Genomic DNA, 144,179 nt, shown 5'->3' on the forward strand with positions numbered 1-144,179 from the left:
CAGTTTTCATGGTAATAGCCACTAAATGGTAAAAATGTAGCAACAAATCTGCGTTGAGGTTTATTTTTTACATTTATATTTAAACTGATATTTGCCTCCTGCTTCTTTTCCTGATCTATGATGCAGCTCCATGGGACGTATATATGAGTACATGAATAGCCTATGAAAGAATAAAAGTCAGGGCAAAAGTCTTGTTAGGTTTATAGAGACCTTCCCTGGTCTCCAGTAATAGTGATACAGAGCCAAATAGGGTTGCCAGCCTCCAGGTGGCAGCTGAAGATCTCCTGGAATCACAACAGATCTCCATAGGGTTGCCAGATCCCCTTACCCTCCCAGCGAGAGGGGGGACCTAGTGCTTACCTTTTCGATGCTTGGGGAGTCACCTTGAGCATGCATGGCCCCATGCTGGTGCGATGACATCACTTCCTGGAAGTGATGTCATCGCACAGGGCTAGGGAGCACGCTTGCACTTCACTGCGGGCTGATTTGGGCCTCAAAGGGGCCCAATTTGGAGCTGAAATCAACCCACTGCAAAGCACAGGAGCGCTTTTGGGGCAGTGCAATAAAGTCAGTGACATCATTGTGCCATCCCCAGGAGTGCACTTGGGAGGCCCGTGCCAGCCTTTTCCCCAGCTGGGCATGTAAGTGGTGGCAGGAGGTGAAAGGTGGGAGCAGGGGATCCCCTCCTCCACCAGGAGATGGGATCCCTAGATCTCCAGGCCGTAGAGATCAACTGCCCTGGAGAAAAAGGCTGCCTTGGAGGGTGGACTCTATGGCATTATACCCCTGCTGAGGTGTCTTTCCTCCCCAAACCCCACCTTCTTCAGGCTCCACTCCCAAAATCTCCAGGAATTTCCAAACCCAGAGCTGGCAAATCTAGAGCCAAACTAGATATGATAATGTCCTTGTGGCTGTTATGAGGACGCCACCATCATTTTAAACTGATTTTAAAATGCCTTTGGGCCTTATCCTGATTTGGGCCACAGCACAGTGGGCTGAGGTGCTCATGTTGCCCCCTGTATTTTATCAAGCGTTGCACTCCCCAAACTGTTTTGGTATTTAAAAAAAGACTGGGTGAGGGAGAACAAGAGCTGTGTACTGAGACCTAATCAGGATTGAGTCCTCATGGCATTTTAAAATCACTTTAAAATGGTGGCTGCATCCTCATAATGGCCACGAGGATGACATTGCGTCTAGTTGTAGCCTGCAGTAAGGGGAAATCCTTTCTTATTTCCCCCTTCAAAATAGCATGTAAAAGCACACCAGCACCACTGAATACAATAAGAAACAAACAAATGTAGGCATCTGTGAAACTTGTTTTTTTTTTTAAATATCTGGAGTTCAGAGAAAGGGAGAGTGAAAAAAAATCTTGTGGCACAGAAGTCTTCCATGCCCTATTCAGTTTCACTGGCGACCAGAGGAACAGGATTGGGAAGGAAACGCAGTAGATCTCTACAGTGATGGGAAAAGGCCAGGAACCTGCCTAGTGCCTGTTAATCAACCACAGCCTGTACAGGGAGAAGAGGGTTACGCTGGGGCAGGGGGAGGATTCCAAACCCCCTTCTTAATTTGTACAATCTGTGGAAGAACAAACAGGAAGGGAACTATAAATGCACTTTCAGCAAACACATCTGCTCACAAATGGTATGCGTATAAACACAGAGAAAGGCAGAAATGTAATTCTAAATCCTGCTTCCTACACTGCCATCAGTCAATTAAAAAACAAGTGCATCTAAAACTGCCTTCTGCCTCTTGTTCTTGTATACATATACATCAGCTGTGGAAGATGGGATTAAAATCCTTTTCAATGCCACATAAGAAAAGTGTGCTGTGTTTTGCTACCAATTAATTACTACTAGTAGTCAAGGCAGGAGCTTTTCCTTGCAACAGCTGTGTTTCAAACAATTATATTTCTTTCTACTATTAAAGATCCCAACCACCTTTAGGAAATGTTGACATTGTTAAAATTTCTTGTATTTTTATTTGCTACCAGTTTGATGGGGGAGAGAAAAACAAATTAGGTAATGGGGTAAGAGGAAAGGTGACTATTCTTGGAAACTACATATAGAAAATTATTGTAAGATGTTTAAAATAACCTTACTAACATTCAGAAGGGCTGAATATTTTCCACAGAAGGCCTGAGGCTAAAGGATCATTGATATTATTTTATGTGAAACATTTCTAGCATAATCATGTTATTTAATTGTGGCTCCTTCCACTGTGTGTTGGACAGAGTGTGACTTCAGATATTGCCAAGGTAACGCCTACCTGTTCTTGCAGTCCCCATGCGATTGTCAGATCCCCCGCATGGAATGACAATTGAGCTGGTGTGGTGGTAGGATTAGAATTCCAGCCGGGCTGGAGAAAACTGGGTTTGAATGATCATTTGAGCCATGGTGCTTCTGGGATGACCTTGGGCCAGTCACTTTCTCATAATGTTAGTGTGAGGTGAGTAAAATGAGATAATCCAATTCATGTTACGCAACCCTGAGCTAACTGGAGAAAAAAGGAGACAGAAATGTGAGGAACAAATGACAAAATTGCTAGCGGTTAAATGCCACCCTTTAAATCTCTAACTTTCACAGAGTCTTGACAAGACAACAGAGGAGAAAGTGCACATACACCAGAAGGAAATTGCGAGTTGTGGCTGACTACATATGAGTCAGTCAACCAAGTGTACCAAGTGGTTTTGAAAATAATAGCTTGATTAAAGAATAGCCGAAGAATTCTGCATCGCTTTTTCCAGAGAAACTCTGCTATTAAAGGAATACTGACATTTCTTTTAGGAAACCATTATAGCACAATAAGAAATTACTAATCCTTAATACTTTCATTAAGTGTCTGTCACATGCTTTATAACAGGAGGTGAGGATTACAATAGTATACTCTGAATTGTATAAAATGGGAGTCAGCACATGTGTGGAAATAAGTAGGCCTATTGGCCTGCTCACACACTTTGTGCAGCAAGAAAGAAACTCATCATTCAGTGGAAGATGCTGCTGATGAACAGGATGCTGCTTGTTTCCTGGGCTATTTAGATCTGTGCCCCCCCCCAAATTAAAATCGGTGTAGTGTACTCCTTCCCTCCCCCACTCCAAGCATCTCAACAGGTTTTCCTACGTCATCCCACCACCCACCCCAAGCTCCTGGAGGATTTTTGAAAAAGAGAGCGTCCTTCCAGTTGTGATTCTGCCTGGCTGGGAATCGCATTGAGCAACTACCCCTCCCAGGTATGCTTGCAAGACCTGACACGTGAAGACGTCTTGTACAGTTTGCCCCTCAATTAAGGTAAGGTGGGTTCTTTCTCTTGAAGTTAACATTAAGAAATGCCTCACACCTCTATTTCATATATGGAGTTCCATTCCCTTTGTTTAGAAAAATGTGGTCATCACTGCTATTGAAAAATGAGGCAAAATTTGCGATAACTCCATGAATGAGCAATTGGCTAAGAAAAACAAAGAAAGACACCACCCTTGTTGTAGTTCAGGGTCTTTATACTCCCTTTCAGTCTTTCCTTCCTCTCTAATAGTAAATCTCCAGCATTTCCTTCTCTCCAGGGGAAGTGTTATTGACCATTTATCTTTCTAGTCTCTGCAGTAGAGGTGTGACTGCCATTATCTCTTTGTTCTTTCTTAGGCTAGGTTATCTGCATATCTAAAAGAGCTGGATAGTACTTCTGCTGCGAGGTATCATTCCCATCTCCCATTTTTCCTTTTGAGTCCTAGCCAGGACAAAAAAAAGGCACTTAGTAACTTCCAAGTATGGGTAAAATACAGCCTAATTTCTAGTAAACTTTTATAGGAATTCTGGGGTGCGGGGCATATCTTCACAATGGCCATCTAGAAAATTGTTTTCAGTAAGTCCCCAAAGACATTCAAAATTGTTAAAAGAATTTTTTTCCATAATTTCTGCTACGCTGCAACAAAGTTCCTGCAAAATGAAACTGACTCCTGAACTGATCTCAAGTTAAACTTCAGTGTCCTTGGTAAGAAGAAAAGTTTCTGACTTCTGCGGTTGCATTTTGGCCAATTACTGCAATCCAGTGTTGTCCTCCTCTCTCTAGTTATGGAAGTTTTAAATGCATTTGTGATAGTGTTTATTGTTATAGACATAAGGCAGGGATTCCCAATCTTGCTGAACCTGTGGGCAGTTTTAGAATTTTGAGAACAGGGAATGGGCACCATAACAATATGGTGGCCATGGAAGGCTAGAGCCAAGCATAAAATGGCAGCCATGACTTACTGGTGCCAATCACAAAAAAATGGGAAGTTCTTCTGCAGACCAACACAGCTACCCACCTAAACTATCAATTGCTGTAGATGTTATCAACTCAAATCCCACTGGGCTGTATTAGTGCTCTTCGATCCACAAGTAAGGATACTCAGGTGGGACACTGTCCCACATGCTGGGTCTCAAGCCCCTACAGAGCTGCCATTATTTTACTGCTGTAATTTATTGTTGTCTCTTGGACCCACACACTACCTGACAGTTCAGAGAAGCAGCTAGAAGGGCCACGAGGCATTGGTTTGCTCCTAGCCTGCAGTGGTGACAGGGGAGACTATGGTCCTGCTCTGCATGCTGCTAGCCTTTTCCAGCCTGCATCACTTTTCTGAGGCCCAAGGACCATTTGGAGGGCCCCCGAGGACCACCAGCGCTGTTATAGATAATGCTATGGATTTAGGAGATGGTGGCAGAAAATGCTGTCAAGTCATACCTGATGTATGGTGACCCCTGCTGAGGTTTTCAAGCTAAGAGACTAACAGAGGTGGTTTGCCTTTCCTTGGAAGTCTCCCATCCAATTACTAGCCAAGGCCAATCCTGCTTATTTTCTGCAATCCAATGAGATTGGGCTTACCTGGACTATCCGGGTAAGGGGAGTTCAACTTGGACCATGGAGTAAACCTTAAACAAAGGGGCAGAAACCATGTGCTTTATTGAGCCAGCACCCTATAACTTTGAACCCAGTGCTTTTACAGAGAGGCTGATAATACAATCGGCTGTGAGGCACCAAGTGATGAGAGATTGACTGGTAATTTATCAGGTGCTGCACATGCATAAGTAAATTAGTCCTAGTCCGTAGTTAAAGGGGACATGAGAGGACAAAAGCCCCCTCAGCAAATCACCATGCCTCTTGCCTCTTTTTTTAAAAAAAGCATTAAACCTTTTCCTATGTGGAGATGCAAGGGAAAAAAGTGCAAATAGTTTCTCACCTAATTGTCTAGGAAGAAATAGGGCAGGGAAGCGGCAAGATGGCTATGGAGCTCCTGTAATGAGTTAGTCGACCCCTCATTGAGTTCATTCCGTATCAGTTAAATCTCTGCCTCTGCTCTTCTCCCCATGAACTGAAAGTCTGAATTCTTCTCAAATGTTCTGTTTAAGGAATTCAGAAACCTGCGTATCTATATCGAAATTGTTTGGAGGCCTCTGTCTACCACATGGCTGGATGAAACATTATAATTCTGCTAATTAGGTTGTGGGTTTTTTGCTTGTGAACTGCAAAAATTTTGCATTCAGATAAAGCTACACTGGACAGATGTAACTTCTCTGTTATGATTGGAATACAGATCAGTGCTCATCCTAGGATCATTCATGAGCACCTGGTACTGGAAGTCCAATTCAGTTTAACGTTGTTTGCCTCAAACTGTCTTATGACACACACACATGTGCGCACACACATACCCATTATCTTTACAAACTTTCACTATAAAATTCCTTGCTGCAAGGCGGGCCCTAGGTTTTAAACCAAAGTAACATTTCCACTAGTGTGAAGCTCTGGTTTACTGGACAAGGTAAACAGTGAATAATGTTTTGATAGTTGTTAGATATTTACCAATGTATGATTCAGACTGATTTTTTTTTGAAAAAGAGAAAAGTATATTTTTAAATCAATGTAAAATAGCTCCTCTAAATATAATAAATGTACCACAGCATAGAAATCTAATTTGTGTCATAGTCAGTCACTACATCAGGGACCTCCAACTTTTTAGAGCCTGTGGAAACCTTTGGAATTCTGACAGGGTGGTGAAGCCAACCACAAAATGGCTGCCACAGAAGATGAAACCATTCACAGAATATCAGGGAGCGAAGTTGTGCATAACTCTAATAGAAACTCTTCAATATCTCAGGCTGAATCTCTTTATCATGAAGCCTTTTAATCTGCACAGTCAATGCTATCTCTAGTGCTCACTCTCGGAAAACACTTGGTGAGCACCAGGAAAGGTGTCAGCAAGCAGTATGGAACTGACAGGTACTATGCTGGGGGGGACCCCTGCTCTAAGTAATAGTTATTACTGGATATAATCCACAGTATTTACAGACAGACAGAAGTAACATGTTGGGTAACTCTTGAGAGGTATGGAAAGCTTGGCATAGAAATAGGGTTGCCAAGTCCCCTTACATTCCTGGCAGGATGCGGGGGGGGGGTGGAACCCAGCATTTACCTTCTCATAGTTCCCAGTGTGCTCCTTGTGTACATGCATGCACCTGCGTAATGATGTCAGTTCCAGGAACTGATGTCATCGCACATGTGCAGAAGCATGTGTGTTTCTCAGCAGGCTGATTTGAGCCCCAAATGGGCCCAATTTGGTTCATTTGGGGGCAAAATCAGCCCATTGAGAAGCATGGGAGCACTCTTGGAGGTGATGTGATGATGTCATTCCTGGGAAGTGATACTGTTACATTTTGCGGGGAGTGCACCCAGGAAGCCTGTTCCCATGCCTTTCCCCCTGCTGGCCAGGTGAGGGGGAAAAGATGGTGGGAGCAGGAGATTCCCTGCTTCCACAGGGGGAATGGGATCTCTACGTAGAAAACTATCAATGGAGCCAGTTTAGTGTAGTGGTTGCAAATGTTGGGACTCTAATCTAGAGAATCCCGACTCCTCCACTTGAAGCCAGCTGGGTGAGACCTTGGGTCAATCACAGCTCTCTCTCAGCTCTCTCAGCCCCATCGACCTCACAGAGTGATTGTTGTGAGGATAATAACATACTTTGCAAACCACTCTGAGTGGCTGTTAAGTTGTCCTGAAGGGTGGTATATTGTTGTTGTTGTTATTATATTTCTAGTCTGGTACCTGGGTTGGGTATCTGATTTCTGTGCATCAGCGTTCCAAAAACCAGACCTCACGGAAGTCTTCTATATAACCACAGCAAATATGTCTGGCAACATTGAAGTGGATATAATGAACAAGAGAGAGCAGTATGTACATACAAGTATTACTTATTGAGATTCTTTTCCATTACTGTGATTAAAACAAAAAGGCACTGCATCAATAGGTTACACAGGTTGGCAACTTTGTAGTTCATAAAATAGATAACTTTATATGAATAAAAAGTTTTGGCACCTTTTACTATATACATATCATATGTAAAGTTAACCACAGAGACTACAAAATAAATTGTGAGTAAATCCTAGTGGATCTGCAATTCTAAACAGTTACACCCTTTTAAGTTTAGGATGTCACTGTGGGAGTGGTCTCAATTACTGTATGTACATAGTCGTAAATAAATTTGTCTATTGTTTTGAAAAAGCAGCTTAATAAAGATGTCTGTTACTATTGGATGTAATCTGAAACTGACTGTCTATATTTGTTATCTTTATGAAATCAGTCAGATATTTTCCACTGTTAGTTGATATGAAAGTATTTTTAATGCTAGAAAAACCAGTTGCTCTCATACAGTGACAGCCTGGTGTTCTCGAATTAATGGCAGACTTCTTTCTAGTGACTAGCACTGCAATCAACGCTTCCTAAGAATTTGTTTCCTGTGTGCTAGAAGCCAAAGTCACAAGAATGGCTTCTTTAAGAGGCATCCCAGTAGGCCTCAGTGCAAGCAGGAATGTAGAACAGAACTTTGGAAACTTACCATGAAGGGTTCTTCTCCTCTGAGGAGAGGAGGACATCTTGGGTGTTTCCCACTGTCCAATCAGGGAGGCAGGAAGTTGCTTTTTCTTCCTCTTCTTTTGGCACGTGGGACAACCCTTCCTTAGTTTGGGTGATTCCCCGCAGCAGTGTACTCTTTCAGCTTGAGGTCAACTTACGTCTTTGTATTAACACCCTTAGGAGAAAAAAGGTATGAAGTTAAGAACAGTATTAAGGCAGCAAAGGCAGGAGAGAGAAGTGTGTCTTAGATGTAGTGTTGTTGCTGGACAAAGATCTTGGGAGGGCAAGATGTTCTCCTGTCCCCAGAGGAGAATCCTTCACGGTAAGTGTCCACAGGTCCATTCTCCCTCTGAGGACATCTTGGGTGCTCCCAAAGCAGTTTGTTATATTCTGGATGGGGTAAGATCTTCGTCTTGGACCACATGCTGGAGTACTCTCCTGCCGAAGTCTGCATCCGCCGATGCCTAGGTATATAGTTGATCATGCTTGATGAAAGTCGATAGTGAAGACCACGTGGTGGCTTTACATATATCTTCTATTGAAGCATTCTTCTGAACGGCTACATTGGTTGCCGCACTCTGGCCGAGTGTGCAGTGATCCCATTAGGGATTTCAAGCTTGAGGGTTTTGTATGCTTCTTTGATGCAGGTCTTAATGCTGTATCCAGTTGTGGAAGGTGACATTTGGTGGCCCAGTTTTGGAGGGGCTACGTTGATGAACAGAGAGTCTGTTTGATGTATGTGTTCTGATTATGTACATCTTAAGTGCTTTTCTCATGTCTAAGTTATGCCATTCCCTTTCTTTTGGGTGACTTGGATTTGCGCAAAAAGAAGGTAGATTAATTTCTTGTGCACGGTGAAATTTGGAATATGCTTTGGGTATGAAGATCAGGTCCATCCTCAATAATACTTTTTCCTTTTGGAAAATGCACAAGTCCAGACATATGGATAGTGCGCTTATTTCTGATAAGCGCCGTGCTGAGTTTATGGCAACTAGGATGATACTTCTTAGTTTTAGCCATCTGAGAGGTATGTCTTTCACTGGTTCAAATGGTCTTTGTTAAGGTCAAAAGCACCAGGTGTAATCTCCATGTTGGAAATCGGTGTATTGTAGGTGAATTCACTAATGTTGTTCCCCTGAGAAATCTCTTGACATGTGGGTTGTTGGAGACAGGTTCATTTTCCACTGAAGGGGTGACTGTGCTCATTGCTGCTACCTGTTTTCTCAAGGTCGCCAGTTTGCGTCCTCCGGTTAGGCCCTCCTGTAGGAACCCTAGGATAGTTCCTATTGTTGGCTTCAGTGGATCCAGCTTCTTTTGTCTATTCCAGCGAATAAAGGCTTTCCAGTTTGAGTTGTATATTTTTACTGTGGATTTTTTTCTGGATGCCAGGAGTGTATGATCGCACGATGATTTCTGGTGAGCAACCCTTCTTTTGGAAAGATTCCTGTTCAGTATCCACACTGTTAGTGACAGCCACTCTGGGTGTGGGTGCCATATGGGGCCCTGCTGAAGTAGATTTGGTTGTACTGGGAGTTGTATAAGTGGCATGCTGGACATGAGTTATAGGGTTGAGAATAAGGGTCTCCTTGGCCACCATGGAGCTATGAGGATTACATCCGCCCTTCGCTCCGTTATCTTCTGCAGGAATTTGGGTATCGTCGGAAGAGGAGGGAAAACATACAGCAGTCCCCTGGGCCATTGAGATGTCAGCATGTCCATGCCCTCTGCTTTTGGGTGGAAGTATATTGAGAAGAACCTCAGCACCTGATGGTTGACATGTGAGGCAAATAAGTCCCGTGCTTGTGTCCCGAAGTGGGCTGAGATTTGTAAGAATGTCTCCCTCTTGAGTGACTATTCTCCTGGGTGGATTGACTCTCAGCTCAACAGTCCACTTGGATGGTTGTTGTGGATTTTCCGAGCTGTCTCGCCGTGGTCTTGGCATTGTAGTTCCTGACGTTTTGCCAGCAGCTGTGACTGGCATCTTCAGAGGTGTAGCACCAAAAGACAGGTCTCTCAGAGTCAAACTGTGGAGAAGATGTTAGCAGGTAATTTATATCTACTCAGGAAGGTGGGTTTGGGTTGTGTCATCCTGTAAGAGTTTCCCAGGGTGAGGAATGCTAATGGAATGCTAATGCTTCACTGTATCCTGAGGAGGTTCTTTTGCATATGGATCGATGCTTGATATGCTAATCTTATCTGCAGGGCTATTGTAAGATGTAGAGTATTTTGTTAGCCTGGTGTTTTTCAGGACTGGAAACCATGCTCTATTCATTCTTAAAGTCTCTTCTTTCCTGTTGAAGTTGTGTTTATGCTTATGAATTTCAATGGCTTCCCTGTGCAATCTGACAAAGTAGTTGGAAGTGTTGGCCAGTATTTTAGTGTCCTGGAATAAGATACTGTGTCCTGTTTGAGTTAGGCTATGTTCAGCCACTGCTGATTTTTCACTTTGGCCAAGTCTGCAGTGTCTTTCATGTTTTTTTATTCTTGTCTGGATGCTATGCTGTGTGGTCCCAATGTAAACTTGTCCACAGCTGCGGTATACTCCTGCAGAGGTGAGGGGGTCTCTACTGTCTTTTGCTGAACGTAGCATCTGTTGTATTTTTCTGGTGGGTCTGAATACTGTTTGTAGGTTGTGCTTTTTCATAAGCTTTCCCATCTGATCAGTGATTCCTTTAATATATGGCAAAAACACTTTTCCTGTGGGAGACTGTTTTTCCTTGGTTGTTTGATTTATCCTTGGTTTAATCGCTCTTCTGATTTCATTTCTGGAGTAGCCATTTGCTTGAAGTGCATGGTTTAGATGATTAATTTCCTCATTGAGAAAGTGCGGTTCACTTATCCGTCTTGCACAGTCTACTAATGTTTTTATTATGCCTCTTTTCTGTCGAGAGTGGTGATTGGAGTTTTTGTGTAAGTACCGATCCGTGTGAGTTGGTTTCCTGTAGATCTTGTGACCTAACTGAAAGTTTGCTTTGCGGATGACCAAGGTATCTAGAAATGGGAGTTTACCCTCGATTTCTTTCTCCATGGTGAATTGTATGTTCAGGTGGATATTGTTGAGGTGGTTTAAAAACTCCATCAATTCTTCCTCACCATGGCTCCAAATGATAAAGGTATCAGCCATGAACCGGAACCAGACTGTAGGTTTGTGGGGTGCTGATTCTAGAGCTGTTGGCCAGCATGTCTTTGGCTTTAGGTGGGAAATGGCTAGTCGTGTCGATGTTTCCCGCCAAACATTGCCTGCTGGAAATGTGGGGAGGGCGGAATAAAAATCGAAAATAAATAAAGTAAAAATTGAGCTCTTCCAGGTGGCGCTGCTCTCAGCTAGCTGAGGTGTGCTGTTTTAATGAGCTCCCTCTGTGAAAGATGGGGCCGTTTGGAGGCCTGAATTTCTTCCAAGGCCATTTCTTCGCTGGAGAGCTATGCAAGCCTGTGGGACATGCTGGTGCTGGATAAGCCTGTTCTGGCTGCTGGAAGGATAGCTCCATGGGAACAGCCTGCACTCCCCTCCATAAAACTGCCCTCAGAGTCAGAGGGTTCTCTGGAGATGTCCTCTTCTTTCTTCTTAGTAGGAGAGGTGAAAGGAGAGGAATGAGAGGGGGAAGATTGAGTGCAGATAGCAATAGATGAGAAAAATAGCTTGAGGAAGAATAAGAATTAAGAAATGGAAAAAGAGAAACAGCAGAGCTAGTCTGTTGAAGAACAGCTCTCCCCGGAGGCAGGAACAGAACTAAGGAAGGGCGGTCCCACACACCAAAGGAAGAGGAAGAAAAATCAACTTCTTGCCTGACTGGATGGTAGGAAACACCCAAGATTTCCTCTGCCTCAGAGGGAGAAGGGACAGTTTCACTTTCCCAGCTAGAAGCCTGCAGGCCACCAGGGCCTACCAAGAACTTTTCAGAACCAGGCCAGGACAACCCTGGGCCTAGTAGATATGAACTGCCTTTGTTAAGTATTCTACTATTCTTATATCTTTTTAAAATATATTTTAAAAAACATTTTATATCTTTTTTTTGTCAAGCCACGTTACCTCCCCAACAGTTACTGTTAATATGGAAACCTTCAAATTTAAGGAAACGGGGTGTTTTGTTGTTTGCTCTACTACCCAATAGGTCCGTTGTTGGGATCGCTGTAGAATGTTAAGGGAATTCTCTTACAGATATACACACATTCTCTCTCTCTAATCATGTATACTGGATCTCATTATGTAGAGAAAAAGACGTCTAGGAGCCAAAAGCCGTACAGTGGTCTTAGAGTACTTCTGCATGACAGCAGTGCTGATGTTCCCTTCTAACTGCAACCCTGTTGTGCTGAGCACTACTGCATATCCAGTTGAGAGCTGCATGGTAGACCAAGTGTGGTGACAAGCTGGTGTTTTAGACTCCAGGCAAGTTTGTGATCTAACTCAGCCACGGTGTTCCCTGAATGACCTTGTGCCAGTCACACAGTCTTAGTTCAACTTTTCGAGAGATAAAATGGGAAGGGGGAGAAGCATGTGCACCAGCTTGAGCTTTCTGGAGGAAGAGCAGGATAAAAACAGAATTCCCATTCTCTGGCTCAAAGTCCATTAAGTCAGTTGCTTGTCTGGGAATCAAGCAAGCTGAATTTATTGCCCTGCTTTGCTACACCTGGGACAGAGAGGAGTCATGCTCCCATCCAGAGGTTTCACATAGCCTACCCATTACAGAGGCTAATGTTGCACATCTCTTCCCTTCTACATCTGAAGAAGGGCTCAGAGAAGTAAGGACAATCATAGACTATCCCCATTTCACAACATATTTATGGAGGGGGGGAGGGGGCGGAGAGCAGGCAAAGGTACAGCTGGAAAGGAGGACTTGAAAATCCTTGGTGTTCATATACAAAGCCAAAGCGAACCTGAACAGGATGGTTCACAGGAACACTCTGCTATTATTTCAGTGACTGTAGCTCTGTTTTCCCCTATTTTCCAAGAACTACTGCAGCTGTCTCAAGGTCTTAGCTGGTGTACATGCACTTTTCTCCCTGCTGTTGTGGATGAAGACACGTGGCAAAAGCAAAAAGTGCTCCAGTGTGTCAGTCAACCTTAAAACACTGTAATTGGAAGTTTTTCAATATATCTTTCTGCAGTTTTGATGACTGCACCAAGCTTCACAGAGCTTGCAATCATAAGAGACTATTTTCACATCAGTTATTTTAAGAAATAAAATGTAAATTTCTTCATAAACCTCCATTAAAGATACTCTGGCTCATGCCTGCTGGCTGTACCCCCAGTTCAATGCAGTGATCATAATCTTTTCATTAGACATGCTCATGTACACCCAACATACTTAAGATCTAAGTGCATGGATCCATCAAGGCATTAAGGTGGGAGGAAGGGGGTATATGAAGGCACAATTCTGGTCCTCTCATGCATATTTCTTACCAGACTGACTGTCTGCACAGGACTACTGATGACAGTCGATATGCTGATCAAAGTATTCAAAAACTGTACATTGAGTCAGTACCATTTTTAGGACTCGGTTTGATTTCTGAAGTGTTGTTGGAACTTAATAGCAGATCAAATGACCTATAGCTTGAAGGCACATTGCACAATTTTAGATTAAACTCTTGTATGTTTAACAGCCCATAACAAGTACTTGGGTAAATTGATTTCTAAATATTAGCTTCTTCCCTTGTCATTATTCTATCAAGTCTCTGGACCGGTTCTTCTTCTTTTTTTTCGTTGAACCATTCACATCTCAGTAGCAATTCCACAGGGTAGGACACCATCAGCATGTAAAGCTTTTACTCAGATTTAGGACGGAAACTGCCATCTGCTCCTTTTAATATTCTATCGGCGATGCTCCCCATATTTTTCTTCATAGACTTCAGAGGATTCTCATGAAGAAGTATCTGTGTTAGATATTTCTGTCGCTTAATTTTGCTCTTCGTTTTATGTGACACATCAGGAATGGCGTAGGAAATGACAAACTTCACAAAATAGATGATATGCTGGAGAAGGTTAATAAGAACAAGGTCAGTTATCCAGAATATGTAACCATTATTAAGGAGAAATATATAGTCCAGGCACTGAGACACATGCCCTAATCCAGAGTTCTGTGTGCTTTTATATACCCATCAAGCTCTGGGCATGTAGGCTTCCTCATTTATTTCAACAGAGGGAGCAAATCTGAACATAAAATGGGCTCACAGATAAGTCTGTGAGTGGTAGCATTTCTTTAAGAATTGCTCGGTTGCTTGCTAAGGGACTTTTCCAAACACGTCCAGGGGTCAAATTCTTTCATTTTCAGCTCAGTTGTAAAAGACTGGAAGAAGTCAAGTTTCTATTTATGCCATCTCAGTGTGACAGCTTCCATGCAGACCAGAGAGCTAAGCTCTACTATGGCGATATGGACAAAAAAGGGCCAGCTCTGGAGTCACCACTGGCGTTGGAGAACAGATCGGTACTACATGCACATCTGCTACCGCTGTTTCAGAACTGCTGTCTGGATGCATCCTCAGCATCACCTGCAGTGTATTGCAAACAAGGAGTGGATGGGGCAGGATGATGGCTGTGCTCTGCACTATTCACTTATGAAAAGCAATAAGGATGGCAGGGAGAGACCCTCATTAAACAACACTTCAGGCTGGCTTAAAACGTAAATGTGAGAGTTTCAAAAAGCACAATGTTAACTTTTTCTTTGCCTTTTGCAATCTGAATTTCTAAAGAAGCAGTGCAAATTCAGTACCCATCATCTGCTCTGGATTGGGGCTTGCAAAAATTCCACCCAAGAGGACCTCATAGAAGAATTAGTATCAGTTGGTTGAATTTACTAGAATGGAGAATTTCCCCGAGGAATTTGCTTCTGCATACATTTTTACAATCTTCAGTATAATTTTTCTCACTCATGTACATATACACTATTATTTTTATCTCTCTTTCTGAACATGGTCCCAAGAACACAGATCTAAACATCCACACAATGGGGCCATGTACAGAGAGTGGAGGGTTTTTTTAATGGGTGGCATGGCAGGGAGAGCGGGCCACCCATTAGCTCCCATCTGATGGGATGGGATTGGGAGGGGGGAAATGAGAGGCAGAAGCAGGGGGCAGCAGGAGTGGGTGGGTTTTCCATGTCCTGTGACTTCCTGTAGACTGCTGGGATTGTTTAACCCCAAGGAGCTGCAAATCTGGAAATATCCATGGTCAACATGAAATATTTACAAATTTGTTGTAAGTCCCTTGTTTGTATATTCTGTTTAGAAGAGCTTGCCAAAACTACTCATCCAGGTTGGCTATTATTTAAATAATTAAAAATCTGGGTTTTCCTTATTTTTCACCAGCTATCTTAAAAATGATAACTGATTTTTTTTTTTACTGAATCAGACAATCTCCTTGGAAGTTGCATCCCTGTCCATGTGATCATTGGTGGGGCAGAGCTGGAACTGTTATCAGTCACATGAGTTCATAACAGGATATTAGGGAAGTATTGGGGAAAGACATGTTCTGCACAAACTTCTTTTAAATGCAAAATGTCAAAGAAACTCCTGAATGATACAGCTCAGGATGAGATGTACTGACCTCCATGACAATGATGAAAGATAATTTGGCTGCAATAACATGCCAGTAATAGATATTGTGTTCATACTGATGTTTATGTCCAGGAGGATATCGAAAATCCCGGTACCTAAAAAAAAAATTGAAGCAGTCATTTCCACAGTTTCTGTAAGAACATGCTTAGGCCAGAAGGGGGAGCAAAATAAGACCCCTCTCCATTTAATGCAGCATTCTAGGTAAATTAGAACAAAATGTAGATCTAATTTTCAGAATGAGCTAGATCTGCTGAAATATATTTTTCTTATGATGTAAACACTCAAAATGATTTTGTTAGATAAAAATATAGTATGTTATCTATCTTTCATCAGTTGTTGTCATTTGCAATTATATTACATTATCAAGCAGATTAACAAGCAATGGCATTCTAATTGCTAAAAAATTAAGAATGTCCATTTTAAATGGGACAACAGACTTGCCTGCAAGTTGTTTGATTCTCAAATGAGGGAAAGTCTGGCTTGCTTTCATTTCTGAAGTCTGATACAGCAAAGACTGAAAGTGTGTTGTTTATGTACCCCTTCATGGTATAACTGCTGTGATCCCCATAGGGAGGGACTGAAAATGACCAGTAATAAACCAGGCGGGGAATCATATCCGATGTAAAAGCAATGATCATTGCCTGCATTTCAAAAGAGAGGACAATGAGTACAATTTAACAAAAAGACCTGGAGAGAAATAATTTTTCGCTGCATCTTTCTTGAAAAAATATATATAATTGTGCCATTTTGATGCTGAGCACATCCAAGTCTCTCCAATAAATGGCAGACTGCCCAGGAAACCTATTTTGTTATTACCGTGATGCCTATAACAAGCTATATACAAAGGTCTGTGTTCCTTGGAGGAAAGGTGGGATATAAACGAAACAAAATAAAATAAGCTTGCCCTTTATAGATTCCCTTTACAGAACCCTGCTGCCAAGTAGCACTTCCTTTCCAGATCGCTACCACTTAGTAGCTGCAGCTATTTTCTTCCTCCTTTCACCAGCAGCTCTATAGCCTCTTCCATAATCTCAACTCTCCTTTCTTCCTGCCATTTCCCTTCTACTTGTACATCAGCTGATGAACTTTTAGAGAGAACCTTTTTTCTCTGTTTCTTGCAATACTAGAACTCAGGGGCTCCCAGAGAAATTGATGGCCAACAGATTAAGAGCAGAGAAAAGGAAACTCTTATTTGGCCAATGGGTAATTAAATTATGGAATTCACTGCCACTGTACACAGTGGTAGTCACAAGCATAGATGGTTTTAAAAGGGGATTAGAAAGATTCAGAGAGTTTCATGGAGAGTAGGCCCATCAGTAGATACTAGCCAGAGGGAATACAGAGAACATCAACATCTAGCGGCAGTCCATCACTGGCTTTTATGACCTTTTTTCCCCCCCAGGGCAACTGGCTGGTCACTGCACAAGACAGGAAGCTGGACTAGACACACCACTGGCCTAAATCTAGCAGGCTTCTTCAGACATTCTTCTTCTTTTTTAAAATGTATCCTTCTTCTTCAAGAAGCTGAGAGTAGTGCTTTTGGGGTCCTGATGATCCAATGAGCCAATCCCAGCCTACTTTGCTTCAGAGACAGAACTACTGTATCAGGTATCTTTAGACCTTTCTCTTGTGCCACGTCATGATAAACCCATAGTTGGATTAAAAAGAAATATCTACTTAGGGAACATTATATGTTACAGTAGTATCACAGTGCCTTTATAGAAAGAAAGATAAGGATCAGATCATAGATGTTAAGCAAACATTTGATAGATGGTAGTTACAATATGCTGCATTCCTGGTTCTCCCCAGTATCAAAATACTACACACTAATTTATAAAAATAATTTCTGAATTCAAAGTCTTTTCTCTGCACTGTGATACTGCCTTGCTTTTTACAAGATGCTTTTTATATACACTTGCATTTTCAAATTATTTCCAGAACTGCTGTATACAGCCACAGGGACATAAGCAGAATTATCTTTTATATTCTTTTATATTCTAAAAGGAAACATTTCCCTTACCCTGATCTGTACACTGATTTTTACTCATACTGGGGAAAAATTGATTTCCATTTTCCAAGTTATAATCTTTTGTTTTCTATTTATATCAGGACAAATTAAAACTGATTTTAAAATGAGCAGCTTTGGTTCCCTGATGTCAGCTATGTTGGATGACCTGCACATTCCAAGATAGTTTTGCACAACAGCCACTTGTAGCTCTGTAGGTATTACAGAGACTAATACATAAAGTGAAAAGAAATAAGATGCACTGAATCAAAGTTACATTAATTCAATAATCATAAGGGCTATGAAAAGCACAGATTTACAGTTACTGGGAACCTCTGTTGGTGGCAAAGCTACCAGACTTATTTTCCAAAACTGCTCATTTTCCAGGTCCTTTGATACTGTTACAATTGGATCAAGAGAGAAAACTTATTTTCTTTGTTTCCAGCAGACACCATCTTTTGCACATAAGGGATAATGCCTCTTTTAAGATACTTGAAAGAAATCCGTGGTTTTTACAAATATAATTAAATAATACTGACGAAGAGAACTGTGGTTGTATCTGACGAAGAGAACTGTGGTTCTCGAAAGCTTATGCTACAGTAAAGTTGGTTAGTCTTAAAGGTGCTACTGGACTCTTTTCTATTTTGCTACTACAGACTAACACGGCTAACTCCTCTGGATCTATAACAACAACGACATCATTCAACAACGACATATACCGCCCTTCAGGACAACTTAATGCCACACTCAGAGCGGTTTACCAAGTGTGTTATTATTATCATCTCAACAATCACCCTGTGAGGTGAGAGAGCTGTGATTGACCCAAGGTCACCCAGCTGGCTTCAAGCAGAGGAGTGGGGAACCAAACCTAGTTCTCCAGATTAGAGTCCTGCTGCTCTTAACCACTACACTAGACTGGCTGTGGGAGAGAGGTTGTCCTCTCCAATTACGGAGTTACCTGAATTCACTATTCTGAAAGTCCATTAATCCACTCTCGTAGCTTCCTAGGCCTAGTGTAATCGCTAGAGTCACAGTGCCATCCTAAACAGAGTTCTACCTTTCTAAGTGCCCTGACCTGGATGGTCCAGGTAACCCAATCTTGTCAAATCTCTGAAGCTAAGCAGGGTCAGCCCTAGTCAGAATTTGGATGAGAGGCCACTAAGGAAGACCAGGGTCATTATGCAGAGGCAGGGAATGGCAAATCACCTCTGTTTATCTCTTTCCTTGAAAACTCCAGTAGGTGTTAACATAAGTTGGTGACAACAATGGCACAGGCACAGACACAAAGCTCAGTGATGTGTCCCACTGATCTGATAAGATTCCCTAGGAATGAGACCAAGCATGATTTGAAATTGATGGCAAGCTGTTGGACAGAGAAACCTGTCCAACTTTTCTTACTGTTGTCTCCACTCACTGGAGTATATAGGGGTGAAGGGGGAGGAAAAATTCTCTTTCCTTGTTCTGTTTCACTCCATTTTAGAACCCAGGAGTCTGAACAAACTGTGTTTCTTCTCTGGAAGGCACAGCCAAGACCTGGGAGTACACTTCTCCATAGTGGAATACAAGTTCAATTAAATCTGTCTTCCAAGCCAAAGAATGAATTAACCCTTGCTGCTTGTTTTCTACCATTAAATGTGTAAAACACACTAACAAATCAGTGGTTTGACTCAGTAGAGAAAAATGTATGTGTGTTTTTTAACGGTATTACCTGCCTTGATTACCTTGAGTGGGCCCAGCATCATGATTAGTGGCTGTGTTTCCTGCTGCAAAAATCTTGTTTGCCTCCAATACACTCAACTTATATAATTGTGATTAATACATGTTATAAAGACAAAAAGCACAAAGGATTCCACAAATTCCTTCCACAGAAGAAGAAAGGCTCCTTCTGCCAGAACAGGACTCTTCACTTACTGGAAGGGATCCAGCTGAATATGTTTTTACAGCTCTCTCTCATCCAAAGAAAATGTAACATATTGTCAGTGCTTGATATGAGGGGAACACCAAATATAGTTGTTGTGGATTTTCCGGGCCGTATAGCCGTGGTCTATACATGGCTATACAGTCCAGAGAATTCATAACAACCATCGTTCTCTTTCCCACTTTTCTCCTTAATTGGGACTCAAAGTAGCTTGCTGCAACATCTCTTTTCTACTCTATCCTTGCAAAAACTATGTGAAACTGGCTGAAATTTGATGGGCCCAAAATCACCCAGTGAGCTTTCATGGCCCAACGAGGATTCAAACCTAGCTGTCCCTGGTCCTAGTACCACATTCTAACCACTATGCCTCATCAGCATGCTGTTGGTAAAGAAGGCATTAAGAAAAACAATGCAGAGTATCAAAGTCTAAAAATCAGATTAAAGATGACTTCTCTGACTGAAATTGTTGAAATTTAAGGTAGAGATTGTCGTTGCCGTAAGACTGCACTTACATTTGTGACCACAGCAATAATGGCTATTCCTTGCATGATTGGCTGCCATGCTCCTATGTCCTGAGCTTTCTGAGGAACCATACGCCTGAACTGTGTTGTAATCTTCCAGGCGTCCACACGTATTTCCAGCAAATTGTTAATAAGAGCCAAAAGGGGTGCCAGTGGAAATGATGCCACAAATAAGGTGACAAATCCAAACTGTATAACTGTCAAAGAGAAATGCAATATGACACATTAGCACCATGTCTTTTCAGAGATCAGAGAAGTACATTGCTGCAGTTAACCACAGAACTGCTCTCAGCCACCCAAAAGTACCAGTTCCTTGAAAAGTATGGGCTGTTGTGTCCCAGAAATATGGAACAACTACTGAGTGCAAACATTCTGCAATCCTCCTGGAACTAAAAAATTATGAAATAGAATCTGCATTGCTAATTAGTGCAGTTTTTTGGTGATCCTTCCAAGTATCCTTTGGTTATATGTTTATTTCTTGCTGCAAGGAAGTAGCACACTATAATTTAGAGGTTAACATTTACACAGATGCTATTGTGGTTATTCTGAACATGAGCCAAAGCCTCATATGTGTACTGTTGGGTTTCTGTGTTGTGCACGAGGAGTATTCTTCTGCTGATATGGATAACTGTACACTCGTATGAGCTGAATCATGTCTTTTATTGGCATGTCTAATGTCTCACACACAACCTCAGGGAACTTCTTTTAGCCAAGATATTTTCAATTAAATAATAAATTTAACCAAAAAAATCTAGCCTTCTCACTTTTTGCAAGTTTGTAAAAGTCTACCTCTTCAGTCTTATTTATTTAATAGGATTATAGAAATATTCTTGCATTCAGCAGATTTCCCCACAAAACTGAGATGCGAATTGCTAGCTTACCCATTTCAAGGTACTCATAAAACAATCCAAGCTTGCCAATTGGTTGCAGGTGGTAGTCCTGTTCCCAGCGTGGGACAATCTTTTCCGATCGAGCAGTCGTGCAACATCTTCCAATCAGATTCTTAAGCCATCTATGGATCATCACCACAAAATTTAGTCTTATTTTCTAGGGACTGTGCTGTTATAAATATTTTGTCCTTACGCAATAAACAAGGAGATGACGTGCAAGACTCATGGGGGGGGGGGGAAATCCCCTTTTTGTTCCCCTTAGCTTGCTGGGCTGCCCACCCACTGGCCAGCCTGCAAAGCTGCCACTAATGACTGCCTGGCTCACAGAGCAGTGAGGGGGAGGAGCTCCAACTCCCCCATTTCCTCTACCCACAGTGACGCTGCCTCTACCTGCCTGGCTTATGCAGCGGCAGCTCCAGGTTCCCCAGGTCTGTAGACGAATTACCCATATCTGAACCTTGCCCCATTCTCTGTTTCTATTGATCTGCATGGGGGCCAGGTTCAGATTAAATATACAAGAGGTTTGACTGCTCACTTAGACCGTAATGGATTTGATTTTTCATTGTCTAGCACTCATGATCAAAACCAAACTGAATACTATACATTGCTACATGTATACTGGTCCTGTGAGGTAGGTTAGGCTGACAGTGTGTGATTGGCCCAAAGTCACCCCACAAGCTTCCACAGCACTGTGGGGATTTGAACCTGTTTCTCCCAGACACTCTATTTTTTAAACCAAAAATATACACCAAGAGTATAAGTTTCAGTGGGAAAACAATACAGAAGAATCCTGGCATTTTCCATTCATTTTTCAAAATTTCCCTCAAACTGCTTTTTTTACCATGAGTGATAAAACACACTCATTTATTTTCCCCCATAGGATGAAACATCACTTTGGGGTAGTAAGCCGTCACAGAGGAAACAATGAAGCAGCCCCGACTCCTCCTCTCAGTTAAAAAAGAAAATATCAGAATAAAGATATATGCGGCTGTGTTTAATTTACAGCTGGACCCTCAGCACCACGGAGACAGAGTAAATTAGAACTGTGGTATTTTATTCCCACTGGGTCGAGTTTCAAATATCTTTATAAAAAGATGATGATACTACAGAATCAATCTTTCCGAATGGCAATATTCTTCTATCTGTGTTTTTTGTCCAAGGGATTAAATTGCAAAATGTAATTTCAGAACTTGCTGCGAATCAATACCATATGCAAACTCTCTGTCTGACAGCAACGGCAGTAGTAGTGAACCCTTGTTCAGCACAGGATGATTGTGAAGTTCTACGTGGATAAGGGAGATGATAATTTTTTCCCCCAAGTACTGAACTGGAACTAAAGTTTCATTTGCTTTATACACCGCAGCTAATTAATTAAGTAATCAATCTGGCTCTGAAACAATTAATACTATTTAAAACTATCTGAAGTGAGGCAAGTTTAACGGTTGTCCCAGAACATCTACTGTTTTAAGCCTTCAACCCAGAATCCATTGGTTTAACCAATTTTAAAATGTTTGCATTATTTTCATGACCTCGTACACTTGCTCTTAGCAAACAGATTCTTAGTAAGTACAAACATGGCAAACTTCAGAACATATCCTCCCAACACTTGGCCTTCAGTGGTATATTAAACATCTTTTATAGACTATCAACCATGGTGATAACCTATTAAAAGACAAGAGAGGACCCCAAATAATTTTCTTATAAACTCAATGTTTTCCACAAATATTTGTCCTGAGTTTGCCGAACCCTAAATTATATCCGCAGCTGGCCCCACTATGTAGATTTGCCTGTATTCAATAACTCCAATGCTTGTCTAATATATAAAGATATGAGATTCCCTTCCAGTTGAGATTAATTGGTATTTATTTATTTACTTATTTATTTACTTTATTTATACCCCACTTTTCTTCCCAAAGGGGACCCAAGGTTGCTTACATAATTCTCCTCTCCTCTTCTCCTTTATCCCCACACCAATCCTGTGAGGTAGATTAGGCTAAGAGTGTGTGACGAGCCCAAAGTCACCCCACAAGTTTCCATGGCACTGTGGGAATTTGAACCTATTTCTCCCAGATCCTAGTCCAACATTCTAACCACTACCTTGATTTTTAATACTCTGATGTGCTTCCAATTTAGCTTTAAAATGGTTTTGAACTTTCAGATGTATTTATATAGACTAATGACAAACTCTTGTAACTGGAGTGTAACTTCCATGAAATGAATACATTGGTATTTAAAATAAAAAACTGTATAGTTTTTTCACCCAGTAAGCTATTTGCACTAGTATCACATACTTCAGAGCTCTGGCAATTATATCTACCCACTGGAAGGACAGAATGAATTCCATTCTCTAAATAATCTTTCTCTTGATTTGCATAACAAAAACAGAAAAAACATAATTTTAATTTATTTCAGGATTTTTCTTTTTGTCTTTCCTATAAGCAACAAATAGCATTCATAAAGTACTCCCCATTTTCAAAAATAGAGCTGAAATGGACACAAAAAGACATGAAAAATAACATAGGGCATGGTCACCTTTCTATGAAGGAAAATTAAAGTTTTGTTTAAAAAACATGACTAGGTGGGGTCACGATAAAAAGTTTTTGTCATGTTATGAGAAGACAGATAAATAATTTCCCCTCTCCGTATATAAGTTGTGTGTATTAGGACTAGAATTCAGGAACAATGAAGTTGATTGGAAGTAGGTACAAGAATGGGAGGGAAAGGACAAAGGCTTTGATAGAGCTATCCTTTACGATATTTAAATGGAAAATACATGTCCATATACCTTGAACAGTACCTCAACAGAACATGGAGGTTCCATTTTTCTGTAATAATTTCCTTTTGATAGGTTTTTCTTCCATGAATTTGTCTCATCTTTTTCTTTTAATGAACAAACAAGTTAGCCATTGTGTTTGGACTTTTCAGCACTCTATTAAGTCCTCATGTCACCCACATGTCTGCTCTGGTCTCTTCCATAAATGTGTTCAGAACTTAATTTTCATGCATGCATGGGCCCAGTTCAAATCAGGACTCAGAAGGGATATTTTCCTTCTGAGCCATTTTCCCAGCATAAGACAGCCCATTATGTGTAGCCCATCAGTACAAGTGTGGTTCCCATGGGACAAACAGCAACGCCTCAGGGCTGTTCTGTGTGATGGGGGAGGCTGAGGTCCCCTTCCCCATACTTCTAATCCAAACTGGGCCCAAGCCCATCACGGAATTAAGCTCCAAGCACAGAACTTCTAGTGTGTACATCTCATTGAAAAGACCAGACTGGATATGCAGTGGACACAAGGACTTTATAACATATACTTCATAATTTGGAATACAAAATTTTAAAAATTCTAAATTAGCCCTCAGTTCATTTACATTAGATTTGTACTTGGCACATGAGACAGAAGAAGAAAAATACTCATCCAAATGTATTTCCCTTGCTTCTCTTTCTCTTTTTCATACATCTTCATCACTGGTTCCATAAAAAATGTCTTTTGCCTGCATCTCTAAGGCTGGAGGACAGAAAGACTCTTTCTCACCATCGTCAAAATCTTTCTGAGCATCTCAGGAACCGGAGTATTACAAAATCACTTGAATCAATTGCCTTTTATGTTTTAATGGTTCAGTTTTACTTTATGTTCAGGCAACTGAGATTCTATTGATTTAAAACATTTATGTCTCCACCTTTCTTCCAAACCAGATAGCACCCAAAGTGTACGTCAACATGAATTAAAACAAGGACAAAACACACTAGAAAGCTGCATACAAATATAGTACCAACTAACTTCTACTTCATTTTAGGTTTAGATTTATTTCCAATTCTCTAAAATCTATCTTAACTCCTTTTATGGTTACAATTTGTTTTAACTGCCGTCTCTCAGCATTAGTTACTTACGGAAGAAGCACTTCTTGAATGTTATTCCAAATTGCTTTGCCTCCCATTACTATTGTCAGCTGTGTTGTAAGTTCTAGAAGACAGCCACCTGGATCACACTAATGGAATAGTCAGGAGAGAAAGGTTTTTAATTTTACAAGGAATGAACTTTCGGTATATGAACTAACGTACGAAAGTAGCTAAGAGAATGATCTGTGATCTGGAAGGCTGCCAGTACAAATGTTGTTCCAGTTGAGATCTCCCTAGTTGGCCTCAAGCAAATTATTCTTTTTCAGCTCCCCCACCTGTAGTTTGGGGTAATACGTTGTAAAAATGACAAGATAAAGTACTTAGAAAACTGGGTAAGTGCTAAGATGATTATCCTCCCTATAGATCTCTCATTATCCTCACTGAGAGATCTCTGTCTTTTGGTGCTACACCTCTGAAGATGCCAGCCACAGCTGCTGGCGAAACGTCAGGAACTACAATGCCAAGACCACGGCAATACAGCCCGGAAAACCCACAACAGCCATCCTCCCTAAAACTTTCTTACATTAAATATCATTAGAACATTTTCCTCCAAATAACTACCCTGCCTATTATTAATGGAGACTATTTCAAAAATAATCAGTGACATTTTTATCCCCCTTATCTTTGAGGATACAAGGAATGACTTATATGTGGTTCCCAGGTGATCTGTCACCCAGGCCAGACCTGCAGAGCTTTAGTAGTACAGCAGCAGCATGTGCCGACTGCCCATTCTGTGCCCCCCCCCCCCAAATCATTGATCATTAGAGTGAAGATATGCTTGTACTTCCAGATAGGCCCTTTAAATGGTAAGAATGCCACACAGAACACTGTTTGGGCATATGATTCCTTTCATTGGGTATTCTTGGTGTGGCCTGCCTCCGTAAATTCCATGTTCTGGATTGGGGCGATTAAGTTTCCTATGGTTTAAACTATATAGTTCATATCCATCGAGCTTTTCAGCTGCTGAAAAAGGGAGTCAAGAGTCTCCACTGACCAGCAAAAAGGGAATCACGGGGCAGCATGAAGGAGATCAATGTGACAAACTGCTAAGCTTATGGTTGTTGTGGGTTTTCCGGGCTGTATTGACGTGGTCTTGACCACGGCAATACAGCCCAGAAAACCTACAACAACCATCGTTCTCCAGCCGTGAAAGCCTTCGACAATGCTAAGCTTATCATCATTACAAGCTTCCGTGGATGAAAGGCATGCGTCACGGGGGCTAGAGGGAGGAGAGGAATCACGTGAGGAAAGGAACCATGTGAGATCAAGGGAGAAAGCCAGCTGTATTCAGGCTTGTATTCTGTGACCATGACAACTTCAATGTCTTTTACTGTTTCAGAATACCTGCCCAGAAAATAATGGCAATATTTTCCATAGCAATACGGCCACCTGCTGTTTTCACAACGTTGTGCAAAGTGACATAATTAGAAATTAATCTAATTAAATACTAGCAGCAGTATTCAGATGGTTTGCTTTCCATTAGTGATGGCAACCATCTCCCCACTCCCAAGCCTGGAATGGGCTCAGTTAGTGTCAAGTTTTATAAAGAAGAAAAAAGAAAAAACTCATAGCATTTCTAAGCGCATTCTCCAAATGGACTCCAGCACATTTCCAGGGCATCACTGGCTATCCACAAACCTCCTACAGTCTACCTGTGAATCCTGCCTTGCCTCATCTCCCCAAATTTCTTATACCTTCAGTACCTAGGAGGCCCTGCAGGAAGCTTCTCTAAGCTGGCCTGAAACAGCAGCACTGAAACAGCAGCATCTCAAGCATCTTGGGGTTGAATCCCATCAGTTTCTTGGCTGGTGAAAAGGGAGGGTGGAGTCCTCAAAAGGGCCATGCTGGGTATCGTAGGACCTTCAGAGACAAAAGCCATGTGGGACAGGTGCTGGAGTAAGGAGGAAAATAGAAAAGAGTCCAGTAGCACCTTTAAGACTAACCAACTTTACTGTAGCATAAGCTTTCGAGAATCACAGTTCTCTTTGTCAGGTGCATCTGATGAAGAGAACTGTGATTCTCGAAAGCTTATGCTACAGTAAAGTTGGTTAGTCTTAAAGGTGCTACTGGACTCTTTTCTATTTTGCTACTACAGACTAACATGGCTAACTCCTCTGGAGTAAGGAGGGGAACTGAGCCATACTGAATTGGCTGAATACAACCCATAGATACTGTAACACGTAGTTTTCCAGGATCCTCAAGCACTTAATACAGACATCAGGTTCCCTGGAAACCATCTCCGTGTGACTCCTTGTGACTGAGATGGTGCTATGCATATTCATGACAGTGTCCCAGATGCACAGAGATTTGGGGCATGTTCCAAGATTCCTGGCTTTTAGGACACTGCTGTTTCAGTGCTCATTGTTCATGGAGGTAATGGAAACTTCTTTATGAGGCTTCGTCATCACAACAGCCCAGACATTTTTGCAAAAGGGAAGGAGACTGGAAGCAGCAGAAAGCTCTGGAGAGAACTCTGCTGAGCTAAGCCCACACTGATGGTGAAGCCTGGGACTAGCTTTTAATGAGCTCCCAGATTTGGACTTTGGCACTGTCACTGCTCCTAATGCAGCCCTTGGAGCTGACAAAACACCCTAGACTGAGGACCAATTCAACATTACATGAAGTCATATAACATTATCTCGAAGGACTTCTAAAAAGCCCACAGCAGCTTTGGGAGGGACTGGGGGGGATGCTGAAGAGTTAGCACTGAAGTCCCTTTACCCATAGCCCTTCACCCATTGGTCGTTTTTCCAATTCAAGTTGGGCTCCTGCTGCTGTTTTTCAAAATACTGGCTTCAGATGCAGGTTTTTCCTGTGAAATATCACCAGTATGGAAAGGATGACGAACCCCCGGCATCTACTTCCAAAACTGCTTTTTATTTCAAAAAGGCTATTGAGATAATGCTACCTTCAACATCTTGTTTGGTCCTCCTAATATCTCCAGTTACTGGAAAACACACACAGACACCATGATGAGCTGTTCATGCATACCTCTTCGTTCCTGTATTTTCCAAGCCAATAAACTGGGTCACCGGGGTAACCTACAAATTTCCCCTTAAAAAATGCAATATAGAAGCATGAAGAATAATAGTTGACAAATTGGAATAAGAACATCTTCATGGTCAGGCTGTTTTCGTAATCGGTCTGTGTCCTTGGTAGCTCTGGAGTTTATGGGGTGAAAAAGAGACATTGTTAACCTGAGAACAGCTTTGGAGACAAATACATATGCGTCATGCAACCTTGAATACAATTTACATCATTATAACACAGATTATTTAGAGTTGCCTAATATACTGTAGCCATTATGCTAATTCCATGACTATGTGTTATAAAAGGGTGGTGTGTGTGTGTGTGTGTGTGTGTGTGTGTGTGTTCTTCTGCACATGAACAAGCAGCAATTCTCAATGCAAAATGCCTCCAGCAGATTCAATACATAATGAACATAACATTTTGATGTGATGCAAATGAAAGAATATTTAAATACAACTACTTTAGATGCACTAAAGTAGGACAGTTCTTTTAATGTAAATGACTTGGATGGGAAGAAAATCAGCATGTTTTCAACAGTGTATCTATTTACTATGGAAAAAAAGCTTTAGAACCATGTTTCTTTTCCTATTTATTTACAAGAAAATGGCTACTCTAAACAATAGCTAATGCAATTGAATACATTAAGCAGTACTGATCCGTTTTCATAAAGCTAGAATTATTATAGTAATCTGTGCTTTGTCAGTTTCATAAATATATCACTGTAAACAATTGATCTTTCATGCTGACAACACCAGGATTTCTTAAGCATGGAGATGAATGCCATATTTCTTTGATAAGAGACAGCCTGCATTTTAAAATATTTAAAAGTCACTGCAAGCAATGATGGGAAGATTCTAAAATACATGGTAGAGGTATTCTATTTGCTGGTGTTCCCATTCAGAAACATAACATTTTTCTCAGGATTTTCCCCCCTGCAAATTTTGTGTATTGGGCTACTTGATAACCTTACCAAAGTCAGTAATCATGATTGCTACTTTCTCATAGATCATGTTCAGAATCATAATGATTATGAAGCTAATGATGGAAGCAGAGACTGAAGTTGCTGCCTGTGGAGTTAGATACTTCTGGATTGCTTCTGTCCCATTAATGTGCTTTGGGAGCGTTGCTGAAAACACTAGAAACACAGACAGCCTGTATACAATTATGCCAATCACTGAGGCGATAATGAGCAAGATCTGAAGACAAAAAAAACACAAATATATTCTAAATTAACCTACTATATGCATGTCTTTTCAAAAGCCTTATTTATTTTTTATCATAAAAAATCTAGAACAGCATCCAAAATATCCATACTGTAGGAAAGGCAAAACCAAACAAAAACCCCAACCCAGCTAGGACACAGGCGGACCACGGAAAGGGAGAAAGCAAAAGGAGTAAGAAAGGTATAAAGAAATGTGTGAGGAAGGGGGAGTATATTTTAAAAAACGCATGACTACTCCATGATCTTTTATTTGAAAAATAATCATTAACTCCCTCTCTCACTACTTTTCTTGGCTACTTGAAACTCTTCCTCTTCTTTTCTTCCCCAAGATAGCAACCCTGAACAGGTCTGCTTGGAACTGTACAGTTTGCTGAAAGCAGGATTAAGGCTGCAATGCTAAGGACACTTTCCTAACAGATGCTACTGAATAAAATGGGGCTTACTTCTGAGGAGACCTGTTCAGGATTGCTCCCTCCGTATTCCAAATTGTCCATAATGCAACACTGCATTTCCTATAACGATCCCATGATGCCTTCTCTCACACACAAGAGTATATATATGCAGGGCTTTTTTTTCTGGGAAAAGAGATAGTGGAATTCTCTTATCACCACATGTGCGCATGCAAAGTGCGCACATGCTCCCGGAAATGTGTGATGATGTCACTTCTGGAAGTTATCACTCCCGGAAGTGACGCCACTCCCAGAAGTAATGCTGCTTCCCGGAACCCAGCACAATGCATTACGACGAGATAAATGTTCGTAAGGTTGAAAAATTACACTATTATGAGAAAGGGTTTTTTTCCTGAATGAAATGAAAGCAGAATGAACTCAAAGCAGCGCGTGCGTGCGCGCGCGCACACACACACACACACACACACACACACACAGCCCCACCCCCGAAAAGAAAGCATAATGAACTCAAAGCAGCATACATACACACACAGCCCCACTCCCCACTCCCCAATGAAAATAAAATAGAATGAACTCTAAGCAGCACACACATATACAGAACCCCCTGAATGAAATGAAAGCAGAATGAACTCAAAGCAGTTTAACCTCCTCTGGAGAGCCAGCCCCAGCAGCTCTGCTTGCTCTCTCTCTCTCTCTCTCTCTCTCTCTCTCTCTCGCTCGCTCGCTCGCTCGCTCACAGAGGAATGAAAAGAAAGCAAAATGAACTCAAAGCAGCTTAGCCTCCTCTGCAGAGCCTGCGCTGGGCCCAGCTTGCTCGCTCTCTCTCTCTCTCTCTCTCTCTCTCTCACACACACACACACACACACACACACACACATACAGAAACAGGAATGAAAAGAAAGTAGAATGAACTCAAAGCAGCTTAGCCTCCTCTGCAGAGCCCGCACTGGGCCCCAGTTTGCTCTCTTTCTCTCTCTCACACACACAGAGAGAGAGGGAGGGAGAGAGAGAGGAATGAAAAGAAAGCAGAATGAACTCAAAGCAGGGAAGCCTCCTCTGCAGAGCCCATGGGGCCGAAGGAGGAAGGAATCACGTGGGCAGATTCCAGAGCTGCCGGAATGCCATTCCGGGGCATTCCCCCTCAAAAAAAGCCCTGTATATATATTATATTAACAAGAATTTTAATTACTTAGTTCATTTATACCCTGCCTTTATCCCCAATAGAGACCCAAAGCAATTCACATCCTCTTCTTCTCCCCTAATTTATCCTCACATCAACTGTGAGAAGTAGGATAGGTTGAGACTGTGTGACTGCCCAAGGTCACCCAGTGAGCCTCCATGGCAGAACTGAGATTTGAACCTGGGTCTCCCAGATCCTAGTCCAACACTCTAACCACTGCACCATATTTGCTCTTAAATGTCCTATTAGGTTTAATGGTTTAACACCATTGAAAGTGTGCTTCTTTGAAAGCAGTTTCTACTTCCTCTGTGCAGACCCTTTAATCAGTGGTTTCCTTGTGACATTGGTCACAATATCAGTCATTTGCTGATTAAGGACCCACCAGTGAGTCCTTCACTTCCATTTTGCAGATTAAAAACAGGTTGCACTTACCTGTAACTGTTGTTCATTGAGGTCTTCTGTGCAGGCACACATGGGATTATGCATGCACAGGCCTGCTGATCAGTAGGTTCTGCAACTTAAAATTCCTCTAGGGGGCAGATGCTCCCTCCCAGAGAACATGCATGGTTGTTTTCCACCAAAACAGCCTGTACTATGGGAGGAGTGGTGCCTCTGACCCTCAGTTTCTCCTTAGCCACTGGAGCTCTCCAGGTAAGTAATGAAGAGATCACAGCAGGGAAGGAAGGAGGGTATATATGCCTGCACAGAAGATCTCAATGAACAGCAGTTACAGGTAAGTGCAATCCTCTTTTCATTTTCAGTCTTCTGTGCAGTCCCACATAGGAGATTAACAAGCCATACTGCTTGACCCATGGCTGCTTCCTTCCTGTTTTGTACATCTAGGGTATAATGTCTGATGAAGGTTTCAGCTAATGTCTGTAAATGTCTTGCAAGGGAACGCCTTTGAGAAGGGCTGCCGATGCTGCCTGTGACCTGGTGGAATGGACATGGACTTCCAATGGACAAGGTAACTTATTCTGTTTATACCATGTTCTATTGGCTTGAACTACCCATCTGGCAATGATCTGAGAGGTAGCCTTTCCCTCCTTATTTGGGCCTGCATAACAAACAAATAATTGGGCATCTGATCTGAAAGATGCTGTACAGTAGACAGAAGAGTATGACCCTTCTTACATCCAGTGTATGGAGTGTCCGCTCCACCTCAGATATCGGAGAAGGGAATAAGACAGGGACTATTAACTCCTGCAAAATATGAAATTTGGAAACAACCTTTGGAAGAAATTCTAAGTAGGTCTAAGCACTACCTTTTCCGCATGTATCTTCACTAATTCACTTACCCTCCTTGCAGAGGTAATAGCTACCAGGAATGCTACTTTCATGCATAGGGTCACTAAGGGGCAGGCGGCTAGGGGCTCAAATGGTTTTGTCATCAGCTTTGCCAGCACCAGCTGTAATAACCACTGAAGTACAATTTGAGATGCTGGAAGAAACATGTTGTGAAGCCCTGTCAGGAACACTTTAGAAATTTAGCGCAAAAACCCCCTATTTTCTTGTCTGCAAGAAAGTGGAATGCTGATATTGCTGCTAGATATACCTTGATCAAAGAGGGAGAAAGCCCAGCATACTTTAGGCTCAATAGATATTCCAGAACAGAGGCTAACAGACAAGCGTAAAGGTTAAGCAGGTACCTGTGTCTTTCTCCAGCAGTGCTGACAGCTTATAAGCCAGCTCAGGCAACGTACCTTGTGTTGATTTACAAGGAAAACTCAGATACAGGGAATGATGAAACTCAATTTTATAACCTGTTTTGATTATCTCTAACACCCAAACATCTGTGTTGATTTACGCCCATGCTACATAAAATTGGGTAAGTCTATCACCAAATACAACAGATTCCCCTTGTGCTAGTCAGGCTTATTTCTGACTTAGGCCCAGGTCTTTATCACCAGGCAGTGGGGCACCCTATCGTGCTTTATGAGGAGGTTTATGCCTCTGATATTGGCCATGACTGGTAGGTGTTGAGTGGTCTGAGGACAAGGCCATATTTAGGGGTTGCTTGCCCCAGGTGCTACAAAAGAGAGGGTGACGGGCAAAGCTTCTGGCTAGGAGCATGCAGAGCTGGCAGCGGCAGCATGGGCAACTGTGTGGGAGGGCTGGGAGGCCACCCATGCCACCCTGGCTGCCTGCCATGCCTAGTGGCCCTCCTGCTGGCCCTCTGGCTTCTGCAGTGGCTGCTGGCCGGGTGCACGCTGCCAGGTAATGGGTGGAGAGGTGAGCAGCTTGAATTGTGGAAGCACTCCCGGGAGGTGGGTGCACCCTGCATGATGACGTCACTTCCAGGAAGTGATGTCATTGCATGGTCCTGGGAGCACATGTGTGCACACGTGTGGGGAAAGGGCGCCACTGGCCAGGAGTTGCTCTGGGTGCCTGGAACTCACGCTATGCCACTGCATGAGGATACTGGTGCTGGTATGGCTGGTATCTAACGACGTCTGTACTGTTGCTGTTGATACTGCTATCTGTAGAAGGGCTGAACTCCTGATTGCTGGGAGGGCAGCAAAACTTGGTAGGATCTTGCAGTATGCTGTTCTTTCTGCTTTTGGTTTTTGCTGAGAACATTTGGCCTTCATACAGTTGATCTTCTATCCCACTTCTTGTTTTAATAGGTAAAGCAATGCCTCCTCAGTACTACAGCTGAAGCTAAGGCCCTAGTGGATGAGTCAGCTACATTCCTTCCAGCATTGATCTGTTGTTGGAAAGCCTAATCGCCTCCTCCTGGATTACCTTAACAAGAACTCTCTGGTCATCCAGCAGATGGTTGTTATACGCTGCCATCTTGTTCCACAAAAATATTTGGTAAGCTGTGTAATTTCAGATTTTTATGTTGAGGGCTGCAGATGCATAGACCTTCTGTCCCAAACCATCCAGCTTTCCCCCCTCTTTGTTGGCAGGTATACATAGAATGATGATCTTGCCTATGCCTCGACTGCATCTCTTCAGTAACCAGCGAAGATGGAGGAGGGTAAGTAAATAGGAAGGGAGATTCGTCCTCTTTGGTTTTATAAAGCTACTCAGCTTTTTTTGATGTTGGGGGTATCAAAGCTGGCCTCACATAATGTGGACGTCAACTCTATGAACCCCTCGATCATTGGGAATACGATGTTGGCTGGGTTTCCTGAATATAGGTGTTGCATTATTTTATCATTGAGCTTGACCTCACCGGATGCCACATCTATATCCAAGGATATGGCCATTTGGAGCATTTGCTGTTGAGCTGGAAGTCATCCATCGGGGAAACTGTCTACCTGTCTCCTACTGCCTCATCTGGTGATGGGTCCAATGGCAGGCTTGGACTCCGTTCCCTTGAATAGGGCTCTGGGTCTGATTCAGACAAATGAAAGGCCATGGATGGTTTTGGGATAGAGTGTTGTTGATGGTGTGCCCGTGGCTGCGTGAAGCTGTCAGGTGTGGATCCTATAGATTCCGCTCCATAGGGCTCTCCCCAATTGATCCCCAAAGGTGGAGGTATTTCTTGGTATTACAATGGGGATCTGTGTACACAACACCTCTGGTGCGGTATCTGCGCCTGTATCTGATGAGTTGGGTCTGAGGAAACCCAGAACAGCTCTCCTTCCTCCTCTGAGGAGCACTCTGAACATGATCTTGCATGAAGGGAAAGGGTGCATGGGGTCTCTATGGCCTCTAGCTTGTCTGTCTCCAGATCTATAACAGACCTTCTGTGAGAGCCCTCCTCGTGCTTGGATGATCTGGTCCTCTTCCTGGGTGGTTCCAAGGACTCAGGAGCAGGTCCTACTATTCCCTCAGATCTTGGCCTGCTGGATTTTGGAGCCGAATGCATACCCATAAAGATGGGCATTGAAGAGAGAGTCCTAGCTGCTGGATCCAATGGCCTCTAGATTTGGAGTGTTGTCGGATCCAGGACAGCATTGGATCTAACACACTCGGAGTACCCGAGGCTGTCTGTTGTTGGCAGATCTGAGGTGGTGTCGGATCCAATGGACTTGGTGCGCTCGAGTTTGAGTGATGTCACTGGATCTGAGAAGGTGCTGTCAGATCCAACGGGCTCCGGGCGTTTGATGGTGAGCCGGTTGATGGTGTTGGATCCAACTGACTGGCTAGCTCTGGAGAGCAGAAGACTTAGCAGATTTAGCAGATAGCTACTGGACCTGATAGCGCTCACTTCAATAACGTGGCCTTGAACCTGGTGGGTTTATCAGCCCAAGCTTTAGGGGTGAAGCTCTGAGAGTGCTTGCAAGAGTTTACATTGTGGCCCTCCTCCAAACAGACGAGGCAAAAAAGTGCCCGTCTGTCTTTGTCATCTTCCTATGGCACTGTGTGCATTTCTTAAAAAGAGCCTTTTCAGCCATTCTGACCGTTATAGTCTTCTCTCTCTCTCTGTGTCCAGGCGAAGCAGCACAGGAAGGGGAAAACCCAGCATGGCAGAGAGAGAGCAATGCTGCAGGAGAACCTCTCGAGCTGACAGCAACAGAGGAACTGAGGGTTGGAGGCACTGCTCCTCCCAGAGTGTGGGCTATTTCGATGGGAAACAATGATGCATGCGCCCTGGGAGGAGGCAGGTGCCCCCTAAAGGAATTTTAAGCTGCAGAACCTATCGATCAGCAGGCCTGCACATATGCAACCCCATGTGGGACTGCACAGAAGATCAAAATGAAAAGTACTTGTGTTCAATTGTAAAACTTTTCATTATAAAGATTGCACCATTACAATAATGAAAAAAACAGGGACTGCAGAAAGGAAACAAGAAATTAAATGAGAGCACAAGACTCTAATCTGGAGAACTTGGTTTGATTCCCTACTTCTCCACTTGAAGCCAGCTAGGTGATCTTGGGTCAGTCACAGCTTTTAGAAGCTTTCTCAGCCCCACCCACCTCACAGGGTGTTTTGTTGTGGGAATAACAACAACATACTTTGTAAACCGCTTTGAGTGGGCGTTAAGTTGTCCTGAAGGAAGATATATAAATCAAATGTTATTGTTGTTGTTGTTGTTAATGGTCTGCCAGCAGACAACAGTGAATAAACAGATGATTGAGTAATGCCATACGGTACTGTGAACTCAAAACAATAAACTAAAAACCTGGCAGCTATGAGAAGCAGTACTGAACGTGTGCTGCGCAAGTGCGTTCAAATACAGCAAAATCAACACAAACCAGGTCTTAAAAAGACAGGACGACAACACAGACAGCACTGAATTGCTATGATTTGGTTGGGATGATGAAGGGGTGCTCCATGCAAAGAACCACATTATGTCTGGAGAAAATGGCTAGTGTGGACGCAAGCCCTCAGCTGTGATTATGATACAATGTTTACCCTCTCTTCTCTGCTGAAAAACTGTTACAGTGGTGGGAGACAATCCAGACAGCAACTTTCTTTATTCAGCCAATGCAAGCCAGAAGGAAGTGCTGCCCCTCACCTATATACCCCAGGCAAGCAAGCAAGCAAACAGCTAACTGGACCCCTGCCCCCGTGCAATTCAGCAACACTGTGCTGGCTGGAGGAAGAAGTGAGACTGTACCTTTCCTTCCAAAGCAGCCGTGCATGAAACTGATGCTCTGCTGGAAGATGATGCTCTGTGTATTTTTTATTAAGTATTTCAGTGTTTAAATTTTGCTTTATTTCACTTCTTTTCCTCCAGGCTTCTCTCTTCTATCTTGCTTAGGCTGCAAGGTTTTTCAGAACATTAATTCTTTTATCTCAAGCCACTCTAAATATACAGCATGTTAAAATCAATAAATATTATAATACGCTCCATATTCCTATGAATATGTTGAGCAAAGGCAACATACTCCTGATAATAAAGGTGGGTGAGGCCTGGAGGACTTAGGAGGAAAAGTGACATTTTTCCATCAAGAAGGTAAAATCCTGTGTATGCTTTTATTATCAGGATCAGCATCTTAAGCCCACCATGGGGAAGTATCTTTCATTCACACTAACATGATACCCACAGCAAACTAATTCATTACGAGAGAGGTTTTCATATCAGAGTCTATGGCAGTTTCCATTACAGGGCATTTGGTTCCATTTTGTAACTGAACTGCAGTGGGTTTTTTTCTAGACTATCCACATGACATTATTCCCCAACTATGCTCCAATTATCTTTCCTCCATCCTTTATATACTCTTCTTCAAACCTGTTTTGCTACAATCCTTCCAGGAAGATTGTAGTCAAAGATGTAGACAGGAAGGTACTCATATCAGTGCCATTTCCCCTTCCTGTTTCCTCACTCCGAACACTGGTCCTTAATAAAAACAACAACAACAACATTCAATTTCTATACTGCCCTTCAGGACAACTTAATGCCCACTCAGAGCAGTTTACAAACTATCTTACTGTTATCCCCACAACAATCATCCTGTGAGGTGGGTGGGGCTGAGAGAGCTCCAGAGAGCTGTGACTGACCCAAGGTCACCTGCCACAAGGGGGGCCTCACTGAGCAAAAAATTGCTGGGGGAATCAGTTTCCGGAGGTAAGTGAGGGCAGAGGAAACCTGTGGCAACCTACTGGGGGCTCTGAATCATTGGAATAGCATGGCAACCCACACAGGTGCAATAGCTTATCCAAAATCATCCCTGTTCAAAGCCAGCCTGCAGCTTCTTTAGCTATCAACCAAAATTACCTGTGTCCCCTCTCTACTCTCAGAGTTTCTTGTTATCAGCAATGGATTTTAAAATACACTGAGGTCAATGGAAGCATTGACAATGGTCTCCAGTAAGCCAAGCTCTGGGGATAATGTTATAGCAAAGCCTTTATTTTGTGAAACTACTTCCATGGACGGTCTACAGCATTAATTTTTTTTCCATGGTTGGCTTGACTTCTTTCAACTTTTACTTTTAATTAAGGCAGCAACATAAAGAAGATTAAAGTGCTCTCAGTTTTGTTCTCTTAACTGAAATGAAAAAGCTGAGGAAGGGCCATTCATCTGTGACATGATACTGAACCAAATGACTGGAACAACAAGTAAGAAAGTAAAGGAGGAGAGGGAGTAGTTTTGTCTTTCAAACAACTCACTTAGTTTTCATTGAACATAACATGGAATTTAATCAAAACTGCAGCTGAAAGGAGCAAGAGACTAAATTTTCAAGCAAATACCTGCAAGTTAGAAACAAATTTGCCTAAGAACAGATTTGTGTATCCAAGTATCTGCTTTGCATAAGCAAATGGCAACTGAATAACTAGTTTATATGCATACATACTACATGCTGTTCTGATCCAGCAAGCACAAAACGGCTTTTGGCTTCAGTGACTGAAACACCACCTCAGTGAGGTGGCTTAGAGTTATGTGTTACACAATAACAAACGTGCATTTCCTATCATGTGACAGAGCGCCATTGCCATTTGTAGCTCTCTGGCATTTGTATAGGGTCACCAGGGACCTGGAGTCCCTCGACAGGGGATCCCCAGGTCCCTGTAATCTCCTGGCGGGGGACTGGGAGCCAGTACTTACCCTGGCTTCCTTTCTCCACGCGCGTGCCACCGGCTCGCTTCATGATGTCACTTCTGCAAGCGAAGTCATCATGCAGGGTCAAAGGGCGCCCCCCGGTCAAAGGGGGGCCCTGGTTGCCACCGTCTCTCGCTGTGAGCATGGCCGCTCACTGCCGCCTGCTTGCTCGTTCTCATTTGGTGCACAGGGGCTGTGGCAGTTAGAGGTAGCAGCAGTGGCAGTGGTGAGAGCTGGCAGCAGCAGTGGCGGTGAGAGCAAGCGGCCATGCTCGCGAGTCTGCTCTTGCTGCTTCCACCACTGCTGCCCGCTCTCATGGTATGGGAGCGCATCCTCTGCTCGAGGGCACACTGCACCACCTGGGGAGGGGGCTCCCCAGGGAGCATGCCCCCCGCCAGCCACGTAAGTGGGTGCAGGGGGAAGGGTGGGATCTGGGGATCTCCTGCCCCCGGTGGGGGAATGGCAACCCTACATTTGTACCTAGGGCTTCCACCACCCCCTGCCACTGATGGGAGATTTATTGACATAATGATATCACCAGCAACATGCTGATGTTACTTCTCTTGCACCCAGAAGTGTGTCAGCACATCGTCAGGTGAAGCCCTGGTATTTGGACAAAAACCATAATTTTTTCCCCCAAATATCAGAGTGGTTCTGATCAGCTGGCCATCTGATGAGGTTACTTCTGGAAGTGAGATCAGCGTGTTTCTAGCAATGTCACTATGTCACCAGCGAGCACACCCAGCAGCTGTTAAGTCTCATCCCCTGCAGTCCCCCCCCCCCCGCAGTTGCTGGGGGGACTTGGAAACCCTGTGTATACCCCTATTAAATATGGTTGAAAACATGTTTTTCTGTATATACACATTACTTTTATATGTATACACAGAAAACATTTTAAAACAATACTGGAAAATGTAACCAGAATTCAAGGAATAAACCTGAAAGAATGGATGTACAAGGTGTGTAAGGGGGTAAGAAGGAGATTCAGAAAGAAGGAAATCAAGTCAGAATCAGAAGCCAGAAATGGAGCCATCAGGAGAGAATACAGTTGTACAAAGACATCTAGAATTCCACACAAGATAATGAAAGGAAACGAGACAGGAATAAGGAATGAGTATGGAATAAGTGACGGGTGGACTTTTTTAGAATGAAAATTTCAGAACTCCTGGCCATCTAGCAGCACAATACTAACCATATTTACTCAAAAGTAAGTCATAGTGAACTCAATGGGACTTATTCCCTAGTAATTATGTTTGGGTTTGCCGTCTTAGAGACAGGTGGTAACATGCAACAATCCTCTCATTTCATTGAAAAGCCTCCCATGTCCTGCTTTCTCTGTCTGTTGTCTGTCCACTGATCCATCTCCAGTGGAGACCCAAAGTGGCTTACACCATTTCCCTTTCCTCCATTTTATCTTCACAACAGCCCCACGTGGTAGGCAAGACTGAGAGTGTGACTGGCCCATGGCCATCCAACAAGTTTCCATGGCAGAGGGGGCATTCAAAGCCGGGCCTTCCAGATCCCAGCCAAACGCTCTTAAGCACAGTACCACATTGGCTATATCATACATTAATAGAGGAAAGCTACATACTAAGGAAAGGGAAGACAAATACTAGATGAAAGACAAAGACAGGAACCTGGGGACAGACCAGGCCTTACGAGCAGTAAGAGAAAGGAGGGGGCAACTCTCACATCCGTGCAAATATGCTTAGGGTCGCTTTTACAATAAGTTGGCTCTATTTGCAATGCAAAAACAAGAACAAAACTCGGATGAGAGTTTTTATTAGGATCAACCACATGGACATAAAACATGCAAGTTTTCATGCTCAGCAGAACTTTTTATCAGGCTGGATATTACAAATGTTGAAAAGGCAGGGGTGGGGAGCAGATTTTTCAGCTCTTGCAGACAACCTCTGTGAGATTCATGCATCTCACAAAGGATGTTTGCAAGGCCAGGTCACAGCATCATGGCCTGAAAAATCTGCTTCTTATCCCCGTAACCTTTTAAACTTTGTCACCCAGCATTCAAAATAAGATAGGATTTTTTACTCCAAAGTCTTCCTATGGAAATATGTGTGTCTGTATGAAAAGCTTTAAAGGTTAGTCCAGAAGTCTTTTGGTTGTTAAACTTTCTGAATGTTTTCAAAAAAAGCTATGGCTCATGTTCATCAGAGAAAGTACAGCCATGTGAAAGGATTGTAACAATGTAACACAGAGACTGGCTGCCTTTTTTTGTTCTTTATACCACCTATAATGCTGATGAAATTAAATAAACAGCTGTAGTAATTTACCCAGAAAAGGACAGCGCTTGTACAGAAGGTCATCCGTACACACTTTCCACAGGTCGTATACGGGACGTGCTCTTCTTGCTGTGAAGAAAGTTTATTCAGAAAGGGTTATTTAGACCTCCATTATCACAGGACCACATTTTTCAATTAACCCACTCAGGACTTTTCAGTATTAGCAATGACAATTGAGTTTTCTGATCTATTTCCAGCTTAGAATATTGTCTTACGTTAGTTTATTTATATTTGTTTAGACATTTTACATCCTTCTTTTCTCCCCAATGGAGACCTGAAGGTGGCTTACAGTGTTGCCTTCTCCTCCAGTTTATCCTCTTGACAACAACCCTGTGAGGTAGGTTGTGCAGCTACAAAGAGAGACTGGCCCAAGGACACTCATCAAGTTTTCATAGCAGATTGGGTCCCCCAGATCTTGATCTGACTCTATAACCGCTACATGATGGCTCTGCCAGTAATTCCTTTAGGTTAATAAAAAAATAATAACAACTGTGCTTATATACCACCCTTCTAGACAGATTAATGCCCCACTCAGAGTGGTAAACAAAGTCAGTGTACTATTCTCCCCACAATACAGCTGGGGAGCTGAGGCTGAGGAATGGCTTACCCAAGGGCACCTGTGGAGTTCATGGCAGTAGTGGGATCTGAACCAGCATAGGGCTGATTCACAGTCTGACCACTATCAGCTTTCCTGAGCACCGGTGAAACTAATGTGCAGAGGCTCATGGTGCAATCCTAAGCAGAGTTACACCCTTCTAAGACTTGCACGGAAAATGGGGATGCACTGGGTGTGCTGTATGATGATGTTTCGATATGTGTAACTGCTACCATTGTTTTTATCTTTATGTTTACTGTCATTTGTGCTCTGCTCTGAATCAAACCACTGGCCCATCAAGATCAGTGCCGTCTATTCAAACAGGCAGTGGCTCTGCAGGGTTCAGGTGGAGGTCTTCCACATAGTCTACTGCCTGATCCTTCTAGCTGGAGATGCCAGGGATTGAACCTGAGACCTTCTGCATGCCAAGCAGATACTCTGCCATGGTCCCTCCCCAGATACTTGCACTGCAATCCTAAACAGAGTTACTCTTCTAAATCCATTTAAATCAATGGACTTGGAAGAGTGCAACTGTGTTGAGGATTACACTGTTGTGCAATCATCCCCATATTACAAAATACGCCGTCTTCATATATAATTGAGAACTTCTTTGTATTAGATTAGATTATGACAAGCAATTTTTGAAGCCCAAGCCTAGCCATGTTTATTTGGAAAGACATCTAATTTATATCAATAGGGATTTCTTCCAAATAAATATTTTTAGGAATACAGCCACAGTCAATACATTATCTTTAAAGGGGCTTGTAGACCAGAAGTGACAGGGACTGTATATTTTTGTTAAAAAAAATGCTTAACAGTTTGAAATGACTATGGAATAATCCCTTCTATAGTATCTTGGCTTTTGCATGAAAAAAACCTACTGAAACTAATACAGCATCAACAGTTTCCCACTAATATCAGCTATTGCATAGGCACAACATGCACTCAAATTAAGATCAACTGATTTAAGTGGAAATTAGATTACAACCCATGTATAATAAGGAACAGGGTATCTGATCATCAAAGTGGAACCTGAAAGGTGTTTTCAGGTGGGTGAGATTAATCGGCAATAGATACGTCTGTTTACACAGATATGCTATTAAAGAATCAGCAGCAAGGAAGGAAATCTATTGCTTTTTCAAAGGGCTGCATCAAGTTTAATTATACCATGGGGGGGGATATAATGCAAAATGTTCTTCAGCAGCATTTTTGCATCCACCAAGTTCATGATGATGACAGTATTCAAATTAACTGCCACCTTCTGACTCGCAATAGATTTCCAACGTGGCCTTCAGCGCCGAATGTGTTATCTGCTCATGATTAAGCATATTGTGGTTGGATTGGGCTATAGAATGAAAGAGATAAAGGAAGCTCAGAAGACTTTATTTTTTCCACTGAGTCAACATTTGATCACATAGCATGCTCCCGACTGTGGAAGGATTATCACAATTATTATGCTGCTTCAGGTATGTGTTATAAAGACAATGGCTAACTTCCAGCTCTGTGCTGAATATGTTCATTTTAACTCTAGGAAATATGAATCCGTCAGTTTCAGATGGGGGCTGTGGAAAGACACGTAACCAATTACCTTCCACTTTGTGTTCCACCATATAAATTACAGTCTGCCAGGACATGCATTCTTTGAAACTGAAGTTATAGCTAGCGAGCCTTATTTATTGGCAATAAGACTTCACCTTTGGAATGGCCTTTCCTTCTGGGATAAAATCAAATTTCAATATGAAAAATTTATTATGTCATTAACTGCTCTGTCAGTTTTCATCCTTTCTCACAGCTGTATTATAAACTGTGGTTTTAAAATATATACTACTTGTGAATTGCCAGGTTTTCTCCCCGAATTGCCTATATGTAACCTAAATAGTTGTTCACATCACCCTATACTCACAGCAAGAGCGAGGGGCTGGACTTCACCCAGTTCCCCCTTCTTGCTAGAGCCCCCCCCCATGCTACAGAGTATGTTCTTCTGGAGGATCATCACCTACCGTGCTATCCTAAGCAGAGTTACGTCCATCTAAGCGTATTAATTTCAGTGGACTAAGAAGGAGATAACTCTGCTTAGGACTGCACCAGCTGTAACGGACTTTCCAAACTTCTAATTTTATATCTTCACTATTAGAACCCAGAAGTTATTGAAGTCTGAGAATGAATAAAGGGCTATGTAGCAATTAATAAAGGGTATGCAACAGGCTGTAATAAGCTAATTTATAACAAGGCGTACCTGAAGTAGGGCATGGACTGATGATCAAATTCCATGTTCGTTTTTGTCTTCACTTCGAGGTGGCCAGAGGAGTTGGGAATAGGAGCAAATTGGGTTAGGGAAGTAGTGTTAGGAAAGGCAGGGATGGTTAGCCTTCTCTCCACATGCTCTTTTCCTGATTGAAATGCTCCCTCCAGTTGCTATTTGATCTGCTGGGAAACCATACAAGGATCTTGTATGGGACAGAGATCAAACACTCATCTCCCCAGCCTTATCTGACTTGCCAGCTACTAAAACTTCTGAGGTTGACCACAGATCTCCCAATGTCTCATTCTATTTGGCCTTCAGATCGTTTCATTAGAGATGGGGATTTGTATATGCAAAACACAAACTCTGTGGCCAAGCCATAGCACAGCTCCTTTCTCCTAGTATATTTGTATCACAGGTGCTGCTAAAAGTATCTGGTTCTGCCAGCTGATAAATTAGAAACTAGACCTCATTTGTATGATCCAAAAGGTTTCTCTTGTATTTCCGAATATGACTTCAAAAAAAGACATCACCTGCGTGATTTCATTCACAACAACATGATGGCATCGCGCCTCATACTCCGGGCGCACTTGCTCTTCTTGCTCTAAGAACTCCACAGTGTCCCATTCATATTCCAGCTCTGCCTGCCGTCGTTTCCAAAATTCTAGAAATAAAGTAACTAAAAGAAAAACAAGGTAAGGCTATAGCAAGACCATTTTGAAAACCTATATTAACTATTTCTTATTCTGGAGACAGAGAGGGTTGAAAGTCCAAATATTTTTTAAATGTATGGCTGTTTCCACACTACTTACCTTCATCTGGAATGCTGCGGAACGCCGCGAAAAAAACACGGAAGATAGCGTCTTCTCGCGCGAGAAGACGCTGTCTTCCATGGTTTTTTTGCAACGTTCCGCAGCATTCCGGATGAAGGTAAGTAGTGTGGAAATGGCCAAAGTTTTCAAATCAGATTTTCAGCAGAAAGGCTGAAATTATAATCTCAACAAGTGCTATAAGGTCACAAATAAGGAAAGAAGTAACATGAGCCTGATGTAAATATAATGCTCCAAGCCTAATAACTATGGGCGGGGATCAGGATCAGGCCATGGAATACCCCAGCCGATCTGCTCTCTGGAATGAACCTCCCTCCCTGCTGGTCTTAACCAAGGCTACTGCTTTTGCTGGAGCGTCTTAATTATGGTTAAATGTAACTAGTCATCTGTTAATCATGATTTGAAATCAAGATTCAAAGCTTGCCAAGAGCATGCTATTTGTTCTAAACCAGCCGTTGCTAAAATAACAGAAGCCTGTGAAATCTGGTTTGTTTTGAACCCCTATGAAAACATTCACCAATACAGGTCAGAGTTAATATGTTGTTAGTGCCAGGAAGCTATGTAAAATAGTTAAGTAGCTTGTTGATGCATGACATGAACCACAGCTATTTAACTGTTTCATGCATCCATTATTATATTTTCAATATCATTATTAATAATTATTTGGAATTGTGCAGCAGCAGTCTATTTTAGTAAATTATTTCAAAGGCTTTAGATTATATTCAACACCAATGTTTTAGGGGGAAAATGTTTAGGTCCCTTTTAAAGTAAAGTATTAAAAGATGAAAAATATTTAATTATAAAAGCAGGTTGTCAGGTTGACAACATATTATTTAAAATGCCACAACAGCATCTTTTTGTAGACTGTCCTTGATACAGTGTTAATGGCGATCTAAATCTTACTTCACATAGTGCAATTAAATTCCAATACAGTACTGATTTTAATCAGCAGTGAGTACTGCAATTAAATAGCAGTGATTAAAGCCAGTTAGTGACCTTGTAAGCAGTATCAGTTCAGTGACACAAAGTGCTTTCTGGGTAAACAATTTTACCTTGGCCACCACATGCAGCATTAGTTAGTCAGTGGGAACGCTCTGATTAACAAAATCTTTTTCTTACCACGAGATGTCCCTATTGCTTACAATTGCTGCATGCCTAGCATATGAACTACTGAAATGAAGAAAGAATGGATCATTACAACATTTATATTTCCTGAAGCCTTTGATCTGTCACCTCACTGCTTTCTTCCTGATATTCTAGTTGGCTACAAGCAAAGATTTAAGAAAAAAAATTGGAGGGCCCCTACCTTGGCAAGATTGTTTAAAGCCCCTCTGTTGAAAAGGGCAACTAATGTTTACCTGGCTGGGTAGCTGTGAGAGAATTGTATGCTGGGTAGTTTTTTCTTGTATTTATGCAAGAGTCTTGTAACTTTTTAACTATTTTGTTGTGTGTTTACATTTGCCTTTATAAGATGCTTTGAGCCATTGTGGACAATGGGAGGGTACAGATATTTTCATTAATAAAATAAAGAGATATGATTTTATGGCTTAATGCTGGCAAGAAGACAACATCTAGCAGGATACTTAACAAGAGGTTTTATTCTTTCATTACAGGCCTGGTTTACTTTCTTCTCCCTCTTGTCTTTCTCCTCTTGTCTAGAGGGCCTAGTCTGCCTAGCAATAGACTACGGTCTCCCTAAGGGGGCAAACTTCCAAATTTTAATGTGTTAACTTGCAAAGCAGCTATTAAAGCACAACATACAACCCTCCCCATTCCTGGAATCTATCACATATGTTATGAATAACATGTAGAACAGTGCCATGATAGTACGTGATGTCAAAGGGTACAGAAATGTTGGGAATGTATATATTTTTGCCCTGCATGGTTTAAATAGTACCCTACAGCCCCATCGTTGAAGCCATAGAGAAGAAATAACATATGAGATAAGACATCCATACCAACATCCAGTCCTCTGGTAGCTATACTCATGCATTTTTTCAAAAAGGTGTGTAGATGAAAAATAATCTGCCCATGTTTCAGTTCCCCGTGTTCATTGCTGAGGTGATGTACTTCAAAGAGATGTGATGGGAGAAAATCGACCCGAGCTAGATCCTGATATCCCCTCACACCATGGAATTACCTCTCCACAGCTACTGACCAGGTGAAAGATGACAGTTTTCTTAATTGGTTTTGTTAAATTATGCTCTGTTTGGGTTTATTTTTGAAGGTTTTGGACTGCCATTGCTGAGATTGTTTTACCATGTGCATAAATATGAGCATATAGATGTAGAACTGGCCATCTGGCACCATGTCCCTGAAAATGTTGGTGGGGGGGTAGGTCCCAGGTGCCCACCCGTGGGACCCCTACCTTGCCCACCAACCTGCCAGTGGTCAGTGGGAGGTGGCAAACTCCTGGAGGTTGCCCACCACTGGCAGGCACCTCAGGAATGTGCACCGTGCGTGTGCTCCCAACAGAAGCGGTAATGCACTTCCGGAAGTGATGTTGTTGCATCAGCCACGGAAGCATTCCTGTGCTTCATTTGGGGCCAATTTGGGCCCCCACGGGAGCACTCCCATGGGCGGCGTGATGACATCACTTCCGGAAGTGACACTGCTGTGCAGGCGCCGGAGCGTGCATGTGTGAAGGAGACCTCACCACCAGCACGGGCAAGTGCCAGATGTCCCCCCCGCCCTCAATTGGGCCAGTATAGGGACCTGGCAACCCTGAGGTGGGAATCAATGGAGAATTTTCTGTTCTGACATCCAGGGATGCTTTTCTGCACTCCGCACTATAGGCTGTGTGTGTAAAGAACCCCATGATCCTGGAGAAATAGTTTACTGTCCAGATCCTCCTCTAGCAGAATGTTTGAAGGAGCACCCTGCTTTCTGACTGTGTCAAGAGAAACGCTTTGCTTCTGAAGGTCAGCTTGAAATATGGGCTAGCAAATGCCTACTAAGTGAAATGTGATCTGTCTCCAGATGGAGAACACTTGAAGTATTGTTGTAGCTAAAAACTGTGCTTTTATTTTTATTTTCTTTATTCTTTACTTTTCATTTTTTCCTGTTGGTTTATTTGAGTGTCTAAAGAATAAAATCTTTTAATTTTTTTTTCATTGTTTCTGAGAAACTCTGAATTATTTTTCCAAATATATTTATTTAAAATATTTATGTCTGTCTTTCTCCTGCCAAACAGCTACTCTATCAAATAAAGCATTTTCCAGCCATTTTTATGGTCTGTTTCTAGACTGTGGAATATTTTATGAATATAATTTTAGGCCGATGAATGCTATTTTATGCTGTTTTTATGCCCTTAGCTTGTTTCATTATAACAGTTTTGAATTGTTTTACAATTTTATTGTATTGTTTTTACTATGTGAGTTTTCTCCAGCAGATCCTGCAGCGATGGCATACAAATTGTATCATAGATTCCTAGTATAATAGCACATGCATAATGGAATATGTTGTAAACATAGATGCATTTTGAAAACAACATCTGTGCTTGGACTTGAACAAACTAAATGAAACTCAATTAATAATAATACATTTGAAATTAGCTTACCCCATACTCCCATAAATACTGCGAACACTAGTGTTCCAAAGCTATCAAATATACACAGCTTCTGGAAAACATTAAGAAAATAATAGCTTAAAATATAAAGCTGTATTATTTTTCCACACTGAAACAGAACAAGCTCTTTTATCATTGTTGTACACAACCACACTAATTCCATTAGCACCGCCCAAGCATGGCGGATAAATTAATACACTTTAAGGAATTTTGTGCTTTAGTCAGCCTGGGCCTGCCACAAGCCCATTAGGATTACAGGGTCTTTTTACATGTTTTAGAAAGCAAATAAATATTTTAAACCATGATTCATGAAGTTGTATGTCTGGAAAGGCATTTGGTTACAAGTTTATATTGGGCTTAGAGAAACTTTCTCATATACCATACAAATGGTTGCAGTGGAATATTAGTTAATTAATTAAAATATTTATATACCTCTTTTCGGTCATACTGTCAAAGCAGTTTCTATACTTATATCATAAACATTCAAACCAACAACAAAAAATTCAAACTGAACTACCTCATTGTAGGAAATGACGAATTGGGCTGTATATAGAATTGATGAAGAAACAACCACCATTTTTAAACCTGATTACCCTGAGAAGCCGGACAATATCTCAACATTAGGAATACCAAGAATTATATTACAAACAAATCAAAACAAAGAAAACAAAACAAAAAGATACCATATGAACTGCCTCAGGAATGACACATTTCTCATGCAATGACAACAGCTATGAGATGATAATGTGATTGTGTAAAATCAATGTCACAGATCAGCCGTGCTGGATGTTGCATTCTTATTGTATAAACAAAGAACCCAACCATTCACCAATGGAAGGAAAACTGCAATGTGATCAGTGTACCCAGTACTTTTTAACAAACAAACAAACAAACAAACAAACAAAGAGATGCCAGTACTTATGATGTTCTCCCCTCTTAGCCCAAGTCCTGAATGCCTAAGAAGTGCCAGTATTCCACAGTGGTGCACGCACGCATGCATGTGTGTGAATGTTATGTGCTGTCAATTCATTTCTGACATATGGTGAACCTATAAATGAAAGATCTCCAAAACATCCTATCATTAACAGACTTGCTCAGGTCTTGCAAACTGGAGAACATGGCTTCCTTTATTGAGTCAAACCATTTCATTTGGGGTCTTCTTCCTCTTTTCTATTGCCTTCAGCTTTTCCTAGCCTTATTGACTTTTCCAGAAAATCTTGTCTTCTCATTAAGTGACCAAAGTGTGATAGCCTCAGTCTCATTATTTTAGCTTCTAGGGAAAATTCAGCTTTGATCTAAAACCCACTTATTTGTCTTTTTGGCCATCTATGGTATCCACAAAACTCTCCTCCACATTTCAAATCAATTACTTTCCTTTCTGCTAGCTTTCTTCACTGCCCATCTTTCACAGCAAATCTAATCCAGCTTTCCTTATGATATGTACTACATATAGGTTGAACAGATAGAGAGATAATATACATCCTTGTCTGACACTTTTGCCAATTAGAAACAATTCTGTCCCAACAGTAGCCCTCTTGTTCAGGGTACAGGTTGTGCATCAACACAATTAGATGTTGTGGCACACCCATTTCTTTTATCACCATTCATACCTTTTCATGGCTCTATTAGCCATCATAAATTTGCAATCTGATCTCTAGCACCTCTTCTTTGTCTGAATCTAGCGTGCATAGTTGGCAAGAGTCTTTGCTGTAGAATTTTGAGCATCACTTTGCTTGCATGGAAAATCAGCTTGATGGTCCGATAGTCGCTGCACTCTTTGGCATCCACTTTCTTTGGAATTGGAATGCAGACTGAGAGTTTCCAGTCTGTGGGCCATTGTTTGTTTTCCATATTTGTTGATATATTCTCGTAAAGATTTTGATGGACTCAGTTTCCGTAGCTTGAAATAACTCTATTGGTATTCCATCTACTCCTGGTGATTTGTTTCTCCCAATTGCTTTGAGTACAGCTGTCACTTCACTTTCTAAGATTTCAGGTTCTTCGTCAAAACCTTCTTTGAAGGAATCTGTCATCCTTCCATTTCTCATGTAGAGTTCTTCAGTGTATTGTTTCCATCTTTATTGTATTCTGATTGGATACTGTATTTCCATGATGATCTTTCAGCATCCCTTTGATTTCCTGGATCTTGTGGAATAGATCTCTTGTTCTTCTTTTTTGTTGTTCTCTTTTATTTATTTGCACGTGGTTATTAGATTTGGCACATATCCCCTGGGGGGAAAACGCTGAGCGTATCACAAAATAAGCATAATAACTCTATGTATGTTTAATGAAAAGATTTTCAAATGGTGTCAGAGAATCAGTTTTCCATCTGTTTAATTTTTTGCAAGCTACTGTTCAAAATGAAGGAGAAGGATATGCTTTCTTATTGTTGCTGCCCATTTTAAATGGAAGGATTTCTGTGCCAAGGGCTGCCTCACCGGAGGAGCTCCAACTCTCATCCTTCTCAAGCTCATTCAGGACATGGGCTACAGATATATATGAAATCCATTCAAGTTCATGGATTACCTGTTTCACTGTGGGCCAAACGAGATGCAGTGGGGAGATCCTCATATATTCAATCACATGCCCATCATTTCAATTGAAAGGGGGGGGGGGTGAATCTATTTTTCCATACAAAATGGAGTGTGTAGGCCAAGAGAGCTCAATTGCTGCACTTCCATTGTAGAAGCATTTCCCCCCTCCCATTTGGCCTTATTTCAGGACCTAGAGATACAGTGGAAGAAAAATGCTTCTAACGACAAAATGCTGCAAAGCAAGGGGGTGGAGACGGCGGTGATGAGCTTTCCTCTTGATGGAAAGGACAGGTAGACCCTGCCCACTTGGCTTTGTATTTAAAAAAAAACAAACCCAGACTCCCACCCCTGCTTCTTTAGACACAAGCAGGTAAGAATGTAAACAATAAACGTAACATTTCCCATCAATTTTGGCCTTCAAGCCGCTTGAGTAAGCCAAACTATTTAGCTGAGCATCCACATGGAGTACAGAAATGTATTTTAAAACTTGCAGGAGTAGGCTTGCCATGGAGAAAAAATACTGGGTGCTGAAGTTGAAGAGTCAGGCAAGTTAGGGAGAAGATACTCTTCAGTTATTCAGTTCTGAAGGCTGCACTTTTCCCCAAGAATAGCTTTGTGGAAATGTTGAAGCCATGAGGGGAAGATAACATTTGCCCAATTTTTTCACTCTTTTCTTCTGGGACTTTGAATCTCTAGGGAATAACATTTTCTTTACTGATTGTTCCTTTGCCCACCATTCCTTTTAAATGTCTAGCAAAGCAGATTTTCACAAATACACTGTTTTACACTCTCCACTTTCCTGCTCCATCAGAATCTGCAGGGCAAAGTTGCCATGTTTAGTTTCCTTTGGACGAACACTGGTGCCTTAGCAAAATTTATTTATTTACAAATATATAGAAGTGAAGCTTAACTGGAAGCAAAGAGGCATTCTTACAGGGCAACAAATCTACACCTCAAAACATTTCACTCACAGCCAACTCACAACTATCTCTGTTCTACTGTTTCTCTCTGATTTCATATTATCAAGCTGCTGCTTCTGATGACCAAACTAGATGGAATGTGAAACCAGGGTAGTTTTTATTGCCACGGTCCTGATAGGCAAATAGCAGCCGTGTTGTTTTTCCTATCTCAATCAACCTCTTACAGAAGCTACTTGACCTATTCAGGAAAACAAAGCAGCAACTGGCTATCAGCTGTTTCAGATTAGGAAATCCATTCCCCCCTCAGCTTCCTCAACATAAATCCTCCACCCCACCATGCAGCTGCTATTTAACAATAACTAACACTTGGGAGAGCTACAGTGCCATCCTAAGCAAAGTTACACCATTCTAACCCCAGTGAAGTCATCAGGCTTAGAAATAGTACTGTGGATCTTCCAGGTGTTCTTTCACTGCCAGTCGCAGATCTCCTAGCATCTCTTCTAGTTTGGCCCTCAGACACAATCTGCCAAAAATCCTTTGAGGTCCAGCACCTGCCGGCGAATTATCCATTTCATTCACACATTGCTGGATTGCTGGACAATAGCAATCATATGCAGCTGTGTGAACAAGCTTGCAAATGACGACTCTAGTGCAAGGATACCACTATATCCAATGATGTGTGGCTGTAGGCCTGGCCTCTAGCCAGGCATCATTCTAGTGAAACTGATTCACAATAATCAGACTACAAAGTCACAGACTCTGTAGCACTCTGCCTTCAAAAGAATTAAAAAGAGAAGAAAAAGGGTCTTGCAGTACCTTAAAAACTAACAGCTTTACAGTAGCATCAGCTTCCATGGGCTAGAGCTCACTGCATCTGATGAAATGGCTCTAGCCTCCAAAATCTTATGCTATAGTAAATCTGTTAGTTTTTCCAGTTCCACAAATAGACCTGTTGCTTTCACTGCAACGGATGAACATGGATACCTCCACTGTAATCTAAGACATGAGACTTAACTCCCTGATAGAGTTGGGCACAAGCTGGGAAAATTCTGAACCATGCAGTTTATGGTTTGTTGTGTTTCATAAACCATGAACCACAAACTTTCACGAACTTGCCCCGGTTTGTGAACTGGTTTGTGAAAACGTCACTTCCGGGTAGAGATGGGCACGATCCGCATTATGATAGAAAAAAAACCACGATAATGGCGATCGCGCGATCGGGACCCGGCGGATCGTGCTTGGGCACAGCCAACGATCCAGCAGTCGGGAGGGGGGCTGGATCGGGGCTTGATCGGGGCGATCGTGCTTGGATCGGGAAGCCAGACACTCAGGCACCAGCAATCTATTCCCCTGGCAACGGAGCCAGGGGAAAGCCTGAGCTGTGTTTGCCCTCCTTCTGTCGCCCTGGAAACCCAAATGGAAGCCTAGCTTTCCTTGATCAGCAAGGCTTCCTTCCAACCACGGAGCAGCAAAGCAGTCACCAGCTGGGAGAAGACACCCAAGGGAGGGAGGGGGAAGGGGGTGTTCTGTAGCCATGGGCACTCCAATCTCATCCCTGCAAACCCTGATAGGCAGCTCTGATGGCCAAACACAGACAGCCAAACACAAACACAGATGCCGCCGGCATCAGCCACCGTTCCTGTATCGCTGGGAACAGCGGGGCGCCCCTCCGCTTTTGCCTCCATGATCCACGGATCGGAAACAGGAGATGATCAGTGTGGATCATTAACTCGGGATCGTCGCTGGTGCTGATCCACGATCAGCTTGATTGGTATTTTGGGGGGGATCATGCCCACCTCTACTTCCGGGTCAGCAGAAGGTCTGCAAAGAGTCTATCCCACCCCCCCACCCCTGTTGCCTAGGAAACTGATTGATCGGCGCCAGGCTGTCTGCAGTGACAAACCAAAATACAAACCAAATGAACTGGGCTAAAAGCCATCATGGTTTATGAGAAATGAGCTCCCATGAACTGCTGGTTTGTGAACCACAAACTGGCCCAGTTTGTGACGAACTTTGGTTCGTATTTCAGTTCATGCCTGCCTCTACTCCCTGATGTTCCAATTTAAGAATGCATTTCCCTCTGCTGTATGAGGTAAGGTTGTTACCTTAGATGATCCACAGGTGATGTTGAGGTTCCAGTATGTACATTCCTGATCACACTGTGGGCACATGATAATGTTGCCGCCTATGTTAGGGTCACACACCTCTTGGCTAAAAACAGAATGAATTCATCATATAAACTGTGTAACAATGAACAAGTTACCCACCGTCCTCATCATCTTCTTTTAGATTCCAGTTTACTAGTACTTCCAAGCCATAATAGATGTGATGTGTGAACATGTACTTATTTATTCATGTACTTGCTCTGCATGAATGGTGGTTACATGCAGATGTATGTAACATTACCCTGATGGTCTTCAATGGGTGAGGAAAGGGTTAAGCACACCTTCAGTTGCTGTTTCTCCACTCTAGGTCATATCCCTCCCTCCAGTGACCTTTTCCTGGAGGGGAGTCCTAAATGCTTGCTTCGGCTCAGACATATGTGGCTAAACTGTCCAAGAGCAGAATGGAACTTTCCTACCTCTCTTCTCCCACTGCATCCCACAGATCTCCATAAAATGCTGCTCCTGGGGGACTGGAGACCCCAAGCAATGACAGCAAGAAGGGCTACAGCAGGATGTGAGAATAAACACAAATCATCAATTAAGTTTGGATCCCACCAATATACTGGAATCGTCTATCTGGTATTTTTCTTAGGCTGGCATCCTGAAACACCTTATATGTAGAACAAACCCATTCATTTCTTCTTTTGTATTAGTATTGATTTCAGTTCCTTTGTGAGGAGCACTCAGGAAGTTTTGGTTGATAAATCAAATAAATAAACATCTTGCGCTATTAACTTTCAAAGCCGAATTCCCCATTGATTTTAGTTGGGAGTTGGATGCACAGTTACCGATATTCCTACGTGCATCTGTATGTCCAGAAAAGAGGATGACTAAAAGTCTGGGAAAATATTAGCAGCTTTGACTAGGGAAAAACTGTACAGCAAAGCAACAAGATTTAAGACTCAAAAAAGGAGCTTTACGGGCTCATCTAGACACATCTCTGCACTGTTTATATATAAAACATGAAGTGGGAATCTTTTTTTGCATGGAAGGGCATGCATGGGTGAGGAGAACTAAACCTCTTTCTTCCCACAGCTTATCTTGCATTGCATTATTGCTTCAAATACTTTCACTTCTATCACTGTTTATTTCTGGTATCAGAGCTGAACTGGGTATAAAATGCTTCAATATAACCCCCCCCCCCTCCCCGCAGTATTATACATGAACAAGACAGATGCATGAATAAATAAGTTCATCCCATTGTATCTAGTTTCATCCTAAGATATCTCTTCCTAGTCTTCCAAAGACTATTAGAAAGCCTTAATAATATCTAGAGTCTGTAAAAAATATTGTAAAACAGCCAATTTAACACATGAGACTGCCTTATACTGAATCAGGCCTTTGCTCTATCAGGGTCAGTATTGTCTGCTCTGACTGGCAGCAGCTTTCCGGGGTGTTATGCAGAGGTCTTTCATACCACCTGCTTCCTGATCCTTCTCACTGGAGGGGGCCAGGGATTCAACCTGGGACCTTCTACACACGAAGATGATGCTTTAGCACCAAGTCACAGCCCTCCCAACTGTGAAGCTGGTCTTATCCGCAGTATTGTAACCTGAATTCTGGATCATATGCACCTCTCCTAGGCAATGCTCTTACCATTAAATTTCATTTGAAAAATCAATAAAGGTGCTAATTAAAAGCAATCACAGAACTTTTTAAAGATTATATACAATGTAGACTGTGTATATTTACATATAACTCTTATCTCATGCTTCCCTTTCTTATAACGTTAACAACACAAACTGTTACAGGTTACCTCCAAGTACAGTTGTCTTTTGTCAAATATCCATACAAAAAGCATCCAAGTCCAACCACTGCTGCCAGGAGTAGCATCTGAGTATAGAAACCCAACCAAGCAAAGTAGATCCCAATTTTCTCACCATAGTATTTTCTGTTGATACAAACACATTAATTGAAATACAAAGATATTGTATATTGATTTTAGTTTTTGTTTTTATCAATTTTAACTGTTCACCGCCCAGAGCCCCTGGGATGGGCGGTATATAAATTGAATAAATAAATAAAAAATAAATAAATAAAAGAGGCTGTACTTCCTTTGTCCCAAAGAGTTAAGGAGAAAAAAATCCCCTTCATGTTGCATGATAGCACCCTTCAGTCATTCTCTATTACTATCGCTGTTGCACTTCCTAGTATTAATTTCAATTTGCCATGCAGCAGTTAAAGGAATAGGCATTCTGCCTAAAAGTAACTGTCCTGGCCTATAATGGCAATTCCACTTATGCTCGTATTTGTACCATGCATGCATATAAAAAGATATTCTCATTGCATTGCCCATGAATGTGAAATGCCCATCTCTCATCTTCTGAGGATAGTACATGGCCTCTTTATCTAGAAGCTGATGTTAAGAATACTGATTTTGCTGCATTTTAATATTTGTATTTTTTTTTAAAAGTCATAATCTTGAACATATTTACACTGTGGCCATTTTCACACATCTTACTGGCTCCGGTACATTGCACAAAGCTCCTGCAAGGACAGCGTCTTCCTGGCGCGATTTCCCGATTCTCGCATAAAATTGCCCCAGGAAGATGCTGTTCTTGCGGGAGCTTTGCACAATGTACCAGAGCCGGTAAGACATGTGAAAATGGCCTGTGATGTTAGGAAAGAAGAAGCTATAAGCATTGATTCATTTCATATGCTCTTGATTACATGAAAGGTGATTTCGTTTTTCCTGTTTAAAGTTGCTACCAGTATAGAAAAGAAGTCACTGAAGCAGCCCTTAAATGTTTCTGATACTGATCCATACCTACCTGACGAAATGTAAGGGTTGCAATTTGAAAATGTTTCGAGGATGTGCCCACTCTCTGTACAGCAGGAACCGCTCACTGGGGCAGCTGGGATCCTGGGACAGGTAATTGAACCTGCACTGCAGAAGAGAATGTGTTTCTATTGCGGGCCGTTAAAATACAGCAATTGAAAATACAACTTGCCTCTCGTTGCTTTAGTACTTACTCATGTTCACACTGTTCAGCTCAAACTTTCACCACTGTGCTGGAAGCACTGCAAATAGTGCCAGGAAATGACTCAAGGTTCGTTTGCTCTACATGTTACTATTATCACATGCAAGAAACCGGAACCTGACTCAGTTTGGTGTTTTTTTCGTTGACAGACGCTCCACCCAGGCTTTGACTGATCACACTTGAAGGGAGAGCAGGCCATGAGCACACCGGCCCCATCCATCACCTCTGCACAATCTTCAAGTTGTGCAGATGACTCAGCAATCATGAGGAAGAAGCAGATGGGGCCAGCGTGTTTGTGTCCTGCTGTCCCTTCATGCACAATAAGTCACCTCATGACAGGTCATATGCACAGGGCTACTGCTGTAATGTTCAACAGTGGCCATGTATTACTAGGTGTCAAGAGTTGGGAGCACATGCAGCCTTCGAGCTGCCACCGTGCTTGTGAGCTCAGTTCAAGGTGCTGGTTCTTGCTTTCAAACTCTGCACAGACAGATACTATACCACTTAGAGACTTCTTATTCCTATTCCAATCCTTCAGTCACTTAGATTTGTCAAATCAGGTCCCACTTTACTTACTACTTCTGTCTGCAGCCTGTATCTCTGCCATTAGAAACAAAATCTTCACAGCCCTGAAGGTATGAAACAGCCATCATTCAGAACTGTTCCTCACTGCCCTCAGTTTGGTGTAGTGGTTAAGAGTGACAGGACTCTAATCAGGAGAGCCAGGTTTGATTCCCCACTCTTCTGCTTGAAGCCAGCTGGGTGATCTTGGGTCTGTCACAGCTCTCTCAGAGCTCTCTCAGCCCCACTCACATCACAGGGTGATTCTTGTGAGGATAATAATAACACACTTTGTAAATCGCTCTGAGTGGGCATTAAGCTGTCTTGAAGGGTGGTATATAAATCGAATGTTATTTTGGAACAGCTGTAAAACGCTCCTTTTCATTTATTTATTAAAATATTTATACTTCACCTTTTTGTATGGATCGAGGTGGCTTACAAGTCTAAAATAAAACTAAGTAAGACAATAAAACCATACTCTGAAAACATCTGCATCTTAAGTCCCATGAAAAGACACAGCAATTAAAATAGCCTTATAGTAGCTCCTGCAAACTTCCTAGGAAAGTGGCCCCTTCCCTCCTCAGGAAGTCTGTTCTACAAGGTGAGAGCCATTACTGAAAAGGAGCTGGCTCTAGTGGGATACCACACAGGCCACTCTAACTGTTTCCCTAAGCAGAGTTACACCCTTTTAAGCCTGCTGATGCCAGCCTTTCCACAGTCTAGTGCATGTGCTGGGTCCTGAGAGATGAGCCCATTGGGCGGGGGAGGGGGGGAAGTGTCTTGTCTCCTTGCAATTCCCATTGTCATCGCAGAGCCTCTTTTGTAGCACATGGGGGACTTTTCACCACTGGTAGCAAAGCGAGCCCAAGGGCTGCAGAGAAATGCAAGTAGCAAAACTGCACCTCTGAACAACAGAAAATAAAGATGTGCAAAACTGCAAACCACATTTCAGCACAGAAAATCCATTTCCAGAACGACATGAAGGTTACAAAATGTGGAATATAAAGCCTGGATTCCCCATCCTTTGTTGTAGACTTAAAAGATAATCCTTTTGTTTCTTTGCTACATTCACTTAGAATATTAAAAGTAAGGTCTCATTCATTCTTTAATGTTCAGTACCTTTCTGATGAATTTTCATGTGAAAACTAACACTTGAAATCGTTCGTGAGCTTTGATTTCCCTAAACACTGATTGATTTTCTTCATGTTTCACAGAAAAAAAGTGCAGAGTGAAGATTTTTGAAATTTTTTATGTGGAAAAGCTGATCTCATATGCAGTAACATTGCCTTGAATGGTTTTGGCAGGGATTGTTTAATACCCTCATAGTGTTCAGCTGTTTAAACAAGTGTTTGTTAGACCAACAGACAAAACCCAGAGTTTTTAATTAATTTTTTTATTTCCAAACTCCACTAAACAAAACAGTTTAAATTACACAATCCTATTGTGCTGTAGCACAGGGGTTGAGTGGTTCGGCTAGGAATCAGCACTCTACTGGTTTGAATCCCACTACTGACATGAGCTCAGTAGGGGACCTTGGGTAAGCCACACCTCTCAACCCCAGCTGTATTGTGGGGATAATAATAACACTAACTTGTTCACCGCTCTGGGTGAGGCACTAATCTGTCTAGAAGAATGGTATTTAAGTGCAGCTGTTGTTTTTGTTATTATTATTATTTTATTTTCATTTTACTAATCAGTCATTTTCCACAATGCTGTCATTTTCTTTTCCACATTCCACTTCACGTTTTGTTTTTAAAAAGATATTCTATACTTCTATAGATTGCACAACACACAAAGTTTTTGTCAATTTGTATAATATAAATGGTAACATTCAACAACATTAGGTTGTAACATTAGGTTGTAGAAAGTGCCTTCAAGTCAAGGCTGACTTGTGGCATCCCCATAGTGTTTTAAAGGCAAAAGTTGAACAGAGGTAGTTGAAGAGGGATTTATTTCAGAGTGCTCTGTGTGCCAACTCAATCCCACCCCCTTCAGCCAATTAAGCCACCAAAACAGTGATCTAAAAAAAAAAGAGTTTTTAATTGTTTATAAATAAGCCAGATGCATATTGTCTCTCTCTGGATCATATGCATAAAGACCAGTTACATCAGGGGATCTTATATAGGCTTAGTGCTAGTTGTTTACAGAATAATTGCTATTTGTTTACAGAATAAAAGATCAAGAAGATTAATACAAATATCCCTTCAGAATTACATTTCCCAGGATACGTGGCACCCAACAAGCCTGATTGACAGGACAGCCAGATCTCACTGTAATATAAACATCTTAAATGCTTGGAGTCACACTTCTGTTATGGTTTGAGACCTCCCTAGGAATCTGTTCTCCCAAGGTTAAAACTTAGTTGCAAAGTAAAAACAAGATAAAATGTTTACAGTTGAAAGGAACTTTCTCGCCTCACTGCAAGATTGAGCTGACCTGTAGTTCAGTCTCTACAGTTAAGGAGAAAGAATCTGCCTACTGAGGCAAATTTGCCTCTTGTTTGGGTGGTTAGCTTCAATAATGCTCACATAGGATTTTAGGAGAGGGGTCCTCAGAAAAATCCCTTGGCAGTAGTCTGCCATTGCCTGCCTGTGGACTTCCTTGGTGGTCTCCCATGAATTTACTAACCAGGGCTGAGGCTGCTTAGCTTTTGAGATCGGGCTCTCCTGAGCTATCCTGGTCAAGGCAGGTTATGACATAGCTGGTGCACATTTAAAGGGGCAGCTAATTTTTTCCTGCTGACTTCTGTTGGGTATCTTGTATTGAAGTTCTGAATGCAATACCTTTAGTTTTCAAAAAGGCTGTTTTTAGTCATTGGACTTACATCATGGAGTGGAAAAGCTGCTTTGTAGATCCCAGAATCAAGTAGCTTATTGATGCCGAACTTTTTCACGTTGTCCTTTACTGCATATTCCCCACGGCAAAGAATAAAGTGAACCTAGAAATTCCCAAAATTCTTAGATAAGAACAAAAAAACTTTCAGGAGCTCAATCACAGTAAACTCGGGTGAGATGCAGTTGTGGAAAGGGAGTTTAGAAATGTGCATCACACAATCCTAGACTGACCATCTAGCAGAAACCCTAAATAATCCTTATCTGACAACATCATGCATGCTCATAGACAGCCAGTGATGAATTGTACTTCTGAATACATCCTTCCCATTTATTTTTTAAAATTTCCTTCTGATTCTCATGATTGTAGAGGAAGGCTAGAAAATACACAGACAACGTTTGCTAAGAACTTAGGAACCAGAAATTACCAGCCGATTGCAAAGAATGTCAAAAGCATTCAGCATTCTGCCCTCCTGTCGGTTCATGCTCACTTCCACTCAAGTATTAATTTGTGAAAGATACCTTGGAAGCTTTGAAATATAAAAAAGGGAAGACATTTTAATCACCTATGTAAATATTAAAGGCTGAAGAGCCTTTCTAAGGCCATTGGTTAGCAGTCCAATGCATTTACTTCAAACTCTCTCCCTGGCCTCAACCCATCTCAACCCCTACTGACAAATTCCACATTCTGAAAAATTGCAGAATTTATTATTTCCACAAGAACCTGAATAATTCTGGAATCCTGGAAAAACTCAAACCTGAATTGTGAAATAGTAATGATGGACCTCAACATCATTAAATATCAGTATTTATGCCCTTCCTGAAATCCAAATTTTAAAAATATGTTTTTTTCAGGTGTACATCCCTCGTGACTAGCATAAGGTCATTTTGTGAGCCCCACACTGGTGGGGATGTAAACCTAACAGTCCCTAGTTCTAGTCTAATACCCTAACCACATGTGTATTGTGTGGTATACTGCACCACTAATGCTAAAAAATGTGCTCGGAGACAGTTGTCAAAGCCAATATGCATGAACTTATGGGCCACAATACATTTGATCTTCCTTAGCAAAGGTAAGGACAGTTCAGAAACTGTTCTTTTATTCATAAACTGTCCAGCGCCCCAATGTATTTTTGACACTGATTATTTTGATGCTCAAAATAACAAGAGATTAACACATTGCCCTAGAAAGTGATCCTAATATGAATATGATTGACACTTACTATCCGACTTCTTGTTGCTGGATTGAAGAATGTGCTTTTGTCCTGAATGTAAAAGTCTGACAAACGGTCATTTTCAAATGGAGCTGTAAAATACTCCTTCTCTGGTTTGATGACATTTTCATTCACTCTGAAGAATCTTGTTATCCAGCTAAATGGAGAGTCCCGGGCCTTCAGGTCATTGGGCTGCAGAGGCAGATGGATATGCATAATCTCCGCATATGTGCACAGCACTTCCCAAGGCGCATGCACTTTTACAAAGATTATCTTTTCATCCAAGACCTGCAGATAAAAAGTATCAATATATGTAAGTGCACTAAAGTAGACTCTTCATAACGTTTTGAAACCATAAGACAATCTTACCTCTTAAGTAACACTACAACTCCTAAAAGGAGATATTGGGGAACAGCTCACCAGTAAGTTCTTTTATACAAGCTCCACTGATTTTCATGGAATGAATACAAGAACATCTCCAGCAGCAGACTAAGAGCTCCTGTTGTAGCATGGGGGAAGAAGGGCACAACTCCCTTAATGGAAGGCATCATGAAGGAAGAACAGGAACTTCACTGCCACCACAGCACCCTGCAGGTGCACAGGTTGCCAAGTAGGTAGTAGGAAGGGGGCATAGATCAGTGGAAGATCATTTGCTTGGCATGCAGATGCCCCCGGTTCAATCCCAAGAATCTCCAGCAAGAAGGATCAATTAGAAGGTGATATGAAAGATCTCTGCCTGAGGCCCTGGAAAGTCGTTGCCATGCCGTGTAGACAATACTGACCTTGACAGACTGATGAGTCTGATTCAGTATATGGCAGCTTCATGGGTAGTTCCCAGTGTGGCTGGGAATCATGGGCTCAGTGGCTCATGCCAGGTGCTGCTACCTGCTCAGCAACTGTGAGCCTGCAACTGTGCTTCCATGACTGCTCCACGATGCCCTCCTGTAAAGGCGCTGAGCCTATCCCCACTACTAAAGCAGGGCTCAACAGGATAAGCCGTTAGACTGATAGACTGAATCAGTGCATGTGTCAATGCTGCAAAGGCAATGGTTAATTTACAAGGTTCAAACTAGACATGATCACTTTTACTGAGTTGTCTCTAGGTTCCACTAGAGCTCCCTGCTGTCACACAGGAGCTGCAGGGCCTTTGAAAGAGCCACAGGGCTCCAATTCTGCTCAAGACCATAGTGAAGAGGTAGAAGAGGTGCCTGCCTCATCTACCTCTGCACCACTTTCCTGAGCCTCAAAGCCCACCAGGCCATTATTTGCTCCCCAATGGAGCTGAGGCTGACACATAGGGAATCCAGATCTGACTCATTAAAAGTTATAACGTTTTTTATCATTTCTTGTATTAAATTTGGATTTTTTAAAAAAAGTTATAACGTTTTGTTTGAGTCTAAGTAAGAAGTTGCCAGGTTGCAATCCAGGTTGGAAGCATCTTCTTGACATGGAAATCCTTCTTTTCAGGCTTAGTGGAGAGCAACCCATTCATGGATGATTCATTGGAGGCAGAAGGCTTAATAATTGTACAGGCGCAGAAGTTGATTATTGCATCATGTTTCAAGGTTAAGCCCTGGCAAAAGTAGATAAAAGAGAGAAGATTTCCCTGGAGAGAGGAGTATGTTAAAGGGTCAAATATAGTCTTGTTTCAAGGATGATAAGTCTGCCAAGTACGTTACAGAGTTACAACAACAATGAAAAAGCTGCTTATTGAGATTATGAATTAACCTCTGCAAACAACACAGCTGTTTTAAAAAATTTTTGAATGATGAATGCTGCCCATTGATGAAGCCAGCTTAAAATGTATGGTTGCAAATATGACACAATTGGATTAAAAGCCTGATCTGAGTGCTGATTTGAACACTGGTAATATGCAGCCAATCTTCATTGTCTGTAATATAAAACATATAGGAATTTGTGTAGATGCTGTAATGTGATGAGGGACAATTTTTAACTCTTTTGAACTTGCTGCTCTTTCAATAATAAGGGTGGATAGATGTCTAAAAGCAGGCATGATTCTCATTCTCACAGAGACTGAAATGAAAAAAGGTGAAAGGACACAGGAGGCCTATGGAAGCTTAATGATGCCAACAGATCTTAGTGAAAAAGCAGCAGACGCAGAATGAACTTTTAAAATTGGGCATCTGCTCCTTCAAGTGTCTCTGTGTTGGAAGGAGCAAATGACCAAATAAAACTACACTGAAAGCGATACATATCTCCACCATTTCAGCAAAAAAATTAATCTGCACCTCAGGCAAAGAACTCTGTGTGGGCTGCAGGTTGCACACAGAATCCTTATGAGTCAGCATTCCTGTTCATGGAAGTAGAGGAAGCAGCTCCACTTTTTAAAATATATAAAGGGAACTGCACTCACCGACCTTGTTGCTTCCAGCTGCAAACCACGGATTATCAAGTTAGACTCATACACTTCTCTTTTCCGCTGTTAAAATTGATTGAAAAAAATAGTAAACCATTTCTCCCTGATTATTCACACTCTTTAGCAGCTATGCACATAAGCTGAAGCCACAGATCTCCCACAAAAAAAAGAAAAAGAAAAAAGAATAAATCATTGTATTGGAGTCTATTTATTTGTTGAGAATACAGCTGAGACTAGATTTATAACTGGGTCTTCTTCACACGTTTTTGGATCACAAATCAAGTTGTGAAGATGTGCTCATAACATATTTTATGTGCAAACATAAAAAATGGTAAATGTGTGCCTTATATCAACACAGATCAAGAAGTTACGATTAGACTCACAGGAGGGCAAACATGAATTTGAGGAGCTTTTCAGTTGTTATTATCATGTATACTGGGAGCCCTGCAATCGTACATATCACAAGTGCATGCTAAATGTAATTCTGCTGATATGTGTGATTGCCATTTGTTTCCTCTTAAAAGGACAACATGTCAATTTTCAGCTTTGGTACACACAAAACAGAAACTTGGGATTTGGTATGCATGTACTGAGGATGAAAATATGCATGTTGCTCCTTTCAGACAGAATGGAAATTGCATATTGGGAGGATCATATGTAGCACATTTAGCCCGTAAACACGAGTGAAAAGCCTCTAGATATACATTCTCTGTTGTGGCCACCACAGCATGGCCTGACTTAGGAAGTCAGTGAGGAAGACTCCCACACTTCTGGCAGTCCACAAACTATACAAAACGGAATTGTTCAGGAGAGCATTTTTACAGAGGTTATAGGGCTATATTATAATGGAATGGTTCAGAAGGATGTTTTAATAAAAGACTATACTATGGACTAGAGATGGGCACAAACCGGAAAAAACCCGAACCCTGTGGTTTGTGGTTCGTCAAATTTCACGAAACACAAACCATGAACTTTCACAAACCTGCCCCTGGTTTGCAAACCAGTTCGTTTGGTTTGTGAAAACGCCATATCCAGGTCAGAAAACCATCACTTCCGGGTCAGCAGAAGGTCACTTCTGGGTCAGCAGAAGTTCACTTCCAGGTCAGCAGAAGGTCTGCAGGAAGTCCATCCTCTGTTGCCTAGGGAACTGATTGATTGGCACGAGGCTGTATGCAGTGATGAACCAAAAAATGAACTAAATGAACCAGCCTAAAGTTTGTGGTGGTTCGCCAGAAATCGGCTCTGATGAACCGCTGGTTCGCGAACCATGAACCGGCCTGGTTCGTGCTTAATTTTGGTTTGTATTTCGGTTAGTGCCCATCTCTATTATGGACTAGACTAGACTATATATAGTATGTATTATCTGTTGCTCTGTGTATTATCTTGCTCTTTTTGCATTGCTTTTCACTTTTTAAATGCCATTTTCTTCATTGTTTAACATATTATGTTTAATACTTCTGTTGTATTTCAGATTTCTATAATTAAATGTCTCATTCTATTGCTTCCATTTCTATAATTAAATGTCTCATTCTATTGCTTCCATTGTTATAATCCACCTTGAATATCATTGAGAAAGGCATACTATAAATAATGTTAATAAATAAGTATGTATCGTTTATAATTTTGCATGGTGTGAAAAGTTGGGAAGTCAGGGGAATCTACTAGGAAAGAAAGTATGGAATATGAATTTGCCAGATTCATAATTTCTCCATTTGCTTTTCTGTTCCAGCTGCCCATCTGTTTTCTGTAGTCCTTTGTTTTCAATTTTCCAAACCTTTCCTTACAATGCGACAATAAGTTCATGTTGCTTTTTATTTTTAACATTCTCACAATAAAGCAAAAAGGTGGCCTTGGTGTTTTATAGGATTGCATATTACTTGAGAGGAAAAAACTTTCTAAACAACCTCTCTGTTTGCCAGTCATACTTAATTTGAATTACTTTTATTTGATTAGCAAGGAGTCAGTAAAAGGTTGTTTACTTAAGAAATCTTCAGTCTTCTCTGATCCTGCTAAGATGGAACTTCTCTAATCTATCTCTCTTGGTAAATCTATAAGAATTTGTTTTTATCTTCTTCATACATATTGTCAGGGTTATAGCTGCATTAGAGTCTTACCCCTGAAGGGTTCTTGCTTTCTCATTGGTAGTTTAGTACCAATCCAATTTGGTTACTAGGTAACAAACAACATTGAGTGCTGAAGTTCCATTATTAGAAAGCTAAATGAATTATTTGGCTCTAAAAAGCAGCTAGAAGGGACTCAGTATGGGTTGGGGCCACAGCACTTGGGGAAGGAAGATTATCTTTTCCTGGCATACCATTTCCCTGATCAAAAATTGCCTCACTGGTAGAAACCTTTAAGCCCTGATTAGGGGGGGGGGAATCCCTTTCTCTCTGCTTTCCCCCTTCTGGTGCTTATAGCAGTGGCAGAGGCCAATTTTTAGTCAGAAACATGATGGAGGGAGAGTTATACCTCCTCTTCTTTTATGCCATTGCCCTAATTTGCATGGTTGGTTTTCAGGTCTAGAGTTCCAGCCACAGGTTGGTTTCAGGTTGGTTTTCTGGTCTAGAGTCCCAGCCACAGAATTCTGATGTAACAGACACTTTGGCTTTTAGCAATAGCAGGAACATCTTTGGGGGATCCAGTGGAAAAGGAAAAATGTAAGTAATTCTTGGATAAGAAATCAGAGCTTCTTTCCTCCCTTCCACCAGTAGAAATGGTAGTGTATCCTTTCAGGATATGCATTCCCTTACTGTCTGCAAAGGAGTATAGGATGATTATAACAGCTTTTTATAACAAACTGTGTTTGAAAGGATTACCAGGTAAAAGAAAAAAGTTTAAACATAATGCAATTAGTGCTTTACATTTAAGGCACCAGGGGAGCACCCTGAATAATTAAAAATGTACTTGTAAGTACAGTCTTTTCAGCCATCATATTTCTAACCTTATTTCATATTGCTCCTATTGAATTTCTCTCTGGCATACAACTAATAAAGGCACAAGAGTCCTTATTAGGAAAGAACATGGCACACCTACATAACCAGAAAAAAATGAGCACTAAATGCCAAAGGCCACAACACACACACGGATGCTTGTGAGAAATAGGGGCTGCATGGAGTTGGTGCACCAAGAGCCCCATGCTGATTGCCGTAGGATGGAGCTGGTTTGAGCTTTCATTCAACTCTCCTCCCCACACTTTCCCCCAGTGTAACTTCAGTAAAGATTAATGGAGGCTTCAAACATGTATTCTTAAGAAGTATAGTTTAAAGGGCTATCATGTGATCTGTCATGTGATTTGCTTTATTATTTATTTATTTTAAACACTCATTAACTGCCTTTCTACCTTGCAGGAACTCAAGGCAGCTTACAATATAAATAAATAATAATAATTAAATAAATAAATAAAACAAAGTTTCAAAACACAGTTTAGGACTACTAATACATTTAAGAACGAAGTGTCATGGCTGTGGCTATAGGGGAACAGTTGCTGGATATGATCAAGAGAGTTAATTCAAGACACCTGTGCGCAAAGAAGCAGGGCTAGCCCAGCCCCATAACTAGACAAGCCACAAAGGGAGTCTAGTAGTCTAGGAGAGGGGAATAAAGTTATACAACTGTATTGCCATATGTAGATTAGAAGTGCCATGTAGCTCATACCAATATACACAATGTACCATGGCTCAAGTATCTGAGAAATACAGAGATGTCGAACTTGGTAGAAACCAGCAAGATTTTAGATATACTGGTGGAGGGCCAAAAGATATTCAGATGTATGAGAAACTTGCAATCACTAATTTTACATAGCCTTTGTTAAGATAAAAAGTAGTATGAATGAACTTACTAGTGCTATATGTTTCAAGAAGATATTTCAAATATGGATAACCTTGTTTGTTGTATGAAGTCATAAGTTAATAAGTTAGCCAAAATTTGAGTCTTTGAAGCAACTGTTGTTAAGAGAAGGTTTTGAAACCCTATAAATATGACAAGCTAAACTGATAGGGAGCTTCTTCTTAGAAGAGTCTTCTTGCTTGTGACCTTCTTATCTTTCGGTAAGATACTTTTTGGACTCATGTAATTTGGGTAAGATACTTTTGGGACTCTCCTTAATGGTTTCTGTAGTTGTTATAACAGATGTTATGATTTTTGTTAACTGAGTTGTTATTAAGAATACTAAATGATCATGTTGTAATAATAAAGACTTAGAAAGGAAACAGAAACTCCGTCACTGTATCACTTGTGTTCTATATCCAGTGATGAACCTAACATGTTATCTATGGTGTACCTCTTGCCAGGAATTAAATGATTTGTTATAGGAAAGCAAACTAGACATTCAGGGCTTCTTAAGAGCATGTCTATATCTGAATCAGGCCTGACCAGAGTCATTCAGTTAATTAAAAGTAGAGATGGGCATGAAATGGAGAAAAAAATGAACCCTGAGTTTTGTGGTTCATCACGTTCCATGAATCATGAACTTTCATGAAATTGTCCCATTTCATGAAACAATTTGTTAAGTTCATGATTCATCAGATCCCAGGGCCCTACAATGGCCCTGTTCATACCTAGAGATGCCAAAAATGCAGGGAGACTTCAAAGGCACCCTCACCCTACAATCTTCCCAGCAAAGACAAGAGCAGAAAATAAGGAAGAGTATTTTCAGACTCTTTTGAAGCAGCAGCAAATCGAGCCAAAATCTCCTAAATCCACTCTTACTCCAAATCCCAGCAACAAATCCTCCCTCCCCCTCTGTCTACTGAAACTGAAAGCAGGAGGCATAGAGCTGTGCTTTATATAAGAAGTGCTCACATAGAGCAGAACAGGAGCTCTTGTTGGCAGACAGATCTGTCTAACAGGGATTAGAGGGATAAGATTGGTGTTCCCATGGATACAGAAGGTCCATCTCCCCCCTGCTCGTTGCTCTCATAGAACAGAATGAGAGAGAGATTGGCAGGGAGAGCTGCCTATCAAGGTTATGTAGGCTAATATTGGGGTTTCCACGGCAACAAAAGGTCTGCAGACATTCTGGGGCCTATGTTGCCTAGGGAATCAATGGCTCAGCGCCAGCCTGTCTGGCATCACAAAACATTCACAAATTGAATGAATCAGCCCCCAATGTCATGGATTTCATGAAAAAGGCAGCCCCACAAAACGCGTTTTTGCGATACACGAATAGGCTCGATTCGTCACAAAATTTGATTCGGATTTTGATTTGTGCCCATGTCTAATTAAAAGTAGTCGTATATAAAAACGTCTTCTAGTGCCTTCTGAAGATCGGCAATGAGGGGGTTAGGTGCATCTCCCTGGGGATATTGTTTCATAGTCAAGGGACTACTACCAAAAAGCCCTTCTCTCATGTATTCATCAGGTGAGCTTTTTCAACTGATGGGACAGTCAAGAGGGCCTCTCCCTGGGATCTTAATTCCCAGACAGAAACACATGGGAGAAGATAGTCCTTCAGATATCCCTTCAAGGGACAGCCTCAAGTACAGGGCATTACAACAGCCCAATCTAGATGTAACTAAGGCATGGATCTGACTGAGCCAAGAATGAGCACAACTGATACACCAACCAAAGCTAGATAAAAGCAGCAACCACAGCTGCTAGGATTTCATAGGTGACTGCTGTGTCAAGCAGTACTCTCAAGCTGCAAACCTGGCTTTTCAAGGGAAGTTTAACCGTGTCCAAGATAGGAGAGATCTCAAGTTCCTGGTCTGTCTTTCTGCTAACCCAGAGAGCCTTGGTCTTGTCAGGATTCAGCTTGTTCACCCTCATCCAGCTCAATACTGACTCCAAGCACAAGCTCAGTCAGAACATTAAAGGTCGAGCTGGATATCATCTGCCTATTGGTGACCACGCAGCCCAAACCTCTTGATGACTTTTGCCAGTGGCTTCATATAGATATTAAATAGCACGATTCTATCATTATCACATGATTCTATGTCACGTGATTCTTATGAACTCAAGACTCTAGTACATTACTTGGAAAGAAAATTAGGAAGCAGAAACAGCATTGTGGTTTAGACATTTGTGCAGATCTTGTAACATGTAAAGCTTCCTGCTGCAGTCTTTGGCTTGTATCATCTTTCTGCAGTCTGTGCTAAGAAAGGAACCCAAGTATGCCAGCCCCCCAAAATCAAGAACTCAATAGCTAGGTAAGATATCTTTTAACTCCAAGAAATGAATGAGCAAAGGAAGGAAATTCTTGTCTTCGTCTGCGATGATATAAATTATAATGGTTGTTGTGGGTTTTCCGGGCTGTATTGCCGTGGTCTTGGCATTGTAGTTCCTGACGTTTCGCCAGCAGCTGTGGCTGGCATCTTCAGAGGTGTAGCACCAAAAGACAGAGATCTCTCAGTGTCACAGTGTGGAAAAGATGTTGGCAGGTCAGCTGCTGGCGAAACGTCAGGAACTACAATGCCAAGACCACGGCAATACAGCCCGGAAAACCCACAACAACCATCGTTCTCCGGCCATGAAAGCCTTCGACAATACATCGATATAAATTATAATTCAGCTTATACATTTTAAAAAAATAAATATGCCTTTGGAAGTTGTGAATTATTTTGACTGAAAGATTTTTAAAAGCACTGAAAACAGAAGGCTGAAAACACACAGAGCCTTGATCAATGGCCACATAAAACAGTGGGCAATTCATACCTTTTGCTTTTTATTAAAGCTCCTCTTTCGATTTTCCTTTTTGCTTTCATCTTCATACACCAAAACAAAATCAATTCTTCTTTGCCCATCATTAAAGTGTAAGGAATCAGGATTCTGATTAAACTCGGTCTGCAAAAACAAAAAACAAAAAAACCCATAATACTTTCAACATTATATTTGTCCATCAATTTTTGCCTGTCATAAATGAATTCCAAGGAACCATCACATTCAGCACAAGCAACACAGCTAAAATGAAATAACCAACAGATAATAGATACGGTAAGGACAGCAATGGGATGATATGGAGATCCCACCAATTCGATGAGATCTCATCAATATCTTCTTAATGGCAGCAAAAAATTCAATTGCTCTAAAATGGAAATCACATACTGTAGCGACAATTACCAGTTGGTACTCTAAAATATGGGACCATTTTTTATTTGAAAAAATCAACAATGGAATCTATCAAGCTGAAAATTTCCCCCAAACAACAAATTTTATGGAAAAATGGTTCCCCTTTTTTGAATACATTTCTAAAGAAAATCTATATCCTCCCAATAAAATATACCAAACAATCCTGAATCTATAATCCAAAATATATCAGATCATTCAACTTGAATTTGTCTTTCCATGTTTTACCTGTCTCTGTTTTGTAGTTTTCAACGATTTACCCATGTTGTATTTCATATTGTAAACAGTTTTGTTAATAATTGAAATAAAAATAATTTTCCAAAAAAAAGTACGGTAAGGACAAAAGGAGGTTAGTAAAACATTTAAGAAAAAGAGCAGAGTACACTGAACACATGCACTTCAAACACAGCAGGAATAACAGTTCAATCCTAGCCAGAGTGACACTTTCTAAGGCCATTTACCTGAATGGACTTATAGCACAATCCTGAGGGGCGGAGGGGCAAAAGTGCACAGGGAGCCAACTAGGAGTTACGTTGGCACATCCTGGACTTGCACCAGTGTAACCTTCACATGTCACTGCAGCAGCCTGGTGCCACTCCACCGTAGTCCTCTACTGGCACACAGCCAGTGACTGGGTGCCAGCGTAACCCCAATGTAAACCCCCGCACTGGCAGCTAGGGGATGGGCTGGGGGTGGGGGTGCATTAGTCAGCTCTCTATGCAGTTTCAGGCCCAGGAACATCTGCCCCCTCCACTGCAGCAGCAGCAAGTAACACTATGAAAAACGATGGTGTAGCCATTGGCGCTCATTGTACGAGTTAAAGTCATTCCCCTCGCATCCAGCCTTGCCCAGGTGACCTGGTGGAGCATAGGATGCTTACCATGGGAGCCAATCCGCTTACGCCCCTGCAGTGGCTGAGTCCTCGTCCTGCAAGGACTGCAACCCTAATCAATCACTCTGCCAACATTCCTTCCTCTCTGTCCAGTCTGATCTTTTCTCCCCACAACAGCATACCCCACCCACTCTTTGCTCTCTCACAGTTTCTCCTCCTTCGTCTCCCCATACCTGCCCCCCAACTCACCTCTTTTCTTCCTGTTCCTTTCCTATTTTCTCCAGCTTTGTCAGCCTTCAATCTCCTTCCTCCCTTGCTGCCCCACAGCCCTTCCATTCATTTCCTCTTTTCTCCCTACTCCTGCTTCCCCCCTCACTTCTGTCATTTGGCACTGTTATGCCAGAGATACCATGCTAGCCTTTAAATTCACCTTTCCACTTAAGCTCTGGGAAAGCTAATCTCTTCTCGGGAAGAAGAGGGCAATAAAAGGGGCCTGTGCCTCACCACTTGTTGGAGGAATGGTGTTTTTCTAGCCTTTTGGTGGCATCATAAAAGCCTGGGCTTCACAGCACTGTAACTAGGGATAGGGATGCTATGGAGGGTGTTGCGAGGCTGGTCCCAACTCAGGAGGACGGGATGGAATCCATACCTCTCCTATGAAGGGTTTAAAAGATCTGCAGTCCTTTGTGTAGTGTATGCTGTATATCTGGGAACTGGAGAAAGGGAGTCAGACAGTGGTTCGCTGGTTCGGGTTCATCGTTGGCATCGAACCATGAACCACTGGTTCATTAAATTTTTTTGGTTCGTGCCCATGTCTACCTGTGACTCTCAAGTAATGTTAGACCTTAAGGTGTAGTCTTTTAATTTCCTTTTCATACCTAGTTGTGTCACCTTCCTTGTATACTCTTTGCTGTACAAATATATATACTCGCTTTAGTATAATAAATAACTTTCTTTGATTAAGAGCCACTTGTGTCAATCCATTCTTCGCCCACATACCTAGCCGCTCATTCATCGCTACGCAGCCGGCCGAAGTAAGGATATAGACGGAAGTGTGAGAGCTTACTCAGAGGCAGAAAACGCCCCACTTTCTCCTCCTGGCCATACCAGGCACCATTGTGGTTTGTTAATGCAACCAAAATGCTGCCCAAAGTTCTTGTTTTTCTCCTGCAATGCCTACAGTTCAGAGATGTTTTTCTTCCCCAATTTTTTTTTGATCTGCACATATTTGGCTGCTAGATGTTCCAAAGATGGTTTGAGCAATATGCCTGTCAAGTCACTTAAGCATGGTCACTCAGCCTGGGCAAGAGGTTAACAGCAAAAATAGCTTATATTACTTATTGAAAAATTCAGTTTTAAAATAACAGCATAAGTTGTCCTCTTGTTTTAATGCCCCAGTAACTGCCAATATTTCTGTCTCTCTGTCCCTGCCAAAACCCAATATTCAAATTATTGTTGCTTCCAGACATAATTTTGCCCAACCTGTTGTATTTATTTTTTAAATTATATCCTACCTTTTTTTCCCAAAGGAAAATCCTAGGGGGTTAACAAAGAAATACTACATGTAAATTGGTAAAAGCAGGTCCATGGAAGGGGACTCTCTGTATCTTACTTCCCCATTTGCAGACTGGCTATCTGTTAATGCAGGAATGGACAGCAGGTGGGTCAGGGAGGCAAATGGAAGTTTTATTTTGTTCTTCAGGGTAACCACTGATGGAGTCTGAGGGCAGAACAGGCTGAGGGAAGGGGTCAGTTTGGATGATGGAAGGGGTGTCTCTTACATTCTATCCTTCTGAAAGATATTTCACTAACACTGCTTTTCACTTTTAATTTCAGTGTTTTAAAGTACTTAGAGCTTAAAGTTAAAACAGTTTTAGGCTGAAATTCCAGTCATGGACTGGCTCAATGATTACCTCCAATATTTCTGCCCAAATTGGACTTCCTAGTAATCAACCCACTGAGTGTAATTGTATTTACAGTGAAATCCTAAACAGAGGCCATTTACAAACAGCTTACCTTATTCTGCAAAATAGCGAAATCTCGTGCGAAATCTCGCAAGAAGACGCTGTTATTGCGCAAGAAGATGCTGTTATCGCGTGAGAAGAGGTAACAGCATCTTCTCGCGAGATTTTGCGTGAGATTTCGCTATTTTGCAGAATAAGGTAAGTTGTGTGGAAACGGCCAGAATTACTCCATTCTAAGCCCATTGATTTCAATGGTTTTAGATTGGAGTTACTCTTTTTAGGATTTCACTATTAATATACATTATGTGAAACTTCTTTGCACACATCAGTCTATACACTTTCTTTCTTAATAAGTAGGTAATAAGAACTGAAATCCTTTTACACTGCAAGAAATCCAATCAGTTGTATGAAAGGATGGGCTAATTCTAGAAAATGCATTGTGAAGGGTAAAATGTAGTGATTTAACAGTCCATGACCACATACAGTAGAGGTGGCAAATTAGTTTATGTCTGAGCTTAGACAAAACCTTCCCCTTTCCACATCCTTCTCTAATTAGGGTTTGTTGACATGTAATGTAATTTACACCAGTTACTAATTACACAGGCATTGTATGTTTATATGAATATGCTCTTGTGAGGGATTAGTTCATTATCAACTGGAGGTATTGTAGGAAAACAGGCCATGTAATCTGTAAACCAAGTGCCACACATTAGCTATTATTACCCTGAATAATTAACCAGCCATTGATCATCTTAAATAATTAGGATTAAAATGACAGCCATGTATTTTCACATGCCACAAGTTTAGCCCAACCCAATATCCAATTGATTTGTGTTGGATATTCGGTATGTTAAAAAAAATCCAGGATAATTTGATGGGGTTAAGTTCACTCAAGATATTTGTGGGCAGGGGATTTACAGTGCAGTCATAAACAGAGTTGAAGTCAATGACCTTAGAAGGTGCAGGTCTGTTTAGGATTTCACTATTAATTACCGTAACAATCTTTGGTATAATGTAACTTTTCTTTAAACAATTCTTGTATGCTTGTATGCTAAAGTGAAATTTATCAGGAGGTATGTGTTCTAGTTTATATTCTTGTAAATTATGTTATGTCTGTTTAAATGTATTTTATTTATTAACACACTACATTTCATTAACCAACTTTATTGTAGCATAAGCTTTCAAGAATCACAGTTCTCTTCGACATATGCATGGAGGGCAAGAAGAAACTGGTCCGGTGCCAGCACGCCAGTGGTGGCACTGGTCAGTTTCTAAATGCCACCAGTTTCTTCTTGCCCTCCATGCATCTGATCAAGAGAACTGTGATTCTCGAAAGCTTATGCTACAATAAAGTTGGTTAGTCTTAAAGGTGCTACTGGACTCTTTTTTATTTTGCTACTACAGACTAACACGGCTAACTCCTCTGGATATATTTCATTAATAAGTTTAAAATTGTATGAAAAAAGTAAAATGATAAAATCATTAAAGTTTTCTGAACATCAAAACTTCATAAGCAAAGTTAATTTAAAAAATGAAAAATGAGTAGAAAACAATCCAGGGTAAAGGTTAATGGCATTAGTGATGTGGATCACAATCTCAGTTTCCAAATGCCATCTGAAATTTGCACCATGGGCAGTGCAATCCTAATGGGGGCAGGGAAAGTGAATAGGAACTGAACTAAGGCTTGCGATGACGCAACTGGCTCTTATGTGCATGTAAATAGCCTTCTGTCAGCAGTGGCACGAGGTGCTGCACCGCTGGCGGGCTGGCACCGATGCCAGCAAGAGACGGCCGGGCGGAGGTGGAGAAGCGGCGTAGAGCCCCGCATCGGCGCAGGAGGGGTGGGGAGGAGGGCGGGGCTGGAGTTAGTTTGCTCCCTAAGCCCTTCCAGAAGCGGGAACGCCCACAGTGGCACAAAAGAGCTACGCCACGAAAGAAGAAGGCATAGCCCATAGGCGCCCATTGAACGGCGAAAACTCGGCCCCTTCTCCGAGCACCCCGCCCCGCCCCCGTGGCCCAAAGGAGCATAGAATGGGAACTATCCTGGGGACCAATCAGCGTGTGCCCCTGGCGTGGACGAGCCCTCCTCCCCGCATCCAATCACCCGCAAAAGCACCCTATAAAACATCCGGACAGCGCTGTCCACACTTTTCAGGTAAGTGAGCACATGGCGGGAAGCTGTGTGCCGCTTGCTGTGTGCCGTGGCCACTTTAAACAGGAGGCGGGGGAGAGGGTGCTCACGGTGGCAGGCACTGAGTGCACTTTGGGGACTTTGTCAGAAAAGTTGGAGAACTGTGCACACGCTGAAGGGAGGAAGGGCAAAGTCCAGAATGTCTGGCTAACTAACAGCAGCCACTCCTTTTTTTTTTTTAATTACTAGTACTACAAAAAGGAAAAAGTGGGAACAGGGAGAAGGGGAAGAAACAACACATAACAACACAAACACTACATCTACAAGTAATGCATTCACTTCATACTGCAATTATTTAACATTAAAACTTTGTAAAATGCTGTTAGATTGGTAGATCTTATAAAATACAAACTACAATCAGGATTAGGTCTTCTTCCCCCCTCTGGGTCTCGGTCGCAATTCTCTCTGAGCAGCTACAGTCACTGTGCTCGTTCCCTCCTCCCCTCCCCCTTCAGGCTTGAAATCCTCTTCTTCTTGCTGGAACTCTTGATGTTTACACACAAAGTCCCTTAGCTGGTCTTCTGATGTTATCTTGTGAGCTTGATCTTTATAGCTAAACCAAATACCTTCCGGAAATAACCATTTGTACTTTATTTCACGTTTCCTCAGAAGAGCTGCAAACCTTTTATATTTAAATCTTTTTTTCCGAGCTGAAAATGGAACGTCCTTCAATATCTTGACCTTATTGCCCAAAAAGTCCAAGTCTGCATTATATGAATTATAGAGGATGGTGTCCCAGATCTTCTTAGATGAAAAGTCAATAATAATCTCGCGAGGCAGCTGACGCTTCGTTGCATATTTTGAAGAAGCCCGACTGACTTCCAAAATGGTGCTTTTTAACTCTTCTTTAGTTGCCTTCATGGGTATCGCCAAAAGTTCCGACACCAGATCCTTTAAATTCCCATTTTCCTCCTCCTTAACATTCTGGAGACGCAATATTGTCTGAGCACGATCCACTTGCAACCCGATCAGTTGGTTCTCCAACAGCTTTAGGTCTTTGTTTGTTGCCCTCATGAGTGCTGCGTTTTCCCGAGCAGACTTTTCCGCCCCCCCCCTGCTGCTTACTTAATGGTTTTCACTTCACTCTCAATTAAGCCAACCCTTTGATCAGTTTCGTTTAACTTGTCAACAAAGGGCTTTATGGCTTCGACGACCGACCGCTTTACTAGCTCCTCCAGAGACTCTCCTTTCCCTTGCAAAGCAGCCGAGATAGATTTGCCCATAGCGGGGCTCTGCTTTTTCGTCGCCATCTTAGGGGGGGGGAATCCACCAGCCAAGTTTCGATACTCAGTGAGGGGGAAGAAATCCAAGCCTTCTTAGCTTCAAATCCCACCAATCCTTCGCATACGCTTGTAGTAACAGAAGGGATTCGCTACTTACAGGTTTTCACCTTAGATCTGCTTTTTGCCGTTCTCCATGGCCCGGCAGCACGCGAAGTGCTGCACAAGTCTGCCGGCCTCCATAGGAGCAAACAGGCAATTTACCCCCCACATCGACTTCGAGGGGTTCTTCCCATCGCGCTCCGGACCCTGACACCCTCACTGGGAGTCTTGGGGGCTAACCTTTGCAGGTCAGCCGCCCAGTCAGGCTGCTCGGGTGCTTCCTCCCGGACCTGCGGAGAGGAGCATCCAACATGGCCGAGAAAACGAAACCGAATCTAACAGCAGCCACTCCTGTTTCCTTGCAGGTGTCCTGACTCTGGAGTTCCAGCTTGGTAAGAGCGAGGGAGTGCTGACAGGTAAGGAGGAGATGGGGTGACAGAGAACCCGTCCCACTGATTAGTACTAACCACCTCATCCCCTGAACCCATCTGACCACTAGCCTCTTCAGGTGAGGCTCAGCAGGGGAGGGGGCAATGGTGGCCGCCCCTGCCTGCCCCAGAGGCAGTTGCCCCCAAAACTACTCTTGACCAGCTGTTTGTAACTACCAGCTTGTTTCCTCCCTTAAAGGTAAAAGCACCCCAAGGCAGAATGCATCCTCGCCAGATGGTCTCACATCAGCTGATCACTGCCACTGCCGCTCTCTACTATGTGCATCTTCTCAGATGTTGGAGTATGGGATTTGCCTCAGCCGTGGACTGAGGCAAAGCCCACATGTGTGTCTTTTTCTTGCAGGCATGTCCTGAGTATGTCTGCTCCTCCCCGCCCCGCCCCCAACCCTCTGCGAGTGACATGTGGATCCAGCCCAGGAAGCAATATCTCACCACAGTCTGCATCTCAGCCTCGCCCCTGGGAGCAAGAAGGAGGGCTGTGCGAAACGCCTTGGCTCCCTTTCCAGCCTAGAAACAAGGGCGCTTTTTCCAGTTTAATAAAACAAGTTGAAAAACAACAAACTTCTGTGTTTGCATGCCTGACTTTGTCCTTAGCTCCTCCCCCAACACCCCATCACACATTTCCACTCCCACATCCCTACAAATGTATCAAGCAGACCCCGTTCAGCCTCCCCGCTCCCTTCCTCCCCCCAATGTAAGTTCAGGTAGAGGGGTGGGAACTGAACCGTGGCCCATATATGTCTGCAGGGGGGGGGGCGGCACTGAGGACTTTCATTCTCTGATAGGCTGAGCAGCTGGCATCTGATAAGCCAGGAAGACAGGGTGCAGGTGGAAAGCTGCTGCCAGGGGGTGGGGGTTGTGTTTGCGGAGGCAGGGATGGGCTTGGCATGGGGAGGGTCTCTCAGTTCACTCTAGGGGCGCTTCTCTCCAGTACTGGGACATGGCTGTCAAGGTCCAGGCCCCGCTCTCGCTTTGTAGAGATGAAGTGATGTGTTCCCGTTGCGCGGCAGCAAGTCTGAGCGCGCATATCATTCCCCTAATTTCCGAACGGCTTCCTGGCCTCCCACATGGTTCCCAATGGGCGTTCCTGTCACTCATTGGCGGCCCCACCTCTCCCCACCCGCTTCTCCGGAACCTGGGGACTAATTAGGGTTGCCAGTCTCCAGGTGGTAGCTGGAGATCTCCCGGAAGTACAACTGCTCTCTAGGCAACAGAGATCAGCTCCCTACTGTCTGGCCCTACTTTTCGGGGCGGGGGGGGAGAAACCTTTTTCTTTTGGTGGTGACAGTGGAAGTGGGTATGTGCAGGCGCACTGAGCCGTGGCTACCGGCCTGGCCCTCATCAGAAATGGGGGCTGGACGGGCGAGGGCAGGGTGTTCGATCTGGACCTTCACTGTCACCTCTGTCCCCTCCCTGGCAGGCATGCCTGCCCTCTGATGGGGGCCTATTGGCGGCGGTGGTGGCAGCAGCAGTGGCGGGGATCGCAGCCTCCCCATTGGCTGCGCCGCCGCTGTTCTCTCACCTGGATGTGAGGGGCGGGGTGTGGCCATTGGCCGCTGCATTTCGCCTTGCCACGCTCGGACACTGGTGGGACTATCTTGCGAAAGTCATTAGGGTGCCATCCAGCGCCGCCCCATTTACACCGGCGCACGAGCGATGGCGCAGCTTGGGGGGGTTAGGATTGCACTGTTAATCAGCTTTATTTTTACTTTTACTGCAGTCTGAGCCCAAAATGTGAGGGAGACAATTTTGATAAAGCAGGGAATAAGAAAAATTAGAAGCATGTTGCAGGTCGAAGTGGGTGTTGAACTGCTTTGCTTCTTCCCAGGTAGTTTCTCTAGTATGAGTTAAGTCAGATCTTGGAAGCCTACTGGGAGAAAAACATCTGGAGAGAAGCAGTTCTAGGAAACAAATTACAGACTGGAGGAAAGTTGGGCAGTTCCACTCCTAGCTAATCATGCTGTGTTTTAACGTCCCACCACCCACCCTGCTTTACCAGAAATGAGCAGCAATATGATCCTGAGACACAGATTTTGTACCACTACACCTATTTTGTTCCCGAGAAACAGTACAAATTTCATTTGCAAAAAGAAAGCCACTACTAATCCATCAGAGAAAATACTTCCATCCCAATATGACATATATGACATGCTGCTTGCTACCCTCAAACACTTACCAGTACCTTTCAATGGACGGTACTATTTCTGTACAGGCCCGACCATTCCATTTAATTTGTAGGAAATACATCTGCTCAGGATCTCTGTGCATGTATGAGTGCATATAAGGGGTTCTGGATTTGCATGCTGAATTTTATAGGAAAGCAAAAATACTGTTAGGTGAAATACTACCTACCCATTCTGGAGTATGAAGAGCTTGCTGGTTAGATGCTGTTCCATAGTTGGGGAAAATAGTTTGCTGCACTTCTTCCAATACTAAAACAATATGAAAAAGATGTTGTAGTTAGTGATTATAGCCATCAACCTTTCTTCATTCGGGGGAGAAATCTTCCACTTTACATTCATCCCAGTTGAATTGTAATTTCATCCAGTAGTTAAAAAATTATATGCAGAAATAATAACACACATTAATCTATATCCATAGCCTATACCCCTTATCTTGGTCACCTTATGTATTTGGGCACTGCACTGGCAGAGGTCATTCTTTATTTATTCTTCAACTTCATTCTAATCCTGCTTTTCTTCCATCATGGAACTGAAGGCAGTGTAATACATTCCAGGAGGTATGTATCACATCTAGAACAGCTTAGCTTCAGCAAGGTATTATATCGTTTCCACCTACACTGCACAATTGCTGGCATAGTACATTGGAAAAACTGGTCATTTTTTCAAAGACTTATTTTTATAAGTTGTTTAATTGTTCATATCTCTAACTCAGTGGTACTCGTTTAGTGGTATGCAGAGAGTGACATTCACAATGACAAAAAGTCAATATCCACGTGACTACTATATACCCTGTGTCACCCCACAAAACACACACATAAAATAATAAAAGATATAAGTATTAAATATGCAACTATAACCCGGGCTGCATTCACCCGATTCGAGGCCCTTTACTTGCATCAGTAGCACAGGACCTGCAACTCACCCATCCTCCAGTCCTTCTGGCAGCAGCTGTTTCAAGATGGGAACCACCTGCCAACTGCAAGCTCCACTAGCCAATGGCCTTGCCCAATTTTTTTTTAAACATGGGATGGCTGCCACATTGGGGAATGGTGCTCAGAAGAGTCATGGGGAACATGACAAAAAGCCACATCTCATGCACCTGAGCCATAAGTATCATTAATCTAACTGTTCTGATCATTCAAAGATTTAGAAAATATCCATAGACCATTCAGACACAAGACCTTTCTATGCAATCACATTTTCACACATTCAATGTGGTTTTTATTCGTTTATTGTCGGAAATAATAGCAAGGAATAACAGAGAAGGCAGCCAATGAGATGGTATCTCCATATTTTTAAATGGGGTGAACTGGGTGCAAGAGCAGTGGGTGCTAAAATGGGCCAGAAGAGAGGGTAGAAGCAGATCCCTGGTGACAAGGTTAAGTCAAGAGCTAACAAAGCAAGCAATCTGAGAGCTCAGCTACAAGAGACGAATTACATGAGGACATGCACATGAAGGGAGGTGCAATGTTAGCAGGTAAGCTGAATTTTAAAAGAGATCAAAAGGCTTTGTCAATTTCTCCCCTCTACTGAGCCAGCAAAGATTGCTCCTCAGAGGGTTTGCTAATTTCCTCTTTACCTCCGGAAGGCTCTGTCAGTTTCACTTCCCCTTCTAGGGAAAGTGAGGACCATGGAAATGAGCAGTTTAAACACCAAGCCTTGCTTCATTTGACCCATGGGGGATTCCCCATGGGTCAGCTGGAGCAAGCTGAGGTGGTTTAAATGTGAAAGCACCCCTTAAATGTTAAAGTGGAACAGAGTGCTTTGCAACCCGGTGCAACTTGCTTCAGCTGGTTGGCAGGGGAGGAAGCTCCCCCACCTGTCAGCTGAAGCCAGCTCTGCCGGGAGTGCCTGATTCCATGCTGCTTGCAAGTGAGGGGCACTGAAACAAGTGCTTTAAACCCCGCGCCTTGCTTCAGCTGGCAGGCAGGGAAGTCCTAGGGAAGGCACAGACCAATGGACCTGGAGCCTTGTTTTCTGGTAACCTCCATGACTTCTCAGGCCATATGCTGTCTGGGATTGCAGGACACAGAGAGAGGGGGGGGGGAGAGGGAGAGAGACCCTGTTTGATATCAAACTGAGACATTAAGGTAAGGCTGCAGTAACAGAAAAGCTGACTCATTGAAAGGAAGGTAGCCAGGCTCTCCTGAGAATGTGGACTCTCCCTTGACAATAAGTTCTACACTTTGGCTTCTTGAGGGTCATCACAACTCAGGCCATGTTTTAAAGATTAGAGTTTGCTGGGCAATAATTTTCCAGGGCCATCAAGAAATCTGCTTTATAATCCAAAGTTCCCTAAGATAATTAATCACAAGGAAGGCTAGGACTTCAGCCATCTCCTGGCTTTTAAGTCAATCAAGCCGCAACTCAGTCTTTATCCAACAGGCCTGATCTGGCCACCTGTTAGGTAAACTAGTCGTGTCCATATTTGAAGTTCTCTCTGCCTTTCACTTCCCTAAAATCCAAACTTTCTAATAGGATTCAAAATTTCTAGCCTGGACCAAATCCCATCACAGCAGAGACACTGACTTCCTCTCAATGCCACTAGAAGTGTATAAAAGCCACCTATCAGTCCCCAAACTTTGGAAGCTGGTTTCTAGATCCTACCTGCTATCCCAGCCTCATGGTTGGCTTACTCTTGCTGAAATCATTTAGTCTCCCCTGGCCTTCCAATGGACAGCAACAAGCTTCCACTGCACTGGATCCTTTTTTCTATTCCTGATTCCTAGGCAGACTGGGGAAAGGTATATCTTTGCTCCCCATCTTTAATCTATGTCCCCTTATTTTCTAATTCACATTGACCCACACAGAGAGCTAGCATTCTCTTCTCTCTGCTAGTTAGAAGGACTAGACACTCACTTCTCTTCTGTCCTGTTCCCCATTTCCCCCCACATGTACAATTTAAGCTTAGAGGTAACTACCTCTGCAATTGGAATTGGAATAGTTTGGTTGATATTTTTGGGATGTTTCGAAATGTGCTATTTGCTTGTGCTTTGTTCAGTGTATTTACTTAGGATAAACCCCCTTTCTAAAATTGTACCCTATTCCCTCAATAAATTCTGTATTTCCTTTTAAACCTTTAAAATTTGTTTGTTGTCCTTTTCGTGATGAATCACAATCCTCACAGCCACCTCATTAGGTAAAGATCCCTCTGTTCCCACTTCCTGCACAAACAGGTAAGCTAATTCCCCGCACCAATCTGAAACTGCATGTTCATGTTTGCAGAGTTATGGTAACAGTTGAGTGGAACATGAGCAAAGTGAATATTCCCCCGCAGAGAAAAGATGCAAACCAAGGGAGCATGCACTTCAGTCGACCCCAGGATCTCTCGTTGGTATCAGCTTGGGTCTGATACCAAGTTTACATCTTTTAAAAGAGAAAATAGAACATATTACCTGAATGATTTTCTGAAGACTTATGTAAGAATAAATGGATAGCAAGCATGAGCAATGAAAAGCATTACTTTGGATTTTTTAAAAGTAGCATTTTCTAATAGCAGAAATGATTGACTTGCCTCCGGAGTGGCAACACGCACACACACACATATGCTCTCTCCAGGTAGATATAACTAGAGCAGCCAATTCTAAATTCTCCTGACCCCGATGTGAACATTACCCTGGCAATAAGGGCTTTGCCAAGAAGACTAACTGCATGGGTGCTTCATCAGATGGAAACACTGCCTTCAGGCTACGGCTATGAGGTGCTGTTGCTTCTTACTGCATTCCTGCAATTGTTTTATGGAAGGTTTGTAGCTATTTTCATGCAACCCCAAGCATCGAAAAATAAGCCCCTCTTCCACCATATAAACCATCCTATAATACAATCCCATGTCATGAAAAGGGGGGGGAACATTGTTTTATCTATGAAATTGTATATTTATTCATTCACTTCATTTATACTCCACCTTTCCCCCGCATGGGGACACAAAGTGGCTTACACCTTTCTCCTCTCTTCCATTTTATCCTGACAACAAGCATCCATGGTAGAATGGGGATTTGAACCTGGTTCTCCTAGATCCTCCCCTGACACTCTAACTATTGCACCACCCTATAAATAGGCCAAACCATGATAATGGGTTTAAAGTCAGGTTGGGATACCCAGACACCCAAGACCTTCCCCACATGCTAGGACCCTGGCGTTCAACAAGTATGGGGCAGCAGAGACGGACTGCTTTTGGTTTCAGTCAGGTACAATCTTCAGCAATATTCAGCATTCCAAGGTACATATAAATCAGACTTACCTTTCTTCACACTTTATCAGTTTTGCTGAATGTCTTTAATTAATAAATATTTTATAGTTTAACACAACACGTCCATTGCTGTGCCATTCCTATAATGCTCTGATTGGCTGGCTGTAACCACACTAGCATACTCTCTGCAAAAAGGTTGCTTTTGCTGACCTACAGGCAAATTTTCTGAAACCTTTTAGAATCTTATACGTACATAAAGTATTCCACATGGTCTTGGCAGCATTTACAATGCCGCTATGACAAGTGAAATGGGTTTAGGAGTGTTGCTGCGGGCTGTGGCAATCTATGTATCGCAAGGATATCTGCTTTCATTTTTTTATAAAATAGTTAGCTTGAAAAAATTTTCTTCCAGATGTGTAGCATGCTGTTTCCAGCATGCTGTTGTGATGGTGGTGATATTTACTCCAGGGAATGAAACAAGAAAATCTCTCAAGAAATTTTCCATCAACATGAAGCTCAGAAATATGTGAGTCATAAGTTAACTTAAATATTGGCCCAGTTGAGCAATCACAATTGGTTGACGCTTAAAACAAGAGTGGGGTTTGGCTCAAATGGAAGAATTGCAGCAAGACTTTTAAAAGCAAAACATTTTGAAAGCCAGATAATTTTTAGAAAATTATGCAAGGAAGAAAAACCTTCAGTGAACTCACTATACTATATAGTCAATGGATCTTAAAATGGATGTTTGAACTACAATGATATAACTACTGTGGCCGTTGTCACACGGCCATAAATTTAGCACCAAACTAGCACCATCTCCCACTGAATGCTCACCTTATTCCAGTTCTGTTGCGATTTCACCAATCTCTATGTCGTCCTCATCTGCTTCCATGTGAATGCCCTGGATTCACTGTGAACGCTTTGAAACGCCAAAGCGCTCACTTCCCCTTTCATCTGTCCCACCTAATGCTGATTATCCTGCCCCAGACTCCCACAAGCCCCAGCACGACCCGCAATTCAGCCTCAAAGTAATTTTTTTTAAAGGTAAGCCAGTGCTTTTGTGATATTCTGCCATGCAAGAACAACTGAAGCAGTTTACACCAATTGAGTACACTGACATTTCCTCTAAAATTTTAGTGCCAAGTAGCTGTTGATTCTCTGCTTCGCTGCCCATCTTGGACCCCCTTTTCTTCCCCCCCTTTTTTTAAACACACACACACACACACACACACACACACACACACACACACACACACACACAGAGTCGTCAAAAGATGGGAGAATCCGTTCTGATAACGATAACAGAGGAAACTATTTCTAGTGCAAAACTTTAAAAAAAATTTTTATTGGTGAGCATAATTTCAAGTATTATTTCAGTTCAACCCTATCTAATTTAATCTAACCTAATCCCCACCCTTTCCCCCCTCCTTGTTGACCTCCAACAGCTTTCCAACCCTTTACCTCCTTTATTACTTAACAAATTCTATATTAAACAATAAAACATCCCTACATAACATTCCTTACTCTAAGCCCAAATTTACTCTATACATACTATATTAGTTTTACTGATATTCCTTCCCAAAATGAATAGCATACTTATCAAATTAATTTTACTAATACTTCTTCCCGTTATTAACAACCTACTTATCATATCATATATTTAACCATAATCCAAATTTAATAATAATTGAATTAATATTCTAACTTAGTAACATTTATTACTCTAAATATTTTCATCTTCTCTTACATAACTATATGTATGCTATAACACTATTTCTAATATATCAATCCCACTTCTAAGTATCAGAACTAAATAAATTCTACCCCTCCTATACTTAACTATAATCCTAGCTTAGATTAATATAAACACACATTTCTTCTATTGGTAAAGTCACTTCTCTCTTCTGTTCGTAGTATCATAATTTAAAAGTTCTCAAACTGCCACAGTTCTCCTTTCACATCCCATTTTTTCTCCAAATATTGTTTCAGTTTCGCCCAGTCTGCCATAAATTGTTCTGGATCTTGGTCTTTAAGTTTTCTTGTCATTTTGTATTTCTAGTGCAAAACTGACTAAATAAGGGGCCGTGTGACAACGGCCTATATTTGCCTTTAGTGCTATCAAACTATTACATTTCAGGTTGCTAGCATTTTAAAAGTTCTGTGCTGAAAAGTTCTGTGAAGCTGGTATACACTTAGAGTAAGAGTGGTCTAATAAAAGACAGCTTTTTACTTCCTTTGATCCCACAAATAAATGTTTAGTAACTATAGCAATGGAGCATTTATATATGATGGGAGCAATGCCAGCAACACGAAACCTGTCAAAGCAATATAACATATGTACAAATCCTGTTCATTATTTCTAGGGCTCTTCATACCTTTATTTTCAGTTTGGAAGACAACTTACGAAACGCAATGCTAAGACCATAGTGTTTTATCATTTTATACAGATGCCTTCTTGCTTCTTTATTCAAGAACTAGAAGTGTAAATAGTGTAAAGGACCTAGGTTAAAAACATCACTGCAAATCATACAGTGTAGAGTTGTTGTTTTAAGGGTGGAAGTACACATTATTTGTAATGAGTCCAAATGAGTCCCGCGGGAACACAGCTTCAGGAAGGAAAGATTTAGAGCAGAAAAAATGACAGGGAGCAGCTGCTTTCCTTTTCTCCCACTCACAAATTTTCTACTACCCCCAAACCCATTTTCCATCCCTGACACGTTTACTGCTTTGGGAAGGGAATTTAAAGCGGGAAAGCGATAGATGAAGAGAAGTGGGCCCCTCCTCTCTGCCATGGTAGAGGGAGAATCTGAATCCGAGGCTTCTGTGTTCATCAGAGGATCAAACCACACGAGACAAAATACACTCGAATTACACTCAAATACTTGAGTAATTCGAGTGTATTTTGTCTCATGTGGTGAGACCCTGACTCTCCAGTCTTGAAATCACAATGGCTAAATAAGAAGGAATGGTCTGCTGCTTCTTAATCGGACATCTATTGTCTTCTGAGTACTTTTTAATAATTCCTTTACCTGTTGTCCTTACCTGGTAGTCGTTCCATGTAGTTTCGAGAAATTCTGCTGGTAGCAAACAATGCCTAGCAAAGGGATTTGCTTTTACTGGCTGAATTACAGGGTCACACCAAGTTCCGGGATCCCCTTCTCTGTTCTCATGGCAGGACTTGAGTAGAGACCTAGATATCCTATTCCTGGATATCAGGAGTTCAGAATATAAAAATACCAAAAAAATGAAAAAGCATAAAGTGACACTTTAAAAGTGTCAGTGTGGAGGGGAGAAGGGAATGAGGCACCAGTTGACAAATAGAGAAGGCAGGAGATTCCTTCTAAACCAATTTGTTGTGTAAATACACATACTCTCTGTGTAAAAAATCTTGAAGAACCTGCCAGACCAGATTAACATGGGCTAAACTGTTTTAAAAGTAACATGACACATATCTGCAAAAGAGGAACACATTGCTCAACCAGTAACAGTTACTGCAAACACTAAAGGCTTTTCAGAAGAATTCAGCATGATGATGAATGATATAGGTGGAGAATATTTACTGTAGACACTAAATGAAAGTGTCTTCTCTAATGCAAGTTTCTTACAATCATTTGAACCACATAAAATCAATTAGCAGCATACTCAAAGATGATGTATGCTTCTGTGTATGTATAAATATCTCATACATTGGCCGTTTCCACACTACTTACCTTCAATCAGAACGCCGTGACACGTTGCAAAAAAAATGTGGAAGATAGAGTTTTCTCGCACAAATTTTGTGCGACACTATCCTACGTGTGCCATGTCGGCCTCCCACCTTTGGGGTGGGGGGAGTGTTCTCCCCACTATTGGACCTTAATGTATTTGGTTAATTTATTTTATTGTTTATTGTATGTTGATTTTAGAATTATTGTTTTCTTGTTTTTATTGATTTTACCTGTTGTTCACTGCCCAGAGCCCTTGAGGATGGGCGGTTTATAAATTGAAATAACAACAACAACAACAACAACAAAGTATTTTCTCTAAGTTTTCAGATTGGTCAGTTAACAGATTTTTCCACCTCTGTGTGGAAGCAGTGCATATTACATATCCAATCTTTCCATGGACCCGCTGTAATATTATGCACCATCTCTCAAGGTGTAAAATGGGAACCAAAGCTACATTCCTCACAGTGATGATAAATGAAATAAAGGTACGGGAGCACCCCAGTGAGTCATCAAATCACCCTTCCATAAAATAGTATATAGATTACAATGCTTCCCACCCAAAAGTCTTTATTGAATATACATGATGGGGCTTCACTCCTCCCCCCTTTTCTTGTCCACTCTGGTGTTTCTAATTTGTAGGATCAGCCATATGTTGTAACAAACAAACACAAACAAGCAACCCTCATCATGATATTCCTCCATCAATCTTCCAAGCTGATTCTATATAGTGAGTGAATTTCATGTTAGATATGTTTTTAATTTGTGGTCCTTGATTAAGTATAAATTCAACCACATAGGGAAACATCATACAGCAGTTGCATGACTAATTTCCTGTCAAAACTGCTTTTATAAACATATCCTGAGGTAGCAGAATCATGGCCATCATTGGCCCCCAGAAAGAAATAAAGATCCTGTCATTGATACAAGTTGCAGGAACAAGTGTGCCTGGACTATGGATAGAAACATTTAAGGCTCTTTGTCTTATGTGTTTGTACGGCTGGCGAAAGAGGGCAGATTGTTATGGTTTGAGGAGAATATGCTAGCGAACAGTATCTCTGTCCCCCAACAGGCAAGCTGTAAATATGGAATAATTCATCATATTTCTCATGTGCCACATGCAACCTTTTTAAAAGGTAGTATATTCAGAAAAGTAAATCTCACAAAAAGAATGGTTCCATTTGTAAGTGAACTCAGGGGCATTACCATAGGAACTATCACACATTTCAGATCTGTTAAAATAGTTATGGGTCAGGAATCCACTGAATAATGTATCTGTAATATAGATCAACACTTTATAGAAGTTTCCCTGCCAGTGGATATACACAGAGGGAACAACTGCAGCCCAAAACAGATGAAACAGCTTTTCATTGTGCTATACAGCTTGGAATTAGCAGCTGGTATTAAGGAAACTTCTTTCTGCTTGGCTCTACAAAATACAAAAGAATCAATAACCCAACACAACTCCATCACAAACCCTTTATATATCTTGCTTAGGTTCACACACTGTAAAATCCATGGCTTGTTAAATTATATACATCCACTGTAGCTTCATACTCTGTGAGTGTAAAGAAAACCTTTAATCCCACTTTAAAATATACAGTTTATGGTACCAAGTACATTGTACTTTTTCTAGTTTTATACATAACTTGCTGACAATAAAAATAGTCCTTTTTATGCTGGCTCTCCCAGCACTGCATGTTTTCCTAATTACAAACAGACATCTCAACCCTTCAATCAACCAGGAAACAGCAGAAGAAAACAGAGAAAATGATACGTCTTGTGCTGTCAGCATGGTAGAAGAAACCTCATCTTTGGCATCTATTTACTTTCTCTACTTTGGAATTTCTCTGCAGATCAGAGTGGCGGAATCCCAAGACATCACTTCTCACTTTTGTTACAAATTCTTCAAGGCAAAATAATAGTGCTAAAAAGAAAGAAGGAGCCCAATGCTAATGTAAAGTATGAGAAAGCAACATGCAATGTGTACATGTTTCCTGCCGTTTCCTGGTGTGTTGAAAAAATGATCTATATATGTTTTAGACCGGTGGTCTTCAACTGTGTGTTGGAAGTAGCGTTGCCAATTTACCTGCTATGGAGGGTGATCACCTGCCTCTGCCTCCCAGCCCATTGCTGCTTGAATGAGAGGCAGCAGGAGACATCATCAATGCCACTTCCAGCCAAAATCCAGAAGTGACATCACTGATGCTGTAGAATTTTGGCAAAACCATAGAGATTGGAAAAATCCTAGAACATTAGAAATGGCTCTTCAAGATTTTTTCCCATGCCCTGCCCCAAAGTCTCCTGGCTGTTCCAGGCACATGCCTGGCAACCCTAGTTAAGACAGGTAGGATATGGAGCCCTGCCTGCTAGCCCAGAAGCTCTCTAGAGTCATTAGGTTTTTTGCTTTCTCTTTAAGTACTTGTTGGTAGCATGTATGTAAGCCGCCACTCCCTTGGTTTCCTGTCAGCACCCCTTGGCCATCCTGTTGGGCACACAGCAGGGACATCCCCCAGGCTTCAGAATAGGTGGAGGGGGATTGCTTCACCCTTGTTCTTCATCATGCCCCTGGGTAATAGCCCTTCTCACAACAAACCACACCCAAGTCTTCCTTCCCATCCTATTCTGGGTGCCTCTTTTAAGGCACTATCCATCCCCTTTCCTTCCTGAATCAGCCAATCCCTCCCCTCCTCCCTATCCCGGTCCTTCTCTCTGGTCCCAGGGAAAGCCAGACATTGGCCCTCTGCCAGTGCCCTTCAGCTCCTCCCCCAGGCTACTCCCTGGGATTGGGAACATGCCCTGCCCCTGCCCTGCCAGGTCTGTGGCTTTCCCCACACTGCCCAACCATCCTCCCAGACTGTACAGGCTGACCTGAGCACGTTCAGGCTCAGCTCTGCCTGCCCTTGCATCGATGATGGGCTCATCCTGGTGCTCACCCTCCTCCCAGGCTTGGCACTGAGGAAGTAGCTGCTGGAGCATGGCTCACCTGACCTGCCAGCCTCAGCACTGCTGTTCGTCCCCACCTCATGACAGCCCCTCCACTGCTTCTGACGCTGTCGCCATCTCTGCCGTCTCCTCTGGTGAGCGGTTCTTGGAGGCAGGGGGCTTGCAGGGGCACTACATCACTGCTGTGGACCCTTGTGATGGGGGAAGCATCATCTCCAAATCTGGGATGCCCAGCCATCCTGGACAGTGAATGTGTAGACAGCAGAACTGCCATACCTCTTGCCTTTCTTTGCACTTATAGGAGAACCCAAGTGATCTCATTTCAGTGTCTTCCTGCCCTTCTTTGCGCTTAGAGGAACAGTAGGATCTTGAGATGAGACCTTTCACTGGTCAAAAGGTTTCCCCTATGGATCTGATCCTTGGCTTGTTGCCACTATGGTATACCTCATAGTGTTTAACTTGGGTTTCTTCTTCCCACAGTTTCAAAGGTCAGGCCTATGGCCTGACCTTTGAAACAATGGGATCATAATTTTAGCTCCCTTTCTTCTTATCAGTTGACTTTGTTGTCATTTCACGACCTGTCAGATGCTTATGGCTCAGTGGGGTTATGGGTTTGGAAAAGCTGATGATCACAGCTTTTTATATGCCTATAGGATTGATTGCTGCCTGTTACAACAGGAGATAAGTCAAGTTTCATGCTGCGATGGAACATAGGGAGAGAGGCAGTCCCGTAGATATGATGGACCAAGGCCATGAAGAGATTTGTAGGTGATATCCAATACCTTGAATTGGGCTTGGTAACTGATAGGTAGCCGAAGAAGTGATTGTACAATGGGAGTAATATTCATGGTCTTCCTAGTTTCTGAGAGTAGCTGAATTGCAGGGTTCTGCACCAACTGGAGTCTGAGTTAACTTAGAGGGGAGACTTATGTACAGTGCATTACAGTAGTCAAGTCTCAATGTTACCATGGTGTGGATCCATGAATTTATAGCTTCCCTGGCAGCCCTGAGCCTCTCTCAAATACTGACAGGCCCCACACATGAAAGAGGTCACACCCTGGACTTAATATTATGCACTATGAAGGATAGTCTTGTTTCATTGTTGGAGATACAGGGTGAACCATGGTTTGACCATTATCTACCGACGGCAATGGTGAATATGGTCTCAACACTCCCCCCTCAAAAGAGGAACTCATATAAACAGTTAGCCCACAAATGTTCATGGGCCCTTCTAGATTCCAAAATTCCCTCGGGGATCTTAGGATTCCAAACACATGCCATAGAAGCATGGAATGTGAAGCTCCTCAAAGCTATTGACAACACTGCCCATCACCAACCTCTCCCTCCCTTGTCATGGAAGCCTGCCCTGTGGTTTCCCACGGAGCTGGGTGACCTAAATAAATAAATAAATTGCCCAAAGGACATCAAACAGTACTTTTACTCATTGAAACATATTGGAACATGCTGGAAAATTGGAGATTTAATTTTACTTGGAAACAGCTACACATCCCACAATTCCATGCTATCAGGACCAGATTAACACATTCCAAGGCTCTAAGTTTCCAAGGCCCATAACATGACAATATAGTAATTTAGTTATTTTTATTTTTGTATCTAGAGCTCCCTCACAATCTGACACCCTAAACTGTAATTTATTTAGCTTATGCATAAATCCAGCTCTGCGTGCTATCTTCAACTGGTAACTTGAATGGAATGAAAGCGGTTACATGACATGCTGTTGGCTGGCAAAAGGTTCAAGACAAAATAAAAAGGTATAACTAGTTTCTTGAACTGACTGCAATGAGATTCACCTTTGCGGTATAATGACTGCCAAAATAGGAGCTGTGAGGTTTTTTTTCCAGAGGATGCTGTTGGTATGAAGTAAATTCCCATCTGTGTGGCGATTTTAATTTACATATGTGCATACATGCTGTCAAGTCCCAATGGACTTATGGTGACACCAGCAAGGGGCTTTCAAGGCAAGTGAGAAGCGGAGGTGGTTTGCCAATGCCTTCCTCTGCAGAATTGTCCCTGGTGGTCTCCCATCCAAGCACTGACTCTGCTTAGCTTCTGAGATCTTACAAGATTGGTCTATAACATGTCACATTCCCTTCCTGATTTTAATATAACTCAAAAACTAGACTTTATGGCTGACTTGATGCAGCTGTAACATGAAATCATAGTTAGTTTAACTGTGGTTCACGGATGTCTCCACTCAGGCCTCTAACTAACTATAGTTAATTTGGCTTTCTTAAACCAGGATCTACAGCCAAGATCTGAAGCTGGTTTCTTGAACACTCTTACTGTTAACAATGGTTTCATGTTACACACAAACAGATGGTCCTGACTTAATCTTGGCTTTCCACTGCTCATATTCCCTGGACCAGAGGTCCATGGAAAGACTTGCTTAGAACTGCTCTTGAAATGCAAGATCTCTCACTAAAAGTATTTCATCTATGACCACCCTAAAAGCAGAGGGATGCTGGCATGCTCCATCCCAGGGGCAGCTCAAGGCATTTCCACAGTCCCCCCTTCTCTGGTGCCAGCCCTGGCATGGAGCTAATGCGTGTGGCAGAGCCATGAGGATCTGCATCTTCTCCCTCTTGCCCCTACCATGGTGCAGAATAGGCAATAAGGATGCCAGTTGTGGCCATGGGATGGAAACTGATAGGTGGGGAGGTCTTTTGGATACATGGGTATAGGGGGGAATTGTGTATATCTGGGTGGTTTGGGTGTGAGGAAAACAGTAATCTGAAAAGCTAGGAAGTTAAGAGGATTCCATGCTGACAGATTTCAGCTTCCCCACTTTTGATTCATTCATTGGAATTAATCAGTTAAAAACAAAACCTTCATTTTCAGAAGTAGTATGCCCCTGAGTGGAGGGGAAGGCAGCATGGTATAGCTGGATATCATCAGATCTTGGAAGCTAAGTAGGGTCAGTACTTTGATGGGAGACCACCAAGGAAGATGCTGCAGAGGAAGGCAATGGCAAACCACCTCTGCTTCTCACTCACCTTGAAAGCCTCAGAGGGGGTCACCATGTCAGTTGTGATTTGATGGCACTTCACGCTAACATGCCCCTAGGTACCAGCCTGCATGAACAAACAGCGGAAGAAAGCTATCCCTATCAATTCCAAAATCAGGTCCAAAATCTGGGCTAGATGGATCTTTAGTCTGATCTTGTAAATGAACTCCTACAAGGGTACAACAAATTTCTTAGTGCCTGGCAGTATGCAGACAGTGCAATCCTGTGCAGTTATTTTAGTGTACACCCACTGATACCAACGGGCTTGGAATGGAATAAATCTGTGCAGGACTGAGAAAGAGAGAGCGACAATGATTTCCATTATTACAATGGGTGGGGAAAAATCAACAGTCCTGGAAATGATTTCTGGCTGTTTCTGTGAGTTGCAACAGTTCTCCCCGTGGCCCTGTATCTGCAGTGTGTGTGTGAAATGGCCCTGAGCAAAAGGCAAATGTTCAATATAAAGGAAGCACTACTATACTTTTTAAAAGTGCAGCGCAGATGGATTTTCTTCTGTTTACTTTCTTGGCTCTTGCCTTTGCTTTGTATGCCAGCAAGTCACTCCAATTAGCATTCTAGCATGGACCTAGCACTGTAATATTGTGGCAGAAGAAGATGCCTATTAACCCTCGAGCCCTTCCCCTGTGCATATGCTCTGTTTAATATGTTTTGCTTGAGCCATAACTGAATTACCTTCTTGTCCATCTGCAATTATTCTTCAACAGAAATTTATTCTGCATTGCTGTTCAAGACAAGAGATGACTGAAATGTTCCATTTTAATAGGTAACTGGTTGTTAAACAGAGAGACAGGTCTGAAGAAAACAGTGAAGTTACTAAGACGGAACAGGCATTTTGAAGAACCAGAGCCTAACATATATCCATAAAACACAGATGCAAAACGTCTTGGTATGAAAATAAAATTGAAAAAGATGCTGGCATTGTGGAAAGGCCGCATGCAATATTAACTTGACATGTCCAGGCCCAAAACTGCCCATAATTATAAGTTTTATGGCAGAGCAAGAAAAAACAGCATCTTTCCTGAGGACAAAAAACTTACTGACAATTTACAGTTATTTTTGTTGAGCTACATACCACTTTCCTTTCTATAAGCCACTTTAGACCAAACATTTTTTCTCTGAAACTACTCCTACTGGAGTAAAAGGGATTATTCTGGAATAAGCGTGTTGTGAATTCTTGTTTCAGCAGGTCAATGGGCTTAGAAGGGTGTAACTTTCCTAAAGATGGCACAGTAAGTGTCCTAATGAAAGGAAATAGATATAATATAATGGTGTTGAGAGTCTGTAGTTTCTCACCAGGTGAATCAGTCTGCAAGATATAATAAAGTTCAGTTTTCTCTTCTGTGCTGTTCAACATCCACATCAGAGATTTTGCACATATCAGGCCCTTTAGGGTGTCCAGTATATCCCACAGGTCCTTTATGACACTACATACAATTCAGTCAGCTCATATTCAGGAACCGACTGTCAGGCCTGGCTAGGGGGTCCTCTCAGACTCTCCACTCCAGCAGACACAGCTGTATGAGTTTAAAGGTCTTTATTAGATATTTGCTCCCTAGAAGTACACTGTACATAGTAATTGCCTGGAATGCCAAAGCAAAGTCTTCCCAGAAAAGTTATACCCTCAGTCTCCTCCCCCCAGTTCAAATGACAGTCAGTTGAAGTTGGCGCAGAGCTGCGAAGCATGAAAGTCCTGGAAAAGATGCAGAGCCGAGTTTCTCAAGGTTGGTCGGTTCCCAGATGTTCAGTCTCAGCTGTACTGATAACACCGCTCAACCCAAACAAAGCGTAACAAAGACACAGTGAAGCAAGAAAGTAGCTACACTACTATCCATCCCACCCACCCCCCAAGTAGATGCACATTCACAGGTATGGCAGGCAGGCTGGCTTGCCTGTCTAACACCAACAAGCCAACTCCCTTCATAGGACAAAGAACTTGTAGGAACGCAAGGACCACATAATTTTTGTGCAAGGATCCCTCCCTCAACAGCCATTTGTGGCCCCAGGAATCTTTATTTCCAGGGTTCTGGGACACCCATGGAGTAATAATTATGTAGCTCAGGAGGGTGCAGCAGGGAGGGGGAAGAGGGATGAAATCTCACCTTTCATCCTCTTCCATCAGCAAATTTCTGCTCACACTAAAGGCAGAAGAGAATGATTTCACCTCTTCCTCCCAGCTGCTTTCCAATCCATGTGGCTATTACTCCATGCAGGTCCTGTGACCCCAGGAGTAAATTTTCCTGGAGTCAGGATTTGCTGCTGGGAGGTGGAGGGGAATGCTGGGAAGACTGGTGACTGTCAGTGCCTTCCACTGATGGATTGTGGGATCTAGTCCATAGTTTGATATCAAATAACATTGTGGTTCTGATACACAGTTCTTTGCAGAACCCAGTAAAATAGATTTAGGATTTCTTGGTATTTTAAGTCCTGTTATTTGATTGATTTCAAAAAAAGGTTTTTCAGAATACTTGAAGAACAGTACAAAGACACCATCTATGTAAAAAATGTGCTGAAATCTGTCTACATTTCTAACATTTGTTGGAAATTTATCCCCCCACCCCTATTTATCCTGACTTTTCCCTCAATGAGGACTCAAAGCAGCTTTGCTCTGCGAAATCCAGGTTTGAATCCTCACTCTGCCATGGAAGCTTGTTGCGTGATCTTGGTCCAGTCACATGCTCTAGCCTAACCTGCCTTACACGGTTGCTGAGAGGATAAAACCATTCCAAGTACCACTCTCAGAACAAAGACCCATCTCAAATGGCCAAAACATTGCCCATCACTCATCTTCTGGTATTTATCCCATACGGACTAAGAATTTGCAATTTTAAATTTGGATTATAAATAAAATAAGTCAATGGTAAGATGACTGGACTGATAGCACCATCACTGTACCAGTTCTCTTCAATTTCTTTCTCACATTAAAATTTCAATGACTGGGCTATTTCATGAGATCACTATATGAAAAATTATTGTTCTTGATACACAAAAGTACATAAGCAAGTGGTATCCTAAAGCTATCTTGCTCTAATCTGTACCAAGGTATTTTGCTTTTGGTGTGAATCCATTTGAAAAATGCTTTTATTCTCACAGTTTGAAAACATTTTGTTACATTCAGACAAAGTGTGCCTCTTTCCTAATTGGCTCTCTGTAGACTGAGTAACTCTAGGTTTTTCAGTTTGCCTATAAAACTGGAAACCAGCTTCAGCTTCGTGCTTTTTTAGCTCTTCAAAGCCTGTAGAGATATAACTATCTGTATGTTTTCAAACAAAAACAAGATTTTGAATAAGGCCATCATTATTATGCTAGCAGTTCTTCTAAACTAAGAAATTTGGTGTTGCAACCACACTTACATGTATGTCACTTTTTATCTCTATCCATAGGCCGTTCCCGCTCATCCTTACAGGCACAGCACACTCAGAGAATACTAGCAGCTTTACCCCAGGATTGCAGACATCTCCATTTGCAAAACAGTTGCAGGCTGTTTGGTGTCCATTTCTTCAGCACCTTTTCTGGGACCGCACTTTCCCATGGTCCCAGAAAAGGCGCTGAAAAAACAGAAACCAAACAGCCTGCAACCATTTTGCAAACGGAGATGTCTGCAATCCTAGGGAAAAGCCGCTAGCATTCCATGAGTGGGCTGTCCCTGTAAGGACGTTTGGAAATGACCATAGTCTAAAATAGTTGGTCTTAAAGCACTAATCAGGATCTTCAATTAACTGTATTACTTATAGGGCACGGGACGTCAAAAGGTAGCTCATATATTACTGGTCACTCACTGGCTGCTGCAGACTAGCGTTTACATTCCCTAGAAGATTCATTAAAAATTGTGAAAAGATCTGCCCCGTTTTTAAAAAAAAAAGTTATATTTCATATGATTTTTCTATGTGCTGCTTAGCTTCGTTTCTGGTGTTCTTCCTTGCCCATGTTCTTTTTCTAGGACAGAACAAAATTTGGTAACATGCTAGGCTGGGGGAGAGGGGCATAGATTAGGATATTATTCATTCATTAGTCAGAAGTTGCTCTCATCAAAGAAAAGACTAGCAACTCCTATTGTTGGGATTCTAGATTATTGCGAACTATAAGAACTTTAAGAATCCAAAATAATTCTTCAAAGTTCAATTTTTAATTTGTTAATCTTATATCCTAAAACTGTACTGTAGTGGTTGATACTTCTTAAACATATTTCATGGAATCCAAAGGATCTGTGTAAGACATAATATCATCAGCATCTTCAACGGGAATCCACATTTCTGGTGGTACTCTTCTTACAGGAGCCAGAAGTTCGATGCCAACAACAAATAGCAATGGCAATAAAGAACACTCTTGACAGATGACTCAAAAGAACTGAAAAGTTGTAGATTTAACTTATTTGCTCATAAAAATGCTCTAGAATTACTACATATGATTTTTATTACTGCAAGAAAAATATGACCTATATTAAATTTTTCAAGGTTTGAAACTGCAGTTCTAGATAACTGAAAGCTTCTTCTGAATTAATGAACATCAAAACTGTTTTTCTTTTCTTTTTTGACAACACAGAAGTTGCATCTGATATTATCTACTAATGGTCTCATAATAAAACCAGTTTTCTCATTAATCTTATTTAATTTGTTTGCTAGAATAGCTGTAACTTTTTTGTAATCAACACTGGAGGTCATGGAGGGGGGTGTTAGGGAGGAGGAAGTTGTGAATTTCCTGTACTGTGCAAGGAGTTGGACTAGATGACCCTGGAGGTCCCTTCCAACCCTATGATTCTATGATAGAACAATCATTTTAGTCTATAAGAAATGTGACTATTAGGTTTATTAATATTTTCACTTCATTCCAACATTCTGGAATGTAATGATTCTGAAGATTCTCATTAAAGTGTAGAAGAGAAGATGAATTTAGAACATCCAAAAAACTTCCTATTGTTGCCTGCTGAGAAGCCATCTGATCTCAGTGTTTTATTAAGTTTAACCTTGTGGCATGGACAAAAGTGCCTTCTCCTGAATCTGTCTCTGTCTCTCTCTCTTTCTGTCCCTCTCTTTCTGTATTAAGGTATTTCTAAGGCTTTTCTTTGCACCTTCTTAGGTTGGCAGCAATGAAGAACAGGGCCTTCTCCTCAGTGGCACCTTCATTTCAGACCTCTTTCCCTCAGAAATTCCATAGAGCTGATTTAATGATCTTTAGGAAGCATTAAAACTTCCCTATTAAACCAGGCCTTTGGAAATAGGAAGTTTATTTGTTATTGCACTGTTTTAAACATCCATTCTGTTATGTATTTTATTTTGATGCTAATATTTTACTATAATACTGACGATGGCAGTATTTTAAATTATTCTTATTATTTTCATTATTATCCATACGGGAGGCTATATGCAGAAAGGAAAGACAGAAATTTAAAAGACTGGATAAAAAACGAGAACCAGAAAGATTATAAATTTCTAGGAAAAATCTGGAGAACTGCAGTCAGAATAAGCTTCTTAATACACTTTTAATATGTACTTTGGCAATGGAACCATATAAAGACAGCCCAGTATTAAAAGTATAAAGATGATCTGAATCATTATTACAATTTATTTCTCCGTATTGCTATAGTAACAGAATACTTCAGAGTTCTTAATGAATTTATCTGGAAAGGGCTCCTGTGTTCTTGGAAAGAGTTAGTATTTGTTTTACAAATAACGAATAAGCAAAAAGAAAAGAAAGAGAAAGTGAGAGGAAGAATAAAGAATCCTTTGGTAGAATGATGAATTAGTCCCAGATACCAGGCAAGCTTTGGGCAATTCCTCCTTCTGTTTAAACTGCATGAACTCAGTATAACTTTGGATTTAATGAACTGAATGCTGGCAAGAATAAGGAGCTTTGGGCCTAGGCAACCTTGCAAATCAACAAGACATACTACATTTTAAAAACACTGGAAAGAAGTAGATGATTTTCACAAAGAATTTTAAAGACATTTTCTTTCAGAGTTGATCATAACAGTTCAAAAGGAGACACAAAAGACTGAGGAGAAATTTATACTCAACAGTCTGGTCAAATAAGATAATAAACAGGAAATAGTTCTGTATCTCACATCTACGTCCCTCCCTTCTCCCAAGAAGCTCAGGGTGGCGTACAACCTTACAACAATGCTGAAGTGTCATGAGAGTGACGGGCTAGCAAAAGATTCAACGAGGTTCAGGGCCAGACCAGCCTAACAGTTTTCGGCCTTTGGGAAAACTGTGACCCTGACCTGGATGGTCTAGTTCTAGCCTGATCATCAGCTCTCCAAAGCTAAGCAGGGTCAACCACCTCTGAATGTCTCTGGCCTTGAAAACCTTATGGAGTTGTCATAAGTTGGCTGCGACTTGACAGCACTTTCCACCACCAGGAGAACTATGACTTTGGGGCTCCCCCCATGCTCATTACAGAGAAAACACAGGCAGTGCTCTTTTGAAGTCCTGACACATTTGAACTGTATCTGCATACAAAGCCACGCCCCACAATGTGAAATAAATAACTCCGCTTCTGACGTTGTAATGCCCCGCTTTAAAATTGCAGTATCTGACACTTTCATTTATAAGAGATAACATATTAACGTACAGGCCTTTGTTTCCTCACTATCTGGTCAACTGCCTACTGTAACTTTCTGTTCTCTAGTTTTCATACCTCAAGTCTCTGACCTTTGTCAGATCTCTGATGTGACAACTGAAATCGTTCTCCTCATTCACAATGCACCAACACAGGCTTCCTGACTGCTCCTGGAGACAGCCCAAAGTACTCACCCTTGCCTTGCAAGTGCTGCCTGGCTTTACCCCCCTCACCCAATCATTCTGCTCTAATGTCATGGCATATTCCTCCAGCTCCATCACCTTAAGCCATCTGCAGATGTCTACTCTTTCAAACAATTCCACCCATTTATTCTCCTTTGCTGCTGCTTACACCTGGAACTCCATCTATATATACCTGCTGTTTTTTCCCCCTCTTCCAGACTCTTCTCAAACCCCACCTTTTCTCCTACCTCTCTGCTTTAGACAGAACCACTCAGGAAAGTAGTATTTACAGTAATAACAACAATAACAGTAATAACAACAACTTCAGAGAAGTGACAAAGCAAACAAATTATATGTTGATTATGTTGGAGAAGATTCTACACAAAAATCAGGAAATCAGCTTAACTCTGCAAATGGTCCTTACTTAACTGAAGATGTTCTGCTGCACTGAATATTGTGGGTGTCATATCTCGAGTCTATGAATGCTCAGAAGCACAGTAAAAAAGCCAACAATTGCTTGTACCGATACAAATGAATTTATATTGCAGCAACAGATCACAGTTCACGGTATTTTCACTTTAGTTCTTGAATAAATAAATAATTTAAGATGGTTTTAAATTTCTCTCCCACTGAAGCCAGAATTTATTACTCAAGCCACCAAAAAACAACAAAAATCCTGGGGTCTACAAGCTTTGAAAATAAAAATAAGTAGTAATGATTGTAATATTAAGTGTTTAAATAAAAAAAAAATACTTCCACTTGCTGAAAGGCTGGCATGTTGCATTTCTCATTCAAGCAGATCTTTAATTCATATTAGTAGGCGGTTTCTTTTATTTTATTGGGAATATTGACCAGGAAAAAATATTTCAGTTTAACACCAAATCATGTTTCTAATTTTAAAAACAGAGTCAATGGGATGGAAAAATAGATAGCATTAGTTCTGCTCAGCTTTTTGATTTTATTTGATTTTATTTAATGTAAAATAAATCTAAAACGTTTTGCAAAATGAGCAAGATTAAACCCACTCCATTCAACCTTTGACTGAAATCCTTTTATAAAATAAGATTTCATCCAAATTTGATTTTAAGGTGCACTAATACTATAATGAGTGTCATGTGGGGGCCAGAGTGTAAGACTAGGGCCTGGGAGACCTGAGCTCCAATCTCCACTCTGCCCTGAAGCTGACTGGGTGTAACTCCCTCTTAATCTAGCCTGTCTCTCTTGCCTGCCCTTGTGAGGATAGTAAGAGGAAGCAAGAACTTCCTAGAGTTTCTTGGAGGAAGGGCAAGACAAAAGTGTACTAGAAAAGTAGGTGACACAAGAGTACTGGTGGTGTGACTCCCAATTATCACTCACTCAAAAATAAGCAGACGTTTGAAATTTCAAATATAAGTTTGAAATTATTGCACATGGCAGGGTTGCCAGGTCCCCTGCCATGAAACTAGGGTGCTACTTTTCTTCTTTCACAAATGCATGAAACGCATGCTCCACAGGCGCCCTATGGCACCACTTCCAGTTTAAATTGGAAGTTATATTGTTTGGGACCCACAGACCACACACCCTTCCACCATGTGCTCCAGCCAGTCTTCCCACACCTCCCCCCTGACCGGCGACCTGAGCAGTGGGTGGGGGAGGTGAAGAGGGGAATGCCTCACTCCTGGGGGGGGCGGGGTTGGCATCCCTATTCTTGCAGCTGGGTGTCACACCTCACAGTTCCCTGGGTTACAATCTGCAGTGGAAGAGCTGAAAAACAGCACCCAAAGAGGCTCTTTAGCCACTAGGATAAGGGAAAGGCCAAGCTAGGCCTCAAGAACACAGGGCCAAAGATAGCCAGTATTAGCCTCCTCAGGGGTAAAACCTGCCTTAGGAGCAGTGACCTCCTAGGAATCAAAGCCTACTCAAGTGTAGGCCAGGAGAACCAGGGAATGGAAGTGGTAGGAGGAAGGAGAATAACAGGCCAGAGCAGCTGGCTGACAAAGGCAAGGAACTGGTCAGCTGGTAAAGCCTGGTACCTACCAGAGACCAGGTATTCCTGCCTGTGAGAGCAGCAGGTTACTTTCTTGAGACCTTTATCTCCTAAAGTCCAACTCTGTGGTAATGGTGCAGTGGTTAGAGGCAACAACTATAGACTCCTGGCAAGTGGGCCTGAGCCCTGAGCAGGGGCCGGTAGAGACAGTGAGGAATAACTGGACTTCCAAGCCATAAGGGGACATTTGAACTGAGGGCTATGCTTTCATGAACAAACTATGCAATAAAGCACAACTTGAGCAGTCCCCTGGTGTCTGCCTTTTAGAAAAGCTGGAGAAAGATGGAATTCCTGCAGCCCATCCAGGAACTTTATACTGGGCCCGGTTAAGGTATTTTGTTTCCCCAAATAGCCTCCTGTCAGCTTCTCCTGCCTGTCACTTTGTCACGGTCAGGGCTGGGGTTCCCACTTGGGAGGGCGCTGGGCTGAGCAGGAGGCAGAAAGCGAGAGTCCAAAACACACCGGGGTCAAGAGCCAGGGAGTCCATCCGTCAGGGGAGCAAGCAGAGGAGAGTCAGAAAGCTGAGCCGAGGTCTGAAAGCCGGGTCGTCAGTTGCACGCAGAGACAGGCAAGAGGTGGTCGAGGACGAAGCCGAGGTCAGGACACAGGAGGTCTATCCGAGCGAGGGCAGGGTACAAGGCAGGGGTGAAGCTTCCAGGAGCCGAGCTGCTGGGTGCAAGGAGTGGTGAACGACGTTGCTCCCACGCTGGGCTCTGCCCAGCATCTCCCTTATAAGCTCAGCGCAGCATAAGAGAACAAGGCTTAGGTGTTTCTCCTTCACTTGATTGCCCCGTCTCATCCTCGGCGTTCAGCTCCACCCATCGCTGCGCTTGCAGGCGCACACTCTCCCGTCGTTCCCAAACCGCTTCTTTTGCCCGAGCCTTCCGCCTCGCCGCTGGCTCACAAGGCTTGATTTTCTGAGGCGCCGATTGCTCCTCCTCCCTGCACGCCCCCTCCTCTTGCGCTGAGGGACCGGGTTGCGCTGAGGGGCCGGGTTGCACTGAAGGGCTGGGTTGCTGGTCGCCGGACGGCTCTTCAGGGACTGCGGGCGGGTCTCCCACGGGTTCTTCCAGCTCCTCAGAGGAGGAGGAAGGATTGTCAGTGGGTAGAGCGCCCAGCCGATGCGGGTCTCCGACACACCTGGTGGGAGCAAGTTCTGTCCCAGTGGTTCTGTCAAGACCTCAAGGGCTTGACTCAGACCTGACAGGTAGCAGCATGCCTCTGAGAAGTAGAGACAACACATAATCAGGGCCGGCGCATCCATTGAGGCAGGTCCGGCAGCTGCCTCGAGCGCTGAGGCACCTGGGGTGGTGATACGCACCATGGAGCTGGCAGTGGCAACACTGGCGGCTGAGCAGGAGGGATGGGAAGCCGCCTGCGCACCTCCCCAGCCGCCTGCCACGCCTGGCCTGAAGCTGCTGCAGCTTCCCAGCCCTCCCGTCCCATGCTGCCACCAGCACACACACCCCGCCGGGCGCAGCAACCACAGGCCAGGCACGGCAGGCATCCGGGGTGGCGCATGGAGCAACAGAGTGGGAGGACTGGGAGAACATATGCGTGCCTCCCCAGCCACCCACTGTGCCCAGCCAGGAGTGTGCATGGCAGTCTGAGCGGGCAGCCTCCCAGCCCTCCCGCCCAGCCGCCCTGCACCGCAGTCAGTGCACAGCTGCAGGCCAGGCACAGCAGGCAGCTGGGGCGGTGTGGGGCAACCGAGTGGGAGGGCTGGGAGGCCACCCGTGCACTGTCCCAGCCACCTGCCTCACCAATGGGGCTGGCTCGCAGCAGCATTCTGCATGATGTCACACACAGTGATGTCATCACACAGTCTGGGTGCACGTGCGCAGCAGCAAACCTGAATCTGCCCTCGGCCTCAGGCGCCAGAAACCCTGGCGCCAGTCCTGCACATAATGTACTTGGTACTAGAGGAAGTGGTACCTGGTGTGTGGTAAGGAAAGAATGAGAACAGAGAAAGAGGCAGAGACAATTTCCTTTTTGGAGTCCTTTTTAAAAATGAACTTCTATTGGAGTCTTTGTCAATTAGAGGACAGTGGAGTTTGAAATATCCATGGGAAGTACCAAGAGACCTTGGCATGGCTATCAATAGTGGAAGGGGGCAATGTAATCCTGCATAATTGCATTTCTCTTCCCATCCCTGCTTTTACTGATCTCCTCCATTCTTGCCCACAATTCTTTAGAAGTCTTTGCTGAAATACCTATACTTTTTCAGAATGGCAACAGGAACACAATCCTCTTGGGATACCAGACGTCCACCAATTGGTAGAAGCCCAGTGGTGACCTCAGTGTGGTGAACTAGTTAGAATGCTGGACTAGGAACTGGGAGACCTAAGTTCAAGCTTCCACTGTACCATGGAAGTTTGGCTGCTCACAGACCGTTAGCCTAGTAATCTTACAGCATTGTTGTGAAGATAAAATGGAGAAGAGAACAATGTAAGCATCTTTGGTCTGCACTAGGGAGAAAGACAGGGTAAGGAATCAGGAGCTTTGGTTTAGTGTGGAGCTAGATGATTTGACATCTAGGATGGTGTTAGCGGAGAGCCCAAACTGAATCTGACAGAGTGCTAAAGAGCTCACAGGGGCAACAAAGAAAGCCTACCCCACTGCTACCATTGCATCACCTAGTTTGCACCCGCGTCCATTGTTTAAGGTATCTTGACACTTGTTTTAGGTGGGCAGCTGGGTTGTTCTGCAGTAGAACAGCAGGACTGGAGTCCAGTGGCACCTTAGAGACCAATGAAGTTTTCAGGGTATGAGCTTCTGAGTCAGAGCCACTGACTGAAGAAGGGAGCTCAGACGCTCGAAAGCGGACATCCTGAAAACCTTGTTGGTTTCTAAGGTGTCACTGAACTCAAATCCTGCTTGTTGCTTCCAAAGTCTGAGCCTTTAAGTTCCCATGAACTGATGATTAGTTGTGACCCTTGTGCAAAAAAAAAAATGCTGAGAAAATCCATCATATACCCTCTGATTTGGATTCTTGCTGGAAAGAAGACACTAGAAATTCACAGTACATCATCTGGTCCATTTATGGGTTCATTTTAATCTGGTTACCACTATGGATGTTGACAAGATACTGGAATTTGTGAAGGTCACTACTTTTACACTGAAATCCTTGTCTTTCCTGGTTATTGAAATCATGTATGGATCACATCAATGATTCCCAGATGCCCACTATAAATTAATTATTGGCTCAGAGCACCTTTCCCTGTTGTCTAAAACCACCAGTCCTACTACATTGTTTATTTGATGTCTTTTGTGGCCTGACTGAATTGTTTTGTAATCTGTTTTGCGTCTCAATGAGAAATGCAATCTATACATTAAGTAATTAAAATAAATAAAATGGCCTCTGATACAGAAGATTTAATGACCCCTGCCTTAAGATATAATGGCACTGTGTTTTCTCTATAATTTTAAGGACTACAAATCTGTTTTACTTCTACAGAATGACTTCCTGACAATGCCAAGAAGATCTCAAATATATGAAAATCTGCAAGGAAGAATGTTGTTGATAGCATACAGCCTCCTCTTTATTCATCACATTTTATACCACCTAGAAACTCTTAAACATTGACTGACTGACTGACTGACTGATTGATTGACAGTCTGTCTTTCTCGCTGAGACCCAAAGTGGATTATACAAAGCAAGCCAATATGATCAACAGCTAGAACATTCAATGAACAAATACAATAAGGTATGGGGGGGGCATGAACCTTCTTTCATTGTTTTATCCACAGAACACCAACAGGTTAGGCTGAGACAGAATGATTGGCTGAAGATCACAAAAGAGCTTCAGGACAAAGTGGGAATTTGAACCAGAGTCTGTAATCCAACACCATAACCACTATACCACACTTGCCTCCTTCCAATCCATTCCTCAAACAGTAGCTCTTTTACTATGTTAATATAGCTCCATGCAAGCTGACTTACAGTCAGATCTTATGCCACAGCAGTGGCAGGTACAACAAATCATGGGGTGCAACATTAAGTTCCTAGAGTCAAAGTAAAGGAACAATTAATCCTCCTGCTCTATTTCTATAAACAGTCTTTGCCCCTTGCTAAAGCAGCCATGTGTATTCATATAATGGGAGAACATCACAGAAGTACTGCACATTGGTTGTATCTGGGAAGGTAGGATGAAAAGAACTATCAGAATTGCTATGTACGCCCATACCAATCTGCCTAGTCACCCACCCACCAAAAGTTTAAGTTACGGCTCATAAGGGAAAGCTATTTGTGCTGCTTGCTTCATGCAGGGTACCCCTTTATGGATTTCAGCAGAAAGCCTTTTTTTGAGCTGCAACAGCTGGGTGCAAGAGATACTATTTTCCATGGCTGCAAACTATTTAAATCAGTCTTTCTTATTTTAATGAGCTGTTCCCCCTCTGGAAAAAAGCATTAAGCAGTAGATTGGAATATATATTCACAGTTTAACAGTTTACAGATGGTTGTAATTCACCCACACCCTCAACCAGCCCAGAGTCTAAGTGCAATGCTTAACAAAAGGGAGAAAATGTTTTGATTAAAAACCACGAAACTTGGCCCAGCCCACAGTGAGCAAAATGAAACCAAACTCAGTTTCTGCTGGCTCTTGGTAGAGTTTGCTTCTTTTCTTTCTTTCACCTTTCTCAAAATTGTTAAATAGAATGTTTTCTATAGGAGCTGATCCAAAGCCTGATGATCCTAACTCATTGTCTCACTGACCTCTATTGGATTGTAATCAGGAGAAAAACTGTACTAGATTTACAAGTGCAATAAGTAAACAAGGCCAGATGTGATGACAGGTATGTAAGAAAAACGTTTTTCTCCCCTTTCCGTTGTCCTTTCATTGTCCTTTGTCAGGGGATTTGTTTCCGAAAGACCATTTAAGAAAAATGTACCTGCAGAGTATTCCATGTGCTTGAAGACTCATGGACACCATGGTGCCTAGCCTATTAGCATGCCAGGGATCTGTGGTGAGGGCACATGACATGCTGATGTGGTAATAGTGCATGCTTAGGAACTGCAAGTCTGTTCTAAACTCGAAAACAACCACATGAAACGACGTTCAGATAAGCTTTTCTTGCATACCCTCTATTTAAGAACCTATGTTGACAATTGCCAAGTCAACATTTAATGCAGGCAAACTGTAAGAGGAAATGACAGTTGCATATACAAATTGGCTGTCTCCATACCAGTGTAGACATTTGATCCATGCATATTGTAACTGGCAACAGACACACCTATACCTCTATTGAATTCTACCTTGTTACAGCTGGAAATAAAGATGGGAAATCATTCACCATTATCCCTTTGATGAATCAGGACAGTTCCTAATATGCAGTCTCCTGTGCTTGCATGCATCACTGACAAATATTACACACATCAGCTGTGTGTTGTCTCTGCCTTGTTTCTGTTAACAACTTAGGCAGAGGTAAAAGGCTTCATGACTGCAAGAAAGACTCATGTCAAATACACAGACAGGCCTACTGTGTGATTTATAAGAGGTAAGCGTCAGATTCATTTTGCAAAGCAGATGGAAGAGGCTTGGGGGAAATGAATTTTTTGCAAACAATTCCAACATATACCTTGACAATTTTTGAAATGTAATGTATACATAGGGATGGAAAATGTTTAAAACTGATATGAATCAGCATCAAATACTTGCATAGAGCTGTACAAATATTTCAGATTTCTAGCTATCAGCCTCAATTTTGTAGGTTTCTGGGCGATTGGGATTTTTCAATTCACGCTACTTTCACACGTAGCCTTGATGCAGTATCTGTTCAGGATTTTCTTTTCCAACACAACGCCTACCATTCTGAGAACCTGAGCGAAGACCTTTCTTAATGATGTATCTATTTATGAGAGTAGACAGGGTGAATAATAATTTAGCAGATTATTTTTATTAATTAATTTTTATTTCTCATTTCCTTCAAGGAACTCAGGACTGCATACATCATTCTCCCCTTCTCTATCTTATCCCAATTTGGACCAAGCCCCATGATGCACAGGGAACAGGAGCTTCCGTCTTTCCCTCCGTGCATTTCCCTATCAGAAATGGCTCTAGCAAGGGCCTGTTAGGTGCTCTGCGTGGACCGATGGGGTACATGAAGGTTTCTCCAATAGGATAAATACTACTATCCCAAGGCCACTTCAGGTCAGGAAAACAGCACTGGAGAGAAGGCATGCGTTCTTTCTTCCCTAAGCACTACAGTCCTGATCAGAATTGGGACCATTTCCTTGCAAGTTCAAATCTGATTGACAAGTCTTCGTGGCAGACCTGGACCCGACCCAAGGACTATGGATCATGTAGTTAGGTCTTCAGCCCAGCACCATAACCACTATAGAACATATTTTAATGCTGTTTTAATTGCCCATCACTGTGAACAAGTGAACAGGAGAAGCAGTTGATAAATTTTAAATATATGAACAAACAAACTAATTTTAAACCCCTCCTCTGTTTCTTCTCAAGATAGACAATTTAGAGCGCCAGCTAGTCTTTTTTCAGATAGAAATTCTTTTTCTTTATTCATCAAGTTTTCCTCTCTCTGCCCTTCAAAATTTCTTTGGCTATCCATCTAATTAAAGTGTGGTAAAAATGAGAATGCAAAACTGCTTCTTCTCCAGGCAGATGTCAGCAGTGAGGTCCAAGTCAGCCATTGTGGTTTGAGGACATACAAAGCACTGAGTCACAATGTGTCCATCTAACTAAGTATGGCCTCCTCTGAATGGCAGCGGCTCTCCAGGGTCCTGGGCAGGAAAAGTTCTTTCTCAACACCAGCCCCCTATTGCCAGAGACTGAACCTGGGAGACTGAATGTAAAGCCGCTACCTCTGCAGCGGCACTAAATCTCCCAAAGGAAACAAACCAGCGGACTTTTCTACCTATATTGGATCAATCGTTAATAAACTGTATCTTCTCCAGCTGGCCGTTTTTACATGCTTCCTCTGCACTGTTACATCCATTTCTGAAACAGAGCTGTTATAAGTAGTAAGGAAACCATCCAGCATTCCAGCGTTTCATTTTGTTTCTCTATTGCAAGCAATGGAGTAGGGCTTGCCACTAAGTCCCACTGTCTGAAACTTTAAGTGACTTTTCCTGGGTTGTGTCAATTATCAAACATCCTAGTGTCTTAAAATACACAGATGGTGTTCTGGGCAGAAAAGCACAGTGCTATCTAGCGTTTCCAAGACGTCCGTTGAAGAACCCCCATTTCCGCAGGCTTCATCGCTGGTGCTCTGACTCACATTGGTTTGGAAAAGAAACCGATCACTTTCCCTTCAAACTCCCCATATCAAGCCCCATTCTTTCCCAAGCAGAAAGACAACTTTCCACAGGGAAATCCCGCCCCCCGCATTCCATTCACAGCAGCAGCATTTGGACCCAGGAGACGCAATACTGGAGCTCCGTTAAGGACCTTTCCAGGCACAGCGCACTGCGAGGCAGTCAAACCTTCCGCTCAAAACAGAGCCTCCCAGCTTAGGAGGGGCAAAAGGGTGGGGAAACAAGGCTTAACCGAAGCGCAGAGGCTGGAACCCGCGGCAACCACCTCGCCTCCTGCAGGTTGGGGAACTTTTCAGGCAGGCGCCGCGCAATTTCCGCGCGCCGTCTCCGTCCCTCGCCCTCTTCTGGGCGCGCGCCCACCGCCCGCGTTTCCCTCCTCGTGCCTCCCCTCTCTCCTCACCAATTTCCCCATCCTCTTCGTCTCCCTCCCCTTCGTCGTCTTCGCCTTCTTGTTCCACCTCGAGTAGCACGTCCTGGTTCTCCACAGTCATCTTGCCAGAAGTTCTCTCGCTCCGGCGAGAGAGGCAGGGGGAGCAGCAGCAGCAGCGGCGGAGAAGTCGCAAGAAGGGAGTGAGCGGCGAGGCCACCAGCAGCCTGGCAGCGGAGCCGACTTCCGCGCACCGTCAAGAAAAGGGGGGGGGGGAAGTCCGCTCAAATCTGGCTGCACGAGCGGAGCTGGGAGGGGCCGGCGGGCATCTGCGGCGCAACAGGGCTGGGCTGGGCTGAAGCCTCCACCCTGCTGGCAAGCGGCCCTGGAGAGGCGGGAGAAGGAGAGCGGAGTTTCCTGCGCAGTTGCCCTAGAGACAAGGCCGTGTTGCGCGGACCGCTGTTCCCTCGGGGCATGAAGTGCCCGGCAAGTTACCTCAGGCAGGCTGCCAGGGGACAGGGTAAAAGCCGGAACGAGACGGAACGGGCACTAAAGAAATGCCAGTGCCACAAAAATGAGGGGGATGTGTTATTTTTTTCCCAATTTTTTTTATTAATGCATCACATATTATTACATTTCAATACAGTCACAGTTCTCCTATGATACATCTTTTACCCCTTTTGTAACCCTCCCCACCCTGCAAGGTGGCCATCCTATAACTACAAATTAAATTTTTAGCCACAAGCACATTTTTTCCAATTTTCCAAATTTAGTTGTATTGGCTTCTCCATTATATACCCATTGAAAATATACAGACCATTTCTCTTTTATCTCCTCCATTTTTCCATCCCATGCCTTATCTTTTTTTAAACATTCCAACATATCCGATTGAATATATTCATACAAGTAATCATTCCATCTTTCTAAGGTCCATTTTAACTTCTCCTTCCAACCATCTGCAATCACTGCATGTGCAGCTAGTAACATTGGTTTGAAAATATCCTGGTTTTGTTTCTCAATTCTAGTGTTTCCCAATACACCCATGAATAATATATCTACATCTATATTGAGGTTGACCTTACATACCAATGCTATTTTTCCCCGTACCTTTTCCCAAAAATCTATGACCTTTGGACACTCCCACCATAAGTGGTAGTACCACCCTTCTTTTGCATTGCAATGCCAGCAGTTAGGTTTCATCCCTTTAAGCATGTATGCCAATTGGGCAGGAGTTCTATACCACTTCATGATAATCTTTCTTTCAAGTTCTCTATACTTTTCTAGCTTAATTGCCTTCAAATTCACCATTAACTTATTAACCTCCTCAGAAGTTATTTGTTTTTCTTTATTCCATTTATTTTTTTGAGTTCTAAACGTAAACTCCTTATCCCTCAACAATTCAAGGTAAATTTTCCCTGCCAGCCCTTTCTTAATTCCATCCACATATAATGCGTGTTCTGTATTATTGTCTTCCCTTTTAATAGCTTCTTTATATTTATCTTGTTTAATTAAATGGTGTAACCCCATTAAATTTAACCAATATCTTTCCCCCAATTTTTGATTCAATTCCTGAAGTGGTAATAGATTCCCTTGACCATTATACATGTCCTTCACTCTAGTTATACCTTCCGCCTTAAGATCTTCCCAAAATTTCGGGTTCATCTCCTTCTCCCAGATATACTTAAATTGAGTCCATTTTGAGTTCTGTGGCATCATAGCCGTTTTCCACCTCTTCCAAGCAATCAAGGCTATTTTTCTTGGGCCCTTTGCTTGTCTTATCTCCTTTTGCAGATCTCTAGTAGCAGCCGCGACCCCCGGGGGCCCCCGGCCCGCCGAAGGCGGGGCGGGGGGCGTCGGGGGGAGCGGCGCAGCCGCGACCCCCGGGGGCCCCCGGCCCGCCGAAGGCGGGGCGGGGGGCGTCGGGGGGAGCGGCGCAGCCGCGACCCCCGGGGGCCCCCGGCCCGCCGAAGGCGGGGCGGGGGGCGTCGGGGGGAGCGGCGCAGCCGCGACCCCCGGGGGCCCCCGGCCCGCCGAAGGCGGGGCGGGGGGCGTCGGGGGGAGCGGCGCAGCCGCGACCCCCGGGGGCCCCCGGCCCGCCGAAGGCGGGGCGGGGGGCGTCGGGGGGAGCGGCGCAGCCGCGACCCCCGGGGGCCCCCGGCCCGCCGAAGGCGGGGCGGGGGGCGTCGGGGGGAGCGGCGCAGCCGCGACCCCCGGGGGCCCCCGGCCCGCCGAAGGCGGGGCGGGGGGCGTCGGGGGGAGCGGCGCAGCCGCGACCCCCGGGGGCCCCCGGCCCGCCGAAGGCGGGGCGGGGGGCGTCGGGGGGAGCGGCGCAGCCGCGACCCCCGGGGGCCCCCGGCCCGCCGAAGGCGGGGCGGGGGGCGTCGGGGGGGAGCGGCGCAGCCGCGACCCCCGGGGGCCCCCGGCCCGCCGAAGGCGGGGCGGGGGGCGTCGGGGGGAGCGGCGCAGCCGCGACCCCCGGGGGCCCCCGGCCCGCCGAAGGCGGGGCGGGGGGCGTCGGGGGGAGCGGCGCAGCCGCGACCCCCGGGGGCCCCCGGCCCGCCGAAGGCGGGGCGGGGGGCGTCGGGGGGAGCGGCGCAGCCGCGACCCCCGGGGGCCCCCGGCCCGCCGAAGGCGGGGCGGGGGGGCGTCGGGGGGAGCGGCGCAGCCGCGACCCCCGGGGGCCCCCGGCCCGCCGAAGGCGGGGCGGGGGGCGTCGGGGGGAGCGGCGCAGCCGCGACCCCCGGGGGCCCCCGGCCCGCCGAAGGCGGGGCGGGGGGCGTCGGGGGGAGCGGCGCAGCCGCGACCCCCGGGGGCCCCCGGCCCGCCGAAGGCGGGGCGGGGGGCGTCGGGGGGAGCGGCGCAGCCGCGACCCCCGGGGGCCCCCGGCCCGCCGAAGGCGGGGCGGGGGGCGTCGGGGGGAGCGGCGCAGCCGCGACCCCCGGGGGCCCCCGGCCCGCCGAAGGCGGGGCGGGGGGCGTCGGGGGGAGCGGCGCAGCCGCGACCCCCGGGGGCCCCCGGCCCGCCGAAGGCGGGGCGGGGGGCGTCGGGGGGAGCGGCGCAGCCGCGACCCCCGGGGGCCCCCGGCCCGCCGAAGGCGGGGCGGGGGGCGTCGGGGGGAGCGGCGCAGCCGCGACCCCCGGGGGCCCCCGGCCCGCCGAAGGCGGGGCGGGGGGCGTCGGGGGGAGCGGCGCAGCCGCGACCCCCGGGGGCCCCCGGCCCGCCGAAGGCGGGGCGGGGGGCGTCGGGGGGAGCGGCGCAGCCGCGACCCCCGGGGGCCCCCGGCCCGCCGAAGGCGGGGCGGGGGGCGTCGGGGGGAGCGGCGCAGCCGCGACCCCCGGGGGCCCCCGGCCCGCCGAAGGCGGGGCGGGGGGCGTCGGGGGGAGCGGCGCAGCCGCGACCCCCGGGGGCCCCCGGCCCGCCGAAGGCGGGGCGGGGGGCGTCGGGGGGAGCGGCGCAGCCGCGACCCCCGGGGGCCCCCGGCCCGCCGAAGGCGGGGCGGGGGGCGTCGGGGGGAGCGGCGCAGCCGCGACCCCCGGGGGCCCCCGGCCCGCCGAAGGCGGGGCGGGGGGCGTCGGGGGGAGCGGCGCAGCCGCGACCCCCGGGGGCCCCCGGCCCGCCGAAGGCGGGGCGGGGGGCGTCGGGGGGAGCGGCGCAGCCGCGACCCCCGGGGGCCCCCGGCCCGCCGAAGGCGGGGCGGGGGGCGTCGGGGGGAGCGGCGCAGCCGCGACCCCCGGGGGCCCCCGGCCCGCCGAAGGCGGGGCGGGGGGCGTCGGGGGGAGCGGCGCAGCCGCGACCCCCGGGGGCCCCCGGCCCGCCGAAGGCGGGGCGGGGGGCGTCGGGGGGAGCGGCGCAGCCGCGACCCCCGGGGGCCCCCGGCCCGCCGAAGGCGGGGCGGGGGGCGTCGGGGGGAGCGGCGCAGCCGCGACCCCCGGGGGCCCGGCTGTCTTTGTCTTTGTCTTTGTCTTTGTCTTTGTCTTTGTCTTTGTCTTTGTCTTTGTCTTTGTCTTTGTCTTTGTCTTTGTCTTTGTCTTTGTCTTTGTCTTTGTCTTTGTCTTTGTCTTTGTCTTTGTCTTTGTCTTTGTCTTTGTCTTTGTCTTTGTCTTTGTCTTTGTCTTTGTCTTTGTCTTTGTCTTTGTCTTTGTCTTTGTCTTTGTCTTTGTCTTTGTCTTTGTCTTTGTCTTTGTCTTTGTCTTTGTCTTTGTCTTTGTCTTTGTCTTTGTCTTTGTCTTTGTCTTTGTCTTTGTCTTTGTCTTTGTCTTTGTCTTTGTCTTTGTCTTTGTCTTTGTCTTTGTCTTTGTCTTTGTCTTTGTCTTTGTCTTTGTCTTTGTCTTTGTCTTTGTCTTTGTCTTTGTCTTTGTCTTTGTCTTTGTCTTTGTCTTTGTCTTTGTCTTTGTCTTTGTCTTTGTCTTTGTCTTTGTCTTTGTCTTTGTCTTTGTCTTTGTCTTTGTCTTTGTCTTTGTCTTTGTCTTTGTCTTTGTCTTTGTCTTTGTCTTTGTCTTTGTCTTTGTCTTTGTCTTTGTCTTTGTCTTTGTCTTTGTCTTTGTCTTTGTCTTTGTCTTTGTCTTTGTCTTCGTCTTCGTCTTCGTCTTCGTCTTCGTCTTCGTCTTCGTCTTCGTCTTCGTCTTCGTCTTCGTCTTCGTCTTCGTCTTCGTCTTCGTCTTCGTCTTCGTCTTCGTCTTCGTCTTCGTCTTCGTCTTCGTCTTCGTCTTCGTCTTCGTCTTCGTCTTCGTCTTCGTCTTCGTCTTCGTCTTCGTCTTCGTCTTCGTCTTCGTCTTCGTCTTCGTCTTCGTCTTCGTCTTCGTCTTCGTCTTCGTCTTCGTCTTCGTCTTCGTCTTCGTCTTCGTCTTCGTCTTCGTCTTCGTCTTCGTCTTCGTCTTCGTCTTCGTCTTCGTCTTCGTCTTCGTCTTCGTCTTCGTCTTCGTCTTCGTCTTCGTCTTCGTCTTCGTCTTCGTCTTCGTCTTCGTCTTCGTCTTCGTCTTCGTCTTCGTCTTCGTCTTCGTCTTCGTCTTCGTCTTCGTCTTCGTCTTCGTCTTCGTCTTCGTCTTCGTCTTCGTCTTCGTCTTCGTCTTCGTCTTCGTCTTCGTCTTCGTCTTCGTCTTCGTCTTCGTCTTCGTCTTCGTCTTCGTCTTCGTCTTCGTCTTCATGGGGAAGGGGAAGGGGAAGGGGAAGGGGAAGGGGAAGGGGAAGGGGAAGGGGAAGGGGAATTTTATTTTTGGCAACCTCTTCTACATGCAAAACTTTTTGGGTACAAAGTTGTAATGTTATAAAATGGTAAACATTTCATAAAATTGTAATTTTACTAACAATCCAACTCAAATAAGTTTATACATAATTCAAACAGTATTGCTTCTATAATCATATTAGGCATAAATATTAAACATAACTTTTAAACATTAAGTAAAAAGTATTAAATACTCGGTAGAGATGGGTTGAAGGTTTTATCTTAAATCCTGAGCAGCTTGATACCTTCAAGTGAGAACTGAAAACACGTTTCTCTGTTTTAGAGAAACTGCTTTTCAGTACAAAATAAACGGGATGTATGTTTTTGTTGCACTCTCCCAACCAGGAGACAGACTCCTCCTAACAGTTTAATGGCTTCTTTCATTTGCCTATCCTCCTCACTTGGCTTGCCTTTGCCTCAGTTGCCCCATCAGTGATCCCTCTTGATCAGAGACACCAGCCACAGATGACCAATGATGAGGCAAGTGAGGCAAAGACGAGCCGAGGGAGACAGGCAGCAATAGTCCTTGGCTTCACTGTGGTGCTGCCTCCTGCTGCTGGCTTGTACTTGCATATTAGCCCATTATCTGTTGGATCTCCTCCAGATGAGGCAGTGTTGATGGAAGAGGGATGGGACCAATGGTGAAGAACCATTTTCCATGGCTTCTTTGGCAACCCTGTCCACCCCCGTTGCCACGTCATAAAGATGATCCATTCCAGTCTGATTGTTGCCCTCATCATGGCAGACTAAGATCATTTGTTGCCCTGATGAACGCCCTACACTGATCCTCCTATTTGGAAACTGCATCCTTGTTTGTTTTCCTGTACTTCTTAGTGCCTTTTGATATCATTGACAATGCCATCCTGAGGCGGGGCGGGGGGCGTTGGGGGGCGCGGCGCAGCCGCGCCCCCCGGGGCCCCGGTTGTCCTTGTCCTTGTCCTTGTCCTTGTCCTTGTCCGGGGATGGGGATGGGGACGGGGACGGGGACGAGGATGGGGAATTTTATTTTTGGCAACCTCTTCTACATGCAAAACTTTTTGGGTACAAAGTTGTAATGTTATAAAATGGTAAAAATTTCATAAAATTGTAATTTTACTAACAATCCAACTCAAATAAGTTTATACATAATTCAAACAGTATTGCTTCTATAATCATATTAGGCATAAATATTAAACATAACTTTTAAACATTAAGTAAAAAGTATTAAATACTCGGTAGAGATGGGTTGAAGGTTTTATCTTAAATCCTGAGCAGCTTGAAACCTTCAAGTGAGAACTGAAAACACGTTTCTCTTTTTTAGAGAAACTGCTTTTCAGTACAAAATAAACGGGATGTATGTTTTTGTTGTACTCTCCCAACCAGGAGACAGATTCCTCCTAAGAGTTTAATGGCTTCTTTCATTAACAAATGCTAGTCGTTTTCATTACGTGAGGTATCAAAATATAAATGTTTATATAAATAAAACATAGAAAAATAGAACAGATGAACACGACAAGAATTAAGTTTCCTAACATTTCTTAATGAAATCTAACTCAGTCAGATTAACGATGAAATGCATTCAAGTTACTGTAGCACATATTACAAGGGTAAGTTTCCTGCCTAGATCTTCATGCGATTTCTTTTGGCCAAAACCCTGATCTGCTATTTGGATTACCATTTTTATATATTATCTTATGCAGAAATCTAAGATCTAAGATCTATGATCTAAGATCTACCACTATGCCCAGCTGCAAGATAAGAGAGATGGATAGTAAAAATGACAAGAAAAGTTACATGACCAGATCATCCTTGGTCTCTGCTAACAATTACAGAACATGTATCTGATACTGTTCACTATTTTTAATTGGCTGTCAAAGATAAAGCACCAGTTATACACCATACTAGAAAAAGAACTACAGTGATGTTCATACAGCGTTATTTAGAATGCATATGTTTCACGAAGTATGTGTTCTAAACCATAATCAGCAGTCTACTGGTTTGAATCCCACTACTGACATGAGCTCAGTAGGTGGCCTTGGGTCAGCCACTCCTCTCAGCCCCAGCTCCATTGTGGGGATAAGAATAACACTAACTTGTTCACTGCTCTGGGTGAGGCCCTAATATGTGTAGAAGAGCGGTATATAAGCACAGTTATTATTATTATTTATATTTCCATGACACCATCCCTTGACCTGTGAAATTAAGTATTTTGATAAATATGAAAGTGATACAAAATATAAATGCATTGCATAATGTGTGAGTGTACATATACAAACTTTAAAAATTGTATTGGATAATACCGCAAAGCATGATTACTGAGAAAGCTGCTTTCACTGCTTTCAGTGTGGAGAGCTGCTTGTAGATCAAAACAACCTGACGAGCTGTCTTCATGCAGAGTACACTTGATTCTCTTGGCTTTCAATTCTGCTTTCGTTCAGCATGGGTAAATCAATGTGTCAGCAGTAAACATTTGTATCGCTCCTCTCTGAATGACCTTTTAAATTTTACTGCCTATCGTGTCAAAGCAATTAAAATTAACAATACAGTTACTAAGCTGCTAAGATCAATTAATGGCTCTTAGGCTTTATCTATTGATCTAGTGACATCTTCAAAACCCACTGGTAACAGACTATACATACTTCTCTTCTATCCACAATATATACACAAGGATTGATTACATATTCTTATCTCCTAAATTAATTAGTCAAACTCTTACATCAAGGATTGGTGACAAGTTGTGGACAGACTATGCTTGGACAGAATGTACACTGAGAATAAATGACATCAAACAAATTGGAAACTAAATAAATTTCTTCTGAAGTCTCTTTAGAAATTAAACAATAGAAACAAACTATGTGGCATTCTTCAAATCCACGTGTAGGATGCTATGGAAGTGGTACTTAGAGGGAAATTAATCTCCGTTGCCTCCTGTCATGAAGAGCAAAAAGAAAACATTAGAAATGAAATGATATCTAGAATAAGAAAACTAGAAGATGAACACAAAAAAGGCCACCCAATCTATAAACTTGCTTGCATGAAAATTAGAGGAAAAAACCTCCTCACATTCTATACAAGCTATTAAAGGCACCCAGGAAAAACTCAAACTAATTCTGTAAAATTAGCCGATGTATTTGCTGAATACTACCAAACCATTTGTACATCAGACAATCCTGACACTAATCATATTTTAAATTATTTATCATCACAGGAAATTTGGAAAAAAACCTCACAAGGACATAAACAATATCTGGACCAACCAGTCACAACAGAAGATGTTACAGTCACTATCAAATCCTTGAAAAAAATAACAAAGCTTCAGACAGGGATGGATTCCCTGCCAAATTTTTACAAAAAATTACATTCACCTACTTTCAACTCCACTAACTGCCACATGCAACTCTGTTATGTTAGGAGGTAGCATCCCTCTATCTTGGTCAGAGGCTGAAATAGTAGTTACTCCGAAAAAGGACAACCATATTACAAATACTAAATCTTCTCAACCAATACCCTTACTGAATCAAGACCAAAAGATCTTTACAAGCATATTTGCCAAAACATTGTCTAAATTTAAATAACCAACTACATTCACCTTGACCAGACAATACACGTAACACTTTAACTATAATTAATTTCTGTGAAGCATACAAAACCCCTGCATTACTTCTGGCCTTTGATATAGAGAAGGCATTTGATTAAGTGGAAATACCATATCTAAAACTTTTACTTCAAAAAATGGGTTTTGGCGACCAATTCTAAAATGCCATTAATGCTCTTTATCTTTCTCCAAAAGCTACAGTTAGGACTAACAATGTACATTCAATAGATATCCATATAGCAAGGGGAACTAGACAAGGCTGTCCCCTTTCCCCATTTCTGTTTGCCATCACTATAGACAAGGCCAATGCTACCATTAGACCAACTAGGCAGCCGCCTTGGGCACAGACCTCAAGAGGGGCATAGTTTTAAACAGATTACTTTCTTGAAAAAAATGCAACTGAGAAAACCTATTGAGCACCCCCTAAATGGTCCTGTCCACAGACATCAAGCAGCTCAAAAGCTCACCGTAACTTTTTTATTTATTTAATTATTTATTTGATGTATACCCTGCCCTCCTCACAGATGGGCTAAGGGTGGCTAACAACATTAAAAAATACATTAAAATCACAGAAACATAAAATCAATCATTTTTTTAAAAAAATAATTAAAATAGTCCAGGAGCAGGCTACTTAAACAAATATTGGGAGTCCGTATACAGGCATGGCAGATGGCTGAGGGCAGCTCCGGAAGAAATGGTGGTCTTAGATGGAAGAAGAAGGACACTCGCTGGCACTCAGCCAAAGGCCCAGCAGAACATCTCCGTTTTACAAGCCCTGCAAAACTGTAACAGGTCCCACAGGGCCCAGATCTCCAGCGGGAGAGCATTCCACCAGGCCAGGGCCAGGGCAGAAAAAGCCCTCGCCCTGGTTGAGGCCAGATGGATGTCCTTTGGGCCAGGGACCACCAGGAGTTGCTTGTCTGCAGAGCGCAACACCCTGCAGGGGACGTAATGGAAGAGGCGGTCCCGCAGGTATGGAGGTCCCAGTCCATGAAGGGCTTTAAATACCAAGGTTAACACCTTGAACCAGATCTGGAACTCCACTGGAAGCCAGTGCAGCTGGCACAGCACATGATGAATGTGCGCTTGGATGGGCGTTCCGGTAAGGATGCGTGCCGCTGCATCCTGGATCAGCTGTAACTTCCGGGTCAGACCCAAGGGCAGTCCAGGATAGAGTGAGTTGCAGTAGTCTAGCCTGGAGGTGACCGTTGCATGGATTACTGTGGCCAGGTCCTGTGGTGAAAGATAGGGCGCCAGTTGCCTGCCCTGTCGAAGATGAAAAAAGGCAGACCTGGCAACAGTCATGACCTCGGCCTCCATTGAAAGTGTAGCATCCAAGGTCACACCCAGACTCCTCACCATCAGGGAAGGTTTCAATTGTACCCCATCAACAGCTGGGAGCCGGTTCCCAGCTCGATTGCCCCATGATGCAGACACAGAACCTCTGTCTTCAGGGGATTCAATTTCAGGCGACTCTGATGTAACCATACCGCCACAGCCTCAAGACCCTTGACCAAGGAATCCAAAGCAAGATCGGACTGGCCATCTGTAATGATTCCAAGTAAATGTGTGCATGTATCTTTAAATGCTTGATGAGATAGGTGAAGAGTGGGGGGTGAAGGAGATGGATGAGTGAGTGATATGTGTCAGGCTATGGCATTCCAGACTTGATAGTCTGTTTCACTCCCTTCTGCAAGAAGACGAGGTCTTTTGATTTCAAAAGGTTTATTGTGAAAGACAGCATTCAAGCTCAGATGTGCATATTCCAGGATTAGAGATCCTGGCCGAGCAAAGCGTTGCTAGGAATGAATCATAGAGCAAAGGTTGTTACATTTCACACTCCCGGAGCCCAGCCTCCCCCCCCCCCCCCGAGTTCATACAGCAAAACTTCTCAGAGGTGCGCTGAGCTGGCCAAGGTCGAAACAGCAGATAAGACAGGATCCTTTCCCATGGAATCGGCTCCTTGCAGGTGTTGCCTGGAGGGAAAGAAGTCTAAACACTACACGATTAAATATGGCGTTACTTAGGTTAAAACAGTTTCTGACAATATGATTGGTTGAGGACTGAGAGGGTGGGTGGAGTGAATGCAGTTTGAGACTGAGAGTAGAGAGAAAATTTTTAGTCAGAAGAAAGCAGGCTAGCTGTGTGCTGCCTGAATATGTTGAAGTGTTTATGAGAGAAATATAACCTGTGTGGAACCTGAACTGAGCATGTTTGTGAAAGGACACTCAGTCAGGGAAAGAGAGGCCAGCTGTGTGAATGAGAGTAAATGAAGTAACTTTAAGAACCAAGAACTACGTTTATGAAACCGATACGCTTCTCGAATAAATAAAAGCTTATTTTTGTTTTGCTATATCCCAGTGTAGCTGTCATTGCTATATCCCATTCCTATCTTCAGGGCCATATAGAGCCACGAAGGAGCCTGACGCTTAGGAACGTTACCAAAGGGAAAATTTAAATAAAATATCTTGGAATAAAATATTCCGGGTGGCAGCAGACTACCCAGAGGGTTAAGGGATAGATTAAAAGAAAAATCTACCCTAAAGAAAGTAAAGGTCATAACACCATCCATCAGCAGATAGAGCTGAGTGTCATCCGCATACCAGTGACAACCTAGCCCAAAGCTGCGGGCTGACGGGGCAAGGGGGCACATATAGATGTTAAATAGCATCGGGGAAAGAATCGCCCCCTGAGGGATGCCACATACCAAAGAATGGTAAGCAGACATCTGTTCCCTGAGTGCCACCCTCTGTCCTAGATTGTGAAGGAAGGAGTTCAGCCATTGCAGGGCTGTTCCACGAATCCCCACATCAGCAAGGCAATGGGTCAGAAGATTATGATTGACCATGTCAAATGCTGCTGTAAGATCTAAAAGTATCAGCAGTGCCGACCCACTCCGGTCCAGGTGTCGCCGCAGATCATCTGTGAGGGCAACCAGAGCCGTCTCTGTACCATGGCCAGGCCTGAAGCTGGACTGGAATGGATCCAGGTTAGAGGCATCACCCAGGTATACCTGCAGCTGTTCCGCTACCGCCCTCTCAATTACTCAAAGTTATCTCAGAAGTCTCAGTCAACTTGAGAGGAACAATCCTTAGTGAAACTACTCCTTTTTAGCTCTCCAGAGAGACAGCTAAAAAGAAGAAAGCAAACAAATTAAGTAACTGCAGACAAAAGTATCTCCTTTTCAAGTACAACACAATTCTCTCTCTCATTGTCTCACAGCAAACATGAGAAGGGGGTGGCAGTAGAAGACACTCTGTTGTGCCAGCCAGGAAAAAGGTGGGGAAATAGCTTCCAATGCTAGAAAAAGAAACTTTTCAGCAACTTGAGGAAGCCAAGCAAGAAGTGAGAAGGAAAACAGAAGGGAAAAGGTGGGAAACTGCCTCCAGAGCTAAGGAAAAAACCCACTTCTTAGAGCAAACTGTATCCCAGCAACACCAAGAGAAGAGGCAGAGTGGAAAACACTAAAATCTTCACAGCTATTCAGCTGTGTCTGGAAAGAAATGGGCAGAAAGTCAGCTTCATGGCTGCAATAAAAGGGAGGAAAGTAGGGAAATTCTGCTGTAGCAATGCGCATAGCATACTTGCTGCAGAGGAACAAGTGCAGGGAAAAATACCTCTGCACTAGAACCGACAACTATATAGCCAAGCTTTTAAGGTTTCCTCAAAATCTGAAAATCCTTTAAAGAGTTATGATGACCTCGTCCAATCCTTGAGGCCACTTTTGGTAGGTGCTCGAGAGGGAAAACTGGTCAAGACCAATTTGTCATCTAAACCTTGGTTTGATCAAAGCTGTATTTGTGCTAAAAATGCTTTAATCTATGCCTATAAGCTAGCACTGAGAGCTGATGAAAAGACCAGACAAGATGCATATCGTTCTCTTTCATTTTTAAAAAAGAAGTATAAATCACTGGTTGCCTGCTGTAAGAAAGAACATACCAGAAAACTGTGGGCCAATATAACTGAAGCAGCTACGAGCAAAAACTCAGTGGTGTTCTGGAAACTAGTGTCAAACCGCGCCTCCACAGCCGCCTCCCCCTTGGCTTCCGCCATCCCCCCAGATAAATGGACTTCTTTTTTCCAAAAAATGTATGATGATCCGATTCAACCCCCTCCTGCCCTAACAATAGAAAATCTGGCCAAATGCCCCCCAGTTCATGCCGAAGAGGTAAAAGCTTATATTAGCCAGTTAAAGAATGCAAAAGCCCCTGGGCTTGATGGAATATCTCCAGAATTACTAAAAACAAATAAGGACTGGTGGGGAACTTTCCTAGCCTCCCTATTTACTTATATTGATGAATCCGGCTACATCCCCAATGATTGGGGAATGGCTATAGTAGTCCCCTTCCATAAGAAGGGAAAGAAGGAGGATCCATCCAATTATAGACCAATCAGCTTACTAAGCATTGTAAGCAAGTTGTCTACAAAACATCTGCTGAAGAAATTTTTAGACTGGCTAGAACAGGAGGATATAATTGCTGATGAGCAAGCTGGGTTTAGAGCTGGCAGGTCAACAATAGATCACTGCCTAGTAATGCAACACCTTGTAGAGAAATACGCTACAGGAGACCAAGCATCACTTTACCGGGCATTTGTTGATTTAAAAGCAGCTTTTGACACAGTCTCTAGAAATAGACTTTGGAGGAAACTGCAGGCCTCCTCTATTGATAGGCGACTGCTGTCCCTTTTGGGGGCTATGCACAAGCAAACTGCCCTGAGTAAGGTGCAGCCGAATTGGGCATTTGACTGACCCCATTCAAACTTACAGGCAGGTGTGCCTTCTAGCCCCCTTTCTGTTTATCTTCTACATCAACAATTTGGTAAACCTTTTGAATGACCCTGGATTGCACCCTCCCAAATTAGCAAATAGGCACATTCACGTACTGCTCTATGCAGATGATGCTGGATTACTTTCTAGGACCCCCATAGGGCTGAAACGAGCCCTAAAAAAATTCTCCCAATTCTGTGATACTGAACACCTTCTAACTAATTACCAAAAAACTAAGATCCTGGCTTTCGGTAAAAATCCAAAGATCAGACGATGGGAGCTTCAGGGGCATCAGTTAGAACAACTTACCAGCTTCAAATATTTGGGTGTAGTTTTGCAAGCCTCAGGTACCAAAACAACACATAGCAGCTTCATTGCTGATGTGGGAGAAAAAACAGCACACGGTATACTGAAATTCTATCGATCACAAGGGGGGCAGTATGTACCGGCTGCACTCAGTTTGTTTAAAGCCAAACCATTGGCCCAATTAGTATACGGATCATTCTTGGGGCTGCCATCCTCCTCTTTCTCTCAACTTGAGAGAGTGCACTCCAAATTCCTTAGAGCTCTATTACAGGTGCCCAAATGCATGCCTAACTCATGGGTTAGACTGGAAACAGGAATGTTAAGGGTAGAGGCCAGAATCACCATCCTTTCAATTTTCAAATGGCTGTCAGGACGTCTAAACCCGCAAGGTCTGCTCCCTCTGTTATTCCAAGACAATCTAATTGGCAAAAGGCGACTCTGAAATCCCTGGGAAAATTGGGTCTTTCCCCTCAAAGTTTGCTAGTCATGGGGTTAGACCGAGCAAAATCACTCATTAAGCAGAGAGTGACAGACATTGAAAGACAAACATTTTCTTAGAGCGCCAGGTTTTATTTCTTCAGATACTACTAAATATATTGCCGCTCCTGCAGCCTATTTTTACTTTCTTGAATCCAGTAACTCCAGAAGGGCATTTGCTTTAGCTAGAAGTTCAACTCTACCCTCTGCCGTTCTGGAAGGAAAGTTTAAAGCTGTCCATTACTCTCTTAGGCTTTGCTCCTATCCCCTAAGAGAAATTGACTCAATGGAGCACGTCTTCTTCAACTGCCCCAGTCATAGTAAAATTAGAGCGGAAACCATCAGTCCATTAGTAGAAAGATTCCCTGGAAGTTCAAATAAAATCAAACCTGATTATCTTTTGTCTGATCAGAATCACCAGACACCATGTCAAGTAGCAAGATTCTGTGCCCAGGTCTACAAGCAACGTAAATCACATAAGGCAGCTTAAACAACTAATTTATGATGATCTTATTTTTTTACTCTTATATTTATTCATCGTTCTTCCCCGGTATCCAGTCTCAACTGCTTTTAAACTGATTTGCAAATGGTTTTATATGTACTGGTCGCAGACTGTAATAATAAACTTGACTTGACTACCTCTGCACTAAGAACAGCAGAAATACCTGAACCTACTTCATGAGGTGAAATATCCTAGCTACCACCAGAAGAAGCTGAGAAATGGAGAAAAGCGGAGGGTGTGGTGTCGGTGTTGAAGAGAATGATAGCACTTTGAAAGAGCTCCGTCTCTCCCATGCCTGAAATTTAAAATTTATGTTGAAATGGTAAAGTAAAAATATTTACCCTTCCAACGTAAAGATACGCTAAGAGATCCGAAAGGCAGATTCATATTTATTAAAGGCACTATAGAAAACCAAACTTACACATTTGGCTCAATTTATGCCCCAAACCAAGACAGCCTAATGAAATTCTAAAACAAAGTTCATTAGAATACACATGTATCACTTAGTATAATTTGCTCTAAACCATATTTTCATGACAAGCCCACAGAAACAGCAGCAACATAATCTAAGAGTATAATGGAGAGCAAAACAGAAACAGAAGGATTAAAAGTATCCTGCTCACTAGGTTGGAGGCAAGTTCTGACGACAACAGGGCCAACAACAAAGATTCTCAGGTCAAACTCCATGGTCAAGTAACAGATTCCAAAATCAAAGACTGTGACCCACCAAGGCTCAGGCAGCCAGAACCGAAGAGCTCACCAACAGCCAAACCAAGAATACCACAACTGTGACTAGCTAATCCCATGCTAGCTGCGGCCTTATAAAGGGAGTTTCTCCTACAGGTGAGGCTGGGTTCATTAAGCTTCTTGCTCCAAGCTGGCTCATCTCTGCTACTCAGGAGGAGTAGATCAGATCCTGTACTGGCTCTCCTGTCTCCTGACAGTGTCATCAAGCCAGGCGGCCTTAGCATGGACCTGCCTGCTGCCAGAACTGCCACTGTCTCCCAAAGAACCCCAGGAGCAGCGAAGGCTGAGGGTAAGGGCAGAGGCATGGACCAAGCACAGGAGCGCATGCCTGGCAGCCCATGGCCTTCCCCCTGCTGAGGAAATGTCAGGAGAGCTGGGCTCCGGGAGTGTGAAATGTAACAACCTTTGCTCTATGATTCATTCCTAGCAACGCTTTGCTCGGCCAGGATCTCTAATCCTGGAATATGCACATCTGAGCTTGAATGCTGTCTTTCACAATAAACCTTTTGAAATCAAAAGACCTCGTCTTCTTGCAGAAGGGAGTGAAACAGACTATCAAGTCTGGAATGCCATAGCCTGACACATATCACTCACTCATCCATCTCCTTCACCCCCCACTCTTCACCTATCTCATCAAGCATTTAAAGATACATGCACACATTTACTTGGAATCATTACAGATGGCCAGTCCGATCTTGCTTTGGATTCCTTGGTCAAGGGTCTTGAGGCTGTGGCGGTATGGTTACATCAGAGTCGCCTGAAATTGAATCCCCTGAAGACAGAGGTTCTGTGTCTGCATCATGGGGCAATCGAGCTGGGAACCGGCTCCCAGCTGTTGATGGGGTACAATTGAAACCTTCCCTGATGGTGAGGAGTCTGGGTGTGACCTTGGATGCTACACTTTCAATGGAGGCCGAGGTCATGACTGTTGCCAGGTCTGCCTTTTTTCATCTTCGACAGGGCAGGCAACTGGCGCCCTATCTTTCACCACAGGACCTGGCCACAGTAATCCATGCAACGGTCACCTCCAGGCTAGACTACTGCAACTCACTCTATCCTGGACTGCCCTTGGGTCTGACCCGGAAGTTACAGCTGATCCAGGATGCAGCGGCACGCATCCTTACCGGAACGCCCATCCAAGCGCACATTCATCATGTGCTGTGCCAGCTGCACTGGCTTCCAGTGGAGTTCCAGATCTGGTTCAAGGTGTTAACCTTGGTATTTAAAGCCCTTCATGGACTGGGACCTCCATACCTGCGGGACCGCCTCTTCCATTACGTCCCCTGCAGGGTGTTGCGCTCTGCAGACAAGCAACTCCTGGTGGTCCCTGGCCCAAAGGACATCCATCTGGCCTCAACCAGGGCGAGGGCTTTTTCTGCCCTGGCCCTGGCCTGGTGGAATGCTCTCCCGCTGGAGATCTGGGCCCTGTGGGACCTGTTACAGTTTTGCAGGGCTTGTAAAACGGAGATGTTCTGCTGGGCCTTTGGCTGAGTGCCAGCGAGTGTCCTTCTTCTTCCATCTAAGACCACCATTTCTTCCGGAGCTGCCCTCAGCCATCTGCCATGCCTGTATACGGACTCCCAATATTTGTTTAAGTAGCCTGCTCCTGGACTATTTTAATTATTTTTTTAAAAAAATGATTGATTTTATGTTTCTGTGATTTTAATGTATTTTTTAATGTTGTTAGCCACCCTTAGCCCATCTGTGAGGAGGGCAGGGTATACATCAAATAAATAATTAAATAAATAAAAAAGTTACGGTGAGCTTTTGAGCTGCTTGATGTCTGTGGACAGGACCATTTAGGGGGTGCTCAATAGGTTTTCTCAGTTGCATTTTTTTCAAGAAAGTAATCTGTTTAAAACTATGCCCCTCTTGAGGTCTGTGCCCAAGGCGGCTGCCTAGTTGGTCTAATGGTAGCATTGGCCTTGTCTATAGTGATGGCAAACAGAAATGGGGAAAGGGGACAGCCTTGTCTAGTTCCCCTTGCTATATGGATATCTATTGAATGTACATTGTTAGTCCTAACTGTAGCTTTTGGAGAAAGATAAAGAGCATTAATGGCATTTTAGAATTGGTCGCCAAAACCCATTTTTTGAAGTAAAAGTTTTAGATATGGTATTTCCACTTAATCAAATGCCTTCTCTATATCAAAGGCCAGAAGTAATGCAGGGGTTTTGTATGCTTCACAGAAATTAATTATAGTTAAAGTGTTACGTGTATTGTCTGGTCAAGGTGAATGTAGTTGGTTATTTAAATTTAGACAATGTTTTGGCAAATATGCTTGTAAAGATCTTTTGGTCTTGATTCAGTAAGGGTATTGGTTGAGAAGATTTAGTATTTGTAATATGGTTGTCCTTTTTCGGAGTAACTACTATTTCAGCCTCTGACCAAGATAGAGGGATGCTACCTCCTAACATAACAGAGTTGCATGTGGCAGTTAGTGGAGTTGAAAGTAGGTGAATGTAATTTTTTGTAAAAATTTGGCAGGGAATCCATCCCTGTCTGAAGCTTTGTTATTTTTTTCAAGGATTTGATAGTGACTGTAACATCTTCTGTTGTGACTGGTTGGTCCAGATATTGTTTATGTCCTTGTGAGGTTTTTTTCCAAATTTCCTGTGATGATAAATAATTTAAAATATGATTAGTGTCAGGATTGTCTGATGTACAAATGGTTTGGTAGTATTCAGCAAATACATCGGCTAATTTTACAGAATTAGTTTGAGTTTTTCCTGGGTGCCTTTAATAGCTTGTATAGAATGTGAGGAGGTTTTTCCCTCTAATTTTCATGCAAGCAAGTTTATAGATTGGGTGGCCTTTTTTGTGTTCATCTTCTAGTTTTCTTATTCTAGATATCATTTCATTTCTAATGTTTTCTTTTTGCTCTTCATGACAGGAGGCAACGGAGATTAATTTCCCTCTAAGTACCACTTCCATAGCATCCTACACGTGGATTTGAAGAATGCCACATAGTTTGTTTCTATTGTTTAATTTCTAAAGAGACTTCAGAAGAAATTTATTTAGTTTCCAATTTGTTTGATGTCATTTATTCTCAGTGTACATTCTGTCCAAGCATAGTCTGTCCACAACTTGTCACCAATCCTTGATGTAAGAGTTTGACTAATTAATTTAGGAGATAAGAATATGTAATCAATCCTTGTGTATATATTGTGGATAGAAGAGAAGTATGTATAGTCTGTTACCAGTGGGTTTTGAAGATGTCACTAGATCAATAGATAAAGCCTAAGAGCCATTAATTGATCTTAGCAGCTTAGTAACTGTATTGTTAATTTTAATTGCTTTGACACGATAGGCAGTAAAATTTAAAAGGTCATTCAGAGAGGAGCGATACAAATGTTTACTGCTGACACATTGATTTACCCATGCTGAACGAAAGCAGAATTGAAAGCCAAGAGAATCAAGTGTACTCTGCATGAAGACAGCTCGTCAGGTTGTTTTGATCTACAAGCAGCTCTCCACACTGAAAGCAGTGAAAGCAGCTTTCTCAGTAATCATGCTTTGCGGTATTATCCAATACAATTTTTAAAGTTTGTATATGTACACTCACACATTATGCAATGCATTTATATTTTGTATCACTTTCATATTTATCAAAATACTTAATTTCACAGGTCAAGGGATGGTGTCATGGAAATATAAATAATAATAATAACTGTGCTTATATACCGCTCTTCTACACATATTAGGGCCTCACCCAGAGCAGTGAACAAGTTAGTGTTATTCTTATCCCCACAATGGAGCTGGGGCTGAGAGGAGTGGCTGACCCAAGGCCACCTACTGAGCTCATGTCAGTAGTGGGATTCAAACCAGTAGACTGCTGATTATGGTTTAGAACACATACTTCGTGAAACATATGCATTCTAAATAACGCTGTATGAACATCACTGTAGTTCTTTTTCTAGTATGGTGTATAACTGGTGCTTTATCTTTGACAGCCAATTAAAAATAGTGAACAGTATCAGATACATGTTCTGTAATTGTTAGCAGAGACCAAGGATGATCTGGTCATGTAACTTTTCTTGTCATTTTTACTATCCATCTCTCTTATCTTGCAGCTGGGCATAGTGGTAGATCTTAGATCATAGATCTTAGATCTTAGATTTCTGCATAAGATAATATATAAAAATGGTAATCCAAATAGCAGATCAGGGTTTTGGCCAAAAGAAATCGCATGAAGATCTAGGCAGGAAACTTACCCTTGTAATATGTGCTACAGTAACTTGAATGCATTTCATCGTTAATCTGACTGAGTTAGATTTCATTAAGAAATGTTAGGAAACTTAATTCTTGTCGTGTTCATCTGTTCTATTTTTCTATGTTTTATTTATATAAACATTTATATTTTGATACCTCACGTAATGAAAACGACTAGCATTTGTTAATGAAAGAAGCCATTAAACTCTTAGGAGGAATCTGTCTCCTGGTTGGGAGAGTACAACAAAAACATACATCCCGTTTATTTTGTACTGAAAAGCAGTTTCTCTAAAAAAGAGAAACGTGTTTTCAGTTCTCACTTGAAGGTTTCAAGCTGCTCAGGATTTAAGATAAAACCTTCAACCCATCTCTACCGAGTATTTAATACTTTTTACTTAATGTTTAAAAGTTATGTTTAATATTTATGCCTAATATGATTATAGAAGCAATACTGTTTGAATTATGTATAAACTTATTTGAGTTGGATTGTTAGTAAAATTACAATTTTATGAAATTTTTACCATTTTATAACATTACAACTTTGTACCCAAAAAGTTTTGCATGTAGAAGAGGTTGCCAAAAATAAAATTCCCCATCCTCGTCCCCGTCCCCGTCCCCATCCCCATCCCCGGACAAGGACAAGGACAAGGACAAGGACAAGGACAACCGGGGCCCCGGGGGGCGCGGCTGCGCCGCGCCCCCTAACGCCCCCCGCCCCGCCTCAGGATGGCATTGTCAATGATATCAAAAGGCACTAAGAAGTACAGGAAAACAAACAAGGATGCAGTTTCCAAATAGGAGGATCAGTGTAGGGCGTTCATCAGGGCAACAAATGATCTTAGTCTGCCATGATGAGGGCAACAATCAGACTGGAATGGATCATCTTTATGACGTGGCAACGGGGGTGGACAGGGTTGCCAAAGAAGCCATGGAAAATGGTTCTTCACCATTGGTCCCATCCCTCTTCCATCAACACTGCCTCATCTGGAGGAGATCCAACAGATAATGGGCTAATATGCAAGTACAAGCCAGCAGCAGGAGGCAGCACCACAGTGAAGCCAAGGACTATTGCTGCCTGTCTCCCTCGGCTCGTCTTTGCCTCACTTGCCTCATCATTGGTCATCTGTGGCTGGTGTCTCTGATCAAGAGGGATCACTGATGGGGCAACTGAGGCAAAGGCAAGCCAAGTGAGGAGGATAGGCAGCAGCTGCAGCACCAGGCTTTTCTGCACCACTAGACCACGGGCTGATTCTTGCCTAGCCAGCCTTATTGGCCCTCCTGGCTGCCTGCGCACTGACGTGTGTGTGTGTTGTGTGCAGACAAGTGGTACCCCAGACCACCATCCCATAGGAAATTTTCTCCTAGAGGCCATAATAGCAAACCTGATCTTGCTTAGAAGCCCTTTATCTGTTACGTTCTAGAGTATGATATTTGCTGCCTCACCATCCTCTGCCTCCCCAGTCTTACAGTTGCTGACTCCTGCTTGTGCCAGCAGATTTAGGGGTAATATCAGAGGATGGTGTGGTTTAGGAAGGAAAGGAACCTCGGTGGCATATAATGTCATAGAGTCCTCCCACCAAAGCAGCTATTCCAGGGGAGTTGATCTCTCTTATCTGGAGATCAGCTGTAATTCCAGGAGAACTCCAGGCTCTATCTGGAGGTTGCAACCTTACCCAGTCTCCTTCTCTTCAAATCAGCTCTGCTGTTCCCTCCTGTATGCTTGAACCGTCTCTCCAAGCACCTGCTGACACTTTAGTCACAACCCTCTTCAGATACCAATACTTCATGCAGCTTTCCAACCAAGCTGTCACGAATTTTTGCATCACTGATTTTGTTCACATTAATCCACTGTTCACTGTACAAACACACACATCCTTCGCATCATTTTTGCACTCACCTCCATTTTGACCCGCTAACTGAATTGGTCTATGGGAAGCAATCCTTAAAGGATTCCTTTTTTTGGTTTATTATATATATTAATCGGACATCTCTTAATTTTTTTTCAAATAAATAAACAAATAAATAACTGAAAAAATAGGACATATTTTTTTATTGTTACTTGGAGCATCCAGCCGGGTAACTCCTCTTCGCCTGAGGCTAAGTCCCAGGCTACCAACAGATAATTGTTGGGGTGGAGGGAAGCGAAAAACATGGTCTGGGTGTGCTTTCAGTCCCGAGTCTGCAGAAAACTGCAGTCTGTTTTGTGCTGTTCCGTGAGCATATTGGCATAGAAAGGGTTAATTGAAGGGTGCCAGTCCAGAGTTTTCATTTCTAAAATATTGTTCTGGAGTGTCTCTAACACATCCCACTGTTTTTTGTAGCACTGGCCTTTCTTTAGTGCACGTTCCGGGCTGTTTTGTGCTGTTCCGGGAGCTTTTTGGCATGGAACGGGTTAATTGAAGGGTGCCAGTCCAGAGTTTTCATTTCTAAAATACTGTTCTGGAGTGTCTCTAACACATCCCACTGTTTTTTGTGGCACTGGCCTTTCTTTAGTGCCCGTTCCGGGCTGTTTTGTGCTGTTCCGGGAGCTTTTTGGCATGGAATGGGTTAATAAAAGCGGGGCAGTCCAGAGTTTTCATTTCTAAAATATTGTTCTGGAGTGTCTCTAACACATCCCACTGCTTTTTGTAGCACTGGCCTTTCTTTAGTGCCCATTCCGGGCTGTTTTGTGCTGTTCCGGGAGCTTTTTGACATGGAATGGGTTAATAAAAGCGGGGCAGTCCAGAGTTTTCATTTCTAGAATATTGTTCTGGAGTGTCTCTAACACATCCCACTGTTTTTTGTAGCACTGGCCTTTCTTTAGTGCCCGTTCCGGGCTGTTTTGTGCTGTTCCGGGAGCTTTTTGGCATGGAACGGGTTAATAAAAGCGGGGCAGTCCAGAGTTTTCATTTCTAAAATATTGTTCTGGAGTGTCTCTAACCCATCCCACTGTTTTTTGTGGCACTGGCATTTCTTTAGTGCCCGTTCCGGGCTGTTTTGTGCTTTTCCGGGAGCTTTTTGGCATGGAACGGGTTAATAAAAGCGGGGCAGTCCAGAGTTTTCATTTCTACAATATTGTTCTGGAGTGTCTCTAACACATCCCACTGTTTTTTGTGACACTGGCATTTCTTTAGTGCCCGTTCCGGGCTGTTTTGTGCTTTTCCGGGAGCTTTTTGGCATGGAACGGGTTAATAAAAGCGGGGCAGTTCAGAGTTTTCATTTCTAAAATATTGTTCTGGAGTGTCTCTAGCACATCCCACTGTTTTTTGTAGCACTGGCCTTTCTTTAGTGCCCGTTCCGGGCTGTTTTGTGCTGTTCCGGGAGCTTTTTGGCATGGAAAGGGTTAATTGAAGGGTTCCAGTCCAGAGTTTTCATTTCTACAATATTGTTCTGGAGTGTCTCTAACACATCCCATGGTTTTTTGTAGCACTGGCGTTTCTTTAGTGCCCGTTCCGGGCTCTTTTGTGCTGTTCCGGGAGCTTTTTGGCATGGAAAGGGTTAATCGAAGGGTGCCAGTCCAGAGTTTTCATTTCTAAAATATTGTTCTGGAGTGTCTCTAACACATCCCACTGTTTTTTTGTGGCACTGGCCTTTCTTTAGTGCCCGTTCCGGGCTGTTTTGTGGTGTTCCGGGAGCTTTTTGGCATGGAACGGGTTAATAAAAGCGGGGCAGTCCAGAGTTTTCATTTCTAAAATATTGTTCTGGAGTGTCTCTAGCACACCCTACTGTTTTTTGTGGCACTGGCCTGTTTTTAGTGCCTGTTCCGGGCTGTTTTGTGCTGTTCCAGGACCTTTTTGGCATGGAATGGGTTAATTAAAGGGTGCCAGTCCAGAGTTTTCATTTCTAAAATATTGTTCTGGAGTGTCTCTAACACATCCCCCTCTTTTTTGTGGCACTGGCATTTCTTTAGTGCCCGTTCCGGCCTGTTCCGTCTCGTTCCGGCTTTTACCCTGTCCCCGCTGCCAATTTAACCCGAGATGGGAGCAGCCTATCAGCTTCGGCCTGCAAAATCAACTGGCTGCTGGGAAAGCCGAACACATTCCCCGGGTGGGGTGGCTTGACATGACCTGCCCGACTGAAACTGAAATTTCAAACACACACACAAAATTATATTTTCAGGCCTACTAGTGGGTACGCAGGCTGGAATTGGCTTCTTCCTTGGGCTCATTGGCAAGACATTCCCCTCAGTCTCCCCCCTCCCATCTGCAATAGGGGCCTAAGAATACTGTCCTACTTTGCAGGATTATTGTAACGATTACAAGAAGATAATGTCTGTGGAGCAGTTTGAACATTTGAAAGCATTATGAATTAATTTTTTATTTAAATATTTGTACCCTGCTTTTCCTCATGGGAAATCTAAATCTAAAACATAATAACCCCTCAAATAACTCCCTTTCCTCATTTATGATTATATTTGAATCTGGATGGCATCAATGAGCACATATTATTATTAGTATTTATCATTATTAAAGAGTGGAGATGCAGAAGAAGTCAGGTGTTCTGTAAATTTTTTATTCAAGGTATATTCTTATCTACCTCTCCAGCAAGTTGCCCAACTATATATAAAAATAAAAATATAAACCTTTAGAACTAATATTCAGTAAAATTTATGAAATAATGAAACAGTGGAATAAAACCAGTCTTATCTGCAAATAAAAGAATAAATTAGTAAAACAGTGGCCCAACAGTACAACATAAAATGTCAGAAGACTGTTTCAAAGGCTGCCAAAACAATCTCTGTGACAGCAGAAGAGATCTTAACTGATGGTAGGTAAAAAGAGACGGTCCTCCAGGCAGGAGTCATTTCATAGAAAAAGAGCGGGGGGAACTTATTAGCACAACTCATTAGCGTAACTCATCAGTATATGCCATGCCCCTTGCTATCACCGCAAATGTGTCATTAGCATAACTGATTTGCATATGCCACACCCCCTGACATCACCTATCCTGACTATTTTGGACCCAATCCTGGCCATTCAGGTCCAAAATTGGGCACCAAATGGCAAAAAAGGACTGAAAATGGCCGAAAAGGGGCCCCAAATGGTCAGGATTGGGCCACTGCTGAGTGGGAGAGTGATCCACCACCCGTCAGAGGCCCAATCCGGGCCATTTTGGCCCCAATCCAGGCTGAAACGGGCCCAAAATGGCTGAGTCAGGTGAGCGGGGCCACCTGACATGTGACCTCGTTGGGGAACTGCGGGAGCTGTGATCCTGTGCATTCCCCCTCGAAATGTCCTGCCTCCAGCACTTTGAATTGAGCCTGGATATGAATAGGCAGCCAATGGATTTTTAAAGACTGGGCTAATATGTTGCCTGCATCATCTCCCAATCAACTCTCTTGTTGCTGCATTTTATACCATATTCATTTCCTGTACTGTCTTCAGTAGCAACTTTTCAAAAAATACATTTCAGTAATTAACCTAAATATGATTGGAGCATAGATAACTGGTTTAATTATGATGTGACCTGGAACTCCCATATAAAATCTGTCACAGGAAAGACCCAAATGACATTAACTATTCTTAAGAAAATTTTTTATACCAAAGGTGGTCAGCTCATTCTGCTTCTGTTAATGTTATATAAAGCCACCATTCCCAAATTGCTCCACACCACCCCAACGTGGATCAGTGGACCACTGGACACTCTTGATAAGCTCCAGCAAACTTTCTTTCATAAGATTCTCTTCCTCCCAGTGTACCTTCAGCTGTGGTGTGACTAGGACTTGGACTCCCTCAGGGCCAAGCTACACATGACGAATGACACTTGAACAGCAAGTGTATTTCTCCCTGTTCACTTGCCCTCCAATCAATCCACTTGCCGTTCAAGTGTCATTCGTCATGTGTAGCTTGGCCCTCAGATTCCAACATTAGCATGGTGTCATGCCATTAAGTTCAGACAATCACTCCATGAATCTAACACTTTACCGTCTCTGCTGCAACCAGTAATAGCTGGTTCTTGGTTCTAGCTAGCAGATCTAGCATGTGGCCTGCTATAAATCTAATAAATTAAATTAAATTAAAACTTGGCTTAGCCCAATCGATTCAAAGCTTGCCACATTAAACCCAAGCTTGATTCATAGGGTTTCACTGAAAAAACCTTTGCAAGATGTACAAAACCAATTATTTAAAAAAGACTGGGCTATATTAAAATTCAAAGCTGATCAGAAATTTTCCCCAATTTATTTTTATCTATCCTACCAGAAAATGTTTGAACCAGCTAAATATCTCTTCTACTTAACAGTTCCAAAATATCGACACTCTTTCATGTTACTCAGATGCAATGCATTATCTTCCACTGAGATGAAGGGCTGTTTAAGCAGAATTCCCCCTGAGAAGCACTACTGTATTCATTGTACAGATCAAGTTGATTCAACTGTCCATATCCTTTTTAGCTGCCCCCATTACAATTTACTTCACAATCAATATATTACTCCCTGGACTGAACATCTACAGAATATTTCTGAACAACAGAAATTAAAGATCTTGTTGTCAGGCAAGATAAAAAAATGTATTGTCGAAGGCTTTCACGGCCAGAGAATGATGGTTGTTGTGGGTTTTCCGGGCTGTATTGCCGTGGTCTTGGCATTGTAGTTCCTGACGTTTTGCCAGCAGCTGTGGCTGGCATCTTCAGAGGTGTAGCACCAAAAGACAGAGATCTCTCAGTGTCACTACACCTCTGAAGATGCACACTCCATAGAGTGTGCTACACCTCTGAAGATGCCAGCCACAGCTGCTGGCAAAACGTCAGGAACTACAATGCCAAGACCACGGCAATACAGCCCAGAAAACCCACAACAACCATCAAGATAAAAAAATGTACATGTGATCTGGCCATATTTATCCATGAAGTTATAAGCTACTTATAAAATATTTGACGTATGGCTTGTAGGCTGTTAAGTTACAAGGAAAGGAAAGGATAACTGGTTAAAAACTGTATAGGAGACAAAGTTTGTGGGGATGTTATACAACTTTGGTGAGGTAACCTGCAAACACAGAAATTTTTTCTCCTATGCTACTTCCACACTAGGACAGTTTTTGCACTACTCAGTCATTTAACAACAGGCAGAATTAAATGTGGCATTTTTTATAATGCTATATTCTCCATCCAAATCTAGTAACGTGCAAGATCTTACTTGAAAGTAACTTCTTTTCAGAGCATAAGAACATATGAACATAAGAACATTCCTACTGGATCCGACCAGTGGTCCATTCAGGCCAACCAGTTACTCTGCAGAGCCAACAACGGGACACAGAGGCTGAGGCCTTTCCCGGATGTTGCCTCCTGGCACTGGTAGATTTACTGCCTCTGAATGTGGAGCTCCCTTTAGACACCATGGCCAGTAGCCACTGATAGACCTATCCTCCATGAATCTGTCGCCTATGGCCATCGCTGCATACCCTGTCAGCAAATTCAACATTTAAGTCCACTTTTTTGAAATCAAATGGTATTGTTTTGGACTTCAGGAGTAACTTTCCATTGACAACAATACTGAACTTAATAGCATTGTGGTCACTGCTCCCAACTGGTGCAACATCATACACATCTCGCACCAGATCTTGAGCCCCATTCAGAACCAAGTCCAAGATCACAACCCCTCTGGTCAGCTCTGTGACCAACTCTTCCAGTTCACAGTCATTTATGATGTCTAGGAATATCATTTCTACAGCATGACTCAAGCATATGTTTATCCAGTCAATTTGAGGGTAGTTGAAGTCACCCAATATCCCAACATGATCTGCTTAGTCATCTCTCTTATTTCCTTCTCCATCTTGAGATCAGCCGCAAGGGTTTTAATCAGGTAGATAATAGTACATGGCCACTTTTAAGGCCCAGTATCTCCAGCTATATTGTTTCTGTTCCCCTAATGTTTTCTATCTTATTATGCTTATGCCCTCTTTGATATACAATGCAACACTTCCCCCAACACATCCTTCCCTGTCCTGCTTACAGAGTGTATATCCACTTATGACTGTTTCCCATTGATTTCCCCCATTCCACCATGTTTCTGAGGCTCCCACTATATCTGAATTGTCATTTAGCACCCAGCACTGTCGCTCCCCCCAGCTTGGCTTGGAGATGTCTAGCATTGGCATATTAACACCTACAAGTGGAGACCTGCAAGAATCATGGGGGCAGGGATTCCATCCAACAACCCCCCCCCCACACACACACATACCTGCAGCTTTAGTGATGGAGGAGGAGGCAAGTGGGAGGTAGGGAGTCTGGCCACGATGGTAAGGAAGGGGAACGGAGCCTGGTAATGACAGTGGAGGGGAGGGTGCTTAGCTGCAATGGTAGGGAACCCAGCCAGTGGTACTAGGTGTCCATGCACAAGGCTATGCTCCTGGCACATGTGCAGACGGCATTCATGTTTGTTGGGAGGGAGTTTTAAAGTCTCCCTCCATTTTTCAACTTTTCACATTTTCCTGTAAACCTTGGGAGTTCCTTAAGTTTCCAGAAAATTCTCCCCTGTGTCAGTGTAGCCCTGATTTAAGTATCTGTAGATAGGACCATGCTTTACTATTTACTAATATATGATACCACAATTCCCTCTCCCACAACTTTCACCTCCCTTAACTCTTTGTCATCTTACTCTCACTCTCAAGTTCTACTGTGCTCCTACCAATGTTATCTTGACCATTTAAAGTATCATCCCTTTGGTGTGAGTTGTCCCAAACCAGAAGCTCCCCAGCTCATGTCAGCTTTCCCTATGTGATCAGTTTAAAAGCTGCTCAGCCACTTTTTGATACTAAGCACCAGCAGCACAGTTCCCTTTAGGCTCAAGTGAAGCCTTTCTTTTTTGTACAGGTTTGGCTTGTTCCAGAAAGACCACCCAGCACCTAACAAACCTAAACCTTTCTTCCTGGCACCACTTTCTCATCCATGCATCGAGATTCCTCATCTGTGCCTGTCTAGCTGGCTCTGTGCAGGGAATCAGTAGCAATTCCAAGAATGGTACCTTTGAGATCCTGGCCTTTAACTTTCTGCCTACTAACCTAATTTTTTCCTCCAGGATCACAGGACTACAGTTCCCATTTTAGAAAAGGTTCTGCTTCTACTTGCAATTTGTATTATAACCTCCTTAATTACTTTCTGTTTAGTGAGTGTCTTTTGCCACATTGTTACTTAATCAGTAGCTCCCAGGGGATGAGGGTTTGCTTATATGAGGAGTTTCTAGGGTTGCCAGCCTCCAGGTAGTGGCTGGAGATCTCCCGGAATTACAACTGGTCTCCAGGCCACAGAGATCAGTTCACCTGGAGAAAATGGCTGCCTTAGGGAGGGTGGACTCTATGGAATTATGTCATGCCAAGGTCCTTTCCCTCCCCAAACCCCACTTTCTCCAGGTTTCTCCAGGTTTCACCCTCCAGATCTCCAGGAATTTCCCAACTTGGAGCTGGCAACCCTAGGAGTTTCAAAACTGCAGCCTAACAGCCATGAATGCTTCTACAGTGTATGTTGTTGCCATGATAATTCAATGTAAGGATGAAGACAGCTAAAGAAAGTTCTGTCAATCAAGGGAACAGATTTCAGTACGTTTAAATGCATCCATTTAGGATGTTATGTGTTAAATCTAGCACTTTGACTTGATCTATGCTATAAATAGAAGCTCTGGGTCATGATACCATGTGCTCCAGACCCACCCAACCTAGGTGCCTGTTACAGTGGTTTACTACAGACTACAAAATATTATGGAAGTCTAGCAGGGAAGACATTAATGGTGCATAGAAAGGAGAAGCATCTTGTAGGATCAGGAGGACTATTGTTCAAAAACTTATCCAGACTAAGCTTCAGGTTTTATCACCATCTTTATATTTACTACATTTTACTTATATGAACTTTTCTTTGATAAAGTCTTTGGGGCCCTTTAAAAAATACTACCTACAATATGTTTCTACATCTGTTAAAATCCTACGATATATCTATGTTGTGCCTTTCTCAGATCACTCTGTGAAATATACACTTTTCTCAATATTTTATTTTTGAGAAATCAAGCATTTGTGTTATGTGTTTACATTTTGGGAAATTGCTCAAGTGTCTTCCCCCCCACACACCATTTTTTGGGAGTGTGAACTGAATCATACAGAGTTGGAAAAATGCAACAGCACCACCCAACTGTATGCTGTTTGTCAGAGTGATTAATTAAAATAAAAACACTTGATGGTCATCTTTGGGGTTTTTTGGAACTAGGGCACCTGAGCTCTAAGACATATTAAAACCAGTAAAAGTAAAAATATTTTAATCCTCTTCTCTCTGTTAATTTCCCTAACCCTGAGCAAGGCTTTTCACAATTTTATTTATAATTGAAATGCTGCGAAAATGTATTGATATTTGCCAGATAAAGAAAGAATAGAAACAAATATTCATAGCTGCAGTATTAAGGGGTGTGAATACAAATGACTACATGAATCAAGTTCAAAAACATGCTCACACCAAATAAGATATTTTAATTTTGTACTATTGGTCCACAGACTTGTCTAACAAACTGATTTTCAGATTGCCCTGATGATCAAAAGTGAGTTAGTGTTCTAATGACATGGGGAGTGCAGGTTGCTCTTAAGGAAAGCACAAGTCCAAAGCCCCTTGGGCACACCCAGTCTTGGTTGTACTGGATTAGTAATATAAGATGGGTTCCAAAGGACTGTGAACAGAGTCAGGTTCAAAGAGCAGGGCTTTGTGCTCCCCCTCATTTGTAGACCACTGAAACCCTTCCTAATTCTGTTCCTAGCAGTCAAAGAACACTCGCCAACAGCACAACAGTCAAAGTGGGAGATCATCAGCAATGGTAGGGGGAACAGGCAAAAATCCCACCCATCTACAGAAGTAGGTTAGGAAATTCCTGGAGGTTTGGGGGATGAAGCCTGGAGAAAGCAGGGTTTGGGGAGAGGAGAGATCTCAATGGGGAGTAATGCCATAGAGTTCACTCCAAAGCAGCCATTTTGTCCAGGGGAACTGAAAACTTTAGCCTGGAGATCAGTTGTAATTTCTGGAGGTTTCCAGCCACTACCTGCAGTGCTGGTGCATCCACTGAGGCAGGTCCGGCAGCCGCCTTGAGCACTGAGGTGCCGGAGGGAGCGCCGGGGTGGGGGCGCATGCCACAGAGCTGAGTGGGATGGATGGGAAGCTGTCCACACACTGCCTTGGCTGCCTGCCGTGCCTGGTCCGCAACTGCTGCAGCCTCCCAACCCTCCCACCCCGCACTGCCGTCACCGCTGCCAGCATGCACCCCCGGCCAGGTGCAGCAGCCATGGGCCAGGCACAGCAGGCATCCGGGGCAGCGTGCTGAGCAACGGAGTGGGAAGGCTAGGAGGATGCACATGCGCCTCCCCAACCACCCGCTGCACCTGGCTAGGAGCACAAGCCAGCGGCAGCAGCATGGGGCAGTCTGAGCAGGTAGCCTCCCAGCCCTCCCGCCCAGCCACCCCATGCCAGTGTCAGTACACAGCTGCAGGCCAAGCACAGCAGGCAGCTGGGGCAGTGCGTAGCAACCAAATAGGAGGGCTAGGAGGCCACTCACGTGCTGTCCCAGCGGCCTGCAGCGCAAATGGGGCCGGCTCCAGTTGCATGCTGTGTGATGACGTCACATGCAGTGATGTCATCATGCAGTCCAGGTGCGCGCATGCGCACATGGGGGGCAGCAACAGACCTGAAACTGCCCCTGGCCTCAGGCACCAGAAACCCCGTTGCTAGCCCTGACTACCTGGAGGTTGTCAACCCTATGTGGAAATGCTGTTCTATTGGCATGTACTATTACTTAGTTTTAGGGAAAACACCTTTGCGTCCAATTATGGTTTGGGGGTCATGTTCTATGAATATATAACAATAAATAGAGGGAATTTGTTTTTAATTCTCTTCTTTTAATGTTCAACTTCAATGGACTAAGAAGGATGTAACTATGCTTATACACCATAAATATGTAAACAAAAAACTATTATATTCTATACATGCACCCTTGAATGTTTGGTATTACAAACATTTTTAAAAGAGAAGTAAGAGACAACATTCAAAAACTGAATTGCTGTTCCATTTTGTCACATTGTTTAAAGTTTTCAGCTAATAATACATTTTCCAAACTGTGCAGGGACTGATAAAATGCGTTCCTGGGACTGGGGCTTCATTTCCTACTGTCAGAATTTATTTCCTAGGTTTTTAATTGTCTTTTAGTGACAGGCAATTCAGTGAAGCATTAAAGGAAATTAGAATTGCTGTGTTTAAAAAAACAGCTGTGTGAAACTACCGTAACTCAGTTTAATATTGTTTCCAGTTGTATTTAATCCTCCCAAGTCTCATTAATTGTCACGCTTTCATGGAACTTCCAATTCAAGATGACTTTAGTCTCTTTTGCCCTCTACTGAGGTTCACTGGTAATAACAATTGCCAATAAAATAGGAATTACCAGATGAGTTTAAAAAACCTGTTAATATCAACTGCATGTCTAATAGTGACCATTGACAAGTCTGTTAAATGTACTTACATCTTCATTGTATGGCCTTCATTGCTCTTTAACTAATAATGATTTGTGAGGTCATTTTGATGTAACAACACTTAAACCTCTTTAAGAAAAAGTCCCTATTGTATGTCTGATTTATAACTATAAATCGTAGATGCAGCTTTGTCAATCCTTGGGGCTGTGCAATTTTTCATTCAATGATGGAAATAATGAAGGAAATAAAAGAGAAAGGAAAATGTTTTGCTAGTGACTATAAATGAATGCTAGTTTTCTAAACCAGTTCTTAGGGCTTAGCTGCATGGAGGTCTTCAAATTAGATATGACATCTGCCCAAATTAGATATGACATCTGCCCTTGAATTAAAAAGATAGTACGAAACCATGGTTTGTGTCCCAAACATATGAATAAAACATAGTTTATGTTCCTTTCCTCCTCACCTAGCTCCTACTCCTCAAATGCTCCTCAAATGCTATCCCAAGTTGCCCGACCTTGCCCAACTGCTGGTAAAGCGTTACTGTGCAAGCAAGCCTATTACTGTTGGTCTGCAGCAACAGTGATAGTGCATACCTAGAGACTCACATCACCAGACCTCATCAAGCCACACTCACTTGGTCTAAACATCAGGTGCAATATAAACATTTTTCAGACATTACAATCATGCATAGGGGGAGCCATGCATATCTGGAGCATGCACTACCCATGATCCTCCCATGTGTTGTCACCTTATTAAATCAACAGGGGCAATGCATGTATTTGCCACACATTTACAGGCTTAGTCGGCACAAATATGAATGCCAAAAAGTCCAGTGGTCAGTTCATACATTCCAGAGCTGTACTTGCATGGTGAACAAAAGAATTACACAACATGGTAGCCATTCATAAAAGAAGAACCTACATTAACCTACACTAGGTGAATTTCAGGTAGTTCAAATGTAATATCAGAAAAAGATTTGTGGAAAGGAAAGCGGAACGTAGTCAGACCTAGGTTGGATTTTAGAAAAGTTAAATTCAACAGGCTTAAAGAAATGCTGGGTAGAATCTCATGGTTAGAAATACTCAAACAGAACGTTTTTTATTAAATCACATATCTGTCCTAGTCAATAAAAAGCAAAAGCATCTGATGTTGAATATAATTACAACAGCTAGGACTGCATATGCGAGACTTTGGAAAATGACAACTATCCCAACATAAGAAAACCTGGTCGAGAAAATACTTGAGACAGCTGAAACGGACAAATTGTCGACTTTAATGAAAGAATTGGACACTACAACCTATAATAACATTTGGGAGCCTTTTTACAAATGGATACAAGATAAGTTTGGAGAAATTTAATTTTCAACTAAGATGTGGTCCTTTATGGATATTATAGAAGATAAATGGAAAAAATTGCAAATAGAGAGCTGATTAGCAGAATATTAAGACACGTATTAGAGTGAATGGTGCAATGTAATAGATATGCAATTTCTTTCTTTGTACTTTCTTCTCTTTCTATCCCCCCCTTTTACTTTTTATTCCCTATTCTCTATTTAAAAAAAATAAAAACTTTATATTAAAAAAAAGAAATAAACAGGAGGGAGTTCACAATGAGTGGGAATTTCTTAGAAGTGAGGTATTGAAGGCACAACACAAATTATTCCAATGAGAGGGAAAAATAGGAGACATCTACAGAAGTCAGGATGGCTCCATAAACAGTTTTCTAATGAGCTGAGAATTTAAAAAGACACATTTAGGAACTGGAAGGGTGGAATGTGACCAAGGATGAATATAAACAGCCAGTGCTCGTAGAGAGAGTGTTAGAAAGGTGAAAGCTCAGTATGAGGTCAGGCTAGGAAGAGATGTTTAACACAACAAAAAAGAGTTCTTTGGTTATGTTTGGAGCAAGAAAAAGAACAAGGAAAAGGTGTGCCTGCTGTGGAGAGATGACAGCAGAATTTAAACAGGTGATAGAGAAAGGGCAGAACAGCTCAACTCCAACTTTGCCTCAGTCTTGTCTTGCAAGGGAAACTGTGCTCAACTTGGCAACAATAGAACACACAGGGCTCATTTCGAGGGGGAATGCACAGGAATGCAGTTCTGGCAGTTCCCCAAAGAGGTCACATGTCAGGTGGCCCTGCCCACCTGACTCTCAGCCATTTTGGGCCCGTTTCAGCCTGGATTGGGGCCGAAACAGCCCGGACCAGGCCTCTGACAGGTGGTTGATCACTCTCCCACTCAGCAGCAGCCCGATCCTGACCGTTTTCAGCCCCTTTTCAGCCATTTTCAGCCACCTTTTGCCATTTTGGGCCCAATTTCAGCACTGAATAGCCAGGATTGGGTCCAAAACAGCCAGGATAGGTGATGTCAGGGGGTGTGACATATGCAAATCACTTATGCTAATGACATACTTCCGTTGATGTCAAGGGGTGTGGCATATGCTAATGAGTTATGCTAATGAGTTCCTCCAGCTCTTTTTCTACGAAATGACCCCTGAGAACACATGATGAAGGAAGGGCATTCCAGCCTAAGATAGATGGTGGTACATAAACTCCTAGCTTCTTTAAACAAACTCAGGTCTTCAGGGGCTGATGAATTGCATCCTAGGGAGCTGAAA

At 43.1% G+C, this 144,179-nt stretch overlaps 1 protein-coding gene across 2 annotated transcripts; it reads right to left on the reverse strand.

Moving 5' to 3' along the window:
• Positions 1-12,550: 12,550 nt before the first annotated feature.
• ANO6 (anoctamin 6) lies at positions 12,551-109,543 on the reverse strand. Of its 2 annotated transcripts, none has more exons than XM_054988109.1 (20): positions 109,388-109,543; positions 79,230-79,309; positions 69,709-69,837; positions 63,055-63,120; positions 60,690-60,968; positions 59,460-59,573; positions 55,865-55,980; positions 54,850-54,984; positions 53,034-53,139; positions 47,466-47,526; positions 43,610-43,755; positions 40,231-40,308; positions 28,660-28,885; positions 27,651-27,820; positions 24,651-24,748; positions 20,753-20,883; positions 19,863-20,068; positions 15,869-16,068; positions 15,417-15,522; positions 12,551-13,846 (listed from the first exon to the last, which is right to left on the reverse strand). In XM_054988109.1, exons 1-20 carry the CDS (start codon positions 109,476-109,478, stop codon positions 13,640-13,642), a joined length of 2,745 nt encoding a protein of 914 aa, XP_054844084.1. In that variant the 5' UTR covers positions 109,479-109,543; the 3' UTR covers positions 12,551-13,639. The 2 variants fall into 2 exon arrangements, with proteins under 2 accessions (XP_054844084.1, XP_054844085.1); XM_054988110.1 differs by lacking the exon at positions 109,388-109,543 and adding an exon at positions 86,292-86,444.
• Positions 109,544-144,179: the final 34,636 nt, after the last annotated feature.

The sequence above is a fragment of the Eublepharis macularius genome, chromosome 9, assembly GCF_028583425.1.
Source record: "Eublepharis macularius isolate TG4126 chromosome 9, MPM_Emac_v1.0, whole genome shotgun sequence".
In the NCBI taxonomy this organism is placed as follows: Eukaryota; Metazoa; Chordata; class Lepidosauria; order Squamata; family Eublepharidae; genus Eublepharis; species Eublepharis macularius.

Bases quoted from the DNA above. Each gene is read 5' to 3' on its own strand.
- ANO6 (XM_054988109.1), bottom strand. From the start codon at position 109,478: ATGACTGTGGAGAACCAGGACGTGCTACTCGAGGTGGAACAAGAAGGC. The intron at 40,309-43,609 runs GTGATGTCTTTT...CTTTCTTCACAG, and splicing joins TTGTGAATGAAATCACGCAG to CAAGAAGAGCACGTCCCGTA. The intron at 28,886-40,230 runs GTAAATTACTAC...TTTTGTCTTCAG, and splicing joins CAAGCGCTGTCCTTTTCTGG to ATCTTGCTCATTATCGCCTC.